At 41.8% G+C, this 144,179-nt stretch overlaps 1 protein-coding gene across 1 annotated transcript; it reads right to left on the reverse strand.

Annotated features, from left to right (window-relative positions):
• Positions 1 to 11,137: 11,137 nt before the first annotated feature.
• On the reverse strand, positions 11,138 to 78,310 carry LOC126470299 (uncharacterized). The gene is made up of 3 exons (XM_050098069.1): positions 77,909 to 78,310; positions 77,742 to 77,827; positions 11,138 to 13,332 (listed from the first exon to the last, which is right to left on the reverse strand). Exons 1-3 carry the CDS (start codon positions 78,150 to 78,152, stop codon positions 12,886 to 12,888), a joined length of 777 nt encoding a protein of 258 aa, XP_049954026.1. The 5' UTR covers positions 78,153 to 78,310; the 3' UTR covers positions 11,138 to 12,885.
• Positions 78,311 to 144,179: the final 65,869 nt, after the last annotated feature.

Below are 144,179 nucleotides of genomic sequence, written 5' to 3' on the forward strand. Positions count from 1 at the left end.
AGAATTTTTGGTTTGGTCACCACGTTGGTGTGGGAGTGAAGGGGCCCCATCCTTTATTAAAGGTAGTTGAATCACTGTTTCTGAATGATGCCGTTCTTCTTCGTTTTGATGGCGCTGTGGATGTAGCATGCTTTGATTGCTTTTTGCCGATGGTCCAGGGGCGGCGTCTTTATCTTGGCACTCATCTTCATTTGCAGAGTCGGTGTCAGAGATGGTGTCGAAGGAGTGGTGGCTTCTCCTTCTCGTTACGGCTTCGTTTTTCAGTTTGGGTAGGAGCCCACACCTTGCATCTCTTACGGTTGATGGCCTTAGTTTCCACGGCCCCTGGAGCTGAAACTGCTGCTTGTTCTATGGCAGGTGTTGCCGTAGCTGCTTAAGTGGTGGGTTTAGCCGGATACGTGGTAGCTACTGTCGCAGTCGCTGGATCCTGTCCAGTTCTGGTTGATGACGAGACGTCTCCTAAGTTAAGCTGGTTTTCCGTGTTATAGCAGACCATCTCGTCGTCCGTTGTGTAGGACACGTCCGTCATCGTGAATCGGCCGGCTGCGATAGCCGACGAGAGAGAGCTCGCCACCCTCCGACCGGCCGACGGCCGCGGTTGCGGAGCCGAAGCTATGTCCGCATCGCTACCTCAGTCATCTGTCCGCTTCGCTTTGACATACTGTCTCGGAATGTGTCTGTGCAAATGTAGCGATCAAACATCTGTCTCGTAAAGCTATTACCACTTACATAACTTAAGAGATACTAAAAAAGTTTATTTTGTTTTCGTTCGCGACGTATGTCAACAAGCTATTAGAGCAGCGGTGTGATTGCTGTTGAAATCATTTCTTTTTAATTTTCGTATGAATTCGTTTATTACATTGTACCTTGTTACTGTTATTTAAACACTGTTTGTATTCATTCTCACTCAAATTACTAGTATCAGCAGTTAATTCATTTTGTCCCCTATACATCGTTAGCTAATGATACGAAATGGACTACTACAGCTAACTCAATACTACTCCCATCAGCATAACTTTTCTGATGTTAATGAAGTTTATATCCTTCACCGCACAAAACTGTATATACCACTACTTTTGCCCTACAACTTGTTTGCCTTCTGTTTGTCACTGCTATACACAATAAAGATTTGAAATTTATAATAAGAGGCGATAAAAAAGTTTCCGTTCGCAGGCCGTACAGTCCAGAATCGGTATGCTAGCCAATCAGAATCGCAGTGAGCATTGGGGCAATCATCACATTAACGTACCGGGATGAAGATACCCGTTCGATAAAACTCCGTGTCCTTGTATGTGAAGGAGCCTGTAACTAGCTGCTGTATGTCCTCGTCCAACAGGAGTCGTCCACCCTTCAAGCCCTTTTTAAGGGACCGAAGCTGTGATAATCGCATGGAGAAAGAGCAGGACTACAGGGTGAGTGCTCCAGTGTCTTCCACTTACGTTGGCTTAACTTACGCGTTACATCACTTGCGATATGGGGACTTACGTTATCATCAAGCAGCAGTACCGCTTGGTACACCGTTCCACAACGGATGTCTATCGGTGTTTGTCCTTTGGCATTAAAGAAAAGAATAACAGGACGTTGGTCCCATTTGGACGCATTTGGTAATAACGTCGCTATAGTTTACATTATTGCATTTGCTGCATGCATGTCAGAAAGACAAGAATACGGCACTAATCCCTTGCCTACATGTCGGTGCTTACATACCCGATCGGAGTCGCGCTGCGTTGCACACACGCTACAACAACGCCCTCAAACGAAAACTTTTTGATCGCCCCTTGTACTCTAAACAGTCTTAAGACGAATTTTTGTCTGCCACATTCCGCAAGGCACTATAGTACGTCGCTCACTGGCACACATTGAGAGTTCCTTGGGCGCTGTGGAGGGTGTTGTAGCGGAATCAGCCTCTGCCGTCGTCTGCCTCCCAGTCTCTCTTTGCAAACATTATAAAAACATTTTATGAAACTTGTAGAATGAAGAAAGAGATATGTCACAGAAAAAGAACACAAGCTATTGAAAGAAATACAGCTAACATTTTAGCAGCGGTAACACATAATTTATATCTCACTATGAGGCAACAGGATTGTGCAAATGGGATTAGCCAATGACGTGTTCCGTAAATAGCATATTCCAACGCGTTTCCTGCTTCCCACATTTCCCTCCATCAGTAACTCCATGGCAATGACTTTCGAAATAGGGTACAATTCTCCAAATGGTGTCTACAGAAACTGCAAAGTGATTCGGCGTTCCCATGTAAAATTTCGTTTACAGATGAAGTACCGTTTACGAACTATTGGCAGATCAAGCTTTGCAACATGTAATACTGATCAGCTGAAAAACAACACGGGCCAGGGAAAGTGTACAAACAACAATCTTGGTCTGTCAACTAGTTCTGCAGAGCTTTAGAACGCACAAGTACTTACATTTCGTAACAAATTTGATGCTACAGTTATTGGAAGACATTCCACTGGATACAAGGTTATCGAAGTGGTACCTACATGACAGATGTCCACCCATTCCACACAGATAACTGCATAACTTCTTCACGCAAAATTTACTGTTAACTGGATCGGTCGTTCAGGAAATAAAAATGGCCTGCGATCTCACCATACTTAACACCTGTGGATTCTTTTTATTGTGGAATAAATTAAAAAAGAGGTCTACAACCAATGATGAACGACTCCGGAAGACACGTGCAGTAATGCCTGCCCATAATCACTTTATACAATGTACCAATGCTGAATGTCGACATTTTGACCACTTGGTGTGACAGTAACAGTATAAGAGGCAGACAAATGAAGACGAGACACATGGAAAAAGTAAGTAAACTGTTAATCATTTCAAAGGAATTGCCATAATTCTTAATACATTTATCGCACTGTGGGACAAGATGGTCAATACCTCACAGAAAAACGTTTGCAGGCGCCTATGGAATCAAAATGGTACCCAGGCATGTACCTCTTTGCCCAAAGAAAAATCGATAGCCACAAGTGCCTTTAGGAAGAGATCGGGACTGTAAGGAGGATTTGTAAGGCCTTCCTAGCGAAACTTCTACAGCATCGTCAAAACAATCTTGGCAGTGTGTGGATAGGCCATAAACATCTTTCCATGAAGGTACTGATCATCTAGCCTCACAGTCAGATAAACATAATAAGAATTATGGCGATTACTTTTAAAATAATAAACCGTTTACTCACTTTTTTCAAAATAATAAACAGTTTACTTACTTTTTTCAACTATCTTCTTTTCATCTCATAATAAACAAAGGAACCAAGAGTAAGTTATATGTCTGCTTACATTAGGTACAGCAAGGCAGATGTTTGTTGGTGCTCTTCTATTGATGGCAGGATAGCGGCATACCATCGCATTCCACTCATGTTACGTCAGTGAAGTCCTCTTCAAAGGCTATTTCCAACGCCATAGAAAAGCAAGTAGTTCCATGTGTCATGACGTCATAATTTAGTAGCTATAAACGTTTCAAATTGTTTGCTTCTGTCACAAAATTCGCCATAATATCTGCTATAACTTTTTTACATCCACACTGCCATATATATTCCATATGGATATTTGGTGGTGGATTTTTTTTAGCGAACTTGCTGTACACACAGGAGATACACCCTCACACTTTGCAAAGAAACTGCGGTGCTGTACACAAAGGAATAATAACACTTACAGTAAAACAGCTGAAGAAATATTGATGTAAAGGCTGTATATATTAACGAATCAGACTTATATTCAATAATTTCAACATCTAAAAAAGATGAAGCTAAAACATTCAAAAAATGGGTTCATTTATCCTCAATTGTAAAAGATGAAGAATATACATTACAAAAAGAAAAAGACCGACTTACAATCGAATTTGAAAATAAACCAAGAATACAAGAAGAACTAAAATAACAGCTTGCTGTAGAACTTCAAAAAGAAAAATGGAAAATATAAAATTAACTAAAATATATAGAAATGTCTAAAACAGATCAAAATGATAGAATAAATGTTCCGAATACAAAATTTTTACAAAAAGATCATGTTTATAATTTTTATGAAACAATTATTACATGAGAAGTTCTATTAATTATTGAGCTATTGAAGAATACTTAGATCAGCTTTTAAATCACATAGATGATAAGAAGATAAAGAATTATATAATATGAAGTTTGATGATATCAAATATTGTATAGATTTTTTTATTGGCAGAGGGAGTGACTTGTTGTCAAACAAATTAAAATTAAATGATGATCAAGCCAGAGATAAAATACTTAACAATGTATTAATGTCTCCTCAAAAAAAATAGTAACATTAACCAATATCAATATATTAAAACTAAAGTGAACAACAAGAAAATTGATAAATTTCCTTAGATTATCTCAGTAAAGAAAGAATAATAAAACAATGTTACTCAGTAGTACCTAATAAAGATAAAATTTTGAACATGTATTTGTTAACACATAAAAAATAAACAAAAAAGGTATATTTAATTTAACTTAAGAAACATCTGGAGATAAAATTAAGTATATATATTAGTTTGTTATTTGTAATAATCATAAACAATACGTATGCCATCTCTTTTCAGCTTAAATAACTGGTTAACACATCATCAAAAATTGATTTATGAATTTAGATACATCATCATCATCAGAAAAAAAGAATAAATGGAAAAAAATGAGAGTTGAAATTTCTTCATTTATATGAAAACTTTTCAAAAAATAATTTTATCTTTATTTACGCAATTATTATGTGCATTATCATATCCTAGCCATTTAACATAAAAACCTATCACTTTTACCTCAAAACTTTCTCAACTAGATACATATCCAGAATTTTCCTTTGTATTGTTCATGCTCATAAAAATTTCTGTGTGTAATTGGACCTGAAAATATAACATCTTGAATTTCAAAAATTTGTGTCTACCAATTAGTTACACAACCTTTTGCAAATATTCCTTTTCATTTACTCATTCTCTCTTTATTTTCTATTTTATATTTCATTTATTATTATATACACTTTTAGTTGATTTATAATTCTTTTCATTAACTTCTGTTGGCTTCATTTCTATTGTTGATGTATTATATTATTATGTTCATCAACTAATTTTGAAACTACATCAATCCATTTATAATTTCCTCAAAACGCAATTTTTTCTGTATTTTTTTCCCTTCAGTGTTCTATTAATTAACAACTTTTACTTTTAATTCTGCACAAGTTTAATAATGGTTAATGTTACATTTTTTCATAAGTTCTTTAAAACTTATTGGTAAAATCCTTTTCCTCTGTCTGTTTAAATATTTCTTGGAATTCTTGTGACTAAAATTTTTCTAACACTTTTTACTTGTTATATCTTTAACTGGATTAAACCAAGCAAATTCTGAAACAAACGTCAATTACAGATAGTAAATATTTATATCTATTATTTTTGAAATTTCTTTTAATTTATCAGACGCCATTTCTACAAAATCAACTTGCCATAACTTTTCTATATCAAGTAATATAACATTTATGGCTTTAAAGAATTTTTCTCATTGGTTTATGTAATTTGTTGATAATTTTTTCACAGATATATACATTTTTAAAAATATTACTTTCTTAGTAAATTTCCATCAAACATTTGTCATCTGTTTTTCTTAATATTCTTTTAGGAAAATGAGTTTCATTAAATTTTTTATATTTAAGACACCAGATGTGTTTATGATTATTTTCTTAGATTAAATTTCATCAAATAAAAATGAAAATTCTATTATTTGTTTACGATATAGGTTTCTTCCTAACACTAAATAAAATATTTTGCACAGTTTTATAATTCTGAGATTTGCATTAGTGACATAGTTCTTTAATCGTGAAAATACTTGTGTATTCAGCATTTGTAACTAGACTTTTTGATTCTTTCTATAAACATCTTTTGTTAACTATGTCTTTTTTATGATTGGATCATTCATATACACGAATCTTCAGTCGTTAAAATCAATATAACGATTAATTATTTGAAAAATGTTACTTTCTTCAGTATAAATTGTTTAACTAAATTTATTATTTTGAGATCGATACCGTTTTAATCTAATTTTGATTTTTTCTAATTCTCCAGATTTTACTTTTCCATTTATTTCGTGTTTTATTTTATTTCCAAAATCATCAATTTATTAAATTTCAAATATCATTAAGTTTATAATTAATTATAATAGTTTTAACACTAAAATGCACAAATGACCAAATATTAATTCATCATAATCTTGCATTCTCTCAACGAAATAGTACAGCTCATTTTTCCCAACTATTTAATAATTTCTTTTGGTATATTACAGATTCAAATCTTATTGGCATATTAGTTAATTTGTCGATCATAAAAACACCACGAAACTGCTTAATCCTCATTTTCTTAACACGTTTTTCTATACCAAAATTACATATTGGATTAGGATACATATTAATTATTTTTCAAACCTTATTTCAACATGAATCTTTTTTGCTAATGCTAAATTATGTGATTTTTCTTCTTCTACTTTGTAATCATTTTTTTATTTCTCATGAACTCAGGTAGCGATAGTAGAGCCCCTGTTAGCTAAGGAATGAGTCACTCCTAAAACTGCTAATAAAATTGTTTATTTAAACTTTATCCTTCTTTTTTGTTTCATATTCAATCATTTTTTTTCATAACAGATATACTTAATGTTATTAGCGAATTACCATAAATTCCTTTTTGTCTCTTTCATAAATTCCTTTATGTCTCTTTCTTTTTTTGAGCATCATTTTAAAACTATCAGTACAATGTAAATGTGCATTATTGAGTTTAATTTTACATGATTTAGCTTTAGTTTCTCCATTCAGTAAAAAAGTAGAATCAATACCGAACTTAATCATTTATATAGATAAAAATTTTATAAAAAATTTATAGTCTCTATCCATTTCCAACAGTTCCTGATCCCATTCCCAATTTTCTTTTTCCATACATTATTCACCTATCTACTGTTACAGATAATATTTATTCAGCTAATTCTGCATATAAGTAATGAGGATAAAAACATTAATAATTTACTTTTCAACATTTGTGTTTAAAGAGTCACTAGATTCCATCTACATTTTTGTTCAATATGTTAAACTTTTATGTTCAATGTTTATGTTCAATATTTACGTTCAATAATTGTGTTTATATACTTAAGCTTGATCTTGTTTCAAAATTTTTAACCTTTTTTCGATATAATTCCTTCATTACTTTTTTGTCCTATCTATTGCCAAAAATGAAAACTGATTATCACTGCAACAATTACTACATTTTTCCTTAATATCAGCAAATCTTAATTCTTTACAAATAAATCTATGGAAAATATGATATAAATTTGTATTGCCTCATCTAAATGTATTTAAGAAAATTTTGTATTATCTCTGAGTAACTGCTTAGGTGTTTTGGAATATGTTACAGTTAATTGATGATACTCTATTCCTGTATGTCTACCTGGAGTAAAATAATCTCTAATTACATCTTCAATTTCAAATATAAATTCATCAAATAAAGCAACTGAATTACTTTCACACTCATCTACTGGTATGATTTCATCATTTTTTCCATAAAAGTAACTATATTCACCATCACTTTGTATCTATTTCCATAAATTTTTGATATTTTCATTGACCTGAACTTCTAGAATAAACATATAAATGATTAATTTTATTTCAGTTTAACCATCCTGCAGCTAAAATATATCTATCAGTCATTACTGATGTTTCTCCACATACACTTGGACCAGTTGCCAATAAAATTGAATTATGTAAAAGTTTCACTATTTAGTGTTGATTTATTTGCTTAAATTTCTATTTTTGAATCCCAATTTGTCTCTTAATTAATAATTATTTAATAGTAATAACAAAATGATTATTTCAATAAAGTGGTAATTCATCACTTCTCAAAATAAGATTAACCATTCCTATTAGAGATAGTTACACAAATGTAGTAGTACTTGGTTTTTATAGAATATTTTAACTCCAAATGTCACAATTAAGAATTTTAAGCTATATTGCGATCGAGAAAAAACTGAAATTCGTAGTTGTCAACATAATTTCAGAGGTTTATAAATATTTTTCCGTATATAAAACCAAACATACACATTAAGCAAATGGAAATTGAAATTCAATTATAAGTGAGAGCGATGTAAAATTATTTATAGATATAAAAGAAGATAGTATTGGAAGCTTGTTAGGATTTAATAATCAAATTATTAAAGCAAAAACATATAGCTAATGACATTGCAAAAATTGTGCCATTTAAGTTAATTAATGTTAATTTTGACTTAGTTAATGGAATGTTTGCAAAAAATGATTAACTACATTCTGATACTAATGTTGTTGCTTCTTTTAAACCCAATGTTGAATTTATGTAACACTAATTTATGAATCGAATTGTCGATTATTTGTTCCACTTCATGACAAAATTCGGGATTTAGATATAAATGTTACTGATGTAAAGGATAATATGACCAATGTCAATAGTGCTACTGTAACAGGTATTTTAAAAAGGAATTTATAAATTTTAATCTTTTTAAATGAACAAGATTGAGAGCTATCAGTTTCATTTCATTTTGGTGAAGGAGAAAAGTAAAAATAATTGAAGTATTCCTAGTATAGATGTAGAAATTAACATAAATATAGGATCAGGTTGGCTACATCAAAATCATGCTCAATTTTACATAAATTTTAGAACTGTTGCAGCTGATGGAATCTAACATGTGATGTAAATCCTAATAAAAACTTGATAACTATGTCGAAAACTAATTGATTATGCAAACATAAAGAAAGGAAATCAAGTTTTGTCAAGAACAGAACATTGTTTTATTTCAGCATAAGTTTTATTCCACTTAACTTAGTCTCTTAGTTATAAAATTTTTATAGAATGACATATAATTAATAATGGTGAAATAGTGACTAAGAAAACTGGTGTACTATTTTCACTTCAGGTTTTTGGTGGATTTTTAAAGATTATAAAGAAGTACTGTGGGTAGGAGATTTCACTGTAATTTTTACTTATAGCTCGAGTTCCAATGATGTTATTTTCAGATGACCTGAATTCTGGAGTGGAAATTAAGGATACTCGTCCAAAAGAAGGAAGAATTATAGTTGAAGATGAAAATAATTATGAGCTTGAACAACGAAAACCTATGTTGAAGAATCCAAAGATATCGATCTTTTTGCAAATTAATGATTACATAAATTGCAGAATTAAGCAGTATCAACAATTTAGAGGTAGATGTCACATGTTACTATTGTTCAATGTAGTTTGATATGACTTCTTTTATTTCTGTTGTATTTCAAACTATTAGTAAAAATAATCTGTTGACTGATTCATTACTATATTATCATGTTAAATTATGTATATTACATTTGAGAAATGGAAGAAATGAAATATTTCCACAAGAAATGTTCAATTTAGAACCACCAGATAGTTTTTTGAAAGCTTATTATGCGATTGGTGATTTTTTTAGAATGAGCTACACAGTTAAAAGCAGATAGTGATATAAATCTGTATAATTTTATTACAAATTATCCTATTCATATCATAAACATTTATCTAGAAAAAGGTAGTCTAGGGACACAAAAAACGACAATAAATGTATATCCAACTTTTAATGAGAAAATACCAGCTGATACATTTTTTACATAATTATCTATAGAAAAAAGAATTTAACATATAATACTCAACATATAATATTATCTGAGAAGTTTAATTTTTCTTAATACTTTACTTTTTTTAAGTTATCTTTTTGTATTGCATTCTTCAACCTCATCACCAAAGATGGATTTTTTACATTCAGTTTTTTATCGATAGCCAAATTATTATACAGATCTATAATCTCTTCAACTGTCCAAATTTTTAGTTTTGGTTTTTCGTTGTTCCAACAGCTAAAACAGTCTTCAGACGGCATCTTGATTTTTTAGTCCAGTTATTAAATAAATTTTAATAAGGAAAAATATTTTTATATACATTTTTACATTAAACATTTATTGCTTATTGAGTAAGAAACTTTTAAGAATAATATATAAAGAAATAAAGGTTTAGCATTTTTGGTAACTTATTTTGTTGGTAAATTATGATAATCGTCTGATATTTGTTACTGTCATAAAAGAGAGAATTTCACTTTCTGATTTCTTCCCTAAATATATACGAAACTTTCATTACATGTAAAAGAATTTCAAAATCATATACATCATCTCCATAAGTATCTTTAATATAGCCAGTGGCATTCATATCTTTTATACTTGTCAAATGTTCTGTAATTTAAGAAGGTTTAAAGAATATTTGCAATTATTACTGTGAATTTGCTTCTCTTTTTGTTTCTTACTTACCTGAACAAAAATAATTTTGGCAAATTTAAATTCCTCCCAAATATTAGTCATATTCAATGTCTTAGAAAGTTTGTCAATTTCCTGTCTTGATTTTTTGAAGAAACTTTAATAAGATAAAATATTTTTTATTTTTCCACTATGAAAAAACTTACATTTTTATATTAAACATTTTTCTATATTTCTATAATAAATATATTTCAATTTTTAAATTAAGTTTTTTGCAATATAAATGGAGTCTGTGTCTAAAAACTCAATAATGTAGACAGTAATAAATTATTTAAGAATGTTAATGAGATAGATAATGTTTTATGTCATATTTCTGGATGCAGTAATATGTACATAAGATATGGAGAAAAAATTTATATAGAACTAAATAATTGGTATGAAATTGTATTACCAAATAAATACTTGAGACTAATAGGTGAATGGGGTTTACAATTGTTTGAAGATAAAAATATTGAACTGAGATATAAAGAAGGAAATAACAAGGACATTATCATGAATTTAAAACTATAGAGTTTTTAGTTTGAAGTATTTTTAGTGTTTTATATTTCACCTCTTGTTAAGATATTAAAACAATGTTTTAAATTTTATTAACATTTTGGGAATATAATCAACATATTCTAGGAAAAAGACATGAAAATGAGAAAATGATTTGAAACTTTTGTATCTATATTCTTATTTGAAATTTTTAGAATATATTTGCAAAATCTTTGGAACATATTTGGGCAAATGATGCGAATGTCTGAAGTATCTTCAAAGATAATTCTAAATTATTGGTAAATATTTTAAAATATAGTAAAAATGCTTCAAGAAATCATGAAAATGTTTGAGAAAACCGTTAAAATGTTTGTAAAAATTAAGATTATTCTTTGTACGTTTCTATTTGGCTATCTTATTACTAAAATCAACTTTTTGACAAAATAGTGTTTTTTCTTGATATTTCGCGATTTTTTTGTGGTTTCTCTTTGATTTTTAAAAAATTTATACTTTGCACTAAATAGCACTAAAAACGGTCTTTTATGCCTACTTATTGTCAGTCTATCTGAAGGCAAAGCTATTTGTTATATACCTTATACTTTGGACACATGTGATTTCACTACTAGTAATTACTTGAAACAAGTAACTACAGCTCCTTATTTAGGAATTTTTTTATATGAAGACAATGAGGACTAACAGTTTACCTTTACACTCTGTTTCAATACATTTGTGAGAGCTGCACATAGAGTTATGATTAAAACTGAATAAGTCAACGTTAAGTAACTGAATATCATCACTTTCATACAAGTTACTTAAATGTGCCAGCAACATGAGCTGGACATTGAAGGCTTACATATGCTGCAGAGAGGCAGTAGCTTATCTCCCATCTTTGCTATGAGATGTCAGTCCAAATGACATTTAAATATCGAACAGGTAGTATTCATGCCTTATGAGAACTTGCTGACAGATCCAGTCCAGTGCAAGTGTCAACACACTGCAGTAGTTGCTGAGAGTAGCCTTCACATACAGGCAGAAAGAGGCAGCAGGGGATGTTAATTCATAAGATGTATTGAAGGTGAATATACACTATGTATAATAAATGTATAGCTTGTGCTAGTAATCATTTTATCTTGTTGAATAGCCTGGTGCAAGTCTTTCAAGTGGATGTCACTTTGGTGTCCTGTATGTCCCTACCCAGTTATCCACCCATTTTAATGTGGAATGCAAACGTTTTGTTTCTGACGAATCTCCACATCATTGAGAGGTGAATTCAATGTTAAAGAGCTGAGAAAACATCAGTGGTCAGCCTGCAATTTGCTGCCACGACCTTTTACTTTACCATGACATCACCAGGCCCAACAGAGATTTTGGTCAGGCTTCCCTGCTCTCTGGAATTGCAGTACCTGTACCGTTAGCGGGCAATGGCATCGTTTTAACAGTGGTGTGGAACAGTTATTTATAAATTGTATACACAAACCTGTAACAGTCTATTAATCAAAACTGGATCAAAATCCCTAAGAAGTTTCTGAGCTTAGCTTTGACATACAGTGTGGCACAGGACAGTTTATGTATGTATCGACAGAAGATAATAGAAAACAGAAGAAGAAGACAGCTGGAAGATAGGCCATGAATTTGTTTGCCTTACCAATTCGATTCACTTCCTCTCGAATATTTACAAACATATTTCGTAGGTTTGTTTCTGTTACATGTTACACAAATTTTCATAATAAGAATACCTCAGATTACACTCATACTAACACAAAAAACTTTCATTCGTCACCTTTACTAAAAATACTGGGTAGTTACTGAAATATTCAACAATCAATGGACAGTTTTAACACATTAGTGCAGACACTTAAGGTACAAAACTATTTAAACAGCACGTTACAATTATGGATTCAGTTGTATCTAGTGGTTGCAATTGTTGAAGTGAATGAATAGATTTGATTGTGATTGTTTGGCGAGTTAAAAATGATGTAATTTGGCATGACATTGCTGACTATGAAAAACAGTAGATGAATGAGCGTGAGGATGAATAGTGTGAAGAGGTTGAATAATTAACTATGAATGGCATGAAATCTGTTAGAACTGTGGTGGATCAGGACTACAATGAGGAGAGACAGTGAGAGAAAAAGATGCAGGATCTGATGTATGGTGCTGTGAGTACAGGCACATCTCTTCCTCGAAGATCAAATTATTTATCTTATGCATTAAAATTGTTCTTCGTCTCTCGTCAAATTTTCGAAGCTTTGTTGTAATATGTTCGCCAAAAGTAGAGCATTCATCGTAATGAATATTTCCCACACTATCCAAAGTACTGTACGCTTGCATGGGCCTTGGTTCTTCTTTTTTCTTGCTTTTCATATTCTGTTGTTTAGCAGACTGGGAAACTTTTCGTTTGCGCGACCTTCCTTCTTCATTAGTGGCAGCACATGTGGCAAACTCCTCATGAGAAGTGTGATCTATACTTGATGCTTCTCCAAAAACATTTTGTGAAGAATCTTGGAGGTTTTCTTCATCATCAGAAATCTGAAACGGAAAATTAGGCTATTTTAATTATGGAAATTCATACACACAAGTATCTCACTTCACCATGATGCCTACTGTGTTATGCTGTATTTTGCTCACTTTGGCCTTTTACCATTTGGTGAAGATCCTAATGGATATACATGTGCCTGTCATGTGCCCCATCGCCCTCGTTATCAGTGACAGAATCACTCTTATTCAACACAGCATCACACTTATCAATGACATCATCATGACATGACATGTCATGCCCCTTTCCTATAACATCATCATGCTGCCACTCTCCTCCTCCTCCTTTTCCACTCCCTCCATCCAGCCAGTCTTAGCATAGCATTTTACAGGCATTAAAATGAAGCAGTAAATGACAAATTAGTATTTTAGTGAGCATTAATAAGAGACAGTCAGCCATTGAATTGCTTAAAAGTAGTGACGTGTTGAAACATATTGAATAAAATGGCATCATGTTCAAAGATATACAATATTCCATGTCGAAAAAAATATGTAAGCTTCACTGAAAGTGGCACCTTGTTCAAAGAAGTTTTGCCTTTGAATTGCTGACACATATGTATGCACACATAACACACACACACACACACACACACACACACACACACACACACACACATACACATGCCTCAATATTTCTTCAATATTCTGGGAAAATGTATAAATACACTAGCTTCGTCATTGGTAACACACACCCATTCACACCCACATACAGCTCAGAAACATGTTATGCACTTCAGTGCAGGCACTTGCTGGATGGTAGAGAGAGAGAGAGGGGGGGGAGGAGGGGAGGGAGGGAGTGAGGGAGTGAGAATGAGGGAAGAGAGAGAGACCTTGAGCGCCAGTGTGGTGCAGAGAAAGTTCCTCATGTCTGTGGTGGACATGTCTCATTTCAAGCCCAGCCATCCACTAAGAGACGACACATGTCAACTGCACTATTATTGAATTAAATCTATCTCTCCTGCATAAAGCACAAACAATATTATATGTTACAGATGGTATGCGTGGGAAAAACTCCAAAGAAAAATACTTTGATATCAAATTCATTTTAAAAAAGATTGCATTCACAAAGAAAAGCTAGATACACACTTGCTTGACAGTGCACATTTACATACACCATTCAGCATAGCCTATTACAACAAATAATATTCTTAGATGAAGTTGTTTAATGTTTTTACATTACATGTTTTTATATTTTTTCACATACTCACTGTCAGAGGAAGTATGATTGACATTTCTTGATCACAAACATAAGTGGACAAACTAAATTATCTAAATTTCTGGTTCACAGAAAAGTATACATCATACTTGAATTCAAGTAACTCAGGGCAATGAGAACATACTTTTTTGGCGATTACAAATTTAATGTACCCAATCAGAAAGGAATGTTTTCGTATGAGTGCATGGATTCAAATACATTACAAGGCTGGTAGTGCGTTCAAGCTACAATTTACAATTACAGATACAATTTACAATTACTATTACAGTTAACGTTGACAACTACAACCTACAGTTTAAATTTTTCAAACACACACGTATATAATTTTTTATATTTTCTATGTATTTACATTGTTTATAATAAAACCGTTCATCACCTTTTTCTTCATCATTTATCAGTGGAGTAGGGACCCCAAGCCAATATATTCACCTTATCAAGAAGAATAAAACATATATCATCCTTGTGCAGATAATTTACTTGCAGAAACAACATGGTGCTTTGCTTAAATTACATACTTCACAGTTGTTTCAACTTTCAAATTAGGCATCCAGACTCAGTCTCAAATACATACGTTTCTGCTCATAAATAAACAAATTCTGTAATAGGTCCACCAGTCAAATCGTTGTTCATTAATTAAACCACTTTTTTGTTTAATGTATAACCATAATGACAGTGAATAAGAAGAATAGTCAAAATATACAAAATAGCCATTCCTACTGCAATCGGTTTATCAAATACTGCAAGAAGACTATTCAGTTAAATGTCCAACAAATTTTCTTCAAAAAATAATACCCCTTAGAAAATTAGGTTTGGTAATTAATGCAGGTCCTCCTTATCAAACTTCCCAGGATGTCACTAGTCTTATGTTCCATAGCTTTTGCACGTATTGCATGGGTTTTCCAAATAAACTGTCACTCATCAGTTTAAAAAAATTCTCTCAAAATCATTGCTTGCTCTCATATGTTTTTGTGCACTAATCTCAGTGTATGGCTCCATTCAAGAAGCTTGTCTAAATCATAAAATTTGATGAATCTCTTTTAAAACTAATTTATGATGTTAACATTATTTCAGATTCCTATAGTGAAAAACAAAATTTTTCTTTTTATACAAGGTTCAAAATAATTTCTTAGGTTACTTACTATCAAATGGTGATGACATTATTTTCTGGCCATAAGAGCAAATACGAATCAAGGGTAAGATATTGTAACATCGATCATATGTAAAGGCTATTCACATCCTGATATACAATGTAAGATATGTCACTTTTGCTATCACAAATGGTCATGAATCTGTTGTTGGCTATGGATGTGTGCAGGAACAATAGACAGTATTGCCCCTAATGCCTCTTTCAACAAATTGGAATTGTTCAGTATTGGTAATAAGCTGCAATTGTGCTTTAGTAATTTTCAACATCCCATGCCAAGCCATATGAAGTAATGTAATGCACATAACACAATTCATACATTTTAAGATATAGATTGTGAAATTTTTCGATATCATCAGCAACAAGTAGATCCGAAATTTTCAAATATAAATCAGAACAGTTTCCAAGTGTTTTACACTGAAATACATTACACATGTTTGTAAACTCTTTGGCAGTCGCCTTCTGTTATTGTTTTCTCTTTCAATAAACTTTTAAACTTTTCTATTGATGGCAGACGATCTTCTAGCAGAAACGATTCTTTGCTTGTATATTCTTACAAAAAAATACCTTTCTATTTAACAGAAGTAAACTCGTGATCATTGGGAAAATATCTCCTCATTATCATGAGTTCACAGGATTCCAGATAAGATGCACACTTTTCATGGCAGTACTTTAAGAAATTTAGTGAATCAATAAATCTGAAAATTATATTGCATACCTTCTCTTGGTGCACTACTGAAATACAGTTCATAAATTATTAACTTTTTTCATATTAGATAGCAGAAGAGAAACACAATCTGGATTTAGTTTAACTTCGTTTTCATCTTCTGTTATTTGTACCCACTAGGTATCTGGCGATGTATCATGTATGATGCCTGTTGCAATTACGCAGATTACGGAATTTGAGGGGCACTGTATATTGAGACCTGCAGTGCACATCACAACTGGGTGTACTGCACTTTGGTATGCACTGGTGAAATGACAGTGGTCTCTATATTTGACATCACTTTCCTCAAACAATTCCCTCCACATATGGCAAACTTCTATCAAGGCGAAATACTGATTCTTTTCTCTGCTTATTATCATTTCTTTTATTTTGAAATTAAAGGTCATTTACACTCTCACAACTGGATACAGCTGTCCAATGAACCAATCCGTGCAGTCGCTGCCTTTGTACAATCTAAACTCGGAAAATCCTTAGTCATATGTTCAGCCAGGCTGAACAATGTGTGCAGATGTATCTCATACAGCTGTCCAATGAACCACTTCGTGCAGTCGCTGCCTCTGTATGATTTAAACTCGGAATATGCTTCGTCATAGGTTCAGCCAGGCTGAACAATGTGTACAGATGTATCTGTTCAGAATACCAGCCTGAGTCACTGATAGAACTACAAGTAACAAGTGGTTCTAACATGCATTCCATATTAGCATAAACTGCAAATGGCAGCTTCAGTTTGTTGATAAACTTGGTAAATTTTATAAATTCGTTCTTGCCACAAGGCATGACACTATTGGCTCGTTTACACTGTATGCAGTAAACTAAATGTGCATCTAACTCATCACTGGAATGAAACTACCACAGACAGCGTTTACACATTACAACTGAATGCTAATGACCAGTAATGCTACTACTTGCTAGCCTGAAAAGGTTTTGTATGCAATAGAATTTGTATGTATCTGTATTACTGATCGGCAACATTAATACATTTACAGGTTTCTTGGACAGTAATTGGTAATATGTAGTGAAATTCTTTCTCATCTCGCTTGTCTTATACAGTCATCCATTCATAATCTGAGTATTGGATACCACAGATCTTCAGAGGGATGTTTTCATTCTGTTTATCGTATATCGGCATATGGCTGAGCTCTGTTGGAGACAGTATGTTGGCAAAGTTTAATTTGGTTACATATGGAATCTATTTATACACATGTGTGTATGGTTGTTCAGAGGATATAAACCTGTTAGAATTGACCACTTGAGGCAGGCTGTGTCGTTTGTCACTGCCTGTTTATCTGCTCTTACTTTTGGTAGTTTCGTGTGTAGTCCTGCATAAAATACTTCATTTTCATTGACATTAACACACAGTTTAACTGTTTCTTTCAGTACTCAGCTGGAGTCTCAAACTTTCTTAAACAGTTTATCAGTGACATTAGTCGAGACCAATCATCACTCGTTTTGGATGGCATTAAACTTGCACTCCTTGTATTGAGATTCATTTGTTTTTCTTCGCCTACTTTTCGCAATAGAAACTTACAGACTACCCAAAATTGATTATAAGAGGTTGGTTAATTATACGAACTCCGTAATCTATACGAAAATACGCTCCTTAAACACAACTCGATTAGTTACCAGATCTATTTGTATTCGACACCTAACTGCAGAAAAACTTGAAACCATTCAAGTTCATTGATTACATTTAATTTAATGTGTTTAGATGCCAGTTCACCCATTTTAATGATGTGTATACTAATGCAATAATATCACTAGGTTAGTATCAAAGTCAGCAGCAATAAGGTCCAAGATGTTCAGCCTGCTCTGAGATTTGTCAGACTGGGTACTACCAGCTGCACTCCTTCAACTGCTGCTCAATTGGGGCACTAGATGGTGGCTGCTTGCAGTAAATCAGGATGGCCAGGCACAGGTTTGAACCATCGTCCCCCTGATTGCGAGTCCAGTGTGCTAACCACCACCACCACACCACCTCACTTGGAATTGGTTGCCGAGGGGGGAGGGACGGATTGCGGCTGCAGTAGTGGGGGTAGATTCTCATTTGCCTTCCACCCACCGTCCCTGTCGCATCTCGCGTCCGGAAGTCACGTTCTGCTTTGATGGACATCAGTATTGGCTGTCACATCTTGCCCAGCTGGAAGCCCATGCCCCTGTTGATTTAATTATCAGTCACACAGATTTATCGGTAGAATCCAGGACTTTCGTCTGCTGGTAATTCATTCTATGTCCATTTACAGTGCAGTGTTCTGCTATTGCTGACTTCTTGTGGTGAAATAAGCGGGTACGGCACTCATATTCTGAACATCGATCTTTGATTTCCGTGTAGTTCGTTCAGTATAAGTTTTCCTGCATTCACGCGGAACTTGGTAGAACCCCCCCCCCCCCCCCTTTTTGAGACCTAGGTCGACTTTTACTGTTCCCAATAAAGCTCATATTTTGACTGTCGGGTGGCAAACTGGCGTTACGTTGTTTTTTCGCTCTAGTCTAACGATGAATTGCCAGCAAACGGTATGAAAGCGGCCATCTTGTCGTCTTACGCCATCATTTCGGCCTTCGGGGCTATTACGTCGCAGGGCCGTCCAAATTTGTTGGTTGCTGTATCCATTCTCGTGGAAGACGAATTCCAGATACCGCAGCTCTAGCGTCAGATTTCGCTCGTCTGAAGTGCCGTACGTCCTGTGTACAGGAGTGCTGAGCATGCTGTTCCTCTCCGACGGATGGTGGCTGCTGGAGGCACGAAGATATAAATCCGTATGTGTTGACTTACAGTATACACTGCGGGCAAGTAAGCCGTGAGACCTGTGCTGAATTAAGACATCGAGAAAAGGAAGTTTGACATCATTTTTTATTTCCATAGTAAAGTGGATGTTTGTATGGCTGAAACTCAGATGCTTTAAGAATTTCTGCAGTCATTCTAGGCCATGTAGCCAGAAGACAAAAGTGTCGTCGACATAATGAAAGAAAAAAACAGGTTTTAGTCCGGCGGTTTCCAATATTCTGTCCTCAAAGTACTCCATGACTAGTTTGGCTAAAACTCGTGAGAGGGGGCTGTCTATGGCTACGCCATCAGTCTGCTCATAGACGTCGGAACGCGTCTATAAAGCTGTGTCAGCTCAGGGGTGAAATTTTCGTTGATTATCCTCTCTACTCTCTGCAGATTCGTGGGAATGGACCGACGGAACCACCTGGAACTAGTCGGATTGGACGTACAAGAAATCAAACGAGAGACAAATCGCCAAGTCTTCTCGATTTCCAATTAAGTAGTCGCAGTAAGCTGCAGCCAGCAGACGCGCCGTGGTCAGTCTCACGGGAAAACAACTGCACGACGCTGATCTTTGCGCCGGCACCCTCATGTCTTCCAACGACTGCGATTGTAATCCTGTGAAGCAGGCTATCTGAGGAGTACCAAGCAATGTCACAGAGGAAATTCGTCGGGAAACCTGCTGAATTCCCTTCAACTCGATTCCATCACGAAGCAACATCTCGAAAGCAGAAAGGACAGCATTTCGCATTCTCAGCGAAGACAAAGTTTCGTTGCCCTTCCAGCCCACGTACATCTACATCTGAATCTACAAAGATACTCTGCAAGCCACCTTACGGTGCGTCGCGGGTAGTACCTTTCTTGAAAAGAACGTTGCCTTCTCTCCAGGGATTCCCATCTGAGTTCCGGAAACATCTCCGTAACACATACGTGTTCTTCGAACCTACCGGTAACGAATCAAGGACCCCACCTCTGGATTGCTTCGACGTCTTCCATCAATCAGACCTGGAACGGATCAGCAACTCTCGAGCAGTACACACGAATAGGCCGCACCGGCGTCCTATATGCGATCTTCTTTACAGGTGAACCACTGTTTCCTAAAATTCTACCAGTAAACAGAAGTCGATCATTTGCCTTCCCTATCACAGTTCTCACATGCTCGTTCCACCTCATATCGCTTTGCAATGTTACGCCCTGATATTTAAATGACTGTGTCAAGCAGGTTTATCTTCCTGCCTATCTGTATTAACTTACATTTTTCCACATACAGGGCTACCTACCATTCATCACACCAACTGAAAATTTTGTCTAAGTCGTCTTCTATCTTATCACAGTCACTCAACTTTTACACTTTATCGTACACCTCGGCATCACAAGCAAACAACCGCGGATTGCTCCCCACCCTGCCCGTCAAATCATTTATGTGTATAGAGAACAACAGCGGTCCTTTCAATCTTCCCTGGGGCACTCCTGACGAAACCCTTGTCTCTGGTGAACACTCGCCGTCGAAGTCTTCGAGCCATTCTCATGTCTGTGAACACTTATTCCGTATGCTAGTACCTTCGTTAACAACCTGCAGTGGGGTACCGTGTCAAATGCTTTCCAGAAATTTAGAAATATGGGATCTGCCTGTTCCCCTTCATCCATAGTTCTCAGTACATTATGTGAGAAAAGGACAAGCTGAGTTTCGCAAGAGCGACGCTTTCTAAAACCATGTTGATTCACGGACATAAGCTTCTCACTTTCAAGAAAGTTTATTATATTCGAACTGAACATACGTTCAAGGATTCTGCAGCAAACATAAGTTAGGAATATCGGTCTGTAATTTTGCTGGTCCGTTCTTTTGCCATTCTTATACAGGGTGTTAAAAAAAGGTACGGCCAAACTTTCGGGAAACATTCCTCACACACAAAGAAAGAAAATATGTTATGTTGACATGTGTCCAGAAATGCTTACTTTCCATGTTAGAGCTCATTTTATTACTTCTCTTCAAATCATATTAATCATGGAATGGAAACACACAGCAACAGAACGTACCAGTGTGACTTCAAACACTTTGTTACAGGAAATGTTCAAAATGTCCTCCATTAGCGAGGAGACATGCATCCACCCTCTGTCACATGGAATCCCTGATGCGCTGATGCAGCCCTGGAGAATGGTGTATTGTATCACAGCCGTCCACTATACGAGCATGAAGAGTCTCTACATTTGGTACCGGGGTTGCGTAGACAAGAGCTTTCAAATGCCCCCATAAACAAAAGTCAAGAGGGTTGAGGTCAGGAGAGCGTGGAGGCCATGGAATTGGTCCGCCTCTACCAATCCATCGGTCACTGAATCTGTTGTTGAGAAGCGTACGAACACTTCGACTGAAATGTGCAGGAGCTCCATCGTGCATGAACCACATGTTGTGTCGTACTTGTAAAGGCACGTGTTCTAGCAGCACAGGTAGAGTATCCCGTATGAAATCATGATAACGTGCTCCATTGAGCGTAGGTGGAAGAACATGGGGCCCAATCAAGACATCACCAACAATGGCTGCCCAAACGTTCACAGAAAATCTGTGTTGATGACGTGATTGCACAATTGCGTGCGGATTCTCGTCAGCCTACACATGTTGATTGTTAAAATTTACAATTTGATCACGTTGGAATGAAGCCTCATCTGTAAAGAGATCATTTGCACTGAAATGAGGATTGACACATTGTTGGATGAACCATTCGCAGAAGTGTACCAGTGGAGGCCAATCAGCTGCTGATAGTGCCTGCACACGCTGTACATGGTACGGAAACAACCGGTTCTCCCGTAGCACTCTCCATACAGCAGGGCTTCACAACATACGTGCTCGCGGAGCAAGCTGTGAGCAGCAAGGCACGAGCACGGAGCAGAGCAAGCACGCTACCCCCACTACCGGACCAGAGCGGAAAGTGGGGAGAGTCACGTGGGGCACACAACAGCTGCCGCCAGTCAATGTAAATCCGCGGCCACCTGCAGGGATATCACTCACGAATTATTACTGCGACAAATGAAACAAATAAAGGAGAATGAACACGTGCCACATAATTTTATTAGCTTAGTGTATGCCTCTACATTTGTATTAATTTGTGAACTGGTACACAATAAAAGATGTCACTGAAGTGTGGTATTCTCGGTTATCTTGTACTTTTTGTCCTTTACAATTGCGTTTATGTTCGGAGTAATTGTTCTTGTGCATTGTAGGCGCAGCGTGCAGTTTAAATTTCGATCAGACAATGCGTTTCTGAGGTGCGTCTTGTTACATTTCATTGCAGAGAACAGTTGTTCACAAACATACGTGGAACCGAACAATGATATTATTGTTGCCGCCAGTTTGTGCAAACGAGGAAATCTATCCTGAGGGAAGTGTCTGTAGAATTACAAAATGTGTTTCTTGTTCTGAAATTTGTCTCTATTCTCTGTCACACTGCAGGTCAATAATTTCTAGTTGCAGCTCAGGACGAATGTTTTCAATATTCGCTGAATATGGAGAGGCGAACAGATCAAAATCTCTGTCTAGTGCTGTCAGATCTTGAAAGTGTTGATGAAATTCTTCCTTAAAGGCAACTAAACTATGTGAATGACGTTCACAGTCTTTGTGAACATCTTTCATGGATGATAATTTAGGAAAATGAGCTAGATTTCCTGTTTCCAGCTGACTTACACAAAGTGTCAATTTCATTTTAAAAGCTCGTATTCAATCTATGAAATGAATAATTAGCAGATCCTTACCTTGCAGTGAAATGTTCAAAGCATTCAGATGGCTAGTTAAATCTGCTAAGAACTCGAGATCACATTTCCATGAAGGCTCTTTCAATTCAGGAACACACATGTTATTTATTTCCATGAACACATTTATCTCATCTAATAGGCAAAAAAATCGATTTAATAATTCGCCACGACTAAGCCAGCGGACCTCGCTGTAATAAGGTAGGCTACCATACTGGCTTTCTACACCCTCAAGAAAGCTTTTAAATTGCCTGTGTTGTAGCCCATGCTTCCTTATATAATTGGTTGTACGAACAACAACAACCACCACATTTTTTAGAGTGATACTCTTTGCACATAAGTTTTCCTGGTGGATCACACAGTGAACGCCCCTTATTACATTCAGCACAGTCAGTTTTTGCATTTTCTCCTTCGACAGCGCAACGAAACCTGATTTTTTCCCTGCATTTGGCATGGTCAGTTTTTGCATTTTCTCCTTCAACAGCGAAACGAAACCAGATATTTTCTCTGTCATCGCTGGTGCACCGTTTGTAGACACTGAAACTAACGAAATCCACGACAATCCTATATTTTCAACATTTTCTTCAACACTACTTAAAATATCACCTCCAGTTGTAGTGTTCTTCATGGCTACTACATCGAAGAGCTCCTCCCTCACCTGAAGATCTCTATTAACACCTCTAATAAAGATGGCAAGCTGCGCTGTTCCAGTGATATCAACACTTTCGTCTAGAGCTAGAGAATAGGCTATAAAATCTTTACAGATATTTGCAAGCTGGCTCTGGACGTCGTCTGCCATGTCCTGTATGCGACGCATAATGGTCATGTTAGATAGTGGCACAATCCGAAACTGTTCAACTTGAGATGGACACAAATGTTCTGCTGCAACTACCAAACATTCTTTTATTAAATCGCCATCAGTGTAGGGGCGCAGGGATTTTGCTAGAAGCAAAGCAATTTTGTAACCCACTCTGAGAGCTGCCTCAGTTGATTTTTCTTCGTCGTTCAGATCTTCTTCGGATAGCTTCCATTTAAGTTTAATAACTTCCTGTGCACGATCTGGTCCATCACATTTTCCACTTCCGTAGTCTTTCGCGTGGTACGACATATAATGTCGCTGCAAATTAAATTTCCTGAAAGAATTCAGCGTTTTGTGACATACTAAACATTTTGCAACACCATCTTTTTCTGTGAACAGATACAATTCCTCCCAATGGGGGTTGAACTGCGAAAGCATGGTTGGGGTTACACAATGGCGACTTGACATGATTCTTAACCAGCGCAATGGCTGTTAGAGCTGATCGTAGTGCTTTAAACGTTACACAGTCGGCGCGAATTCAATAGGCACGCAGCGGCCCTATTCAAACGTGCGCGCGCATTTCCCCTCCCTCCCCTCCCTCCCTACTCCGCGACCTTGCACCTGCTCGCGAGCACGTGCCTGAGCAGACGCGAGTACTCGCGCTCAAAACCGGCCAGTTGTTAAGCCCTGCCATACAGTGACGTGGTCAACGTTACTTTGTACAGCAGCAACTTCTCTGGCGCTGACATTAGGGTTATCGTCAACTGCACGAAGAATTGCCTCGTTCATTGTAGGTGTCCTCGTCGTTCTAGGTCTTCCCTAGTCGCGAGTCATAGGCTGGAATGTTCCGTGCTCCCTAAGACGCCGATCAATTGCTTCGAACGTCTTCCTGTCGGGACACCTTCGTTCTGGAAATCTGTCTCGATACAAACGTACCGCGCCACGGCTATTGCCCCATGCTAATCCGTGCATCAAATGGGCATCTGCCAACTCCGCGTTTGTAAACATTGCACTGACTGCAAAACCACGTTCGTGATGAACACTAACCTGTTAATGCTACGTACTGATGTGCTTAATGCTAGTACTGTAGAGCAATGAGTCGCATGTCAACACAAGCACCGAAGTCAACATTACCTTCCTTCAATTGGGCCAACTGGCGGTGAATCGAGGAAGTACAGTACATACTGACGAAACTAAAATGAGCTCTAACATGAAAATTAAGCGTTTCCGGACACATGTTCACATAACATCTTTTCTTTATTTGTGTGTGAGGAATGTTTCCTGAAAGTTTTGCCGTACCTTTTTGTAACACCCTGTATACTGGAGTCACCTTCACTCTTTTTCGGTCGCTTGCGACTTTGTGCTGGGCGAGGGATTCACAATAAATTGAAGCCAGGTAAGGGGCTAACACCGTAGAGTACTCTTTACAAAATCGAACTGGGATTCCATCCGGACCTGAAGAATTAGTTGTTTTCAAAGCTTTCAGTTGCTTCTCTACGCTAGGTATGCTTACTACTATGTCGTCCATGCGGGAGTCTGTCCGATAATCAAATGACGATATGTTTGTACGATTCTTCTGTGTGAACGATTTCTTGAACGTGAAATTTAAAACTTCGGCTTCCGTTCTGCTGTCTTCAGCTGCCACACCAGACTTGGTCAACAAGGGACTGAATGGAAGCCGTAGACCAGCTTAGCGATTTTACGTACGACCAGGATTTTCTCGGGTTCTCTGCCAGATTTTTTGCTAAGGTGTGAAGGTGGTAGTTACTGCATGCTTCGCGCGTAGATCTTTGCACAAACATACGAACCTCTACTAACCTTCACCTGTCGTCATTTGTGCGTTCCCTTCTGAACCGAGAATGCAACAGCCTCTGCTTCATCAGCATCTGCCGAATTTCGCTATTAAACCATGGTGGGTCTTTTCCATCCATTATTCACTTACTAGGCACATAACTCTCCACTCCACGATTTACAATCTCCTTAAATTTTGCCCATAATTTCCCCAGATCCATCTTACTGAACTAAGTGATGCCAATTCACTGTCTAAGTAAGATGCTAATAACTACTTATCTGCTCTATCTAGCGGAAACACTCTCCTTGCTTTCTTAACTGATTTATTAACTTTCATAATCACAGTTGCTATAACGACGTCACGATCGCTATTCCCCGTTTCTATACTGACATTGTCCATAAGGTCCGGCCCATTTCGTACCTACAAGGTCTGAGATATATCCATTGTGTGTGGGCTGCCGAGCTATACGCTCAAGACAATTTTCAGAAAACGTGTTCAAAAGTATCTCACATGACTGTCTGTCTGTACCTCCAGCAATGAATCTATAAACATTCCAGTCTATACTCGGCAGGTTAAAGTCGTCTCCAACTAGCACTGCATGACCTGGGTATTTACGCGCTATTGACCGTAGACTTTATTCGAATGACTCTAGAACTGTCACAGCAGAATCGGGTGTCCGGTAAAAACGTCCAACAATTAACTTGGCTTCATCTACACCTGTTATACGTGATCTCAATAGAGCCAATACTTTTGTCAACTGCAATGAACACTCTCCCTCCTATGGCCTCTAATTTGTCTTTCCCATATCCGTTCCACGACTCGCTAAATGTCTCAGAGCTTTCAACTTCGGGCTTCAGCCACCTCTTTGCCCAAAGAATAATTTGAGAATGAGAACTATCCTGAAGGGCAGAAAATTCGGAAACTTTATTACGAATACTTCGACGGTTTAGTGATACAATTTTGATAGTCGTAGTGTCTTTATTCTGAACGCCGATAAGACCAATGCCACGGTTCTTCTCCAACACAAGGACTATAAGCGGAAGATGCGAAAGCTTCTGGACGATCCAGCGTACCGGAAAATAGCAGCAGATCCAAGTAAGTGCAGCAAAGCTCTTCCCCTATATTAAAAAACGGGGCACTCCATGACGACGTCGCCAAATGATTTCGCCAGTGCATTGCTGTACCATCTAGATTGGCCTGCCAAAGACTTACAAAGAAGGCATTCGACCAATAGTGAGCAACTCTGGGGCACCAACACATTCCCCGCTGAAGCATCTGCCTTACCTGTGGGCCGTCACGTTGGCAAGTGTACACATCACATACGAAACTCGAGTGATTTCATCGGTCAGCACAAGGAGCTAAGGCTGCAGGACTCTGACATTATGGTCGGCTTTGATGTCGTCACACTTTTCACTCGAGTCCGCGTGGAAGACTCCATAAAACTTATCGTCTTATGCCCTGATTTCAGCCTCCGTGTCGTTCTTGGAGCTCTTGCGTCGCAGAGCCGTCCGAATCTTCGGTTGCTGTGCCCATTCTCGTGGAAGGCAGATACCAGGTAACGCAGCTCAGTCTTAAGCTGACACTGTTTTATAGACACATTCTGACATCATCCTATTTATTTCCAGTCGACAATACTATGAGCGAACTATGGCGTAGTCATGGGCAGTCGCCTCTCGCTAGCTGTAACAAATTTTTGTGATATGTTGGCGACACTTTTTTCTTCTGCCACGTGGACGAGAAAAACTACAGTAATTCTTAGAACATCTAAATTCCATCCATACAAACATCCAGTTTACCATGGAAATAGAGAAAGATGGCAAATTTCCTTTCCTCGGCGTAATAGTTCGGAGTAGGCCCGATGGCTCGCTTGCCCACAGTGTATATCGTAAGACAACGAGTACAGATTTATATCTCCATGCCTCCAGCTGCCACCATCCCTCAGAGGAGAACAGCTAACTCAGCACTCTAGTACACAAGGCATACTCCATTTCAGACGAACAAAGTCTGACGGTAGAGCTGCGTTACCTGGAATCTGCCTTCCACAAGAATGGGCACAGCAACCGAAGATTCGGACGGCTCTGCGACGCAAGAGCTCCAAGAACGACACGGAGGCCGAAATCAGGGCATAAGACGATAAGATGACGGCTTTCATGCTGTTTGCTAGCAATGTATCTTCAAAAATTGGCGGAATACTGCGGAAACACAACATAACGCCAGTTTGCCGCCCGACATTCAACATACGAGCTTTATAAGGGTCTCTGAAAGACGACCTGGATCTAAAAAGAGCGGGGGTGTACCAAATACCGTGTGAATACCGGAAAACTTGTATTGGCCAAATTATCTGCACAATCGAAGATCAATGCACGGAACAACAGCGCCAAACCCGCTTACTGCAGCCCAACAGGTCTGCACTAGCAGAACACTGCAATGAAAGTGGACATAAAATGAATTACCAGCAAACTAAAATCCGGGCTACCACTGATAAATTTGGAGACTCCATTTTCAAAGAAGCAAATGAAATCCGTGTGGCCAATAATTTAATCAACAGGGATATGGGCTTCCAACTGAGCAAGGCATGAGAGCCAGTGTAACATTCCGAGTCAAGATAGCTGTAACGGAACTTGAATAGCGTAAAGTTATCGTTGTTAACGCAGGCCGCGCGATTTGTTACGATTTGGTCGGTCATAATAGTAGTAACATGCTTTTGAATACAATTAAAATATAACGGCGATACCTGTTTAGTGTTATTGGAAATAATATGTAGTAAATTAATGAGTAAGGTAGCCGATCCTATAAGAAGAGGTAAAATTGGGCATATTAAGGTGTTTTGCTTTATATCGACTAAGCCGATGATACGGCGTCTTTTTTTCCGTTTACTCTTAAAAAAAAAACAAGTAAAGAAGTGCTAATTGTGCGTTGTGAAAAATATAGGGGCGAGTTTTAAATAGCTACGGTGTATTATCAGACTAAAAAATGGACATTTAGTTACACGAAATCACGGATAGCGAAGTGTGGTCATTTAATTGAATACACCTACAGGGCGGTCAATTCCGGGATAAGTCTATTCGCATCTCACGAGGGACGCAGTATTGAGACCGTTTTTTTTTTTTTTTTAATTATATCGCGGAGAGCGGGCTTCAATTTATAAAAAGGAGAAAAGCTATATCATTATCATTGACTGTTGATGTCAAGCAACCAAAACTGTTCATCAAAGGGTTTCGGTGAATGAGTGGTGAATGCGAAATGAAACTGTGAACGAAGTTATGTTAAATAAAGCAGAAGAGACAAGACAGTTTGGTCGTATCTGTTATTATTCCATAAACTGTAACATTTCTTCTCGTTGTACGAAGCCTTTATAGACGATCGTTATGACAATTTGCTTTGAAGGGATCTCGTTACGAGTTAAGTTTTGGGGACCTGGTCAAGAGGGGATAGTTCGTAGATCCTAACTACTGCAGCTATTCTGGAATCAGGTGCTACTGTGACCGTTGTGTGTTGTCAGTGGCTTAAGGTCATCATATCTCATGCTCTAAGATCGACGCGCCTTTCCTCTTGGTATAACGGTGCCTCACGGTAACAACGACAATGCCGACGGCGAAGGAAGATACGGTAGAAGTGGCGCCACAACGTGCGGCTCGATCGAGGAGGATTGCTGCATCGAGTCGAGTGTCATCCGGATTCACGAACCCTAGAGTTGGAAAATATTGTAGCAGCCAGTGAGTCTGTCCAATGAAAGAGGTATTCTTCAATAATCGCTAAAAGTGAGCGATACTACCAGGTATGATTAAAATAACTGTATAATTATAAAAAAAGGAAGTTGTGACTTGTGATTTTGGTAGATAAATATATATAAATACATAGTGAAAATAAGTGTATGTCGTGGTAGTGAATAAACATGTCAAAACGAACGAAAAGAATACATGATAATGTGCAGTTGAGTAGAGTAATGAGTAGAGAGAGAGAGGAAAGTGAAGAGGATATGGATGATGCATCCCATGAGCTCAATGTGGGACAGGAGACAAGTACAGATAATAATACAGTTATTGATTTAGAGCCGTTAGGAGATTCAAATACAATGATAAGTAGGTAAGCAGCGTGGGAGAACATAAAGATCATGAGGTTTCGGAAGTAGATCAGCAAGTTGATCCTCAAAATGGAAATATTAATCAAAAAATGTTTGATATGCTGGTAGCAATAAACACTCAAATGGGTGTAATGGATGGAAGACTTGGTTCACTAGAAAAAGATAATAAGCAATTAAAAGAGGACAATCAAAAGTTAAATGAAAAATTTGAGGACAAATTTGGTTCATTAGAGGTTAAAATGGATTCTTTGGAAAGCAAACTGAAGACCTTTGATTATAAACTGGAAAATACTAAGAAAGAATTAAAGGCGGACTGGGAGACTCAATTAAATGCGAAATTTGGAGAACTAGATGTGCAGTTTTCTAACACCTTAGAAAGGCAATATAATAATTTAATGGGAAAACTTCATGACGTAGAAAAGAAATATGAGGTAGTTTCGAAGAGTTATGATGGCCTGTCCAATAGGATGGTTAAGTGTGAAAGCAGCTGTTTCAATGCTAGCGCACAGATAGAAGAGCTTTCGAAACAAATAGTCGAGTTTGAGTCCGATGCTCGTAAGGGGATTGACAAGTATTTAGTAGATCAAATTGAAAGACTTGACGAAGATCTATCTGAATGGATAGAAATAAAAGGAAATGAAATTGTAGACAAGGTTAAGACTACTATTGGATCCCGGCCAAATGAAAATATCAATGCGCACCTAAGTAGAAATGATGAATTAATTAAGCTCTTCACTAGCGAAATTCAGAAAATAAAAGACAAAATAGTTGATGAGTTACCTAAATGGCAAAAGGAAACCAATCATAAATTGGCGGAGTTAGAACGAAAGTCATCACAAAATTTGTTGACAGAGGACGAACGTTCGGAGAATAGGTCGAAAAACAACCGCAAATATGATAATACGAAGTACAATTGTGGTGAAAATTTGCATTGGGAAGTTGATGATTCGGTTGGTAAAGATGATGATTCTTTTGGTCAGCGAGGATATTTGTCTTCTTTAAAGGTGGAGAACAGCATTTTTAAAAGTAGACAATTCCCAACATTCTCCACTGAAAAGAACAACCTGCATCCGAAAATCTTTATCAATAATTTCAAAAGAATATTTCCATGTAGCTGGTCAGAACACGACCGACTTCAGTTTATAGTATCCAAAATTACCGGAGAAGCCGCATTATGGGCCGCCGAAGTAAGTGAAAGTTGCCATACTTGCGCTGAGTTTGAACAACTTTTTTTGGCTAAATACTGGTCGTCGAGTAAACAAGAGAAATTAAGAAAAGAAGTTTATCAACTTGAGTATTTTAACAGTAAAAGGAGTACATTAAGGCAATATTTTGAAAAGTACATAAATAAGACACGTTATTGGAGTGATCCAATTTCTCACAAAGAAGTGATCAGAATTTTGAAGGGAAGGTTGCCCATAAATATACGTGAAAAGTTAATAAATGTTCCTGACCACGATGTAGAACAATTCTTGTCGGTGATTGACTCTATAGATATGATTATGGAAGACGCAAGACAAATGAGTAGTAATCAAATGTCGACTCACACTCATAGTAATACGAATAATTATAATAATAATAATTTAACGTATGATAATAATAATACCGAAAACCAGGTCAAACCCGCATCACAGGAGCGTGGACAATCTTCGTCCTATGGCTGCAATAAAAACAATGATTATAATAAATATAGAAGAGATACTTACTGTGTTAGAGGTAAACCTCGATATGGTGACGCGAATGTGCATAGTAGTGATATTAATAAGAGTAACAGGTACCCAAGTGATGAACCAAATTGTATTCGACCTTGGGAAGATAATTCTAAGCATAATGTTCATCGACAGGATGGAACAAATGCCTCGAGTCCTCATCCAGCACAAGGAGTTATACCAAAGGGCGAAGGAGCCTCCAATGTGCGACGGGGTGAATACCATAACTCGGATCATACTGTACGGATTGTGGAAGTTCATGAACCCCCATCGATGACTCAACGAGATAGATTAAACTAATACCAGTCACCAAATGCCTTCCTAGGATGACTGGAAAGGAGAAGGAAGGCAGGCATCAATTTGAACTGAGAGTATTAAGGTACAATAATGATCAGGATATAAGGAATGAATTAATTGAAGAAAAACCTGAAGTTTCTAATAAATGCGGACAAATTTTACAGGCAATAATTCCAACAAGTATAAATAATGTTGATGTTGAAATATTAATTGATACTGGAGCGACTATTAGTGTCATGACGCTGGACTGTTTAAAACAGATAAGCCGAGGGGTAAAAATGCCCACTTATCCTATCACAGGATGTACCGTGTCTGGCGCGTTCAGCGCAAAAATGCAAAAAGTTGTGAAACAGGTACGTGTCGACATTACAATACAGGGGGCTCAAATATAAAGTACATTCCTGGTTGTTCCTAAAATGACAGTACCATGTATCTGGGGTTTGGATTTTTTATGTGAGACCGGTGCAATCATTAATTTAGAGAAAGGTGAATGTATATTTAATTCCAATGGTAATGTTTTGACAGCCACCCTGAGAAAGGGCCGAGTAATTCCAAATCAATTGTGTATGAATCTAATGGTAAAATATGTCAGTATTGATGATGAAAATGTGTATGATATCTGCCTTATTGAATGTTCTGAAGAAATGATGAATAAAATGTAATTGCAGGAAAAGGTGTTAGAATCAGAATATTTATCTGTTATCCAAAGGGACGAATTGTACTACTTGTTGGAAGCATATCAGTCGATTTTTAGTAAACGTCCGGGTATAATAAAAGACTTTGAATACCATATAAAGACGTATGAACATAAACCCTTTTGTCGTACTTCCTATTCTATCCCATGGACAAAGAAAGAAGTAGTCAGAAAGCAAATCAATAAAATGTTAGAATGGGGTATTATTGAGCCCTCAGATTCCGAATATTGTAACCCTCTTGTGGCGGTAATTAAACCCAATGGTGACATCAGATTGGTGTTGGATGCCAGAGAGATCAAATTCAAAAAAATGGTTCAAATGGTTCTGAGCACTATGGGACTTAACTGCTGTGGTCATCAGTCCCCTAGAACTTAGAACTGCTTAAACCTACCTAACCTAAGGACATCACACACATCCATGCCCGAGGCAGGATTCGAACCTGCGACCGTAGCGGTCACGCGGTTCCAGACTGTAGCGCCTAGAACCGCACGGCCACTCCGGCCGGCCCAGAGAGATCAATAAGATCATTATACCTGTACAAACGCGACCGGAGAACCTAGAAGAATTAGTACAAAAGTTTTATGGTGCCCGCTTCTTAACTTCTTTGGATATGCGTAGTTCATATTGGCAAACTAGAATATCGAAAGAATCTCGAAAATATACTGCATTCGTTTTTCTGGGCCGAAGTTACCAGTTTTCCGTCATGCCATTTGGGTTGAAAATATGTGGTAGTGTTTTCATATCGGCATTAGATACCGTACTGGGCAGAGACCTTTTGAATGAAGTTACTTTATATGTGGATGATTTGCTAATTGCTTCTGAAACTTGGGAGGAACATTTGGACTTATTAAGAAGAGTTTTTGCGAAATTTTTGGAATACGGAGTTACTGTAAATTTGAGCAAATCCAAGTTTGCTCATAACCAATTGAAATTTCTTGGACATATAATTACTCCTGAAGGGATAAAACCAAATCCTAAAAAGATGGATGCAATTAAAAGATGTGCTTATCCAAAGAATAGAACGGAATTAAAGTCATTTATCGGCTTAGTTTCATTTTTTCGACGATTTTTACCCAATCAGTTAGGAAGCCAAGACTGTTTGTTACGGCTGTTAAGAAAAAGTGTCATGTGGGAGTGGAATTCCGAATGCACACAAGCTTTTGATAACATCCGCAATGCTTTGACTAATGCTCCACTGTTACATCATCCGAGACTTGATCAAGATTTTTATACTGCTGCGGATGCTTCTGAAACAGGACTGGGTGCCACTCTTTTCCAGATGGACAATCCAGAAGATATCAGTACCATCAAAATAATTGGGTTTGCCAGCAGAACACTCTCTAGCTGTGAACGTGCGTATTGTACTACTGAATTGGAAGTACTGGTCGTGGTCTGGTCCCTTAGAAAGTTCCGCTATTTTGTATATGGAAAGAAGATCATTGTATTCTGTGACCACAAAGCTTTATCTTTTTTTTAACAGGAAGGATGTTCCATTCACGTTTAACCCGGTGGGCCTTGCTACTGCAAGAATATGATATTACGCTCAAATACATCAGAGGGAAAGACAACATCATAGCCGATGCTCTTTCAAGACTACCGAAAAGAAAGAATGACGATGAGTGTGAAGAACGGACTATTGACTTTAAAGTCATGAATTTATCAAGGCAGATTTCACAGCTATGTCAAAGTCTTCCTCAACTGCAAGAAGATGATAAGTTGTGGAAAGCCATTAGACATGCTGTTGAAAGCAAAACGCTAAGTCACTCTCAAGAACAGTATCAATTAAAATCCGGAATATTGTATCGGAGGAAGGATGAAGAAGATGTTTGGAAAGTTTGTGTTCCACATAAATATTTAGAATCACTAGTATGGTACACTCACTTGAATTGGGGTCATTTTGGTGCCGCTAAATGTACAGCCAAAATAGCACAATACTGCTATCATCCAAATTTGGGACATCTAGCTACAAATAGTCTTAAGAAGTGCAAAATATGTCAGAAGGCAAAACCCATAAACTATTATCGGAAGATAGAATTACATCCGATCACCCCACAACAACCTTTAATGTTGGTGTCATGTGATGTCTGTGGGCCATGTCCCATGACACGTGGATGGTTCAAATATGTTTTGGCTTTCTATGATCTCTTTTCAAAATATGTGAAATTATATCCTTTGAAAAGTCTCCACGTTTGACCCATGTTACACAAATTTATCAACAACTATATAACTGAGCTCGGCAAACCTATAATGATCTTGACAGACAACGCTGCTTATTATACAAGCAAAGTATGGAGAGACTCTATGAAAGAACAAGGAATCCAGTACATTTACATCTCAAGATTTTACCCTTGTGGAAATCCAGTTGAGAGAATCTTCCGAGAGTTGAACTGATTTTTACGGACGTACATACCCAAACAACATTATAAATGGATCGATTGGATTTATGAATTTGAGAAAGTGTATAATGACCACACTTATCGACAGGTTATTCACCTAACCAAATAGTATTTGGTGAAAGTATTTTCCTAGAATGGATGAAGAAATTACCTGCGATAGAACAAAAGATTACCAAGAAAGAAAATATGGTGAAGAAGGTCTGCGAAAACCTGAAGCATCAAGCACAATTGAGAAAAACCCGTTTTGATAAAAATGTGAAGGAAGTAGTCACATATGATGTAGGGGAAGAAATTTTATTGAGAAATCACCCAAAAGCATCAACCAGGAAAAGACTGAATAAGAAATGGCAATATTTATATATAGGTCCATACAAAATAAATACCTCATGAAGGGAGCTACCTCCTGGCAGTTTGTGATACTGATGTAATTAAGGATTTGTTCCCTCAAATAGACCTGAAGAAGTATTATCAATAATGAGCAAAATATAGATTCAAGAAACACTGAATGATACCAAGACTAGACTCAGAGTGGACTAAATAAAAGCACCAGTGGATAAATACGTACTTATACTAACTTACAAAGAAAATTAAAGAATGTACCAAAGATTTCCATGAGATACCTTCTTGGTATCAGCAACAATGACGAAACTGAAATACGATTTATCCTCTCACCGAACAGCGAGGATGGTTGATTTAAAAGTGGAATTAAGAGGAAACGAAAAGGACCAAATCCTCTCTGGTTAAACAAGTGGCCTGATAAGGGTTTTGGCCTAGGATGCCAATCGTCGAACCCGGCTGTGATCCCTGCGTTGCACAGTCGGTTGAAGAACTGAGGGCTTCATCCAAGAAAAAAAATGTTGTGTGAATATGAAGTGATTAGTGCGAAGTGTTTCTAAGACAACCTATAAACAAATGTGGAATTTAGTTAAGGGCATTTTGTCTAGGCCCATTAACTCAATTTAAATATTGTAGAATGTATGTACTGACTTGTTGAGTGAATCTGAGAGTGAGTGTATTCGCCGAAACAAATACCCTCTCCTGTCACAGTACACAAAAAAAAAAAAGCCTGTTCTGTCTGGAATCCTCTTCAAGACATCACAGTCTGGGGGGGCCGTGTAACATTACGAGTCAAGATAGCTGTAACGGAACTTGAATAGCGTAAAGTTATCGTTAAAAACGCAGGCCGCGCGATTTGTTACGATTTGGTCGGTCATAACAGTAGTAACATGCTTTTGAATACAATTAAAATATAACGGCGATACCTGTTTAGTGTTATTGGAAATAATATGTAGTAAATTAATGTGTAAGGTAGCCGATCCTATAAGAAGAGGTAAAATTGGGCATATTAAGGTGTTTTGCTTTATATCGACTAAGCCGATGATACGGCGTCTTTTTTTCCGTTTACTCTTAAAAAAAAAAACAAGTAAAGAAGTGCTAATTGTGCGTTGTGAAAAATATAGGGGCGAGTTTTAAATAGCTACGGTGTATTATCAGACTAAAAAATGGACATTTAGTTACACGAAATCGCGGATAGCGAAGTGTGGTCATTAAATTGAATACACCTACAGGGCGGTCAATTCCGGGATAAGTCTATTCGCATCTCATGAGGGACGCAGTATTGAGACCGTTTTTTTTTTAATTATATCGCGGAGAGCGGGCTTCAATTTATAAAAAGGAGAAAAGCTATATCATTATCATTGACTGTTGGTGTCAAGCAACCAAAACTGTTCATCAAAGGGTTTCGGTGAATGAGTGGTGAATGCGAAATGAAACTGTGAACGAAGTGATGTTAAATAAAGCAGAACAGACAAGACAGTTTGGTCGTATCTGTTATTATTCCATAAACTGTAACATTTCTTCCCGTTGTACGAAGCCTTTATAGACGATCGTTATGACAATTTGCTTTGAAGGGATCTCGTTACGAGTTAAGTTTTGGGGACCTGGTCAAGAGGGGATAGTTCGTAGATCCTAACTACTGCAACTATTCTGGAATCAGGTGCTACCGTGACCGTTGTGTGTTGTCAATGGCTTAAGGTCATCATATCTCATGCTCTAAGATCGACGCGCCTTTCCTCTTGGTATAACGGTGTCTCACGGTAACAACGACAACGCCGACGGCGAAGGAAGATACGGTAGACCAGTACTAATGTTCATCAAGCAAAACGCGGCATCCGGACGCGAGATGCGACAGGGACAAGAAGGCAAATGAGATTCTACCCCTCCCACCACCACCATCACCACCACAGCAGCCGCAACCTCACCCCCTCGCTCCCAAATCACCGAGCAGGTCCTGGGGCCGGCGTTACCCGAGCTCTGGACCGGCAGGCATTAATACCGTCTGCACACAGCAGACACATAATTAGATCAGCGCCATATCATCATAGTGGAATGTTTATTCGCCGAAATATTGTGGACTTTCGACAACTGTATCCGGCAATACACCCTAGAACCTTGGGTGCAGCATTTACGCTGGCAAAGCCTCAGAGCATAAAAGTTATATATGTTTAATACTGTATATATTGCAGATAAATAAATTTATGTTTTAATCATTCTATAGTGTTTGATTGTTTCTAGAGTGTTCATCCATCATGTTACACCGATAGAGTCAACAGACATTTCTGGTGACAAGGATGGGATTAGCGACTTCCTGGATCCATGGAAGAAGATTTCACGTCTGTGTATACTGAACTAATCAGTATTTCTTTCAGTATGAGAGAAACTAATTGAAATTTTTCTTTTCTAGAAACAGCCAGGAACGGAAAATGTCTAGAGTTCTTTATTTTTGCATTTTTAATGATGTTCCTAAAGATGTTACATCTTTTCTTTAAGAGATTTAAATTTTGTATGCAATAGAAATTTCTGGAGAGCAAGCACTCACTGCACATATTTAGTTTCACAGCCAATAAATCCAAACTATGCTGACAAGCATAACCAGAGTGGCGAAAACACAACAAGCCCACAAACAAGCAGCGACCAAAGCACAGAATTTCGATGGCCTGGCCCCGTCTCCTCCCCTCTGCTCTTTCGATGAAAACAAGAGGAATGGACGGAGTACCACATGCAGCTGGACAATCATATTGCAGCTTACAAAATCACAGGTGACTCACGATGTTCTTTATTTTTTTCCTGGGTAGGAATGCATATTTTTCGTTTGTATAAGAAACTGCTCCCTCAAGTTGATCCCCAAACCATACCCACGAGGCAGTGGTTTGGAAGTTAGATTAATTTTTTGAAGCTCAAATCCATGAAATTGCTGCTCGTTTCACATGTTTTCGTATGTCTTGTCGTAGTAATCAGTTTTGCAAGGAATGCATCACTGAACTCAAGGGCCTGACTAGGAACTGTAAATTTACCTGTACTTGTGGAGCTTCTTTTCAAGACGAAGTGCTTCGCAATGGCATTATTCAGAACCTGACAACATAATATGTGTTACGATTCTCAAACATCACAATCCTTACCTCAATGTGATGTACGTAAAGTAATCGAAGCTCAGGAAGTACAAGACTTCGCAGAATTTGACTTTAATGTTCCTATTGTGGCAACACTCACCGCAACTAGTTCTAAGCAGGCTCTGCCCCGCATGCATTGATCATCTACACAACAGCCGAAAGCCAAGACGTAAGCTGAGCATGAGGTGCCGTCACATACGCAAATGCACCCGTCAGGTCCGGACACAAACAAATGTGCTTGGAAAAAAAAAGGCAAAGCAAACTCCTCTTCAATCTAAATTTGAGCAAATGGAGATTACTATGATCTCACATTCTGAATTTTTCCTCGCTCCTCCTGGCAATAATCACAGCAACAGTAGACGCAAGCACATGAATCGCAAAGCGATGTGCACATAGCAAAACTTGGCTAAATCAAAGCAGCTCTCTTCATATGGACAAACAGCAAAAAGCTCTGCTCCTGCAAACAAATAAAAGCACTCTTCGAAATGTCAGAACCGATAGTTACATTCAGAGAAAAAACCGCGTTCTATTCACATCTTTACAGATTTAGAATCAATCTGTACCATTTCTGTTAGGTATTGGTGCTACGGTGGAACTGATTAATGAAACAACACCTTTAGCTTCAAAAGTCACGCCCCCGCCTCACATACTACGATGGCGAAAGTATCTCTGGTTTTGGGACGTGTACTTTTCCTAAATATGGAAATACGACTGCATCAGTGCCATTCACAGCAGTTCACGCATGCTTCAATCTCAATACTTTTGGCATGGGTGCATTTGATTTCTTCGGATTAGATATTCAAGACGATGTGCATGCTGTTGGTATGCAAGATTCCCACACCAGCATTGATCAACTGAGTAAAAAAATGAACATTTGTTCGATAGTACACTCAGACATGCAAATTATTTTTAAGTCCATGTTATCCTCAAAGACAATGCTCAACCAAAGTTCTACTGCGCACGTCCAGTACCTCACGGCATTCGCAGTGGAGATGCTTCTGAACTCAATAGATTAGATCAAACTGCTGTCTTCAAACCTATTCCTACTAGTCAACAAGCATCGCCATGGTTATCACAAGAAAACTGAACAGAAAAATTAGACTTTGTACCGACTTTAAAGCGACAGTTAACGCTCAAACTGTTATTGATTCTTTCCAGCTTCCATGCTTTGAGCAGCTAACGGATCGCCAGCTTATTTAGCCAATGGTTATCCTCAACCTCCCCTGGATGAGGAAACGAAAAGAAAATGTGTGGTGGTCAATACACACGACGGTTTGTATCAATACCAGCGCCTTTCCTTCGGAAGCACATCTGCTCCTGCGTTGTTTCAACGTTTCTTTGAACAAGTGAAGTCGAAAGTTCCGTCATGATAAAATTATTTGGATGACATCATTGTGTCTGGACAAACACCGGAACAGTAACCCAAAAATCTAGAATCTCTTCTTCAAGCTTGAACCGATTCAGGCCTTAAGTGTAATTTGCAGAAGAGTTCATTTTTCAACACCGAAATGGTGTATTTGGGACATCTCACTAACGCTCACGGCGCTCGTCCTTCGACAAGCATTAGGGCATCCAGAGAGTGCCTTCTAATAATGAACAAGAATTACAGACAGTTCTAAGCCGACTGACCTCCTATATTAAATTTATTCCGAATACAGTGCAAATTGCTGCTCCTTTGCATCGCCTGCTGCATATAAATGTTCCTTTCCAGTGAAATGTAAAACACGAATAATCATTTCAAAAGTTAAAAAATGCCTTGCTTAGTTACCCATGCCTTATTAATTTCGATCCGCAAAAATGTGTACTGCTTGCAGTTGATGCATCATCACATGGAATAGGGGCAGTATTATCTCACAAGATTAAAAACACTGAACGCCCCATAGCACTGGCGTTCACAACGACCCAAGTCTACTATAGTAGCTGGAAAAGGAAGCCTTAGCCATCATCTACGGAGTCACGAAATTTCGTTAGCATCTGCATGGTAGAAAACTTTTTGTCGTGAAGGATCATAATCCATTGACTGCTGTTTTTCACCCAACGAAAGATGTGCCTGATTACACAGCACTGAAGCTGCAGTGACTGTCACTGCTTCTTTCACATTACCGATATGATAATTCTCTATTGTTCTCTTCCTGTCTTCAAATTGATGAATTTTATTCGCGAGCACTGCAATTTGTTCCGACTAATTGCGGTAGGTCACGTACTCTATTGAACAGGATCAGTCACTACGACTGCTCATGTATTACTTTCGAATTCGTTGACTTTGTGATCCGAAATCAATTTACTATGCGCAATGCAACAGCCTTTCTCTTCAGAGTGGTGTAATTTTCTTGCATACTTCTAATGAACGAACAGAGGTCATCATTCCCACGTCACTACAGCAACATGATTTGAAACCATTGCACAGACAACATTGTGAATCGTTAGAACTAAGCAGCTAGCGCACCATCATTGCACGTGTCGTGGGTTTGACAAGCAGATAGAACAGAGGACTGCCCGCTGCCACGCAGGCGCGAATAACTAGGCAGTGCCGCGCCAGGAATTATTCAATTGGCCTCTCCCTGACGGTCCTTGGCAACGCTTCCACATTGATTTTGCTGGTCCCGTCTGGAATACACGGAGGTTGATTATCGTCGACGCAGATAGTAGATATCCACTTATTATTTCAATGAATTCGACAGTTAGCGCTAGCACAATAAAAAAAGTCACTTCCGTCTTTTGTTTAGGAAATTTGCCACAAACAGTAAAATTATTTCGGACAATGTTCCGCAGTTTTTTCGTCGCAATTTCAATACTTCTTCCAACAAAATGGGATTCGCGTGGTACCATTCTCTTTACTCGAGTGAAGCCAAACGTTTCATTTGCACTTTCAGGACTCTGATGTCCAAACTTCGTGCTTCGCACACAAGGGAAAATGCTTTTTTCGTATTTCTCAGCGTTCTCCCCTTATATTACGCTTTCTTGGTACAATTATTTCACGACTGTTGTCATCGCACTCTGCTGCACCTGTTTCACCATCAACAGCCTGCAACAGACGCCAACTTCGCAATGGAGTTTCACACGAAGGACAACGTCTTTAAGGAGCATCACAACTGAGAATCTGGCATCATTATTCAAACGACTGGTCGAGTTCATTACAGTGTTCGCGGCAAAACAGGCACCCAACGGCGCACCAAAATCAACTACGTTTTCGTGATTGTTGTAAGCGTGCCATCGATTTTCATATTTTAGAAACGCTGCCTGCATCGCAGACTACACCCCTGAGCAGCCCTTGCTGGTGTCTGACGTTCGGGCACGCGGATTGCCAGATGACTTTGCTATGAAGTAGACCCCTATCCTCCTACCCCGCAGCCCCTGCCAACACTGCAATATCGGTCGCTGTTCACAGTGACGTCAGTCACGAGTGGGCCTCGCGAACATCGATCCTGCATCAACCTTGCAGCTAGATCCACCTGTGCTACTGGATGGGCGTCCTACCTCCGGTTTTGTGTCAGTTGTTCCCGGTGGTTCGCAACGCGAATGTTGGGACACTGGTTGGCTGGCGCCATCTGCTATCGTACCATAGCCGACTCCATCAGCAGCACCATGGCCCAGACCTACACCACGTCGCCATCCGAACCCATATTATGCGACACTAGTGCACAATTTTGGGTGGAAAGAAATTGGTATTGGGGGTGTCGTGCCGACCACACACAGCGTGTCTGCGCTCCTCACATCTCCACAGAAGAAACTTTGAAACCAGCTGCCGCAAGAACACATTTTTGCGGATCGAAATTAATAAGGCATGGGTAACTAAGCAATGCATTTTTTAACTTTTGAAATGATACGCAGCCGGATGGCGCTACATCTGACATCAGAGGACGCCGAATTCACATCACCTCACTGCCTGCAATTGTTATTGGACCGCGCCTCTTTTTGAGCCACCGCACACAGACTTCCACATCAGCCTCAGATTACTTTCGGATCACGCGAAACCTACGGAAGACCTTATGAATCTAGTGCGGCGCTGTTGCTACTCTGACTGCTAGTAAATATTGCAGCCCAGTACTATAGTCCGATTAAAATTTCTTGATAGCTGACACTTCACGCGTTGTAGCTGGTTTCCTCCAATCAGAGCTTACCGTCACTCCCAAATCGTCCCCGTTGCCAAACTGAAACAACAAATAGTTCACTTCCAGTTTCTTGTCCGGCTTCCTTTCTTGATGTGTTTGGTTCGAGAATACTGGGTCTGGGCCTGAAAGTATGAAGAAGAGCAGATAGAAGAGGTTGACAGTCTTAAATTCCTGGAATTACAACTTGATAATAAATTCAGTTGGGAGGAGCACACCACAGAACTGCAGAAACGCCTTAACAAATCTGTATTTGCAATTCGAGTGTTAGCTGACACAGGCGACATAAAAATGAAAAAGCTTGCATACTTTGCCTGCTTTCATTCCATAATGTCATATGGTATAATATTTTGGGGTAACTCTTCAAGTCAAACAAAAGTTTTCAGAGTCCAAAAGCGTGTAATACGCATTATTTGTGGAGTAAATTCACGGACGTCATGTAGAAACCTCTTCAAAGAACTGGGTATACTAACTACTGCCTCTCAGTATATTTACTCCTTAATGAAATTTGTCCTAAATAATATACACTCCTGGAAATTGAAATAAGAACACCGTGAATTCATTGTCCCAGGAAGGGGAAACTTTATTGACACATTCCTGGGGTCAGATACATCACACGATCACACTGACAGAACCACAGGCACATAGACACAGGCAACAGAGCATGCACAATGTCGGCACTAGTACAGCGTATATCCACCTTTCGCAGCAATGCAGGCTGCTATTCTCCCATGGAGCCGATCGTAGAGATGCTGGATGTAGTCCTGTGGAACGGCTTGCCATGCCATTTCCACCTGGCGCCTCAGTTGGACCAGCGTTCGTGCTGGACGTGCAGACCGCGTGAGACAACGCTTCATTCAGTCCCAAACATGCTCAATGGGGGACAGATCCGGAGATCTTGCTGGCCAGGGTAGTTGACGTACACCTTCTAGAGCACGTTGGGTGGCACGGGATACATGCGGACGTGCATTGTCCTGTTGGAACAGCAAGTTCCCTTGCCGGTCTAGGAATGGTAGAACGATGGGTTCGATGACGGTTTGGATGTACTGTGCACTATTCAGTGTCCCCTCGACGATCACCAGTGGTGTACGGCCAGTGTAGGAGATCGCTCCCCACACCATGATGCCGGGTGTTGGCCCTGTGTGCCTCGGTCGTATGCAGTCCTGATTGTGGCGCTCACCTGCATGGCGCCAAACACGCATACGACCATCATTGGCACCAAGGCAGAAGCGACTCTTATCGCTGAAGACGACACGTCTCCATTCGTCCCTCCATTCACGCCTGTCGCGACACCACTGGAGGCGGGCTGCACGATGTTTGGGCGTGAGCGGAAGACGGCCTAACGGTGTGCGGGACCGTAGCCCAGCTTCATGGAGACGGTTGCGAATGGTCCTCGCCGATACCCCAGGAGCAACAGTGTCCCTAATTTGCTGGGAAGTGGCGGTGCGGTCCCCTACGGCACTGCGTAGGATCCTACGGTCTTGGCGTGCATCCGTGCGTCGCTGCGGTCCGGTCCCAGGTCGACGGGCACGTGCACCTTCCGCCGACCACTGGCGACAACATCGATGTACTGTGGAGACCTCACGCCCCACGTGTTGAGCAATTCGGCGGTACGTCCACCCGGCCTCCCGCATGCCCACTATACGCCCTCGCTCAAAGTCCGTCAACTGCACATACGGTTGACGTCCACGCTGTCGCGGCATGCTACCAGTGTTAAAGACTGCGATGGAGCTCCGTATGCCACGGCAAACTGGCTGACACTGACGGCGGCGGTGCACAAATGCTGCGCAGCTAGCGCCATTCGACGGCCAACACCGCGGTTCCTGGTGTGTCCGCTGTGCCGTGCGTGTGATCATTGCTTGTACAGCCCTCTCGCAGTGTCCGGAGCAAGTATGGTGGGTCTGACACACCGGTGTCAATGTGTTCTTTTTTCCATTTCCAGGAGTGTATCTCTTTTTCCAACAAACAGTCCAGTTCATACGTACAATACCAGCAACAAAAATGATCTGCACAAGGACTTAAAAGCACTTACTTTAGTTCAAAAAGGGGTCCGCTACTCAGGAACACTCATCTTCAATAATTTGCCAGCAAACATAAAAAATTTAGTTACAAATAAAGATCAGTTTAAAAGGAGCCTGAAAGAATTACTAGTGGCCAACTCCTTCTACACCATTGACGAATTTTTTAACAGAAACAAATGATGTATTGTATACATTCATACTATTAGTATTGTTATTTCAGCTTTAAAAAAAAATTGACACGTTCCACATCCACGAGGATCTCCTCGGCACGGATCTATGGAACGAAAAACTAAACTAATCTAATCTAATCTAACTTTTTTATTTCGTATTTCATCACACAAGATAGCCACACCAGAAACAATACGCACACACGCAGACGCACACACGCACACACATACGCACACACACACACACACATATACACACACATCGATGCTAAAGAAATACACATGTTTCATATACAACACTCACCAAACTACTACTGGATCATTCCGCACAATACATGATCCTGCGTCGTTTATACTGTTATTATAACAACATAGATCAGCTTACATTAGATTAGCTTCGCGCGAAATTGCGTAAAGCCGAATTTTTTAACGCTGTCAATTAATTGTCGCGACTGGAACACCAGAGCCACGAATACAAGAGCCTTTTACAATGCAATGGCACAGCGAAGTGATTAGCGTATAAATGTGGCGTGTAAAAGGTGGAAGGTTCAGCTGGCGCGGTAACTCAGTGTTCCTCCACCCAGAGCGCTTACCGTTACTCCCGAATCTTTCCCGTTGCCAAACTGCAACAACAAGTAGTTCACTTTAGTATTCGACGATGAGCTTGAAGGGGTGTCATGTGACGTTTGCCCACACTAAACGATTTAGAACACAATGAAGAGAAAAAAAAAGGTTCGAATCTCGTGAAATGCAGCAAATTGTTTTATTTTTCTAAATCTAAAGACTTTGATTATAATTTTTATTCAATTAATTGGCTTAAATGTATTTTTTTATTTCTAATATCTTGCTTCATCATTTCCATCATCGCATTGACTTTTTTTATTTGCTCTTATTTTTCTTCCTATCATTCTTTTTCGTTTGGAACCTAGTTATGTCGCCTATAATCTACAACCAAGTGCTAACCAGGACTGCTCATCGCTTGGTAACGCGGCACCCCGTGTAGACAGTGTGGAATAGTTTCAGGGATCTACATCTATATCCATACTCCGCAAGCGGTAACCACTGACAGCTTTTTGAGGAAGATGGCTATGCAAGCAAACATGAAATTTATCTGTCTTGAGTTTGCTCGTAAAGTTAGCCTTAAACGCCGTGAACGAAGCAATCGTGATTTTAGTTTTGCTCCAGATTGTTGATCGCCGTGTTCTCGGATAGAATACAAATCACGTGGTTGCAGTTAGATTGCGACACGCGTTTAAATTCAGGGCCACAGAACCCGTCGTCTACCGCAATTCATTCACTGGTCACTTAAGATCAGCTGTCGATAAGAGTACCTCACATTTCCGTCATACCTCGCGGAGGCCGCTTCCAACATTGCCCCGCGTTACTGATCAACAGCATTAGTGAAGTGATTTGCCAAGTTTGCATGTCGCCTGTAACCAAATGGTAGCCGGCAGCGGATGTGGCAACACTTTAGCGGCAAGTGACAGACGTCAACCATCAAGAAAGTTTAATCGGACCAATAGTGACACACACACGCACGCACACGCAAAAGGGGAGAGAGAGAGAGTGTTTCAACCATTCTAGGGTTTGATCTGTTGTAGAGTCCGCCTCGATAGCTGAATGATGCAGGCACGGTAGCTCAGCGTGTTCGGTCAGAGAGCGGGTTGGCCTCTGTAATAAAAAGCTGAGTGAATGGATCAACAACGAACTTTAATGGATGTCATGTGACGTCCGCAACGACCAACCTCAACGATCAACAACGAACAAAATTTAAAAAAAAAAAAAATGGTCAGCGCGACGGAATGCCTTGCTAAGAGGCCCGGGTTCGATTCCTAGCAGGGTCGGAAATTTTCTCCGCTCAGGGACTGGGTGTTGTTTTATCATCACCATCTCATCCTCATCGACGCGCAAGTCGCAGAAGTGGCGTCAACTCCACAGACTTGCACCAGGCGACAGGTTTACCACACTGGAGGCCCTAGCCACACGACATTTCATTTCATGTGTTGTAGAGTGTTCATCCACCACTTTACACCGGCGGACTCAATAAAAGATGTAACATTACATTTTTTGTAGTGAGTTGCTGCATATGTCGAATTTTGTCATGATCAGCTGCATTTTTCCGAGGAAACGGCAATCACTGCTCTACCTATCTCTCTCTCTCTCTCTCTCTCTCTCTCTCTCTCTCTCTCTGCAACTGCTTTCGATAACTGAAACAATAACAATAAATGAGAAAAAAGAATGCATGAGTTACAGCAAGTAATCAGCAGGTAAAAGATATAAGATTTTTAATAGTAATATTTTTGTATCCTACTTACATTTCCTGTGCTGCACACGTGTCTCAAATGAAAAGTGTGGGACGACAACGACAGCTACGAATGGCACATCATCGATATCCTGCCTCGAGTGGAAATCCTGATTTTACAATCCATTCCCCTGCTAAGTAAGCCGAATTGTTCCAAATACTTCTGAGTAGTTCTGACCCTTCCTGCTGAATCAGTAAGTGGTGGGGAGGGCAATAGTCTGCACATGCTCACGCACAGAAATTTCTGATCTCGCGTGAAATGCCTAGCCAATGAGTTCCCACAACTTCCAGGCATTTTCCAATCTATTCTAACGGACAAAAATATCGTAAGTCCTATCTTGTCACCATATGCATTATGCACTGAAGAGCCAAAGAAACTGGTACACCTGCCTAATATCGTGTAGGGCCCCCGCAAGCACGCAGAAGTGCCGCAACACGACATGGCATGGAGTCGACTAATGTCTGAAGTAGTGCTAGACGGAACTGACACCATTAATCCTGCAGGGCTGTCAATAAATCCGGAAGAGTACGAAGGAGTGGAGATCTCTTCTGAAAAGCACGTTGCAAGGCATCCCAGATATGCTCAATAATGGTCAGGACTGAGGAGTTTCGTGGCCAGCGGAAGTGTTTTAACTCAGGAGAGTGTTCCTGGAGCCACTGTGTAGCAGTTCTGGACGTGTGGGCGTCCGTCGGAGTGCACAATGGACATCAATGAATGCAGGTGAACAGACAGGATGCTAATGTTCGTGTCAGCTGTCAGAGTCGTATCTAGACGTATCAGGGGTCCCATATCACTCCAACTGCACACGCCCCACCCCATCACAGAGCCTCCACCAGCTTGAACAGTCTCCTGCTCACATGCAGGGCCCATGGATTCATGAGGTTGTCTCCATACCCGAACTCGTCCAGCCGCACGATACAATTTGAAACTAGACTCGTCCGACCAGGCAACACATTGCCAGTAATCAACATTCCAATGTCGGTGTTGACGGGCTTGGGCGAGGTGTAAAACTTTGTGTCGTCGAGTCATCAAGGGTACACGAGTGGGCACTCTGCTCCGAAAGCCCATAGCGATGATGTTTCGCTGAATGGTTCGCACGCTGACACTTGTTGATGGCCCAGCTTTGAAATTTGCAGCAATTTGCGGAATGGTTGCACTTCTGTCAAGTTGAACAATTCTTTTCAGTTGTCGTTGGTACTGTTCTTGTAGGATATATTTCCGGCCGCAGCGATGTCACACATTACACGTTTTACCGGATTCCTGATATTCACGGCACACTCGTGAAATGGTGGTACGGGAAAATCCCCAGTTAATCGCTACCTCGGAGATGCTGTGTCCCATCGCTCGTGCGCCGACTATAACACGACGTTCAAACCCACTTAAATCTTGATAACCTGCCATTGTAGCAGCAGTAACCGATCTAACAACTGGGCCAGACACTGTACACAGTGTTAAGCAACGCTTCAGGTGGCGTAAAGAACAATGCTATTGGTCAGTGGATGGCTCGAAACGAGTGTATTGGAGTGGCGAACTGTGCCAGACAACTGTGTCGCAGCGCCGTATTCTGCCTGTTTACATATCTCTGTATTTGAATACACATGTCTATACCAGTTTCGTTGGCGCTTCAGTGTATTTTTCTTCCAAATTTCAATGAACATGGTCTTCGGTGTATTCATGCTTCGAGATATGTATAATCTCTGGACCTGCACATCATATTCTGATTTCACATTTTAGGCAACAGGAAAGAGATATTAAGGTTCGAGGTCATCAGTAACGCTAGAGCGCCGGCCGCGGTGGTCTCGCGGTTCTAGGCGCGCAGTCCGGAACCGCGCGACTGCTACGGTCGCAGGTTCGAATCCTGCCTCGGGCATGGATGTGTGTGATGTCCTTAGGTTAGTTAGGTTTAAGTAGTTCTACGTTCTAGGGGACTGATGACCTCAGAAGTTAAGTCCCATAGTGCTCAGAGCCATTTGAACCATTTTTTGACATTCCAATTTCTTTAAATGGTTTGTGTGATTGAAATTCTTTGGCGCACCTGCCGGTATAAAAAGGAGGTGGAGAGTACCGACTGGTGGCCAAAGACCATCGAGCATTGCCCAGGGTGACTGCCAAGAAACGTATATAACCAGCATACTGAATCATTCGTGAGCTTCAAAGAGCTAGCTGCAGTCCAGGTAGTACAATGACCATGTGCAGGGAGTTATAAGTAATGAGGAGTAGTGGTCGAGTAGGTCATCATATGACACACATTTCTGTAGTCAGTGTTAAGCAACGCATCAGGTGGTGTAAAGAACACCGCCATTGGTCAGTGGATGACTGGAAACGAGTGTATTGGAGTGGTGAACATTACCTGCTGTCAGTGAAGTGCAGAGGAGAAACAGGTGGTATTATGGTATGGGAGTATTATTCATGTTTAGGGCATGGTCCCCTTCTTGTATTTATGAAAATTTTATATGCACAAGAACACGGACACATCTGACAGCACTGTGTACTGCATACAACAGAGAAACAGTCTGTAGACGATGACTGTTTGTAGTGGCATGACAATGCCTCTTGTTATAAAGCAACACCTGTAAAGTGATGGTTTATGTATAATAACATTCCTGAAACCGATTGGTCTACCCATAAACCCGACTTGAACGCAATGGATCACCTTCGGGATGAGGCAGACATCGACTTCACCTCTGACCTCAGCATCCAACATCACAACCACTACCCCGAATGATGCATTGTAACTTATTCCAAGAATATGCCCATTAGACAGGGTAATCAGGAAAAGTGCAGCCCTTGGTTAAAGGAAGGCAATCAAATGGAAGTATGAAGGTTACTTGGAAATTATGCCAATACCGAAAAGTTAATACAAGATCACATATAACAACTGTGACAAAATGAATCAGACTCTTCACAGGCATGGGCAGGAGAACATACGAATTTCTCTCTAACATCGGAGAGAGACTAAAAATGAGATTCCTTAATCCCATAATGTGGTCTGGTACATTATCTGACTAGTCATGGCTCGCATGCTACACAAAATCAAAGGACTTATTTATGATAGTTCCTCCTGTGGCAGTGGGAGCACGCCACACAACTCATTGTGGAGGTATGCGCTCTATGAATTTGCAGTGGGTAATGGTTGTCCGGCATTTGGATCCCAAAGAAGCACTGAGAACAAGTCAATCGCAGCCACAGTATACAAGAACGCCAAGGAAGACCTCTTGTGGCATGCAACCACACGTCAGCATGCTGACATCCCGGCTAGACAGCATATTCTACAGATGGAGAGAAGACAACTGATGTCAGCGACTACTGAATGAAATGGTTTCTCAGGAATTTACGTTGGACTTGTGCAAGTGATTAGGGGAGTTTGAATTCTAATACATAACAGTGAATCGTGGAATCACTTCTTATAGTGGAAGCACTGCTGACTTGCTGCCCTGAACCCAAGGAATCCAGGAGACAATGACTGTTGACTGGTGCAGTATGAGGGCAGATCCAGTAGTGCAAACACCCATCCAAAGTTTAAATGCACCACAACGAATGAACAAAAATATAACAGATTCTGCAGCACCAACAGTAGAATATTAGTAGCTGGATCATTGGTTAAGCGTTTTATTTCAATTTCATGGTGGTGGAAAGTAGTTCTATTAGTATTTTTGTACTATTAGAATTTTTTATTAAGTTCCAGGAATAAATAATTAATTTATACGTTTATTATCATCCACAAAAATGTGAACTATGTGGCCTATTTTATCTCCTCATGTAACAAGTTGTAACTGTGAAGAATAAATAAATAAAATCTAAAAACCTTCTCTGGTTTCAGTTCTTGAGGAATAATGGAATATCATTCCTTCAGACACATTCAGACACCCCACAGAAAGTCTCCGCAACAGAAATCAAGCTGTCATAAAAGCAGAGGGGTTGACACAACCTGCATTAATGTCCATTGTTACAGTTTTGCTGCAACATGAGCCAGTCGAAAGAGACAGGCGGCAATTCACATGCTAATGAAGTGAAAGACTCAAGTGCAGAATGGGAAGTTGCGCTTGAGAACATTCCATCAGTTGAACGACGCTAGCAAAAAGTGTATTTCGCAGATTTGGAAACAGCTCATGTATGTATTTAATGGGATTTAGCAGCATACTTTAGATCTTGGAAACAAATGACGAGGGATTGCATTCGATTACATAGTAAAACCGAAAATATAGGCCGCATTATACCGCCAATACTACGTGCCCAACTAGACGCTTAACAGAGTGCAGTATGTAAGGCAGCGCTCAGCAACTCATTTATCTTGCCTCGCTCTTCCAGCGACTGCTGACGGCTGTTTTGGTATGTGAGATGTGGTGGCTTGGATGGTCATGAGCGAGTTAAAACAGAAGCAGTTTATTTTTAGTGCAAAATTGCGGTCGGCAAGTGTAATACATGCAGCACATAGATGCATAGGGGCAACAGCGCCCTCATTTGACTTCCTTGAATGCACATACATTTTTTATTGTTTGAAATGTAGAGCTGCATCGCACAAATTTGAGACTGAATTTCCTTGAATATGCATATCTTGAAACATGAATACCTTTGAGATCAAGTTTCCTGTGAATCTAAAATACACTGCTGGAAAAAGTTAGTACTCCCTTTTAGAGGTTTCCAGTTTACTGAGATTCATTGTTGCAACAGTACATATGGCGTACACGAAATGATAACTTTTACAGATCAATAGCACAAGCGGTTCTGAGGTACCAGGTATCGACCCATGATGAAACACCCATATCAGTAAGTGGTGTAGCCTCCAAGGGCGGTAATTCAGGTGCTGACTCTTGCATCCAGTTGAGCATACGGATGGCGAATACTGTCTTGGGATATGTTATGCCACGCCTGCTCGACCTGTTCACGTAGTTTTGTAATAATTGTTGGTTGACGAGTAGCATCAGTCACTTCTCGTCCCATCATGTCTCGCATATGCTTGATTGGAGGCAAGTATGGAGATGAGCTGGCCAGGGAATTTGCTGCACGTCTTGCAGAGCACGCTAAATTTTATGGGCAGTGTGTGGGAGAGCACTATATTGTTGGAACAATACATCAGCTTCCTATTGCAGGAACAGCAAAGCAACGGGTCTGCTAACATTCTGCACGTACTGACCCCTGGTTAGCGTCCCCTCCAGAAACACCAAAGGTAAAAGACAGTTGTAGCTGGGATGGGGCCAGTGTGTCTTGGACGAATGCAATCTATGAGGCAGTGCTCACAGGTCTACATCGTATGCATATATGACCATCAGCTGCGTACAGGCAGAAGCTGCTCTCGTTGCTGAAGACAACAGCGCGAAATTCCATCCTCTAAGTCTAAGTGATCCCCTGACGGCACCAGTCGAGCAGTGCACGTCGATGCCGTGGTGTGAGTGGAAGAAAGGCTTGAGGTGTGCGTGCCCACAGTCCCACTGCAAATAACCGGATCACAACAGTTCGCGTTGACTCGTCTGGGTTTTCAAGCTGTATTAGTTGTACGACTGTCACTGCTGCCCTTAAAATACGACGGTCCTGGCGGGCGTCTGTTCTGCGTGAACGTCCAGAACATCGTCTACGGGTGTGAGTATGTGCAAGTGACTATTGATACCACCATCATTGCGCAACTGACACAGCACGTCCAACTTCTGTGGCAATTCTCCAAAAGGACCATCCAGTCACACGGAAGGCTACAATTTGACCCTTTAGAACTCGCTCAGTTGGCTGTAGGAAGCACGAGTGCATCTTCGTGCAACGGCTGACTGCTTGCTTCACACGTTTGCACCACAATGAGCCTTCTGGCTGTGAGCATCTATTAAAGAGTACACAAGCCGGCCGCGGTGGTCTAGCGGTTCTAGGCGCTCAGTCCGGAACCGCGCGACTGCTACGGTCGCAGGTTCGAATCCTGACTCGGGCATGGATGTGTGTGATGTCCTTAGGTTAGTTAGATTTCAGTAGTTCTAAGTTCTAGGGGACTGATGACCACAGATGTTAAGTCCCATAGTGCTCAGAGCCATTTGAACCATTTTTTGAACCAGAGTACACAAGTGGCGCTCTGCTAGCTATGCTACTACGTTATCTGTTGGCGGACGACGCTGAAACCATTATCAGTACATCTAATATCCCCCACGTGGCATTTTCTGACATCGGATCAAAATCGATGTCATATTTCCAGGTGTACAATTTTCTTTTTCTAGCAATGTATGACGCTTGTGTTGACTCAAGATAGGACTTGTTGGCTAATGCAGACTAATCGCATTTTTTGCCTGTAGGAATTTGTTGACTCAGCGTGGTGGTGTATGGTGGTGTGTTATAAAATCTGAAGACTCACTGCGCGTAATCTGTCGTTGCTACACTCTCAGAAAAGTCCTCATTTTCATACTTGTCATCACTGTTCAATGCTTTCTCCTTTTTTCGAGACAAAATGTAAGTATGGCATGCGCTGCATATTATTAATAAAATTTTTATATTATGTTTATCAATTGCTTGTAGTAATACAAGAAAGTACCGATACTTCTGTTTGTAAATTGCAGAACTTGAAGCATATGGACGAGGGTAGGAGCGCAATATGTATTGAAAGATTGTTGGCGTTGGACAAGGGACAGTGTCATCCAATATTGTGGGCAAGATGGGACAACACATTAGAAGTGGCACTGCTGGTTTATATGACGGACTGCAAAATATATCTGCTTCCAAGATTCTCGACTATCACTGCTGGTAAACTTGACTTTCTGAACAATGGCACTGTGTGCATGATATATCACAGAAGTGTCGGCAACATGGACACAGTTTATTTCGAAAATAGTGACACAGACTAATGTATTTTTCATATGTACCTAGTAGAAACACTCTGTATATAAGAATTGCAGTTCGTGTGAAATTTAAAACATTCGCGGTGAACAGATTGTTCCATAAAATTTAAGGAAAATTGCCAGATGTCTGCAACTTTCTGTCAAGATATTTCGGCACAGAGTATTCTGGCCATCTTAGGTGACTATTCTCTCCGTCAAAATATCGTGGCAGGAAGCAGCAGACATCCGGAAGTTCTCCAGAAATTTTATGGAAAAACGTCAGTTCGTATTCGTAAACTGTCATGCAATGGAACTACAACAGATATTAAGATTCAGTCTCTAAAGGAAGATAGTTACGGCTCCATGTTTAATTCACACGAGTGTTTAGTTGCCAGATACGAAGTCATTGGTTTTGGTTGTGATCTAATTGATTTTTTCCGAAGTTAATGTGAAAATAATACAGTTGCTTAAGAGGCACTGCTTCACATGTTCTGAACACTTTGTTGCATTTGAAGTGTATCATAAGTATGAATGTACACTGATCAGCCAGAACGTTATGGCCACCGACTTACTATCGATATAAACCAGTCCAAACTATAGCAGCGTCACCTGGCGAGGAATGACTGTTAGTCAGACACACGTACGGTGCATGAAGTATCAGTGGGCGTGCTGTTCGTGTGGGGAAGGAGCGCGATCTATCTGAGTTGGACCGGGAGCAGATTTTGATGGTCCAGAGGCTCGGCACGAGTATTCCGGTAACTGCACGACTTGTCGGGTGTTCGAGGAGTGCCGTAGTAAGTGCCTTCAGCATATGGTGAAACCAAGATGAAACAACGTCCAGACATCGTGGGGTTGGACAGTTACCCCTCATTACAGATGTCGGACGTCGTAGGCTGGGCAGACTGGTAAAAAAGGACAGGCTGTGAACAGTGACGGAACTAACATCAGACTTTAATACTGGGCAATGCACAAGTGTGTCTGAACACACAGTGCATCGAACACTCCCACGGATGGTCCTTCGCAGCCGACGAACCACGCATGTGCCAATGTTCACACCACGACACCGGCAGCTACGACTGAAATGGGCACGTGACCGTCGGCACTGCATATTGGCGCAGTGGCAGAGCGTTGCATAGTTTGATGAATCCGGATGCCTTCATCATCGTGCCGATGAGAATGTGCATATCCGTCGTCTTCCAGTGGAACACCTCCTCGAGACCTGTAGGCCTACTGCAGGACGGAGGCATGCTGGCGGCTTGTCCATTATGCTCTGGGGAACATTAAAATGGACATCCATGGGTCCACTGAAGCTCGTGCAAGGCACCATTATGGCCAAGGCGTATCGTACACCGATTCCAGACCACGTACACCTCTTCATGACGATCATGTTCCCCGGCGGCAGTGGCATTTTTCAGCAAGAAAATGCGCCATGTCACAATGCCAGGGGTGTGATTGTGTGGTTCGACGAACACAGTGGTGAGTCCAGTTGATGCGCTAGCCCACCAACGCGCTAGATCTGAACCCCTTTGAACACATTAGGGATGTGATTGAACGTGACGTCAGAGCTCATCGCCCCCTCTCCGGAATTTACGGGAATTAAGTGACTTATGTGTGCACATGTAGTGCCACTTAACTCCAGCAACCTACCAAGGTCTCACTGCTTCCATGTCACTACGAGTCCCCGCTTTTATCTATGCCAAACGTGGACATTCCGGCTATTAGCTAGGTGGTCGTAAAGTTCTGACTAATCACTGTATTTATTACACTGAACAGATTCCATTTCAGTGTGACAAACAGGTTGATCGCTACATTAAGAATACATTATTCATACTGCTTACAGTTTGACCAAAAAATGCAATTCACTGCCACTTCAATTTTCTCAAGGCAGATACAGCAGCCAAAACATAGCTGGGTGATGAAGATATCTCAAAAAATTAGTAAAATTGTAATAACTTATAGCTTGCAATAGCCGATATTCTAAAAAAATGTTGAAGATGATGACTAAATTCGCATGTTCCCCTGTGTGACAGCTTAAGATGCCAAAAATTTGTGCTGCAAGTCAAAGTTATCTGTGATTTATTGTACGAAAATCTAAAATAAAATTTATAGTACATTTATATCGGTGGAATTTTTTGTTTGGTGTTTTTCTCCTTTCACTCCCTCTGTAGTAGGTGCTCAATGACAGCTCTCTGACTGGAACGAACCTACGTTACAAATGCCATTTTGAAGGCCACGTATAGCACCGCCACCTACTGGAACATCAAGGCTGAAGCGGGAATATTCCACGATGTTCTACAACAAAATTCCGCATTTTTTCAATCTAAATTGAGCGAGAAAAAAATGTGTTGCATTACTTATTGAATGCCCCTCGTATAACGTAATTGACTCATAAAGTAAACATTACACAGGTAAAATTTATTGATTATGATGATGATGATGATGATGATAAGGTAAATGTGGAAATATTGCATACAGTTCTTTTCTGATGTGTGCACACATGTGACATGAAATTTAATGACGCGATAGTAAAATATTTGGAGCGAGAGAGAGCGAGAGAGCGAGAGAGGGGGGAGGGGGGGAGGGGGAATTCACTGTGCTGAATAAATTAGAAGGCTCATGATGAGCCAGATGTGGAAGTTCCGTACATAATTTTTTGATGTCGTGTGCACAGATCTGAGATTTTATTTAATGATGAAGTAGTACAGTATTTACATTATGCAGAGTGGGGATGGATGGAAGGGTGTGTGGATTTACGCAATTTACATGCAAATATCTTTGAACATGGAGCAAAGTCAAGTGAAGCTTATGTATAGTTTTCAACATGATGTATCTTTCAACATGACAAGATGTATCTTCAACGTGCCACACGGAGTGGCCGCGCGGTTAGAGGCGCCCTGACATCGACTGCACAGCCCCTCCCGCGTTGTTCTTAGCATAAGTTAGTTTAAGTAGTGTGTAAAGCCTAGGGATGAATGACCTCAGCAGTTTGGTCCCTCAGGAATTCACACACATTTTACATTCAGTGTTAAAATGTTCAAATGTTCAAATGTGTGTGAAATCTTATGGGCCTTACATCTACTACATGTACATTTATACTCCGCAATCCAGCCAACGGTGTGGGGCGGAGGGCACTTTACGTGCCACTGTCATTACCTCCGTTTCCTGTTCCAGTCGCGTATGGTTCGCGGGAAGAACGACTGCCGGAAAGCCTCCGTGCGCGCTCGAATCTCTCTAATTTTACATTCGTGATCTCCTCGGGAGGTATAAGTAGGGGGAAGCAATATATTTGATACCTCATTCAGAAACGCAGCCTCTCGGAACCTGGACAGCAAGCTACACCGCGATGCAGAGCGCCTTTCTTGCAGAGTCTGCCACTTGAGTTTGCTAAACATCTCTGTAACGCTATCACGCTTACCAAATAACCCTGTGACGAAACGCGCCGCTCTTCTTTGGATCTTCTCTATCTCCTCCGTCAATCCGATCTGGTACGGATCCCACACAGATGAGCAATACTCAAGTATAGGTCGAACGAGTGTTTTGTAAGCCAACTCCTTTGTTGATGGACTACATTTTCTAAGGACTCTCCCAATGAATCTCAACCTGGTACCCGCCATACCAACAATTAATTTTATATGATCATTCCACTTCAAATCGTTCCGTACGCATACTCCCAGATATTTTACAGAAGTAACTGCTATCGGTGTTTGTTCCGCTGTCATAATCATACAATAAAGGATCCTTCTTTCTATGTATTCGCAATACATTACATTTGTCTATGTTAAGGGTCAGTTGCCACTCCCTGCACCAAGTGCCTATCCGCTGGAGATCTTCCTGCATTTCGCTGCAGTTTTCTAATGCTGCAACTTGTCTGTATACTACAGCATCATCCGCGAAAAGCCGCATGGAACTTCCGACACTATCTACTAGGTCATTTATAAATATTGTGAAAAGCAATGGTCCCATAACACTCCCCTGTGGCACGCCAGAGGTTACTTTAATGTCTGTAGAAGTCTCTCCATTAAGAACAATATGCTGTGTTCTGTTTGCTAAAAACTCTTCAATCCAGCCACACAGTCTGATATTCCGTAGGCTCTTACCTTGTTTATCAGGCGACAGTGCGGAACTGTATCGAACGGCTTCCGGAAGTCAAGGAAAATGGCATCTACCTGGGAGCCTGTATCTAATATTTTCTGGGTCTCATGAACAAATAAAGCGAGTTGGGTCTCTCACGACCGCTGTTTCTGGAATCCATGTTGATTCCTACAGAGTAGATTCTGGGTTACCAGAAACGACATGATAGGCGAGAAAAAACATATTCTAAAATTGTACAACAGATCGACGTCAGAGATATAGGTCTATAGTTTTGCGCATCTGCTCGACAACCCTTCTTGATGACTGGGACTACCTGTGCTCTTTTCCAATCATTTGGAACTTTCCGTTCCTCTAGAGACTTGCGGTACACGGCTGTTAGAAGGGGGGCAAGCTCTTTCGCGTACTCTGTGTAGAATCGAATTGGTATCCCGTCAGGTCCAGTGGACTTTCCTCTGCTAAGGTCATCAGTCCCTAAGCTTACACACTACTTAACCTAAATTATCCTAACGACAAACACACACACTCATGCCCGAGGGAGGACTCGAACCTCCGCCAGGATCAGCCGCACAGTCCATGACTGCAGCGCCTCAGGCCGCTCGGCTAATCCCGCGCGGCTTACATTCAGTATTACATAATACAAGTAATTGTCTGCCTTATTTAGTTGTCAGTAAAATGCTACGGTGTCATCGGCTACTTCATTTTAATACCCCTAAAATACTACTCTAAGATTGACTAGAGAGATGGAAAGGGAAAGGGGCGTAGAAGGAACATGATGATGTCATTGAAAGGTAGCATGTCATGTCACGTGATGAGGATATCACTGATACGGAGGGGCACCGGTTAGAGTCATCTTAGATTGTGGCGTCATTTCCCAAGAGTGCAGGTAATTTACACTAATACTTGCATTTAATGTCAGTGGTACCGGAAGGTTTAATACCGCATTTAAGTGCAAACCGGATCACAGTTGGCGCAGATATATTCTCTATCCCAGCACGGCTAAATCGAGTCCATACAAGTATCACAACTGGATCATGAAAACCTACTGAAAACAAACTAAATATATGCTATGTTTGTGAAGGCAGAAATTTTCGTTAGTGTGAATTGTAGTTAACTCTGGTGAGCATGGTAAATTTGTTAGGGATTTTCCAATTTCTTCCATACTTTCATTACAGCACTTTTCGATTATAAGGTCTCATGTCTATGAAACAAATGCAACCAAATTTTTATCCACAAACTTCGTTTTTCAGTTATGGTTTATGCGTCCACTAACATGTGTGTATTTTTCACCACATTTATATCGTTTGTTGTGGCTTACGTAGTGATTTGTGCCTGCATGAATAATTAATAGGAATTTTTGTCTTAGTTACTGGTTTTCCTGTCCGTTTTTTATTTACAACAGTTAAGAGTCTCCTTACGCTGAAGACGTTTAAATCTACGATCGATTGGTTGATACTGCGGACCCAGCAGTGTTTACGCCGACCACACGTGACACTGCGATGGCGCCGCTCCAAAGTCAATCAAGTATAACTTCAGACTGGGCGCCAGCGTGCGCTTCGCTCGCTCTGGGATTTTATCAAATCGACAGGGGGCGCAATATAGGCAAATAGAGGTCGCCGCAGATAGTCACGATCTCAGAGAAACTACCCATATTCATTTGTGTTCTCTTAGAGGTCGGTGCGGAGAAGTTGGGGGAGAAGACACGACGAACACTGGAAAACTGCCATCGAAGCCTCATCGGGATTGAGTTTCAGTACCTGTGTCACAATCATCAGTATCTAAGAGGCTGTGATCAGTGAAACAAGAACATTAGCCAGTAAAGGAACAATTGTTAATTCGATAGTGAAACGTAAGTACAGTGAAAATCCAAAGAAACTGGTACACCTGCCTAATATCGTGTAGGGCCCCCGCGAGCACGCAGAAGTGCCGCAACACGACGTGGTATGGACTCGACTAATGTCTGAAGTTGTGTGGACGGAACTGACACTATGAGTCCTGCAGGGCTGTCAATAAATCCGTAAGAGTACAAGAGGTGGAGATCTCTTCTGAACAGCACGTTGCAAGGCATCCCAGATATGCTCAATAATGGTCAGGACTGAGGAGTCTGGTGGCCAGCGGAAGTGTTTTAACTCAGAAGAGTGTTCCTGGAGCCACTGTGTAGCAGTTCTGGATGTGTGGGCGTCCGTCGGAATGCACAATGGACATCAATGGATGCAGGTGAACAGACAGGATGCTTATGTACGTGTCAACTGTCAGAGTCGTATCTAGACGTATCAGGAGTCCCATATCACTCAAACTGCACATGTCCCACACCATTACAGAGCCTCTACCAGCTCGAACAGTCCCCTGCTGACATGCAGTATCCATGGATTCATGCGATTGTCTCCAGATCTGTACAGGTCCATCCGCTCGATACAATTTGAAACAAGACTCGTCCGACCAGGCAACGTGTTTCCAGTCATCAAAAGTTCACTATCAGTGTTGGCGGTCCCAGTCGAGGTGTAAGGTAAAGGCGCGAAATTTCGTTCCCCAGTCTGTTTTTGGCTGTGAATATCACATCTTTAAATCAGTTATTCCCAAAACATTTATATACCACCACCAACTAAGCCTACATATGGTATTTAGCTCAAAATATATCAGAAACGATTTGTTATCTTTACAAAAAAAAAATTCAAAAACAACGATCTTTTATTAAACTTGAAAAAGTGGTCCTATTTTCGCCCCCCGACTAACATGTCTTGTAAAAGAGGTTTTAACACTTTAAAAACAAGGTAATAATAATAAAGATATGTTACAATGTTTATTTATATTTGATACAGGTTACAAACGTTCATTTTTGGTACAAAAAATATTGATTAGCAAATGTATGATTATTTTTTACCCTTCCAAACAAGAGTCGCAAATAATTTTCTTTTTTTTGTTCTTTGTTTCTGAGCACATTTCCTGTTGGCACATGGAACACTGAGCGCAACACTCATTTTCCCCCATGATTGTCTTGAGAAAAACGTTTCAGGCAAATGGGGCAGTCCGCATCATCTTCATTATCCTCGTTTGCACTTGAATCTTGGTATGGGACATCACAGTCGTCAGAGTCCCTGGATATTTCCAGTTTCGTTTTTTTAACGGTTCCTTTACCTCTCCTGTCAATGTCTTCGGAATTAGATCTGACTGTTTTCTCACATTACGATTGATTTTCTCTTGAGATTTTCGTAGTTTCATGTTGTAAGGTGAGTCTGTAATAAGAGAAGCATTGCGTCGTCGCTTAGATGAAGATGAATGGATAACAGGCACCCCTACGATATCTTTTCGGCTAACTGCTGTTAACTGTGGCATCTGTGTGCTGTTTGAAGGTTGAGCGGCTGGAGAGGCCGGCTATATAACTGTGCTTGTTGAGGGTGGATTTTTTGCATGTGGGTCAGGAGCTGAGGAGGCGTCACCAATTGCCGAAAAGTCTTCTAGGCCACACACATTCGGTTTTGTAAGGCAGAATTCCAATTTTCTTAAACCTATTCACAGCAGTTTATGCAACCGCTGCCTTTTCATAGGCTTCATTGAAGAGCTGTGCAATCTGCAGGTTACCAACAATCCTGCCAGAATGGTCAGACAGCCAATTTTCTATTGCCTGTGCATAAAATGTTTTAAAAGGAAACGTGAACGATACATGGCGACCGATGGCGCCCCTACCGGCGGAACAGACAACCTTATGGGGACGAAATCAGGAACGGAGACGAAATTTGGTGCCTTTACCCTAAAGCTTTGTATCGTGATGAAGAGAACACGGGTGGGCCTTCGGCTCCGAAAGTCCATATCGATGATGTTTCGTTGAATGGTTCACACGATGACACTTGATGGCCCAGCACTGAAATCAGGAGCAATTTTCGGAAGTTTGCACTTCTATCACATTGAACGAATGTCATCAGTCGTCGTTGGTCCTGTTCTTTGCAGGATCTTTTTCCGGCAGCAGCGATGTCAGAGATTTGATGTTTTGCCAGATTCCTGATATCCACGGTACACTCGTGAAATGGCCGTATGGGAAAATCCCCCCTTCATCGCTACCTCGGAGAAGCTGTGTCCCATCGCTCGTGCGCCGACTATAACACCACGTTCAAACCCACTTACATCTTGATAACCTACCACTGTAGCAGCAGTACTCGATGTAACAACTGCGGCAGACACTTGTTATCGTATGTAGGCATTGCCGACCGCAGCGCCGTATTCTGCTTGTTTACATATCTCTGTACTTGAATACGCACGCCTATACCAGTTTCTTTGGCACTTCAGCGTACCTCCCTTTATTACTTTTACTAGTTTAACGTCTTGTAACATTGTAAATAAATGTGCGTAAACTACACGTCTTTGTGTTTGTAGTTTAAATGGCCTGCCTCGTATACAACTCGTACAACTGCAGACAACAGATATCACACGTGTGTACTGTGTGGTTAACGCATTAGGTTCGTGCATATGTCCGTAGCGTTTTTCCGTAGGTTTAATGAACACAACAGATACGCCTAATAGAGACTTTGTCCTTCACTATTTACAACAGGCTGCGAACGCTTGGGTAACTTTTCGATCCCGCGACTAGAAATCACATGGTTTTGAGGCGAAGAAATCGTCGAGTCATGTTAGGAGCGCATTTTCAATCGGAAAGGAAGTTCCTTGAAGGTTGTTCGATAGGCAACGGAAAAGGTGAAAATCTGAAGGCGCAATATCAGGTGAATAAGGTAGATGCGTAATCCTGTTTTAGTGTTTCCTGTCAGTCTAGCAGAACGCGGGCGAGCGTCAGCGTGGACTAGAATAACTTCACGCTGTCTTCCTGGTCGTTGTTCTTTGATTGTGTCTGCAAGATGTCTCATTTGTTGGCAAGAAATGTCAGCAATGTTGGTTACACCTCGGGGAAGCAATTCGTAGTATTCCACACCGTCGCTGTTCCACATTATCTTGAGTGGATGCGCGCAAGTCTTTAAACGGGAAGTTGCTGCTTTGTTTGGGCTTAACCATTCCCTTCTTTTCCTTATGTTAACATAAAGATACCATTTCTCGTCACCAATAAGGATACGGGATACGAATGGTCGGTTTTGTCACGAGCTAATTGAAAATGACCAAGTAGACATGCACATAGGCCTATGGTCGCACGCCGATTTTTCTGATTTTAGCTTAGGGCATGTAATACCCTTCATACCCTGACTAACCTTCCTCATTGCCTGAAAATGTGTCACGATGGTGGAATGACCACAGTTCGTCACATTTCCTAGTTCTAGAGTATACTGACGTCATACACAATGACCTATCGTTATGGATTAATGCGTTTACACGATTTTCGTCACACTCCGAAAGTCTTCCTGAACGTGGAGAGTCGCTTATGTCAACACGATTCTCCTCAAAACGAGAAAACCATTTTCTTGCCGTGCTCTGTCCAATGGCTTCATCACCATGTTGTTGTTGTTGTGGTCTTCAGTCCTGAGACTGGTTTGATGCAGCTCTCCATGCTACTCTATCCTGTGCAAGCTTTTTCATCTCCCAGTACCTACTGCAACCTACATCCTTCTGAATCTGCTTAGTGTATTCATCTCTTGGTCTGCCTCTACGATTTTTACCCTCCACGCTGCCCTCCAATACTAAATTGGTGATCCCTTGATGCCTCAGAATATGTCCTACCAACCGATCCCTTCTTCTGGTCAAGTTGTGCCACAAACTTCTCTTCTCCCCAATCCTATTCAATACTTCCTCATTAGTTATGTGATCTACCCATCTAATCTTCAGCATTCTTCTGTAGCACCACATTTCGAAAGCTTCTATTCTCTTCTTGTCCAAACTATTTATCGTCCATGTTTCACTTCCATACATGGCTACACTCCATACGAATACTTTCAGAAATGACTTCCTGACACTTAAATCAATACTGGATGTTAACAAATTTCTCTTCTTCAGAAACGCTTTCCTTGCCATTGCCAGCCTACTTTTTATATCCTCTCTACTTCGACCATCATCAGTTATTTTGCTCCCCAAATAGCAAAACTCCTTTACTACTTTAAGTGCCTCATTTCCTAATCTAATTCCCTCAGCATCACCCGACTTAATTAGACTACATTCCATTATCCTTGTTTTGCTTTTGTTGATGTTCATCTTATATCCTCCTTTCAAGACACTGTCCATTCCATTCAACTGCTCTTCCAAGTCCTTTGCTGTCTCTGACAGAATTACAATGTCATCGGCGAACCTCAAAGTTTTTATTTCTTCTCCATGAATTTTAATACCTACTCCGAATTTCTCTTTTGTTTCCTTTACTGCTTGCTCAATATACAGATTGAACAACATCGGGGAGAGGCTACAACCCTGTCTTACACCCTTCCCAACCACTGCTTCCCTTTCATGTCCCTCGACTCTTATAACTGCCATCTGGTTTCTGTACAAATTGTAAATAGCCTTTCGCTCCCTGTATTTTACCCCTGCCACCTTTAGAATTTGAAAGAGAGTATTCCAGTCAACATTGTCAAAAGCTTTCTCTAAGTCTACAAATGCTAGAAACGTAGGTTTGCCTTTCCTTAATCTTTCTTCTAAGATAAGTCGTAAGGTCAGTATTGCCTCACGTGTTCCAGTGTTTCTACGGAATCCAAACTGATCTTCCCCGAGGTTGGCTTCTACTAGTTTTTCCATTCGTCTGTAAAGAATTCGTGTTAGTATTTTGCAGCTGTGACTTATTAAGCTGATAGTTCGGTAATTTTCACATCTGTCAACACCTGCTTTCTTTGGGATTGGAATTATTATATTCTTTTTGAAGTCTGAGGGTATTTCGCCTGTTTCATACATCTTGCTCACCAGATGGTAGAGTTTTGTCAGGACTGGCTCTCCCACGGCCGTCAGTAGTTCCAATGGAATATTGTCTACTCCGGGGGCCTTGTTTCGACTCAGGTCTTTCAGTGCTCTGTCAAACTCTTCACGCAGTATCATATCTCCCATTTCATCTTCATCTACATCCTCTTCCATTTCCATAATATTGTCCTCAAGTACATCGCCCTTGTATAGACCCTCTATATACTCCTTCCACCTTTCTGCTTTCCCTTCTTTGCTTAGAACTGGGTTTCCATCTGAGCTCTTGATATTCATACAAGTCGTTCTCTTATCTCCAAAGGTCTCTTTAATTTTCCTGTAGGCGGTATCTATCTTACCCCTAGTGAGATAGGCCTCTACATCCTTACATTTGTCCTCTAGCCATCCCTGCTTAGCCATTTTGCACTTCCTGTCGATCTCATTTTTGAGACGTTTGTATTCCTTTTTGCCTGTTTCACTTACTGCATTTTTATATTTTCTCCTTTCATCAATTAAATTCAATATTTCTTCTGTTACCCAAGGATTTCTACTAGCCCTCGTCTTTTTACCTACTTGATCCTCTGCTGCCTTCACTACTTCATCCCTCAAAGCTACCCATTCTTCTTCTACTGTATTTATTTCCCCCATTCCTGTCAATTGCTCCCTTATGCTCTCCCATCACCATACATGGTGCAAATATTTCTGATTGTCTCCGCTGCTGTCACCCCTCAATTAATCTCAAGGAGAAGAATACGTCGGAAATACTCGAATTTCTCCAATTGGCACTCCATTTTCTAACGTCCACAGCTCCACTCACTACTCCAAATGCCAAAATGACAATATGTAACTCAGATAGCAACACTGTAGTAAAAAATAAAAAATGTCAATCGATAAATACACCCATAGGATCCGGAATACCAACATGCAAAACAAAAACATTACGAACTTATGTACCAACCTAATATACAAAATTCGATGAAAATTCTCCTGAATATTTCCGAGTGCGGACATGCAGTGGAAAGAAACTGGAGTTCTATTCGTGAGAACGGCGGTTCAACCACCCGTCCGGACATATAGATTTAGTAGTGGCTAGTACTGAGGATATAAGAATAGTACAATAGGGACACACAAGCTACTGAAACCTAGAATGACATTTTCACTCTACAGCGGAGTGTGCGCTGATATGAAACTTCCTGGCAGATGGTAGAGCACTTGCCTGCGAAAGGCAAAGGTCCCCAGTTCGAGTCTCGGTCCGTCACACAGTTTTAATCTACTGAAACCTGATTACATATCATAACCTCCACACAATATCAAAAAACACAAAGTTAAAGACAACAGTAGTAAAGTATTCACGAATGTACAAGGAGCTTGCATAATCATTCTTGTTTACATAACGATAGTAGAGGACTGCGTTATTAAACTGTTCAGGGTGGAAATCATGTTTAAAAATGGACAACTTGAGCACTAACGATAAGCATTTGCGCTATATATATATATATATATATATATATATATATATATATATATATATATATATATATATATATATATGGAACGTATGTGCCAAATATACTATTTATCCTCTTATGTAATCCGTTGTCTATAAAGTGCAAAGGTGTGCCGTACAGAAAGCTTACTTCAGATCAGGCAGTGATATGGTAAGCTCGCAGTCGTTGGGGGTACAGCAATGAACAGGAGCCAAATTAGAAAAAAATATGTTAATTTTTTCTTTTTAATTAATTTATAAAAATAATTTGTTTGATGCCACTTGACAAGCGAAGCACAGAATTAGAGTTAACAGCTGTACTAAAGCTCGCAAAAAAAGGTGAATAGCACGAGTACATAATGTCATTATTCAGTCACTGTACAAATGATATTTCCCTTGTACATTCGTGGTTATTGCACTACTTGTGTCTTCTACACTGCCATTTAAGGTATAGTATCACACAGAGAGTGTGATATGTAAGTAAATTTTATTGATATGAGTATTCCTACTACGTTGTTCTTATGTCATTACTAGCCACCAGCTGACAGACTTCAAACGAGACACTCATTCCTCATAGGCCGCCAATGCATTTGCCTTGGCTTCCGGCTCGCAAACAGTCTCACTCCTGACTTGTAGAGGTGACATGCGATGTTTAATCCACAGAAACTGTTTGGTGATGCGCCATTCGCTGTTATCATAAATTCGGAGCGTGGCTATTTTGCCCTACCAGTCCTGATTTAGGCGCTGGTCGACAACAACTTTTATTTCACGGCGAAGGCGATTCAATCGCCGTTTCGTCGCAGGTTGTCGTGCCAATTGCCATTCACGAAATATGCGGTTTTTCTCCGTGAACAGTTCCAAGGTGTTTGGCGGAAGCTGTTGGGAGAAATCTCGTTGTTGTTGAGGTCGCCTGGAAATGGCTGTAAATCACCGCAACATCTCAGAGAGTATTTATGCAACTTATATTTGAATTCCAGATTGAAGAAAGAATTTCCTAGGAAGGCGAACTGAACACCTGACCAGTGGCAGTACCGTCGTGTTTAAGGCCGATAAGCAGCGAGGGATGGGTGATCATCAATATTTAATCATCACCTCGAAAAAATAAAGTCACGTAATTAATTTTCTGTTTTTTGTTTTTGCAGGTGCATGTATGTAATCCTGATACACATTTTGATAGCTATGCCGTAGTACCGTAGCATTCCGCTAGAGAAACCATAACAAAATGGCGCACTCCGTTGATAAAGTAGAGTACGAGCGATAATTCATACTCTGGTTTTGAAGGTGAACAACACTGTAACAATCGGTGCTCAGTTGGTGTATGGTAACAACACATCATCATACAGTAGTGGAAATCATTATAAATGCTTGGATATTTGTACTAAAATCAACAATGTCCTTTGCAATAGTTGTGCACAGCGTATAAGAAATACTTTGGTGAGGTCTAGAATACCAACAAATTCAGTCAAATGGTATCGCATTTGATATCAGTATTACAGTATATCATTTGACGTCAGTATTACAGTATACAACAAGACACCAACGATTCTGGTGGTATGATTCTGGTGGTAGCGGGTGGAGCTCAATATAAACGCAGTCGGCTCTGTGGTGTGATATTGTGTGCGTGCGTGCCTTTACTGCAGATAGGTAACAGACACCATTAGTGACACTGCATGTTGTGTACATACGCGACGACTGCGATAATGCCACACGGAAAATAGTTATCACGTGATTAAAAAGTAAAAATTGCTGCGTACAAAGAAATGGGGCTCTCTAATCGTCAAACCGCCAAGAAGTTGAACCGTTCAAGTACATGATTGATAATTTCGTTAGATCGGGCCCACGATATGGACAGAACGGAAAGTATGGGCAAAGTAGAAAATTATCTGAGGAATCGAAACGGTTACTTTTTCGAAAAGCAAGGGCCACAGTCCGTTATTCTTCTCAGCATGTAGCTGATTTACAGTTTCTAGTAACTGCCAAACGTGTTCGACCAATCTTGCATACAAGAGAAGACTGTATAAATCTGCTGTAACACTGAGACCTAAACAAGATGGATTAGAATATGCCAAAAAAACATATGTCATGGGCTTCAGAATGGAATTAAGTCATCTTCAATGATGTGAAGAAGTTTAATTTAAATGGGTCGGGTGGATTTCAATATTATTTGCATGATCTGAGAACAGAGCAGCGGGGAAGAATGAGCAGAAATTTTGGTGGTGGGAGTGTTGTGATTTGGGCAACTTTCCGCGATAAAGGTAAATCACGCATTGCTTGGATGAACACTAGAACGAACTCCAACAGGTAGACTGAGATGTTAGAGGCAGAATTGATTCGAATGTATGAGGACGAAAGTATAATGTTTCAACAAGATAATGCATCTGTGCATGTTTCTGCTACAACCAAAAAGTAGTTTGAATTTAAAGATACCGATGTCTTGCCCTGCCGGTGTACGTAGCCGAATTTGAACCCTGTGGGAAACCTTTGGGGAATACTTGGAAGGCGTGTTTATCGCAATGGAAGGCAGCTTGAGGCCGTAAGTGAGCTGAAAAGAGCTATACGAGAAGAATGGGTGGCAGTTCCACTCCAAGAACTAAAAACCGTAACAAAATGCCGAAGAGAATCTTTGAGATAGTTAGGAAGAACAGGGATTGGAGAAAGCACTTACAATGCAATAACTCATTCTGCATAGCGAGGGTCTTTATACCAATTTCCACCCAGGAAATGCTAATGCCTTATTTTGTTACTCGTGTTATGAAAGAAATTATGTAATTTCGTCGTGGTTTTGTAGGTCTTATATTTATCTACTACTTTCATAATAAATTCGATACATGAAAACTTCAGACATTGTACTGTTACTCTCTTAGGAACCCTGCCGTTACACTGATTTCCACTATTGTATAATACAGAGGTTAGGTGGCACAGACGCCTCCACTGTTGCCAAACACGTCTGAATGACGAAGATGGAAGTGCCAAACCATGTCTCTGTGATGAACCGGGAATCGCAATAGAAATCGAGGCCGCGGTGCTCGAAGCCCAGCGTATCACAATCGAGACAACAGTTGTACCGACTGTAGAGTGGGATGTCTCTGGATTCGTTGCAGGTGTTACAGTCTTGTGAAGTAGATATAATCGTTTTCTCCGGAAACTTTCTTGAGCAACTAGTTCGACAACCCACACGCAGTAGGAATATTTTATACCTTGTAGCTAGAAACAGACCTAACCTTAGCGGCAGTGTCAGAGTACAATATGGGTGGGAGTTATTTCTGAAAGAACCGGTTTTCGGTTACACCGGCTCTTTTCCTCTGCAGAAATCGATCTTATTTTATCCAGCAAAGACTGCGAAGGTGAAGGAGACGGAAGCGGCGACAGCGAGAGAGTAAGGTCACATGTTGATGACTCCCTGCATCGTGGCTTTTGGATGGTATACATTTTTCATCCTGAAGCAATAACAAAATTAAGTTTATAGCACTTCAATAAAGTTATAGGTATACCAATCAAATTTACCTGGTCCTCCAAGGAACATTGTCGATATTTTCTCCTTATGTGATGTTACACGTCTGTCGTGCCTCCTGACATTTTTAATCTTTTAAAGCAAATGCGGAATTGTACTTCACTGTTACCACACTTTATGGAATATTTTCAAATTAGGGACAGTACCATTCTGCAACATAACCGAAGCCAGATGATGACAGTGAGGAACTACCATATAAACCAGACAATGGCAAGACTTGCACACTTCATGTGCACGCATACTTCCTAATAGGCCACGCCATGCCGCAACAGATACAATATCGTCTTTGCTATGCTGTATCGATTCTTATATCATGTGCTCGTTGCTAACTTCTAAAATGGTTCAAATGGCTCTAAGCATTATGGGACTTAACATCTGAGGTCATCAGTCCCTAGACTTAGAACTACGTAAACCCAACTAACCTAAGGACATCACACACATCAATGCCCGAGGCAGGATTCGAACCTGAGACCGTAGCAGCAGCGCGTTTCCAGACTGAAGCGCCTAGGAACCGCTACAGTGGCCGACTGCTTGTTTCTAACTGTAGGCATTGTTATTAAAATAGTGCTGATCGCTTTTTCCGAGTATCTATAATAATGCAATATTTCAAAGCAATGTAAATTTTAGGAACAGACATTACTCGTTTTGTAAAAAAAAAGTTTTATTTAAAAACAACAAATTTTAAAACTTCTGCCATCACAAATTGATATGGCGGTATTTTTATCCAGTTATTAGTAAAAATGAAAAAAAAACACTTATAACCGAGACCAAACAAATACCGAAATGTACTGGTTATGCAGAACTAAACATACCGGCATCGGTTTTAACTGCTCGGTCTTTCCTATATTTAGTGTGCAGAAAGGGATTGGCAGTCAAAATGTCATAGCGACGATGGTTAGTAGTTAGCTAGTTAGTTAGCTCCATATTCCATACTTAATTTGAACGATTCTTTTATCGAAATGATATGAAACGAGTCAGTTTACTGGAGAAGTGTACATGATTCGTGCTAACATTAACGAACATAAAATTATAAAGAATGTAGCAACCAGTCGTGGAAATATATTTTATTTATCTTGTTGCAAATCGATTTCGACTGATATCAGTCATCATCGGTGCATTTTTCTAACCGATACATGCCATAAGTAGAAATCTGCCAAGGACAGCTAGATCTGCTAGATAAAACGAAATAGGGTTTTCTGGTATTACAGCAGTTGCAACACACGCCAAATAAGCGAGACTGTTTTGGTGCAAATTGTCATTTTTATGTACCTCATTTACATAAATAACACGACAGAAAATAATTCGTCAAGTATCAATATCAAATGCCTAATAGGCCTACTACAAGCAAAAAGTTTTATGTTAGGAAATAGTTTCACATTTCATTCATACGCTCCAGTTTCTCAAGCAAGAGATCGAAAGGTAGTAGTACGAAATTTTTATATAAATTTCGAATCGTCATATTCTTCCATGTAATTTGTGTGATGTTTTGTTTCATCTCCTTCCTCGTTCTAACAAACAATCTTGTCATCACTAATTTGTTCAAATGGTTCAAATGGCTCTGAGCACTATGGGACTTAACATCTGTGGTCATCAGTCCCCTAGAACTCAGAACTACTTAAACCTAACTAACCTAAGGACATCACACACATCCATGCCCGAGGCAGGATTCGAAACTGCGACCGTAGTGGTCGCACGGTTCCAGACTGAAGCGCCTAGAACCGCTCGGCCACACCAGCCGGCTATCAACACTAAATCCGTAACTATTCCTGCCAATGTCACAACTTATATTCCGGTTAACTTCACTAACTCTGCCACACTCACATACTCAGTTATCCCGCGTTTATTCTCCAGTTGGGAGTTATTACGTGTTCGTTCAACGAGTTTTCCGTGCTATTCCGAGAATAGAACTTAAAGCGGCTGCTAACAGGGCACTGTGACACTGGTAGCATAGCGACCTGTCATGAATTTTCTGTCAAAATTTCATTTTCTTTGATACGCCAAGAAGATAATATATAATCTTTCTTACCTGTTTTCCTGTTAGTCATTTATTTCCACTCTGGTAATGTGAATCTATGGACTTCGCTAATAATTATAGCACCGCTGATGATTCGCGCACCCATTCAACCACATAAACAAATAGCGATTGGCTTTCACCCATTCGGGTTTATTCGGTTCTGCTCGTATAGCCTTGTCTGCTTTTGTCTGCTGGAAAGTTTTTATTTATGGATACGATGGGGATTCCCCTGGCAGAAACATCACGTTGGGGCTCGCATTCAAAAATCTACTGATCATTCGTTCAGAAATCAGCTTAGAATGTGTTCAGAAACCAAATGGGATCCATTTCAAAATGGTATGAATAGAGCAACCTGCACAGGATGAAAGACGCTTTGTGAAACAAGGTTTTTATCTTCATGAATACGAATTTGGTGCCCCCTGACATTTCCGCCTGGGGCAGACACCCCGGTTTGATCCCCCCCTCCCTAGATCCGGGCCTGCATAGAAGTCAATGGTTTTTCTTCTTATGACTTCCTGTGTAGACTCGTGCAATGCAAACCTTTGACGCCTGCCAGACTTCATTTTTTGATGGTACAAGACATGAAATTTCTCTATATTCTCTCGAAATTCGCTCCACTGTAAAAGTAAGTACGCGCATTGATCACCATAGACTTTTCACAACTCTGTAAATGACGCATGGATTAACACACATACCAAGGCAATTGTCACACGAGTACACAACAACGAATGGGATCACGACTGTTTCCTATTTGACGGTAAGCTCCGATGTAAACACTGTAACAACGAACAACGAAGCGGAAATACTGTTCTGAGATCCGGCAACATAGCATACGCGATCCGCATGAGGACGCAAAAACAAATAAATTAAATACGTGCTATTAGCGCTTTATTTACATTTATGTGCTAAAAAACGTAACAGCTGTTAAAGGCCAGGGTTTGAATTTTCGCCTTTCGTGTTGTTAATACGCATCACCACTAGGCGAACTGCAGAAATTTACATCCACCATTATTAGGACTAAACGGCTAATCGTAAAGCAACGACAATCCACCTGCAAATGGAAAAAGTTGCATCTTTAAACTGCGCAAATGAAATTTTCCGCTTATTTAAGGTCTAACTTCTGTGAGTCCTGGAAGTTGACATGTGCCAAAAAATTCTCGAAAAAGAATTTTTTCTGTTAAATATTGTTGCGTATTTGGCTCCCATTTAAACTAAAACGTAACACCCATACACTAAATAAAAGTACATATTTCCACAATTCCGACGTTCGTCATGTAACCAGAAAATGAGCTCTATGTCAGGGGTCAATCATTATGAAATGGATAATCATGTAGTTACAATATGATGGAGTTACATGAGTTGTTGGCGAAGTTTAAACTGCTTATGAGTTGCGCTCTTGAAAAGTATGTGCAGAGTAAGTGTATGACGAACGGAAAAGACGCACCGTAGTTTAATGCAAAATTCAGAAATTGTTGAGCAAAGAAAGCTTGTTGCGCTCTCAGTCCAAAAAAAGAACGCAGAAAATTCGACAGGCATAAGTCAGTGAAAATTCGTGCATCTGTAAGAAGATCTATACGCGAAGCACGCAATGACTTCTGCCGTCATACGTTAACGAAATACCTTGTCGAGAATCCAAAAAATTTCTGGGCCTACGTAAAATCACTAAGCAGGTCAAACGCTTCTTCCAGTCACTCGTCGACCAGTCTGGTTTGGCGATAGAAGACAGCAAAAGGAAAGCTGAAATTTCGCGTTAAGAAATCATTCAAGCAGTAGGATCATACAGAACTACTGTCGTTTAACCGTCGCAGAGGTTCCCGTAAGGACATACAAGTAGGCATCCCTGACGTAGAGAAGCAACTGAGAAACTTGAAAACAAATAAGTCGCCAGGTCCGGATAGAATACCAATTCAGTATTAAGGCAAGCTTGCATTTACCGCGAATCTCTCACCCTATGGAAAGCCCCAAGTGTCTGCGAAAATGGACAGGTGACTCCTGTGTACAAGAAGGGTAAAAGAACGTACCTTCAAAATTGTAGACCAATATCCTTAACGTCGGTTTGTTGCAGAATTCTTAAGCATATTCTGAGTTCGAATACAATAAATTTCCTTGTGAGAGAAAAGTTTCTGTTCACAAACCAGCATAGATTTACAAATCATCGCTCTTGCGAAACCCATCTTGCACTTTTCTCGCACGATATTCTGCAAACCGTGGATGAATGGCAACAGGCAGATTCCATATTCCTACATTTCGGGAAAAAAAGCGCTTCATACAGTACCACACTTCATACTAATAACGAAGGTCTGATAACACAGAACAGGTTCTCAAACACGTGAGTGGCTCGAACATTTTTTACCGGTTTTTACCCGGTACATCGTCCTGGACAGTTAGTGTTCATCGAAGAGAACGGTATCGCCAGATGTGACCCAGCTAAGCGTTCTCTATATACGCAAACGATCTGGCGGATATGGAGAGCAGCAGTCCCAGTTTGTTTTCGGATGACGCAGCAGTCTAAGTGAAAGTGTCGTCTTTGAGTGACTGTAGGGGAATGCTGGATGACGCGGATACAATTTCTATTTGGTGTGATGAATGGCAGATTGTTCTACATGTGGAAAAATGTTAATTAATGTAGATGAGTAGGAAAAACAATTCTGTAATAATAGAATACAGTCTTAGTGGCGCGTTGCTTGACAGTCACGTCTATTAAATATGTAGTTGTAACATTGCAAGGCGATATTAACTGGCACGAGCACGTAAGGGCGGTAGTAGGGAAGACGAACAGTCGACTTCGGTTTACTGGGAGGATTCTAGGAATGTGTAGCTCATCTATAAAGGAGACCGCATGTAGAATACTTGTGCACTGCACAAGTGTTTGGGATACCCATCAAATAGATTTTAAGCAAGACGTCAAAGCAATTCAGAGGTGATTTGTTAGATTAGCTACCAGTAGGCTCGATCAACACACGAGTATTACGAAAATCCTCTACGAACTGAAATGGGAATCCGTAGGTGGAAGAAGATTTTCTTTTCGCAAAAACTATTGGGAAAGTTTGGAGAACAGGCATTTGCGACATTCTGCACAACGATGGTACTGCCACCAACAAACATCTCGCGTGAGGATCACGAGGACAAGATAAGAGAAATCGGTGCTCGTCCGGAGGCATACAGGCAGTCGTTTGGTCCTCTTTCCGTTTACGAGTGGAGCGGGAAAGGGAATGACCAGCAGTGGTACAAGGTAAACTCCATCATGCACCATGGAGTGGCTTGCAGAGTATGTATGTAAGTGTAGATGGAAAGGAGCAGTGGATCAGTTTGCACCATCTTGCATGACTGTTGGAAGATGACTAAGGGCTCAGCCGATGGTTTCTGCGACTACTCACCCAATCAGAAAGATAGCCGAAGTGAACCTTCAGTGGAAAAGTTGCTGCTCTGTCAGGTCAGTCCAGATTATTTCTTCACCCGATATTCACCTTGAATGAGTGCTGGTTGTTTCATTATGAACCCGAGTCATAGGAGCAAAGCAAGCGCTGGAACCACCGGGAAAGATACCAGACACCAGTAAACACCAGCAGCGAATAATACATCTAAAAAACCTTTTTTTTACTACTGCGTGGGTTGGGTTGGGTTGTTTTGGGGGTTGGAGACCAAACAGCGAGGTCATCGGTCTCATCGGATTATCGAAGGTCGGAGAAGGAAGTTGACCGTGCCCTTTCAAAGGAACCAACCCGGCATTTGCCTGGAGCGATTTAGGGAAATCACGGAAAACCTAAATCAGGAAGGCCGGACGCGGGATTGAACCGTCGTCCTCCCAAATGCGAGTCCAGTGTGCTAACTTCGCTCGGTAGTACTGAGTGATTCAGGCTATTGGACAGACAGTATTAATTCGTGTTTGCCGATGTGATTTCGCAGCATGCCACATCCGATGGTACCATAATCAAAAACAATATATTGTGAGAAAAAATACAAAACCAGTAACTAATCATATCTGGATCTGAGAAATTTGCTATATGTGAACTGGTTATTTTGGCTGATGCAGTATTAGCTTTGTATGATAATGTGATGACGTCTTACCCTGAGTTCAAAAGAGAAAACATTTCACTATCTACAATGAAGAACTCGTCGAGTTGTTTAAAATGTTTTGCAAATCTTAGCGCCTGTGTTCAGGTCGTTGTGAAAGCGTACTCTTCTGGACCCGGAAAAATCCAGTAATATTGTTTTAACAACGATTTTCTTGCAGACTTATTTGAGAGAGAGTAGGAAATCTAATAATTGTTCTGCTCTAGGTGGCACTCTCTCCAGTGTCAAGGAGAAGTCGATTAAACGCACGTCTGTTCGTCATGAACCGGCTGACTATTTTGCTATAAATGAACATAAAGAACAGTAACATGATGCAGCAAAATACACACGTGCATCTCATATTGGTATATTTTGTCAACAGGACTCATTAGCCAAAAAGCAGTCTGTTCAGGTATTACTCTACAAAGCGAACCGTAGGCCTTGTCATACCGGTAACTAACTTGGTCACGTGATTAGGTACTGGCACATTCCAATGCAAGGTAGTGTGCGTTGTTATCTCACAGTGCAAGTATGTGTGGTGATAGCAGAAAATCCTTGCTGTTAACATCAACAATGTTTACGACGATGAAATGCAGAAAAGGAGTTATTGTGCTGATGGAAAAGGTAACAGAACGTGCAAACAAAATGTTAAATTTATTAAATAATTGCTACTGTTTAAATCACTTTTTATTAATACTTAATTAGCACAACATGTTTCTACTGCACGCTGCCATCATCAGGTACATTCCAGCTACATGTACATTACATTAATCTGAAGCGTAATTAGGTTCATTTGTTATGTGTGCCAGTGAGTATCGGAATATGTATGTTAGTGTGTATATTAAGTGATGTGCGTGTAGCATATTTGGATTATTTTATTAGTGTATTTTCTTACATTTCTGTTGGAAATTTACTTGTCTGGCACACACAGCACAATGACCAACACATCACAGCTGTTTGTGAAAATGTTAAGCTGGGATGCGTTTATCACTGGGCTCTGTGTGCCATAAAACGAAATTTCCAACAAAAATGTAAGAGAATGCACCAATAAAATGATCCATACATGCTACATGCAAATCACTTAATGTACACACTATCTGTACAGCACTGTACTTCGATACATAACCTCACTGGCACACACAGCAAATGAACCTAATCACACATCAGATTAAAGTAATGTACATGTAACTTGAATACACTTGATGACAGCACAATGCTGTTGAAACGCGTCATGCTTATTAAAGATCGGTAAAAAATGGACAACACACATAACAGTTTTTTTAAGTTCAAATTGTTAAAGTTGAGGAAGTAGATCAGAAGGGAAAATTGCTTAGCAGAGTGGTATTCAACTATCTAGAAACAAAGTGCGCAAAATAAACATCCCATTGACGATTTGAATAAAGGTGTTACCAAGCAGCAATTTCTGCGATATTGTGAACTATAGAAGGAGATAGAAACTCATCGAAAGCTTCACTGCTTCCGTTGTATAGAACTGAACTTCAAACATAGCACAGAAACACTAAAGAAGATTATTCTGTCTGTGGTATTTGATTGTCAAAGGTGGCAGAATAAACGAGTCTTCATGTGTTCAAACAAGACGACTCAATTTCAAAATAACCATACCACACAAGTTATAACCATACCACACAAGTTTTTTACGGAAAAATTAAGCATTGGAATACGAGCGGCCAGCGGTATATTCAGGAGAAGCGCGGATTCGTACACATTACACTGAAACAACGTTGGCAAAAACTGTGAGGAATTTTTTTTCAAATAAAAGCACCCGTCAATGTTTAATTATTGTGCTGTGCAGGGCATAGGTGTATAGATGAGTAGCTTGCTACAAAACTCCACTTGTAAGACTACTGAGTGTACTATACCCGCGCCAGATAAGCCGAAGTTCGTTGTAGGCATGTCAGCCGGTGCGAACACTACAATCTGGACTACCAACAGTTTCCCACTTACAACACCACTATTAGTGACAATGAGACGGCTGAAAGTTGTCGAAGTGATTTTGCTGCTCGCGCTGGCCATGCTCACAGATCGCTTACCGTCCCCGCCCCCTCTGACATCGGAGTGCCCGCAGTACCCCACTTCTCCGTTTCTTCCCTACTTCTCGAGCGTAAACACGATGGTGTTACCAGTCTGGGCAGGTCTTCAGTTCATTTTATGGCTAATACTAGATAGTTACATATAACACTATATTAGACACTAATGTTACATTACGACACATAAAAGCACTTACGATTTCTGTCTTCATGATACGTGTAGGTGCGTATTTTTCTTTCAGGAATGTGAAGTACTTGAAAGCAAACCAAGTACTAGCCCGTCCTGAAAGTATAATGCAAATTAATAGTAACTGTAAATCTAATAATTAATGTGGTTTTGAAAACAATAATTGAAAATAATTACCTTTTCCAGAGTACATAGACTTTTTCATTTTCATTCTTTCTCTTCTGTACGAAGACAATAAGGAGGCCATCTTCTTCTTCACTTCATCGACTTTGCAGCCCATACCATTTGCGATCCACAGCCAAGCGTCATTTTTCTTGCTTTTTGTATGATAATTATCATCTGCATGATCCCACAGTTCCCGCTTTTCTCTGTACAGTTCTACGACTTGCTGAATTTGTCTACGGTTCCACTCAATACTCATGTTTCCAGAATGTTTGTTAACTCAATAACAACCCTGTCCAGGTAGAATGAAAATGTACGCACGTAGACTGGTGCGCGATAAAGATGCTTCAAACGCACTCCGAATACAGAGGCACGAACGAACCGCTCCCTTTGATGTACCGACTGTTACTAGCTTGTGTTCACGGGTGCGCGGCGCAGCGCAGTGCGGCGCGTTTAACCGTGCAACACCGCCTGCGCCGCTCCGCGCCGCGCCGCGCCGTGCGGCGCATTTGACTGGGCAACACCGCCTGCGCCGCGCTGCGCCGCGCTGTCTCTTCTGAGCCTTTCGCCGTGTCGGGTGTAGGCAAGTACTGAACGAGGGAAACGTCTTTTTCAGGTAACTATCCCAAAGAAGATTGTGTGGGTAGCCGTGAGTTGTGGTGGAGGAAAGTAAGTGTACATACGTAAGAATTACTCTTCTTTGTTTTCTAATATTTAATACATGTTAACCATATACGAAGTTTCGTAAGGCTGCAGACAACTTCGCTGTTGAGCGCTAAACCACACACACACACACACACACACACACACACACAGGGTGAGGGAGAGGGAGAGGGGGGAGCGTGAGAGGGGGGGGGGGGAGAGGAGAAGTAGAAGAAGAAGAAGCAGTCATATCCCATTGACGATATAGATAAATATCTTATTAGACAGCAATGTCTACAGTATTATAAACAATACAAATATCAACTTTGAGAAAACTTGACATCTTTTGTCACATGGAATTGAACCTGAACGCTGTGAACGGAACTCGAAACAATTGTTCTCCACGTGGGATTTGGTTCTGAAAAGGTGCCAGAATGAACGTGTAATGGAGTCCTGTACGAATAAGGCAACATAGTTTCGAAAAACGTTTATTAAGTTTCTATGAAAAACAGGAAGCATCAGATTTGAATTGTCCACTGATTTAGTTAAACGAAATATGAATTTATTCATATTACAATGTGAATAAATATTGTTGCAATGTTAATGTATAAGGAGTATAGTTAAGAAAGCTCCAGAAAACGTTTAATTGTTTGTGCTATACATGGAGTATAGATTGTAGATTGTGACAAGGCTTCATTTGTAAGAACACTGGAGTGTTCACTGTTACTGCCTCTCCTACATCCTTCTCCGGATTGAACAGGACGGTGCTACCACCATTTGGCTTTGGCGGGTGATAGTTACGTCTTCAGGGCGCCGATGTTTAAGGAGACTTTTAGCCACTGATCAGTTCAGTAACACTGTCAACAGCGGTACTGATATTAGTTAGACAATAACGTTAATGACAACCGTTAATGTTCAGGTTGTCGCTTATTTTGAAAATCAGTAATTTCGGTTTGTTGTCAGCCTGACTTTTAATTATTTCATAGTCTTTGCATATCAAAACGTAATACTCGGCCACTTTCTTCAGAATTATGACGATGATCGACGCTATCTCCTGCAGGGATATCAGGAGAAAAACTGATAAGTAAATGAGCTAAATCCGCCAACAGTTGCTTGAAAGAGTTGCAGTTCAGAGAGATTGCAACTAAAGTGAAGTCTCCTGTTTGGCTAACAAACGCTTACTGACATGTAGTGATAGCGTAAAGTACGATCCGCAGAAGACACGTGTCAACTTCATAAAGATTTTCATATAGTTAAAACGTCATCATATGAGCCCTTCCATTGATCTTGGAAAACAGCCTTCAGTTTTGCTGCAATTCTTAACGACTCAAATGTTCGGTATGACTATGCCTGCAGAGAAAAGTGGACGAGAAAGTGCTTGATATTACAGCGGCATTTCAACGTCAAAGGAGAATGTCATTTTCAATTTCTAATTCTTAAATACATTCTGTATTTATCTGTGTAATCCATTATCATGTCATATCTTTCCTGTCCGCACTTTTTTCTGCTAATATGAATGTGTGGTTTGTCTGTAGCTGGCTCTTCAGGTTTCTTTACATGCCAGAAGGTTTCCTTGAATGTTATGGGCAGTTTAGTCAATCTTATGGGACCAAACTGCTGAGGTCATCAGTCCCTAAGCTTACACACTACTTAATCTAACGTAAACTAACTTACGCTACGGACATGACACACATCCTTGCCCGAGAGAGGGCTTGAACCTCCGACGGGGACAGCCGCGCGAACCGTGACAAGACGCCCAAGACCGCGAGGCTACCCCGCGCGGCGATGTGGCCAGATTTGTGGTTTAAGGCAGCCGAGAGCGTTTTTTGTGTTGCATGACGTCCGCGAATCTACACCACGTTTCATTGTGATGTGGCACATCACAACGAAGTGCAGATAGTTCAGGCAGAGGCCGTGCTTCACATGCAATGTTATTACGAATTAAAAGTCGTCTAATCAAACATTTTTCTCTCACACCGGAGCTACGGCTTCAGAAATTAATCTGTGACGAGCAGTTGGAGGAGATATCGCCGAAACGACTTTTACAAGAACTCAAGCCCCCTGAGGGAAGTGAGTAATTGCCGGAAAATTAAAAAAAACGGTTCAAATGGGTCTGAGCACTATGGGACTTAACATCTGAGGTCATCAGTCCCCTAGAACTTAGAACTACTTAAACCTAACTAACCTAAGGACATCACACACATCCATGCCCGAGGCAGGATTCGAACCTGCGACCGTAGCGGTCGCGCGGTTCCAGACTGAAGCGCCTAGAACCGCTCGGCCACACCGGCCGGCCCCGGAAAATTCCTTACGCTTGTTGTGGCTAGAGCACTTTACGCTCAATATTAGTACGGTTTTAGTGGCTCACGCGGATTTATCGTTCGATATTTTGCCTGGTAAGGCGGAAGCCATTGCAAATACACTCCTGGAAATGGAAAAAAGAACACATTGACACCGGTGTGTCAGACCCACCATACTTGCTCCGGACACTACGAGAGGGCTGTACAAGCAATGATCACACGCACGGCACAGCGGACACACCAGGAACCGCGGTGTTGGCCGTCGAATGGCGATAGCTGCGCAGCATTTGTGCACCGCCGCCGTCAGTGTCAGCCAGTTTGCCGTGGCATACGGAGCTCCATCTCAGTCTTTAACACTGGTAGCATGCCGCGACAGCGTGGACGTGAACCGTATGTGCAGTTGACGGACTTTGAGCGAGGGCGTATAGTGGGCATGCGGGAGGCCGGGTGGACGTACCGCCGAATTGCTCAACACGTGGGGCGTGAGGTCTCCACAGTACATCGATGTTGTCGCCAGTGGTCGGCGGAAGGTGCACGTGCCCGTCGACCTGGGACCGGACCGCAGCGACGCACGGATGCACGCCAAGACCGTAGGATCCTACGCAGTGCCGTAGGGGACCGCACCGCCACTTCCCAGCAAATTAGGGACACTGTTGCTCCTGGGGTATCGGCGAGGACCATTCGCAACCGTCTCCATGAAGCTGGGCTACGGTCCCGCACACCGTTAGGTCGTCTTCCGCTCACGCCCCAACATCGTGCAGCCCTCCTCCAGTGGTGTCGCGACAGGCGTGAATGGAGGGACGAATGGAGACGTGTCGTCTTCAGCGATGAGAGTCGCTTCTGCCTTGGTGCCAATGATGGTCGTATGCGTGTTTGGCGCCGTGCAGGTGAGCGCCACAATCAGGACTGCATACGACCGAGGCACACAGGGCCAACACCCGGCATCATGGTGTGGGGAGCGATCTCCTACACTGGCCGTACACCACTGGTGATCGTCGAGGGGACACTGAATAGTGCACGGTCCATCCAAACCGTCATCGAACCCATCGTTCTACCATTCCTAGACCGGCAAGGGAACTTGCTGTTCCAACAGGACAATGCACGTCCGCATGTATCCCGTGCCACCCAACGTGCTCTAGAAGGTGTAAGTCAACTACCCTGGCCAGCAAGATCTTCGGATCTGTCCCCCATTGAGCATGTTTGGGACTGGATGAAGCGTCGTCTCACGCGGCCTGCACGTCCAGCACGAACGCTGGTCCAACTGAGGCACCAGGTGGAAATGGCATGGCAAGCCGTTCCACAGGACTACATCCAGCATCTGTACGATCGTCTCCATGGGAGAATAGCAGCCTGCATTGCTGCGAAAGGTGGATATACACTGTACTAGTGCCGACATTGTGCATGCTCTGTTGCCTGTGTCTATGTGCCTGTGGTTCTGTCAGTGTGATCATGTGATGTATCTGACCCCAGGAATGTGTCAATAAAGTTTCCCCTTCCTGGGACAATGAATTCACGGTGTTCTTATTTCAATTTCCAGGAGTGTAGCTTACAATAAAACGTCTGCAGCACTGTAGAGCGTGGCAGTAAGGCGTCTGGCCTCGGACCTAGCACGCACGGGATGGCAACACCCAGCGACACCGATCCGAGCACTTCATCCGTCACACAGGAGGCAACCGCCAATCAGCTGGTAGCCAGCGTGCAGGCACTATACGCAACGACAGCGGCTTTACAACGCACTGAGGCAACTTCGCAACATTTCGGAAACGGATCATCATCTTTCATTGCGCAAGAAGGCGAGAAGAGACGTGATTTTCGCTGATAGTGTTGGTATCACCAATGGTTTGGCAGCGAGGCCAGTAAATGTGTCACACCGTGCAGTCACCCAGATGCATACGATGTCCCCTAAAAGGCGCAAGTGGCCATCCAAGATTTACTTGCCACACACCGCCCCTCCTTTTCCCTCTCCGCACTGGTAATCGAATAGATGTACGCTTCTGTTCTGACCCGCGGAATGCATCCTGATGCACTACGAGAGAAAATTTCCGCGGGATTACCATCGCGGATGTCCCCAGACAGCACAACAGAGAAAACGTTCACGAACATACAGGGTGACAATTACACAACTATATGAAAAAAAACGTAAATTACATTCAAACCACGGCGTGCACACACTTTATTCAACAGGTAAACGTCACTACAGAAATTCAGATTTAGATTATGACACGTTCGATATGTCTGCCATCATTGGCGATGATGTGGCGCAGACGAATATCGAAATTCTGCACGACCCGCAGGAGTGTCGGAACATTGATGCTGTCGATGACCTCCTGAATGGCTGTTTTCAGTTCAGCACTGGTTTTGGGGTTATTGCTATACACCTTATCGTTAATGTAGCAACACAAAAAGGAGTCGCATGTGTTTAAATCCGGAGAATATGGCGGCCAATCGAGGCCCATGCTAGTAGCCTCTGGGTACTCCAGAGCCAGAATGCGGTCCCCAAAAATGCTCCTCCCGGACATCAAACACTCTCCTACTTCGAAGGGGTTGCATGAGTCACATATTGTCGAAATCAGGGTCACTTTGGTTAATGGATATGAAATCATCTTCCAAAACCTTCACGTATCGTTCGGTAGTCACCGTGCTATCGAGGAATATCGTACCTATTGTTCCGTGACTGGACATTGCACACCACACACTCACACATTGAGGGTGAAAAGACTTCTTGACCGCGAAATGCGGATTCTCAGTCCCCCAAAACCGCCAATTTTACTTAGTGACGAACCCATACGAATCAAAGTGGGCTTCGTCGCTAAACCAAACCATACTGCGCATACTAATTCTCATCATGTCACGCGGCCAATCGTGCAGTTTGAACATCCTAGCGCAAACCGTTCAGAAGTTATGACGATTTTATTTCATATAGTTCAATAATTGTCTCCCTGTACCAGCTGTTACTTAACAGGCTATGGAAGCAAATAGCCATTTTTTGGTACTGCATCACAGGCATGAGCCATTCATCAAGCGGAGTAATCCTTAACAATTCTCATCACGCTGATATTCTGCAGGCCGAAAGGAAGCCGACACGGGCAGTAGGCTCAATTCGGAGATCCCCATCGCCATTCGGGAACTTACCACGTCAAATTCTCACCAGTTCAGTGTTCCGTAGTTATGATAACGGATTGATTACCTATAACAAGAAACACTGAACCCCGCTGCATCTCATTTATGGCAGATTTCGAGGATCACAATTTTGAAAAATTAAGATTAGCTGACACGGAGCAGTCAGCGAGTCATTTTTCGCAGGCAGACAGAGCACTGAAGATTGGTTTAGCGCACACGAAAGGGACAATTTCGAGATGTGCGTTTGTGACTGTCAAACTTGTTTCTGGTACACACAGAGTCCGACTGTACTGTACTCCCACGACATTGTTTCGTAGAAGATAGCTCTCCTAGCACATAGGTGCTGACAGCCGTCAACAACTCCCACATTCAGACGTATGGCAAAAGAGTCTTCGATTGGACCTTGGTCTGAACGAGTTGTATTACTGGAATTTCATCGTGGCGGATGTCAGCGAATCTCTAATAGGAGCTGATTGCCTACACCATTTTCAGTTGGCTGCAAACCTCTACAAGAGAAAGCTTCTACCTCTATCGGAAGTTGACTCACGGCATATTAATTTTCATTTCGAATGCATCATCCAAGAGTTTCCGGAGATAGCATCGGTGACACCGTCAGCAATACAAACATGACACGATGCACCATATTCGGATGTCACCGGGCCAGTCGGTCTCTGCTAAACCAAGAAGACAAACAACCGAAATTTTTTGGCGGCAGAGGCAGACATTGAGAGGCAAGTAAAAGAAAGTGTAGTTGTACCCTCCGATAACCAATGGGCTTCACTGATTCACATGGTATTAAGGAAGAATTCACATGGAGCCCATGCGGCGACTACAGAATATTTAATGCTCGTGCAGTGGTGGATAAACATCCAATTCCTCACGTGGCATGTTTTAATAATGCTCTCGCCCGAGCATATGTCTATTTTGTCACTGATTCCAAAAAGGAATATTCACAAATAACAACGGTTCTGGAGGATCTAAAATCAAACCACAAATATTAGTTCATTCGGTCTGTTTGAATACAACTACATGTCGCTCGGTTTAATAAACGCGGCGCAGACATGGCAAAGGTTTATGCACTAAGTTCTCCGCGCTTTAGATGTCCTCGTCTGCTATATGAAAGACATTTTTATGTCCTCGGAGGTGCAAGACCAAAACAAAACGAACATCCGACTACTGTTTCAACGTCTTAGGCGTTTTGTCATTATCATAAACGCAGAGAGAATTGCGTCTTAGGCAGTGACAGCGTAAATTTCTTGGATTTCAGCGTGTCTGCTTCAGGTGTTGCACCAGCTTCGGAACGAATGGCCAACATAATCTCCTTCCCAGAGTGACAGACGTTCAAAGAATAGAGAAGATTCTTGGGAATGATCAGTTACTACCGCAGACATATGCCAAAGGTGACAGAACTTCAAGCTCCGCTGGAGGACCTATTGAAAGTAAAGTATACACAGGGCTGAAGACGAGTAAGATGGACACCGCAACTAGATTAGATTAGATTGGATTAGAGACTTTCAAAAAGATAAAGGAATATGTGCCTCATGCGGTTTTGCTCACCCATCCTAGGCGTGAAGCGCGGATGGTGTTAATGATCGACGCTTGCCAATTAGCTTCTGGCGCGGGCTACAACAGTTAGTCAATGGAAATGTGGAGCCCTTGGCATTTTTTTTTTTTTCCGCAGTTACTGACACCGGCCCAGCAGAAATGGAGTGTCATTGATAGGGAACTTTATGCTGTTTACGCTGCCATTCATTTTTTCAGAGGTTCTGTAGAAGAGAATCATTTTACACTGTTCACTGACCATGCCCCGCTAACGGCATTTCTTTCCAAGGTAACAGACCTCGGCTCACACTAGCAACGTAGGCAATCAGAGTATATATCACAATTCACAACTGACATACTTCATGTTAGTGGCAGCAGAAATGTGATTGCGATTTCAAACAGCTCCAGGAAGACGCTGCATACAGCCTCAATCTGTCACCAGTATGTGCGAGAACTTAGAACATTATTATAATGACACATCACATAGCTTACAGCGGCCGTTCATTTGACGCTTTTCGCAAAATGGTGCATCCCCGGCTGTGGCTGCATGGTACAGCGCGTGTTAGACCGCAATCTCTGTAACAATTAACAATTGAATAAATGGTCTATAGCACGGAAACCATGCATTTCAGGGCGTAAGTTCATTAGACTTTTTTTGCTTCGTATCCTGTCACCGATCAATCCCTAGAGTTTGTACACGGTGGAAAAAATCACCTTGTATAAGTACAGAAATGCAGCCAAGGGATTAGTGTGGCGTTCGTATCTTTCCGATGTGCGACGTTATCATTAGATGCGTCCAAATCGGACCAATTTGGTTTTTTAGGTGTTTTTTCTGCTGCCGAAGGACAATCACTAGTAGACATCCATCATCCATCGAAGAGTGAAGAACGTGTATGGTGCAGCATATTTGTCGAAATCCACTGTTGTCGACAAAGTGCGACAAGCGATGCGGCTGCTTCATGATAACGCACGTCGCCGTATCGCCAATGTCGTAACGCGGAATTTGTGCCAACTCGAGTGGGAGACAATCGAGCACTCGCCCTATAGTCCCGATCTCTGCCCATGCTATTATCACGCCTTCAGTCCCTTAAAACGGCCTTGAAGCGCCGGAAGAGGATGTGCAGTAGGCAGCTACGGACTTCTTCCGCAGCAGTAAACGGTGTTTCAACAAACGCATATCTTCAGAAAATGGTTCAAATGGCTCTGAGCACTATGGGACTTAACATCTGTGGTCATCAGTCCCCTAGAACTCAGAACTACTTAAACCTAACTAACCTAAGGACATCACACACATCCATGCCCTAGGCAGGATTCGAACCTGCGACCGTAGCAGTCCCGCGGTTCCGGACTGAGTGCCTAGAACCGCTAGACCACCGCGGCCGGCCCGCATATCTTCAACTGGGTGCGTCGGTGGGATGATTACCTCAGTCATCACAGCGATTTTGCCTGATTGGCATATCGATTCTGGACTGTATGTCCTTCAAACGGAAACTTTTTGATCGCCCCTTGTACCTACCTTACTGCATACCAATTCCGCAACGCTACCAGGTGGCATTTAATCTTGAGGAAATTGGAGAACCATTTTTTTGAATACGAAACGTCCACATTATGAATACTTTCACGAGTTCTTTCACCAGCTCAAACATTGTTCAGAACGTATGTTTCAGACGGCTGCGAATGTAGCGACGAAATTTCCAGTATGTTTTAAAAACTGTTGAACCAGAAATAATTGGACAGATGAAGATTCGGCCCAAAATAGTTAATGCAGTTTCCGTATAAGATCGTCTGGTACACAATGTGAGGTAATAGTTCATCAGTTTTTAACCACATATCCTGTATTACGCCTGCAACCTGTACAATTTCAACCTTATATTTTATAATGAGAAGGGATACATTATGTAAAGCAATGGATTAGTTTCCAAAAATTATTCCACCTATATTACGCAATAAGATCAATAGAATTTAAAAGCTGGTGACATAAATGCCTGTTTTAGACTATCAGTCGCAGTCACTCTCAAAACTATCTCCTGATATCATATAAAACATTACCCGTATGGTGGTAGACTTCCGTTTACTGGTAGGATAGTGGGGAAATGCAGTCAATCTAAAAAGGAGATTGCTTACAAAACACTCGTTTGATTCCTCCTAGAATATTACTCGACAGTGTAGAATCCATACCAAACAGGACTATTGGAGGAATCTGAAGGTATACGAAGATTGGCAGCGCTGGGGATCGTCGTGGAAATGCTGAAAAATCTGAAGTGGTTAAGTCTTGAGAACAGACGCCAACTATACCACGGGAGTCTACTCACAGAGTTTTAAAAACCAGTGTTAATTAAATGAGGAATCCAGGAATATACTACGTCACTCTGACAATCGCTGCTGTAGGGATCGCGAAGATATGATTAGATGAATAATAGCCCAAACAGAGGTTCTTCCCACGTTCCGTACGCGAACTGGACGCGAAGAAACCATAATACACTGATCAGTCAGGACGTTATGATCACCGACCTGCCGCCAGTATAAACCCGTCCAGGCAATAGCATCGTCACCTGGTGAGGAATGACTGCTAGTCAGACACATGCATGGTGCAAGTAGTATCAGTGAGCGTGCTGTCCCTGTACAGAATAGGGCAGGCGGCGATATATCTGAGTTGGACTGAGAACAGATTTTGATGGTCCGGAGGCTCGCCACGAGCATTTCGGAAAGTGCACGACTTATCGGGTGTTCGAGGAGTGCTGTGGTGACTGTCTTCATCACGTGGCGGAAGTATGGTGTAACCACGTCCAGACATCGTGGGGATCGGCGGCCACCCCTCATTACAGATGTTGGACGTCGTAGGCTGGGCAGACTGGTAAAACACGACAGGCGCCGAACTGTGACGGAACTAACATCAAACTCGAATGCTGGGCCCCTGCAGCTAACAACCCATCCATGTGCCAATTTTTAGCACCATGATATTGGCAACTGCGACTGAAATGGGCATGTGGCTATCGGCTCTGGACGTTGGCGCAGTGGCAGAGCGTTGCATGGTCTGATGAATCCCGATACCTTCCTCATCATGCCAATGGGAGGGCGCGAATCCATCATCTTCTAGGGTAACAACACCTTGACATCTGTACTGCAGGATGGAGACAAGCTGGCGGCGGCTCCAGTATGCTCTGGTGACCATTCAAGTGGGCATTCATGGGTCCAGTGGAGCTCGTGCAAGGCACCATGACGGCCAAGAAGTATAGTACACTGGTTACAGACCACGTACACCTCTTCATGGCGATCATTTTTCCCGACGGCAGAGGCATTTTTCAACAAGATAATGCGCCATGTCACAAGGCCACAAGTATGATGGAGTGGTTCGAGGAACACAGTTGTGAGTTCCAGTTGATGTGCTGGCCCCCCAAATCGAGAGATCTGAAACCGATCGAACGCATCTGCGATGTGACTGAACGTAGCATCAGAGCTCATCGCCCCTTCCCCGGAATTTGCGAGAATTAGGTGACGTGTGTGTGTGTGTGCAGATGTGGTGCCAACTCCTTCCAGCGAACTACCAAGGGCTCATTGCTTCCATGTTATGATGCGTCGCTGCTGTTATCCTTGCCAAAGGTGAAATATCGGTTGTTAGGTAGGTGGTCATAATGTTCTGGTTGACCAGTGTATAGGATACCGTCGAAAGTATCCTCTACCATGCACTTCACAGTGGGCTGCAGAGAATAGATGTAGCTGTATATGTAGATGTACGGTGCCCGAGAAACAACATGGACGAGGAGCAGTTCTCTTAACAATGGCATGGCTGGAATCACTTTGAATTCGCCAGTCACAGTTTAAGTCTCAGGGCGATCAGCTGTGGTCGCTGCACAAAATAAAAAACAAGCTAAGTGTCTTTTTATTTACGTGTTTTGGCTTTAGGCAACATTGAACATATGGACAGCAATAGCTGTAACTGTACTGAGTTAACATAAAAACTTTGAATTTAAGTATAATGACAGGGTAAGTATATCTTGGGATGTTCAACAAATGTATAAGTAATAATGAAATTAAGGATGTGTCTGCCTTTTTGCAGTACACGAACTGAAGTTTTTCTTTAACACTCAAACGTGTTCCTCAACAGTTGTGGCATCCGCAGTGGTTTTTTTCTTTTATTTTTCTGGAATACATACATACAGATTATGAAGTTAGGAAATATATCATATTTTGCTGTTATTTCAGTTATATATGCCCTTTACCTTTTATTTTATATTGCGCGTGTCCTGAGGCTGCCAAGCGAAATCAGCCATACTTCTAAGTTAGTACACCATGTCATCTGCAAACGCCAGGGATGTTATAAAAGCGTATGCATGGAACTTTTGTTTATAATTCAATCCCTAAAATATATGTTCAGGTAAAACTCGTAGCGTATGCCCGTTTTTGGCCTTACCAATGTAGTATTTGGCTAGTCCTGAGCTGTGATAAGTCTGCTTTTGTGAACCAAACGCGTTTATGTGTAGTTGGGCTGTACCTGTGGACATCGTAAAAGTTTTGTGAAGTTTAGATGTGGCGAACTATTTCGTGTAGTTTGTTATTCATGGATTGTGTTTCATGTTTTGACAGTGTTTAGTCATGTTTTCTCCTGTTCGTTTGTGAAATCTGCCCCTTGATGTGTTGTTGTGGTTTAAACACACGTTTCACTGCTCAAATTTACGTTTCCGATGCACTCAAGTGGCTCTGAGCACTATAGGACTTAACATCTGAGGTCATCAGTCCCCTAGAACTTAGAACTACTTAAACCTAACTAACCTAAGGACATCACACACATCCATGCCCGAGGCTGGATTCGAACCTGCGACCGTAGCAGTCGCGCGGTTCCGGACTGAAGCGCCTAGAACAGCTCGGCCACCGCGGCCGGCTCCGATGCACTCCAAACTGTCGTTTGTTTACTATTTTGTCTTGGTTTGACGTCCGCGAACTCTGAATCCGTTCCGTTTGCTTCCATTCTGTGTTTGTGTGTGTGTGTTTTCTGTTTTGCTGTCTGATAATTCGTTTACAATACTGAATACTATTTTGTCATTGATGGCTTTTTTGAGCTGTTTGATAGCTTTTTGGATGTGGTAATTTTCTTCTATTGATAAAAGTTTGTACAGATGGCTACTGCATTTTAGGATTTGGAGGTCTGTTTCATTGCCACTGAGTTGGTGGTTGTTTTTAATAAAGTGGTCCGCAAATGTAGAATATGTGCTGTCACTTTTCAGTGCTCTTAAATGTTCAGAGTATTTTATTCTGAAATTTCTACATGTCAGATGTATACCGAACCACAGTCTTTGTAGGTTAGCTTGTATATACCTGCTTTGTTGAATTTATCTATGGTGGTGTTGTGTGTTTTAATCTTCTGTCCAGAGTGTTGTTTGTTTTATATGCCACATATATACCTTGTTTTCTCGTGATGTGTGTAAGTCTGTGCTTACAATGTTTTTACATGGAGTATCTCATTCAAGACAGTTTGAGTCTGCGTATACACAAACTTGTTTGTAATTAAAAAATTATCCAAAGGAATAGTAATTTTAGTCTTCATATATAGATATAAGTTCTTAATTTTAAGAACATAAAGTTTCAAGGTCTTATTCTTTTGGGGCTGTCTCCGTAAGAGTACTTGTGCCACGTGTACCCTATACTACCAACTTTAAACCTGTATATCAACTTCTTTTAAGTATTCCATTATCACACTGTACTTATTTGCATCGAATCGGTAGAGTAAGGAGGGAAAACTTGTAGGTAGAGGAAAACTCCTAGAACAAGCTTTCTGCTCAGTGCTTCTTGTCCTTCCCTGTACTTGGTTCATGCCAATATTACATGATTCAGATCTTCCACGGCAGTTAGATCCTCATCACAACGTCCAAAAACTAGAACTTTTATTCGATGTAAATGTATGGGCTAACATCTGTGTCCGAGCCTCATAATACGAATGATGGACGTCACACATGTACTTAGCTTCACATAGTGAACCATGGTAGAGGATATGTGTACAGTTGCACGGCCACAAGGCGGCATTATGAAAAGTTAATGATGTCCTTTTACACATACCAAGTGGACGTCTATGTCATTTTTCTTTGCTTCTGTGATGGTGTAACTTAACGCTAGTGGGCACTTTTTAAATGATTCACTACGTTAACATAATTTTAGTGTTGTAAAAACATTTACTTTTCAAAAAAACAGACAAAAATTATGCTAAACAAGTTATTGATTCAATACCATAAACAACTAACGGGTGGCTTAAGACTACACAGGACAAGGATGCTGGGAAGCAGAAGTGACCCTAAAAATGTAGATAACGCAATCTGAATTGATCTGACGCTGAGTAGACTTTGATTGATCAAATTTACTGTAGTTTCTCTACATAGGTGCAGCTGAGAGCAAGTGGCGATTGAGATGTGTACGCCCTGACAATACCATAGGGGCAGTACGTTACCCTGTTTGCTTCGTGCAGTGATGTAACTTGCAGCTGACGAGATGCATGCGGCGGAGGTGAGACTTGGATGCGGCACCTGTGAATCGATCGTGGCCACGAAAGAAATACAAAAATCTCACGGTCTAGCGATCAGGCAGACGGATCGCAAATTACTCTCTACCATAACCCTAAAATCATGGTAGTTTTCAGTGTGTGACACACCCGTTCGCTGGTCGTACCAAGTACCAATTTGGCTCACTTATATCACAGAGCGCACAAGGATACCAAACGTCAATACCGGTAAACCAAAAACGAATAAGTGTGCCCTCGACAAACGAGCAGTCCGAGACGTTTGAAGTCACACTGTTGGTACAGTAAGAACTTCACAACAGGCTGCCCAGTCTAAACTACTAGCAAGAGAAGACAGTCTCAGAGTAGGTCCCAAGTACCAATCACACATGCCAGAGCCTCGACTAGAAGTCTTACCACACCAAAGTCCCACACCAGAGTGCCTAGCACCATTCCAGAAAAAAAAATCCGTTTTCTTGCAAAGTTGACAAACAACACCGCCTTCATCCAGTCTTGAGCCAATCACAGGGCTCTAGAGGCACTAATCTCCCCTCCCACATGACATCACAAACTCATGTCGAACCAGGGCAAGAGTTAAGAAACTTGCGTCTCTGGAAAAAAAAGATACCGCAAATTACTGGCTTTTTTAAGTTTTTGCAGAGGGGGAAGATGATTTTCTCCAAAGTCCAAAAGCGAACAGATACAACCTTAAAGATCTAAATCGCCTCTGCCTTGGAGCTTGTTAGTCGTAGCTATGAGGTGTAATAAAAATTCTATCTCTAAGCGTTTTTCAGATGTCAGAATTTTCTTATACAACTGAGGTGGGCGGGGAGTGGTTCACTGGCCTATTTGTACTATTGGCGAACACGAAAACTGGTGAATTTTTATTACATGTGACTCTGAACGCAATACTCTGTTTATGACTCCACTGTGTAGACACATTCCTTCAAACTGTTGGCCCCAGCCCAGGCCTCTGCCGGCATTGCAGCAGGTAGTTCGGCATTGTTCTGCTAGAGACCTGTCTCGAGGAGGGGCTGCCTTGTCTGCCCTGCATGGCTGTGGACCTGTCCAGCAAGATTTACCAAGGGGTGGCCTCACCACCAATTGCTTTCAACTCCCAACATGCCGTTTCTATGAGCTAAGAACCATAAAAATACCTCATGGTTTTAGCGCCCTACCAGGCTCCATCAACATCTGCTTAGGCCGTTAACTTTCTAGAGTCTCGCTCAAGGTGTGTCAGGTTGTAATGAAATCTTTAACAATTTTCCATATGCAAAAAATAGATGAGAGAATAACTTGTCCTCTCTCAATAGTCGCTGATATACCCAAAATATCTGTTAGTCTTCTTGTGGAGTTCTGGATTTCGTAATTTCTGCATAACACTTCGGGCGTCCATAGTATCAATATGAGTTTAAATGTCAGTATGCCATGCCTGGCAGCAGGGCGCTGCAGGTTAAATGCTCCAGTACTTCATTGTGTGTTTGTTTCATCATCTCCGGCGATATGTGGGCAACGAGGTCGCAGCATAAAAGTACCCTATGCTTCTCATTGGAAACCATCATAGAAGAAATATTTAACAAGACAATTCGGGCTCGATCTGTTTGCACTTCCAATTAACCATGTCTGCCTTACTCCATTCTTTGAATCCACCCTCCCATTCCATGTAACCACAAGTAGTATCAATTTTCACATCTTCCATTTCACTTCAGGAGTGCTCCCAGGCTCTGTCCCGTCTCCACTCTTGTATCTCCTCCTCAAAGTTCACACACCTGAACCTCCTCCTCTTGTCTACCTCCTGCAGTATGCTGAGGACACTGAATCTCTACCCCGATAACCCTCTCTCCACGAATCACAACTATCACTTTACCTCCATCTCAACCAGTTTACCTCGTGGTGCAAAACATGGTTGCTCAAGGTCAACTCTATGAAGACTCAGGCACCTTCAACCTCTCCATTTGCCACCATCCTATCCAATTAACCAACAACCTAAACTATCTAGGACTAACCCTCAATTATAAACGAACATGGAAGTCTCACCAGCTAACCGTACAATGTAAAGCATACAACAAACTAAAATTATTAACTGGCCACACATGGGGTCACATCATTTCACCATATTTCTAACCTTTGAAGCCTTAATACAACAAATCCACTCTCGTGCAAATGTTACCTGCATTCCTGCATCATAAAAATTCCATCACGCCCTCTAATTGTGTAGAATTCTCAGGTGTCCTCCTGGGTCACATCATAAGTTCTCTATGATATTTCAGGGAATAGACTTGTTGCCATCTTCATGACTGCTGCTCCGCTCAGGTCGGCATCCTACATACATCCTATATACGTTGGCTATCACCTCCTCCACCATTCCGCTCCTGTAGCTGGTTGTGTACCGGTAGCGGCAGTTGGCAGTGGCGGGGGAGAGGGAGGGGGGGGGGGGGTGGCAAAGCTTTGCCGCAAACGGCAGCCCTCTCTCTGTATCCGCGCCATAGCGGCCAGGTGCTGACGTCTCCTTGCACGAACGCTTTGTCTTTTCTCGTCTCAAGTGTGCGGTTCCACACCTGACTCAGTTGTAGGCCGCTATCTTTGTTAATTAGACCGTGTTGGGCCCTAATTTCAATTACCTCGTTAATCTCGCAATCCCAGAAGGAGGGAGACTGCCTGAGAATCTTTGTTTTGCTGTAATCTGTAGTACTGCCGTTTTTATACTATGATCGGCCACGGCTGATTTGGTCCATGGCGTAATTCGGTATGGCGCCCATATTCACGACACTTCTCTCCTCCCGTGCGTATATTTTCCCCAGTGTACACCTTGTGGCATTGGCAGAATGTGTGGTGGCTCCTGGTTTGTGAAGGTCCAGATCATCCTTTACTGAAACTAGCAGTGTCAAGATCTTAGCGGGTGGGCGAAATATGTATTTGACATTGTGTCACTCTAAGATTCCGCTGCTTTCCTGTAGGTATTGCCAGCAAACAGGATGCAAGATTGTAATTTGTGCTCTTCTTTCTCTTCTTGCTTTTTTCTAGGTACAACGTGCCTAAACGCACGTTTACCTGCATTTAGCTGTACTCTTCTTCTGAATGATGTCTCCACATGCTTGCGCTCATTTGGTGGCCAATGGATCGCGCTCTGTGAACAAGTTTGCATGAAAGGTTATCATGCTAGGAGTTGTCGTGACTACTCGAGGAGTGTAAATACGAGGGCTATCCACAAAGTACATTACGTTTTGGAATTAAAAATAAATAAAGTATTGGATTTTTTTTATTATATACAGATGAAAGCCACACTTAAATAATACTTTTGTACATAGTTGCCATTTAAATTAAGGCACTTATCGTAGCGATGGGCGAGCTTGGAAATTCCTTCGTCGTGAAATTCGGCCGCCTGCGCCTTCAACCCTGTGGTTACCTCTTCTTGAAGCTGTGTGTCGTCATCAAAACGCTGCATAGCCAACCACTTCTTCATTGCTGGGAATAAGTGGAAGTCGCTCGATGCCAGCTCGGGACTGTACGGCGGATGAGGAAACAACTCCCACTTAAAAGATTCGAGAACTTCACGAGTGGCGTTTGCCGTGTGGGCCCGGGCGTTGTCGTGAATCAGCAAGATCTTTGAGCCGAACTTTCCCCTGCGCTTGTTTTGTATTGCTCTTCTGAGGTTGTGCAGAGTTTGACAATACCTTTGAGAGTTTATTGTAGTGCCTCCTTCCAGGAAATCCACAAAAATCACACCTTTTCTGTCCCAAAAGACAGTCGCCATCGCCTTCCTTGCCGACATTGTCTGCATGCATTTCTTGGGTTTTTGGGGGGAATTTGTGTGCCCCCACTGCATTGACTGCAATTTTGTCTCGCAGTTCACATGCTTAACCCATGTTTCGTCACCAATAACGATGCGATCGAGTAATGAGTCGCCATCTTTCTCGTAAGCGTCCAAAAACGTTAACGCTGCAGCCATTCGCTGATTTTTGTGAATCTCTATCAAGATTTTTGGTATCCGTCTTGCACAAAGCTTGTGGTAACCAAGCTTTTCGGTAATGATTTTGCGCAAAAAACTTCGTGAAATTTGTGGAAAACTCATAGAGTTCCGTTATTGTGAAATTACGGTTTTCACGGACCGCAGCATCGACTTTTTCGACAAGTTCGGCACTCACTATGCTGGGTCTTCCACTTCGCTCTTTGTCGTGAACGTTAGATCGGCCATTTTTAAATTTTATGACCCATTGACGCACTCCACCTTCAGTGATTACGTTGTCCCCATACACTTCACAAAGCTGCCGATAAATTTCTATCGGTGTACAGTTTTTTGCAGTCAGAAACCTTATTACAGCACGCACTTCACACTTCGCGGCATTTTCAATTAACGCTGACATTTCAAACTGTTACAGTAACTCAACGGAGTACAGCACGAACCTCTCACTAGCACGGCAAGATGCCGACTGAGCGCGGAATGCCATGACACGAAGATGGCCGCGCTAGCCCCGCCCCTAACGGACACAAACGAAAACGTAATGTACTTTGTGGATAGCCCTCGTACATATTAGAGTCTGAATGCTTTCTGTATACACTGTGTTCATGCTTGCCAAATGGTTTCCGTTTCACCAGAACGTCAAGAAACAGGAGGAGGCCATTCTGTTCCATGTCCACGGTAAACTATATGTTGGGGTGAAGCGTGTTGAGGTGATGGAGACAATCATCTAATCTGCCCCGTCCATGTCGCAAAACGACGAACGTGCCATCCATGTAACGGCAGAAACATGTTCATTTTTGTTGGGCTCTCTCTTGGGTCTACGTCTCGAAATCTTCCATGGACAAATTCGCCACTCCGACCATCACGACCTCCCACCACAACGACTGCAATGACAGCTACAGGAACGGAGTGCTGCTAGGGGCAGCACCAAACGCACGTGGGACGCTAAACGGAACAAAGCATTAATCATTAGGAACCACCTGAAGATGGCAACAAGTCTGTTTGCCAAAATTTCGTGGAGAATTTAATACGTGAACCAGGCTGACATCCGAGAATTCAACAAGCTATAAATACTCCACGAAAGCATCAGATTACTTTAGGGGTGTTCCAGTACCTGACATGTATTTTTTTTTAACTCACTGGGACAAGTAGACGTGCTGAGAAGTCGATCTTTCACTGGTCCTAATGTCTCAGGTCGAGTTAAAGCCTCCCTGATATTTAATGTTGTGGACAGAAACAGAATCTTCATCGCAAGTCAAAGCGATTAAGTGATCTTTCAAAACCCTGTAGCCTAGAGCTACTGACTAACTCTCTAACTGCTTTAAAAGTTCTTCCAAGATACCAGATGCTGCTGCGTTATTCACCGAGTAACTATAGCGCAACGACGTCATAGTCACGAAAACTACCGACTTATGCCGATATGTACGGAGTAGAACTACGGAGCAAAGTGACATTGCTACAGGGACAAACAGTAGCGTATGTTGTTCGTATTATCTTGTGGTTTTATTGTTTTGATTGCAAAAAATTATGTAATAAAAACCTAAAGTTCAGAGTAATATTTTGTAAAAAATAAATCCTCGTTGCCGGCCGCGGTGGTCTCGCGGTTCTAGGCGCTCAGTCCGGAACCGCGCGACTACTACGGTCGCAGGTTCGAATCCTGCCTCGGGCATGGATGTGTGTGATGTCCTTAGGTTAGTTAGGTTTAAGTAGTTCTAAGTTCTAGGGGACTGATGACAACAGATGTTAAGTCCCATAGTGCCCAGAGCCATTTGAACCATTTTTTTTTAATCCTCGTTGTAAGTTTTATCCCCAGTTTTCAAATATAGATGATTTTATGACGGGGAGGGTGGTGAGGGAGAGTAGATGGAGTGAATGGTCGTTGAAGAAGTGCATTCTGGCATCTAAAATTTTAGAGCTTAAGCAGTGAACCACCCCCTTTAAATCCTCAAAAGCCATGCACTCCCCCCGCCTTCAGTAACCATCTCTCCTCCCACACTTGAGTCCAAATCAACTTAATAATTTACTTCCTCTCCTCTCCCTCACTGGACACCTTTAGATTTCCTACACTTCTTGCAAAGGTGACACCAACCAACCAGTCGTTCCCTACCTGATTACCAACCCTCCTATTTTGATACTCTTATACTAGCACATCCAACTAACCATATAGCTACACATTTTCCACTTTCCGTCCGAATGAAATTGGAACCAGCTCCCCAAAACTGACGACAAATTCCATCTATCCTTCCAAATTTAGTAGAATAATCGTTTACTTTTCTCTAGGTTAGGACATGTCATCTCCCTACTCTTCACTTTCCCTTTCCAACAGGCTGGTTCATGGTCCTCATCTCCATTATTTCCATCTCACATCCGTTCCAAAAGAGTCTACCGACAAATCTCTCATTATCTACTGCTCATTTCTTTCTCAACATCGATGACTCACATTTCTCATTCGTCCCTACTACCTGACAATTTTAAAATCGAGCACCATCATCACTACTAGCAACGCAAAATGCCAGTGGATGGCATTAGATGTATTAATGCAATTGTAAAAAATCGGCTTAAATCCCAAGAAAGTCACAGATATTCATATCCTTCTGTGTCTCAACGCGTTTTAATATTTTTAAACTAATGTGCCAACCTTTTAGTTCTCCCTCTGCCTGAAGAGTGCCTGTGATATCGCTGACAGCCAGAACACCCAACCGTGGTGGGGAAAGGGGTATCAAGTATCAAGAAAGAAAAAAGCCACATCCGAGGGATTTCCAACTGGAAATACGACTAGGACAGAACAGAAACCGAGACGACGATAAATAGTAATTGGTTGCATATGCTATTTTTGTACAAGCAGATTCTGCCGTATGTGGAAAGCAGCAAATCATATTTTACGCCACACAAACACAAGCGGCTGCCTCACTTCTGTGCCCCGCTACACAACAGACACAACCACAACACCGCACCAAATATGAGAAGCAACATCTGAACTAACTTCAAGAAACTGCAAAGAAAAAATCATCAGAGTTAGAGTGAACTGAATTCCCATTCACTGCATATGATTTGGGAATGATGTTACCTTACTAGCGTATGGTGAGAAATATATTTGCAACAATTATGAAAACTTTTGAACTTGAAATTAATAACCGAACAACCAAAATTATGATAGTAAGCAAATGAAGAGTCAGAAGAATAGTTGACAACAAAAGAGAAAAAGATAGAATAATTTGATAAGTTTCGTTATTTATGTACCTTAATCATAGAAGACAACACATGCAACATGGAAATCGGAGTGAGAATTTCAACGGCCATAAGTGCTTTCAATAAAATACGACAATCGTTATTGAAGACGTAATTTACTGGGTCATTAAGAGCAGTTCATGCTTCAATTATTATACAACATAATGTACGTAAATTAAATAATACCATAATTATATTCCAACTACTAGGCTGCGCACTATTTACTGGGGGAGAAGACCAACAGGACTTTCAATGTTTACGATACATAATTCATTAGTATTGTATAAAACCTACTCTCAGATCGCTGAATTAACCAGAGGTAAGGCTACATGGCGGCTGTCATCATGAAAAACTGTCTCTTAACATGGAGCCCGACCAGATCACTCAACGAATTTTATGGTAACCAATGAGGGACCGGCACCTACCCACAAATCATTCAAAACTTTATGATGCCTTATATGCACTGCAGGCGTTGTTACGTCGAAAAGTATCACCGTGACTTGGATCTGGATACCCCTGGTTAATAATAGGCAGTACAAAATTTAGAACGTTTGAACTGGACCGTCATCCGCAACCACGGCTAGCAGCGATTCAAAAAGTCAGCGGCCCACCTCTTCCGGCTGACCGCAACCACGGTCCATTTCTTCACTGTGGCTATCAAAATTTTCTTCGTCTCTAAAGCCTAAGCTTGACAGATATTCTCGTTTAACGTCTCACAATTACTACAGTGCAAACCGTTCTGACTGTTGTGAGCGTACTGTCATCCAACCTTAAACAATATTTGAACAGTTAGGAAGCAGCACTTACGTTTGTAATTTGATTGAGGCATTGTCGCCGTAGCTGGCCATTGTCACCGGTATGGCCACGAGGCAGTCAGCGTATTTCGAGACTCGCATAAGCGCCTAAACAGTGCCGTATCGAAATGTAAATCGTGTTATGTGGGAAGTGGCAATATTCCTGATAATGCTTTCTTGCAGTGTGGTTTCCATGTTGCGAAGAATCGGACAAAAATATTTTCGTAGAAGAATAAAATGTCGTTTGCTTGTAGTGTTAACGCGCACGCGACATGAATTACACTCATGTTCAGAAAAAAACAGAACACCTTGAACGATTATACATAGGACGTTCATATTCAGAAGACATGCACATTTGTGTGATCTGCAGAAATGATTACCATTTGAACTATGTCGGCCCGCGAGTTCTAGGTCAACATCGATATCACGGTGCGACACCACCTACCGCGGCTCTCGTTGCCGCTATAAACCGAAGGTAATGGATCAGTGTGACTTGACAGACAAGCAGGATGCCTTGCAGACGTATGCACAAACCGTACCATCAAATCAGTGAGTTTGAAAGAGGGCGCATTATTGGCATGAGAGAATGTGATGCATCCATCCGGTAAATTGCTGCTCGTGTGGGACAAGGTGTTTCGGTAGTGTAACGGGTGTGTGCAGAATGGTTCACGGAAGGCCGTGGAACACGACGAGATGTGTCAGGTCGCACTAGCCAGACGACCCCCAACCCCGAGAAGATCGATAACTCACCCGAACGGCATTGCAGGACAGATCTGCGTCCTCCTCGGCTCTGGCGCAACATTGGAACAGTGTAACATATCGTACACTATCAGGGGTGACAGTCTGTCGCCGTTTATTACGCCATGGGTTGTGTGCGCGTCATTCACTTCTCCGCCAACCTTTGACGAACGTGCAGAAAGATGCTAGACGGCAATGGTGCATAGAACGACGTCACTGGGGACAGGAGTCGCATCAGATGGTGTTTTCGGACGAATCCAGGTTCTGTTTGTTTGAAAATGATGGCCGCGTTTTGGTTCGGCACAAACAAGGGGAAACGCCTCACAATGACTGAATTGGCACAAGAGACAGAGCACTAACTCAAGGTCTTATGGTGTGGGATGCTACTAGGTACAATCGCAAATCACAGTTGGTGCGTGTCCAGGGCACTGTGATCAGTGTGACCTACGTGAATGACGTCCTGCAACCCGTAACCATACCCTTTCTACACAACACTCCAAACACTATTCCTCTGCAAGACAATGCACGACCACATCTACATCTACATCTACATTTATACTCCACAAGCCACCCAACGGTGTGTGGCGGAGGGCACTTTACGTGCCACTGTCATTACCTCCCTTTCCTGTTCCAGTCGTGTATGGTTCGCGGGAAGAACGACTGCCGGAAAGCCTCCGTGCTCGCTCGAATCTCTCTGATTTTACATTCGTGATCTCCTCGGGAGGTATAAGTAGGGGGAGCAATATATTCGATACCTCATCCAGAAACGCACCCTCTCGAAACCTGGACAGCAAGCTACACCGCGATGCAGAGGGCCTCTCTTGCAGAGTCTGCCACCTGAGCTTGCTAAACATCTCCGTAACGCTATCACTCTTACCAAACAACCCTGTGACGAAACGCGCCGCTCTTCTTTGGATCTTCTCTATCTCCTCTGTCATCCCGACCTGGTACGGATCCCACACTGATGAGCAATACTCAAGTATAGGTCGAACGAGTGTTTTGTAAGCCACCTCCTTTGTTGATGGACTACATTTTCTAAGGACTCTCCCAATGAATCTCAACCTGATCATTCCACTTCAAATCGTTCCGCGCGCATACTCCCAGATATTTTACAGAAGTAACTGCTACCAGTGTTTGTTCCGCTATCATATAATCAGACAATAAAGGATCATTCTTTCTATGTATTCACAATACATTGCATTTGTCTATGTTAAGAGTCAGTTGCCACTCTCTGCACCAAGTGCCTATCCGCTGCAGATCTTCCTGCATTTCGCTGCAATTTTCTAACGCTGCAACTTCTCTGTATACTACAGCATCATCCGCGAAAAGCAGCATGGAACTTCCGACACTATCTACTTGGTCTACCACATGTTGCTGCATGAACACGTGCCTTCCTGGTATCACAGGATGTCAGTTTTTTGCCTTGGCCCGCCAGATCACCAGACTTGTCATCAATCGAAAATGTGCGGGAAATGACGAGGCGACAGGTGCAGATCTGTGACCCAATGCCATCCATCACAGATCAACCTTGGCACCAAGTGAATGCACCATGGATGGTTATATCACAAGACGCCATTCGTACCATATATGCGTCGCCATCAGGCGTGGAACAAGCTGTCAGGCCCCATGGCGGACCCTGTGTCGACTAGCCAACAGGACACATGCTGAACCGAGGTGACTGAAATGCTAATCTTTTCTGCAGAACATACTAATGTACATGTCCTATGAATATGAACGTCCTATCTCTAGTCGTTCAAGGTGGCCGTCTTTTCTGGACATGAGTGTATTATCAAGGTATTTTGTGACTGTATCATTGAGAAACTTGCGTAACATTACTAGGTCGCAAAAAATATTCTGAACTTAATTGTACAAAACGAACAATCAAGAATTAGATCGTCCACACACGTACAATTAACAGTTATTAAATGCAAAGTGGAGTTGTTTATTTTCATTCAAGGATTTTCATAAAATACCTTCTTAGCTACGTAGTTAAAACTTTCATATTCGATCTGTTGCAGAGTGGAGAATGAACGGTTGCAGCCCACATACCGTCGAAAGGTGAATGGCTGCTATAAACTGTGTCGCGCTCTGGCTGGACATTAGTGAATGTACTAACCCACCACGCATACCTCATTTCGTAATGCGTCATGTAAAAATATAAGCAATGCGGTCCAATATTATAATAAACAAAGCAACGCCGATATACTATTAAGTACGACAGGCGCTTACAGCACGACCACAGTATCCGGCATTAAAACTTCTTATCTTCCTAGCATATTTCCCGTCCCGTTACATTGGCGATGAGGAACAAAGATCACACGGTAAAGCAGAAACACGAGAAATTTAAAGTCTGTAAAAGTTATTTAAAAACATTAAACGTGCTATTGTTGTTGTTGTTGTTTAGCGGTCTTCGGTCCAAGGACTGGTTTGATGCAGTTCTCTGTGCTAACCAGTCCTACACAAATCTCTTCATCTCTGTATAACTACTGCTGTCTACATTCATTTGTACCTGCTTATTGCAGTGAAACCTTGGTCTTTAACATCCACACTTCCCTCCATTACCAAATGAACTGCCACGCGGGGTAGACGTGCGGTCTGGGGCGCCTTGTCACGGTCCTCCCTCGGGCATGGGTGGGTGTGTTGTCCATAGCGTAAGTTAGTTTACGTTACATTAAGCAGTGTGTAGGCTTAGGGACCGAGGACCTCAGCAGACCCATAAAACTTCCCCACAAATTTCCAAATTTACCAAACAAGCTATTTCTTGATGTCTCATGATGGCTCCTTTCAGTGAAGTTCTGCCAGTAATTTCTTTTCTCCACTTCTCGATTTACTATCACCCCATTAGTAATCCAATTTATCTATCTATTCTTCAGAATTCCTCTACAAAATAACAAAGCAAAAATTTCCGTTCTGTTCTTGTATGAACTGTTTGTCATCCACTTTCCGCTTCCATACAAGGCTACACTCTACACAAACATCTGGAGAAAACACTTTCTAACTCTTAAATTTATATTCGATATTAACACAATTTTCTTTTCCAGAAATTCTTACAGTGCTATTTCCAGTTTACATTTTGTATCATTTTAGTTTTACCATCGTCAATTGTTTTGCTGCCCAAATATTAAAACTCATTTACCAATTTTAGCGTCTCATTTCCTAATTTACTTTGTTCAGCATCACTTGATTTAATTTGGCTGCACTTCAGTCTTCCTTGTTGTACTGTTATTTATATTTGTTATGAAAAGGTGTTAAGTTAAATAAAGTTGGTATGTTAAAATATCGACGACTTTCTCAAGGGTTTCTTAAAAGATAAATCGCAGATTTCTCTGTGATTGCACGAATAAAACAGGCGTCTTTCACTGGTGTTTCACATTGTTGCAGAGGATGGTGGTGCACGTTTTTGAGTCTTTCAAAAGAAGTAGGAACTGATAAGAAATTGGACTTGTTGAGTTGAGAAACAGTAGGTGATGAGGGATTTTGCTAAGAGTGTATTTTGGAAATGATGTGGAATGGAAATGATAAGGAAGAGTACAACGAAACAAATTAGTAGGAAGACGGGGATAAATGTGGACAAATGTGTATGCCTGACATGAAGACGAAAACAAGTATTCAATAAATCTGGAGGCATGAGTAGATCTTTGCTCATTCTCATTTTGTCATCATGCAGAAGAGATGGTTTACGTTCAGTGGGAATAGGATGGGCCGGCCGGTGTGGCCGTGCGGTTAAAGGCGCTTCAGTCTGGAACCGCGTTACCGCTACGGTCGCAGGTTCGAATCCTGCCTCGGGCATGGATGTGTGTGATGTCTTTAGGTTAGTGAGGTTTAAGTAGTTCTAACAAGGGAACCTCCCCATCGCACCCCCCTCAGATTTAGTTATAAGTTGGCACAGTGGATAGGCCTTGAAAACTGAACAAAGATCAATGGAGAAAACAGGAAGAAGTTGTGTGGAACTATGAAAAAAAAGGCAAAATATACAAACTGAGTAGTCCATCTGCAAGATAGGCAACATCAACTACAACCTCGAGTCAGTAGCGCTGTGGTCTCGTGGTTAGCGTGAGCAACTGCGGAACGAAAGGTCCTTGGTTCAAGCCTTCCTTTGCGTGAATATTTTAATTTTTTATTTTCAGACAATTATGTGACGCACATGCCGTCACCAGTGTCGTACAGAATATATCAGAAGTGTTTTCCTGTGGAGCAATCGGTTGACCTCTGACCTTACTTTCTAATGTTATCGGTTCCCATTGGAGAGGCACGTCCTTTCGTCTACTAATCGCACGGTTTTGCGGTGCGGTCGCAAAACACAGACACTAAACTTATTACAGTGAACAGAGACGTCAATGAACGAACGGACAGATCATAACTTTGCGAAAAAATAGAAGTAAATTTTCACTCACGGGAAGACTTGAACTCAGAACCTCTCGATCCGCAGCTGCTCACGCTAACCACGGGACCACGACGCTCCCGTGCTCACATTATCCTTGAAGTTGCTTATCTTGCGCATGGACTACTCAGTTTGTATATTTTTGCTTATTTTTTTCATAGTTCCACACAACTTCTTCCTGTTTTCTCGATTGATCTATGTTCAGTTTTTCAAGGCCTATCCACTGTGCCAACTTATAACTAAATCTGAGGGGGGTGCGATGGGGAGGTTCCCTTGTAAGTTCTAGGGGACTGATGACCACAGATGTTAAGTCCCATAGTGCTCAGAGCCATTTGAACCATTTTTTTGAATAGGATGTGGAAAATGCGTTGGCGGAATGTTGGGGATCATGTGATGGTATCAGCAAGCCAGAGTACGACGAAGACAGATCAAGAAATACAGCAATAGTCTGTTAGCCTTCTGAAGAACTAAATGAAGAACAGCTGGCTGGTTCAAATGGCTCTGAGCACTATGGGACTTAACTTCTGAGGTCATTAGTCCTCTAGACCTTAGAACTACTTTAACCTAACTAACCTAAGGACATCACACACATCCATGCCCGAGGCAGGATTCGAACCTGCGACCGTAGCGGTTCCAGACTGAAGCGCCTAGAACCGCTCGGCCACTCCGGCCGGCTGAAGAACAGCGGATAAAAGTCTGTGTAGATCATCCATATAGTGACAAACAAGGGCGTGCAGAAAACTAATTCCTCAGATTTTTTAATGTGAAAACTCTTCAAGTTTTTTAAATAAAACGAACGTTATTAACATATAAAATTCTTATTCTTCATATCTGAGTATTTTCAGCCCTCTCCCGCAAGAGGGCTACTAACTGCTGAGTGTAACATGGCTCTTTGTAATGTAACTACACTCCTGGAAATGGAAAAAAGAACACATTGACACCGGTGTGTCAGACCCACCATACTTGCTCCGGACACTGCGAGAGGGCTGTACAAGCAATGATCAGACGCACGGCACAGCGGACACACCAGGAACCGCGGTGTTGGCCGTCGAATGGCGCTAGCTGCGCAGCATTTGTGCACCGCCGCCGTCAGTGTCAGCCAGTTTACCGTGGCATACGGAGCTCCATCGCAGTCTTTAACACTGGTAGCATGCCGCGACAGCGTGGACGTGAACCGTATGTGCAGTTGACGGACTTTGAGCGAGGGCGTATAGTGGGCATGCGGGAGGCCGGGTGGACGTACCGCCGAATTGCTCAACACGTGGGGCGTGAGGTCTCCACAGTACATCGATGTTGTCGCCAGTGGTCGGCGGAAGGTGCACGTGCCCGTCGACCTGGGACCGGACCGCAGCGACGCACGGATGCACGCCAAGACCGTAGGATCCTACGCAGTGCCGTAGGGGACCGCACCGCCACTTCCCAGCAAATTAGGGACACTGTTGCTCCTGGGGTATCGTCGAGGACCATTCGCAACCGTCTCCATGAAGCTGGGCTACGGTCCCGCACACCGTTAGGCCGTCTTCCGCTCACGCCCCAACATCGTGCAGCCCGCCTCCAGTGGTGTCGCGACAGGCGTGAATGGAGGGACGAATGGAGACGTGTCGTCTTCAGCGATGAGAGTCGCTTCTGCCTTGGTGCCAATGATGGTCGTATGCGTGTTTGGCGCCGTGCAGGTGAGCGCTACAATCAGGACTGCATACGACCGAGGCACACAGGGCCAACACCCGGCATCATGGTGTGGGGAGCGATCTCCTACACCGGCCGTACACCACTGGTGATCGTCGAGGGGACACTGAATAGTGCACGGTACATCCAAACCGTCATCGAACCCATCGTTCTACCATTCCTAGACCGGCAAGGGAACTTGCTGTTCCAACAGGACAATGCACGTCCGCATGTATCCCGTGCCACCCAACGTGCTCTAGAAGGTGTAAGTCAACTACCCTGGCCAGCAAGATCTCCGGATCTGTCCCCCATTGAGCATGTTTGGGACTGGATGAAACGTCGTCTCACGCGGTCTGCACGTCCAGCACGAACGCTGGTCCAACTGAGGCGCCAGGTGGAAATGGCATGGCAAGCCGTTCCACAGGACTACATCCAGCATCTCTACGATCGTCTCCATGGGAGAATAGCAGCCTGCATTGCTGCGAAAGGTGGATATACACTGTACTAGTGCCGACATTGTGCATGCCCTGTTGCCTGTGTCTATGTGCCTGTGGTTCTGTCAGTGTTATCATGTGATGTATCTGACCCCAGGAATGTGTCAATAAAGTTTCCCCTTCCTGGGACAATGAATTCACGGTGTTCTTATTTCAATTTCCAGGAGTGTATGTCGGTGCGTGGGAAAGAACGTACTGTAATCGAGTTTGCAATTTGAAGAGCTCGTCCATACATGGAGCACCCTTTCCTTCAGCATGACAATGCTAGACCACACACGAGCGCTGCGTCATCTCCGACATTCAGGGACATCATTCTGATAGTGATGAAGCAGTGCAAGCTGAGGTGAATTGTGGCTCCGATTATGTTGAAACCTCCCCTCAGAAAAATTTATGAATTACTGTGCTGATAAACCCCTTACGTTATTTGATTTTCAAACAGCTGAGCAAAACTGAACGTGCACAGACATTTCTCTCTTTACTTATTCAGATCATCAATAAACTGACCACAATATTTTTAGCGCAACGCAATCTGACTTTCAAAAATCCCTACAAAAGAATGGCCCTGACTAACAATAACCTATACCCTTCATGAATCACAAAAATCTTCGTTGCTCAAACTACTGCAATACAGCGTGCGCCAATACTGCCAGCTGAGTAAAAGATTCTAACTACTGAAGGCACTAACTACTGATAGGCATAGTTAGCAAATGAAAGATTTTGATAGAGAGCAAACAATGTGTTTACCTTAATAATGTTCAAAAGTCATAATATATATTTATCAGTTCATGATATCCAGTATTACAAATTTACTCTCTCTGATGGACACACGTCCAGATCATCCGCTCTCAAAATTCCGCCATCTCTCTCCCCACATCCACCACTGCTGGCGGCTCACCTCCAACTGCGCAACGCTACTTGCTGTTAACAGCCAATTGCCCAAAACCACAATAGCAAAATTTCCAGCAGTGTAAAGCAGCCAAAGACTGCACACAGCACAGTCAGTGATTTCCTTATAGAGCGCTACGTGGCGTTACTAACATAAAAACCTAAACAGCCTACTTACAACGTAGTCAAACATTGTACAGTTATGGTATCTACAAACTGGTCTCTCGTTGGGAGACATGTGTTCGTTGCCAGAATGACTGCGTTGAGAAATAAATATGTAGGCATGAAGAATAAAAATGTAGAATGTTAATAACGTTTGTTTTGTGAACTACGCTTGTAACACTGTAATTTACAAAATGCCATTTATCTATCTGTATTTAATACCCCATATTTAATCTATGATATTTTTGTAGTGTAACATGACAGTAATTTACGCTTCCTTTCCGAAAATGTCATATATTGGTAATGTATCACAGTATTGCGGCACCTCCGACAGCCATGTACTTTGTGAAGTCTGTATTTATTTCATATGTTGTGAGTCAGACCACGTGGTGAATATTGGAAAGTCGCTTTGTGACCAAACAAAATAATGGAAACCGATGTATGAGATTGTGAAAATACTTACAAGATTATAAATATGGTTTACTGGAGGAAAACTGAAAACGTATGCTCCAGATGTACATTTCATGTAAGTTGCATTCTGAACCAAGCCTGTAGCGTAACCATCGTTATTACACTTTTGCAACTGTGAATCATTGTTTATCCCCGGGGAAACTCGCCAGTAAACGCGTGCATCATATGTCTTGACGAAAGTAAAAAACCCGTCTGATGAAGAGCTGTATAAATTCGAAACCGGTAACGGTTGCTGTACACCATCAACAATTTAATTAATTACCCCACATTGTGTGAACTGCGCCTCACGCATGAATACAGGAGCGTGGTTTATGCCTTCAGTAGCACCAGTTCTTCGCACACCTGTTTCTGGATCACGTTCTACTCATCGAATACTCGCTCCTCCATATCCGGTGTACAATCTGTGAGAGCTCTACTGCGATCCACTGTCCTTGGTGAGAATAATGTAAGATATTTTTGTAGCTTAACATGACATTAATTTACAGTTCTTTTCCGAAGATGTCGTATATTTGTAGTATACCACTGTACTGTGACATCTTTGACAGCTATGTACTTTGTAAACTCTGTACTTATTTGTGAGTCAAATCATGCGGTGAGCATTGGAAATTCGTTCTGTGACGAAACGAAAGTGTTTAATAATGCAAATAAATCACCAGGACCGGATGGAATCTCAATTCGATTTTACAAAGAGTACTCTACGGCATTGACCCCTTATCTAGCTTGCATTTGCCCTGAATCTTTGGCCCAGCACAATGTCCAAAGCGACTGGATAAAGCGCAGATGATTCTAGTATAGAAGAAAGATAAAAGAACGGACCGGCAAAATTACAGACCAATATCCCTAACTTCTGTTTGCTGCAGAATCCTTGATCATATTCTAATTTCGAGTATAATAAACTTTCGTGAAACTAAGAAGCTTTAGTTCACGGATCTGCATGGTGTTAGAAAGCATCGCTCGTGGGAAACTCAGCTTTCCGTTTTGTCACGTGATATACTGTCAAATATGGATGAAGGTCAACAGGCAGATTCCATATTTCTAGATTTCCGGAAACCATTTGACACGTTGCCCCATTGCAGGCTGTTGACGAAGGTACGGGCCTATGGAATAAGTTCACTGAAATGTGAGCGGCTCCAAGACTTCTTAAATAATAGAACTCATTATGTTGTCCTCGACGGCGAGTGTTCATCAGAAACAAGGGTGTCGTCAGGAGTGCCCCAGATAAGTGTGATAGGACTGCTGTTGTTTTCTATATACACTCCTGGAAATGGAAAAAAGAACACATTGACACCGGTGTGTCAGACCCACCATACTTGCTCCGGACACTGCGAGAGGGCTGTACAAGCAATGATCACACGCACGGCACAGCGGACACACCAGGAACCGCGGTGTTGGCCGTCGAATGGCGCTAGCTGCGCAGCATTTGTGCACCGCCGCCGTCAGTGTCAGCCAGTTTGCCGTGGCATACGGAGCTCCATCGCAGTCTTTAACACTGGTAGCATGCCGCGACAGCGTGGACGTGAACCGTATGTGCAGTTGACGGACTTTGAGCGAGGGCGTATAGTGGGCATGCGGGAGGCCGGGTGGACGTACCGCCGAATTGCTGAACACGTGGGGCGTGAGGTCTCCACAGTACATCGATGTTGTCGCCAGTGGTCGGCGGAAGGTGCACGTGCCCGTCGACCTGGGACCGGACCGCAGCGACGCACGGATGCACGCCAAGACCGTAGGATCCTACGCAGTGCCGTAGGGGACCGCACCGCCACTTCCCAGCAAATTAGGGACACTGTTGCTCCTGGGGTATCGTCGAGGACCATTCGCAACCGTCTCCATGAAGCTGGACTACGGTCCCGCACACCGTTAGGCCGTCTTCCGCTCACGCCCCAACATCGTGCAGCCCGCCTCCAGTGGTGTCGCGACAGGCGTGAATGGAGGGACGAATGGAGACGTGTCGTCTTCAGCGATGAGAGTCGCTTCTGCCTTGGTGCCAATGATGGTCGTATGCGTGTTTGGCGCCGTGCAGGTGAGCGCCACAATCAGGACTGCATACGACCGAGGCACACAGGGCCAACACCCGGCATCACGGTGTGGGGAGCGATCTCCTACACTGGCCGTACACCACTGGTGATCGTCGAGGGGACACTGAATAGTGCACGGTACATCCAAACCGTCATCGAACCCATCGTTCTACCATTCCTAGACCGGCAAGGGAACTTGCTGTTCCAACAGGACAATGCACGTCCGCATGTATCCCGTGCCACCCAACGTGCTCTAGAAGGTGTAAGTCAACTACCCTGGCCAGCAAGATCCCCGGATCTGTCCCCCATTGAGCATGTTTGGGACTGGATGAAGCGTCGTCTCACGCGGTCTGCACGTCCAGCACGAACGCTGGTCCAACTGAGGCGCCAGGTGGAAATGGCATGGCAAGCCGTTCCACAGGACTAGATCCAGCATCTCTACGATCGTCTCCATGGGAGAATAGCAGCAGCCTGCATTGCTGCGAAAGGTGGATATACACTGTACTAGTGCCGACATTGTGCATGCTCTGTTGCTGCGTCTATGTGCCTGTGGTTCTGTCAGTGTGATCATGTGATGTATTTGACCCCAGGAATGTGTCAATAAAGTTTCCCCTTCCTGGGACAATGAATTCACGGTGTTCTTATTTCAATTTCCAGGAGTGTATATAAATGATTTGGCGGACAGGGTCGGGAGCAATCTGCGGTTGTTTGCTGATGATACCGTGGTGTACGGGAAGTTGTCGAAGTTGAGTGACTGTAGGAAGATATAAAGCGACTTAGAAAAAATTTCCTGTTGGTGCGGTGAATAGCAGCTAGCCCTAAATGTGGAAAAATGTAAGTCAATGCGGATGGGTAGGAAGATCAAACCTGTAGTCTTCGGATACAGTATTCTTAGCGTCGTGCTCGACACAGCAAGTCGTTTAAACATCTGGGCGTAACGTTGCAAAGCGGTATGAGGTGGAACGAGCATGTGAAAACTATGCACGGGAAGGCGAATGGTCGACTTCGTTTTGCTGGGCGTATTTTAGGAAAGAGCGGCTCACTTGTAAAGGAGATCGCATATAAGACGCTGATGCGACCTATTCTTGAGAACCGCTCGAGTGTTTGGAATCCATACCAGGTCACATTGAAGAAAGACATCGAAGCTATTCAGAAACGGGCAGGTAAATTTCTTACCGATAGTTTCGTACAACATTTAAACATTACGGAGATGCTTCGGGAAGTCACATGGAAATCCCTGGAGGGAGGGCGACGTTCTTTTCGAGGAAAACTATTGAGAAAATTTAGAGAATCGGGATTTGAAGCTGACTACCGAATGATTCTACTGCCACCAACGTACATCGTGCGTAAGGACCACGAAGATAAGATACGAGGAATTAGGGCTCATACTGAGGCGTACAGAAAGTCGTTTCTCCCTAGCTCTATCTACGAGTGGAACAAGGGGGGAAATGACAAGTAGTGGTACAGGATATCCTTCGCCACGCACCGTACGGTGGCTTACGGAGTAGCTATGCATATGTAGGTGTAGGTTTTTACAGATTGCTGGAAGCATGTTGGGTCCACATGGGAACATGTAAGGGTCGTCTGCTGTGTAGCCTAATGTTCAACAATGTGCGCTGAATAGTGTCCTCTGAAATACTTGTGCCTGCGTCAGCATTGTACTCTGATGGGAAATCTTCAACAGATCATTGCTTATCACGCTTACAGAGCGGGTAAGCGTCCGACCTCCACGTTCTGGGACGAGGCGTGGATGTCCAACAGCTTGTTACCTATTCGTGGTTTCACAGTCGTTGAAGCGCTTTCCATAGATGACTACGACAGTAGCAAGCGAACAGCCGACCAGCATCGCCTATTTCGAGTTGCTCGTTGTCATTTGCTGAGCCATAATAATCCGCCCTTTGTCACAATAGCCGACGTCGGTGAATTTCCCCATTTGCGACCAGTTTAGAGGCTAGAATGGTTCCCCATTCACCTGTGTAACACATGTACCTTACTTACGTGTTTACGTTCCAGCAGCATCACCAGGCGGCAATTGGTTTCGTGGTGGGCAGTGGCCATAACGTATTCGTACATCTGTGCAGTTCTTCGATTTGAGATTGTTCTTTTGAAATTGTTGTAGAACGTAATATTATTTTTACTTTGTGATGGAGTCTTACTACTCTTTGAACATTCATCACGTCCGTTCTTTCTCTTTGACTGTGTGAAGCAGGCATAGGTGGAACAAAAGAAGAAGTCCTATTGCACTGGGAATGGCGGCGTGAATGGAATAACAAGATTTCCGATGTGAAGAAACAACACACCAGTTGCGTTAAAGACAATTTTTAACGCAACTAGTGTGCTATTCCTTGACATCGGCATTCTTCAAAAACAGTTGCTGAAAATGATGAACAAAACTGTAAATGTCAAGATTTGTCTTTGCGGCGGGTGGAGACGTGTGAGGGGAAATGCTGACGTAATCGGCGCTCGTCGCTACTAACATAAAGTGCAACGTTTAGCTACACCACGTAATTTTTTTATATTAGCGTGAGAAAAGGTTTATTTCTACATGCACCCAATGACAAGTTAAGAAAATAAGGTATGAGAGGTTAATTGGAACGAAATATTGCATGACAATGCACCATGTAGACAGCTGTTAATTAACAACACAGCAGTCGACTAAAAAAGTATTGTAATACAAGCTATTCATCTGCACAAAGTTCCATTATTAACTTACAGATTTTCATATTAAGTGTTTTTCTTTCAATTCTTACTCTAGGCTGTGGGCATGTTGATGTACAGATATCCAGTAATAAATCAATACTTAAATATACAACTCTAAAACCGGCAGTACATTTACAATGTGCAGCCGATGTTTTTATATGCCGATACGTTTTTTTTTTTCCTCCGATGTTCCGATATTTTTTGTCGATGTATCTAGAGACAATAGTGATACTTTTTTAAATATCGATTCATGGGATTCCCGACATTTTTAAAAAGTATCAAGTAGCCCTAATACATCGATGGATATGTAAATGATTTGAGTTGCAACTTTCTGTGACAGGTAGAATGGCCACCAGAGTACATTAATGTTGTTCGTGTTTATTGTTGTTAACAGGCCTGATAGTGAATACATGGGACATGAACAGCATCAGATACTGAGTGATCACTATGCCAGAGATTCCGCGTACTCGTGTATGAAAACGTTGACAGGAACTGATAGAGTTTGAAAGGGACTTCGTTGGGGTCTTCATGTGACCGTCGCGCAATATTCACATTTGTGGGGCGTTTGGATGTGACAGTGGTCCGATGATGAAGTGCGTGAGAACGTGAGGGCAGACACACTCGTTATCAACGAAACGATCGACCATGACTGACCGCCACAAAGATAATCACCGTATTGTACACCAAGCACATCGTAACCCCTTTACATCTGTGCTCGCTATCCGAGAACTTCTCCAACTTTCCGCATCATTTCGCACCATTTGTCGAAGACTAACAGCAGCCGAACTAGAAAATTACCGTCCCATCTCCAGGCTAGTGTTAACACCATAATGCAAATCGTTGCGTTCGGAGAGCTTTCGTGACTGCGAAGCATGGAACACTGATAAATGCTGTCCCACTGTGGATGAATCGTGGTTCTACACTACCACAGATGACCAACCTCGGTGAATATGGCGACGACTTCGGGAGGAGTCCCGTTCTAGAGCTACAGTGGTGTTACTCCTGGCATCATGGTATGGGAAGCCATCGGGTATTACTTATTGCCACGGCTGGTAGTGCTTGCGAGAACTTTGACGGCGCAATGATACATCACGGACATCCTGCTTCCTTGAGTGTTTCCTCTCACATGACACTCTCGTGGTGCCATTTTTCATCAGGACAATGCTCGTCCATACATTTTCGTGTCTCTATGAACTGTCTGTGTAATGTTAAGATACTTCTATGGCCAACAAGATCCTGACATGTGTCCCTGACAGAACGTCTGTGGGACCAACGTGAGCGTCAATTCCGTCCCAGTGGCAGTATTCAGGATATCAAGAAACAGTTGCAACAGTTTTGTGCCATCTTACGCCAGGAGAGAATACAACTGCTTTATGACACGCTTCGCAACAGAATCAGTGCATGTATCCATGGCAGAGCAGCTGCGACGTCATACTGATGAATGGTCTCATAATGTCAAATTATTTGTAAATTTAACTCGAATTTAGAGGCACTGACCTAACATCACATACGCTCTCAACCCGCGAAATTTCATTTCGTTTTCTTCTCCCGTTCTGGGTGCTTCGCTTTTTTGTCACGCATTATATCTTTACAGGTTACTCATAGCACGGTCACCTTTCTGGTCTAGTGGAGAAGAAGAGGACACAGATCACTTTTGTTTGGTGGTCCACCCTATAACAAAGTGTTGCAATTGTTTTACATGGATGTGTGAAGTTTGGCCATCCGTTGCCAACATGTGTGACGGCTTTGTTGTCAGCACAGGACCACAGGCTTTTCGAAGAAAAATAAAAATGGCTCTGAGCACTATGGGACTTAACATCTGAGGTCATCAGTCCCCTAGAACTTACAACTACTTAAACCTAACTAACCTAAGGACAACACACACATCCATGCCCGAGGCAGGTTTCGAACCTGCGACCGCAGCGGTCGCGCAGTTCCAGACTGAAGTGCCGAGAACCGCTCGGCCACACCGGCCGGCACAGGCTTTTCGACATGTTCTACAGATTCGCTGTTGCCACAACTAAAATCAGCAGACACTCATGGAAAAAAATCGCAGCATCAAAAAATCATTAATGTAGAGTAATGAAACTTTGGGAATACGTTTGTCTTGGCAACATGTTTAAGTGATTAACATTGCAAGATCACAGGTTAATGTAAGCACGAGATAAGACATTGCAAATGTGAAATGCTGATACATTAACAACCAGTGTAAAGGCCGGAATGTTGAATGCAAACATGCAAAGGTACATGCGTTGTGTTTTACAGATGTCGGATGTCAGTTTGCTAAATGGATTTCCATGCCTGTTGCACTTGGTCGATCAACACAGCGATGGTTAATGCTATTTGTGGATGACACTGTAGTTGACGTCTGATGACGTCCCATATGTGCCTATTGTAGACAGCTCTGGTGATCGAGCTGGCCAAGGCAACATGTCGACACTCTGTAGAGCACAACAGCGGTATGTGGGACACCGTTATCTTGTTGGAAAACACCCCTGGTACGCTGCTCATGAATGAAGGCGCAACAGGTCCAGTCCGCAGACTGACTCTCAAATTTACAGTCAGGGTGCGTGGCATAACCACGAGAGTGCTCCTGCTGTCAAACTAAATCGTACTCCAGACCATAACTCCAGCTGTATATCCAGTGTGTCTAGAACACACACAGGTTGGTTGCAGGTCCTCAACTGGTCTCCTTCTCACCAACACATGGCCATCACTGGCACCGAGTCAGACCCAACGTTCATCAGAAAACACAACAGACCTTCACCGTATTCTCCAACGAGCTTTCACCTGACACCACTGAAATCGCAAATGGTGGTGATTCACGGTCAATGGAATGCACGCTACAGGACATCTGGCTTGGAGCTGTCCTTGAAGTAACCGATTTTTAACAGTTCGTTGTGTGCCTGTGGTGCCAACTGCTGCTCAAATTGCTGCTGCAGATGCAGTACGATGCACCAGAGTCACACGCCGAACACAATGGTCTTCCCTCTGGGTAGTTCCACGTGGCCGTGTGGGGCGAGGTCTTCTTGCGACTGTACAGTCTCGTTACCACCTCTGCCAGCAGCCATGTACAGCGGCTACATTCCTGCGAAGCCTTTCTGCAAACGCAGAAGGAACATTCAGTTTCTCGTAACCCTATTGCAATATCTCGTTCAAACTCGGCGAGGTTGTTGCGCTGCTGGCGGTACTCTTATGCATCTGGTGCGAAATTTGAATAGACATCATCTTTCGGATGTAGAAACACGCCTGCCAACTTTCGTTTATGTCGCACAACTCCCTCTTGGTGTTGAGATTTTTTTTCGTCAGTGTATTACACTGAGGAGCCAGAGAAACTGGTATACCTTTCTAATATCGTGCAGGGCTCCCGCGAGCACGCAGAAGTGCCGCAACACGACGCGGCATGGACTCGACTAATGCCTGAAATAGTGCTGTAGGGAACCAACACCATGAATCCTGCAGATCTGTCCATAAATCCGTAAGAGTACGAGGAGGTGGAGACTTCTTCTGAAAAGCACGTTGCAAGGCATCCCAGATATGTTCAATAAGTTTCATTTGTGGGAAGTTTGGTGGCCAGCGGAAGTGTTTAAACTCAAAAGAGTGTTCCTGTAGCCACTCTGTAGCAATTCTGGACGTATGGGGTGTCTCATTGTCCTGGTTGATTTGCGTAGGTCCGTCGGAATGCAGAATGGACACGAATGGGTGCAGGTGATCAGACAGGATGCTTATGGGGGTCACGTGTCAGAGTCGTGTCTAGACGTATCACTCCAACTGCGCACCCCCCCCCCCCCCCCCCCACATCATTGCAGAGCCTCCACCAGCTTGAACAGTCCCCTGTTGACATGCAGGGTCCATGGATTCATGAGTTTGTCTCCATACCCGTGCACGTCCATCCGCTCGATACAATCTGAAACGAGACTCGTCCGACCAGGCAATATGGTTCCAACCAACAACAGTCCAATGTCTGTGTTGACGGTCCCAGGTGAGGCATAAAGCTTTGTGTCGTGCAGTCATCAACGGTACAGGAGTCGGCCTTCGGTTCCGAAAGCCCATATCGCTGACGTTTCGTTGAATGGTTCGCACGCTGACACTTGGTGATGGCCCAGCATTAAATCTGCAGCAATTTGCAGAAGGATTGCACTTCTGTCACGTTGCAAGACTCTCTTCAGTAATCGTTGCTGCCGTTCTTGCAAGATCTTTTTCCGGTCGCAGCGATGTCGGAGATTTGATGTTTTACCGGATTCCTGATACTGACGGTACACTCATGAAATGGTCGTACGGGAAAATCCCCACTTCATCGCTACCCCGGAGCTGCTGTGCCCCATCGCTCGCGCGCCGACTGTAACACCATGTTCAAAATCACTTCAATCTTGATAACTTGCCATTATAGCAGCAGTAACCGATCTAACAACTGCGCCAGACACTTATTGCCTTATATAGGCATTGCCGACCGCAGCGCCGTATTCTGCCTGTTTACATATCTCCGTATTCCTGTACCACTTTCTTTGGCGCTTCGGTGTATAGACAATAGGCTGTACAAAATTGTTTTACAACATTTGAATTTACAATAGTTAAGCATTATTGATCTGCCTGTAACTATATGTGTTCTGTCTTCAAAATAATGTGTGTTTGTATGTATGTATATGTGTGTGTGTGTGTGTGTGTGTGTGTGTGTGTGTGTGTGTGTGTGTGTGTGTGTGCGAGAGCATTTATTTGGGTGTGTGCGCATGTTTTCGTGTCTGCGTGGAAACAAACAACTAAAATATTATAAAAGTAATGATTTATTTAAATCTATGTATTTTACATAAAATGAAACTGACTGTATGGTGTCAGCTAAAGGCCAATAATAATAACAAATGGTTCAAATGGCTCTGAGCACTATGGGACTTAACATCTGAGGTCATCAGTCCCCTAGAACTTAGAACTACTTAAACCTGATTAACCTAAGAATATCACACACATCCATGACCGAGGCAGGATTCGAACCTGCGACCGTAGCAGTCGCGCGGTTCCGGACTGAAGCGCCCAGAACTGCTCGGCCACCGCGGTCGTCTAATAATAACATCGAGAGTATCTCTATATGGCTGAAACACTTACTTTGAACAGAAATAGAGACGTTGAAGGAATCCATAGAAAGAACCAAAACAATTAGAAAAGTGTTAGGTCCAAATTGTACTGAAGAAGGATGAAAGGAGAAAAGAAGATATTGAAAACCTACCAACATTTATCCCGATATGAAAAAGGTCATGTTCAAATGGCGTATTAAAAGAACGGAACCAATCAAATTAACTAAGCTGGTTGTAGAATTTTACGAAAGTCGTATTAAAGCTAAAATAGAATCGAACAAGTGAATCGGTGCAGTAAAAAGGCACTGAGAGAATGCAGGAATAACCAAGTTGCGGTATCAGACAGAAAAGAACTTAGGCAGAAATTTCAAGAATGGATAGATGGCCTGGTGGTGAATGCCACGTAGACCGGCATCACTAACAAGCGGAAAAGATCTCATTGACAGAGAATGAAAATAATATGAGCACAAAGGAAAGCTGAAACGAACTGTGAAAACGCCCTTTGTTGTAAATCGCGTTGCCCAGTAGGTCCCATAGCAATAATGACTGATACAGGGATTAGTGATCACAAGGTCGTTGTAGCTAGGCTCAATACCGTTTCTTCCAAATCCACCAGAAACAAACGCAAAATAATTTTATTTAAAAAAGCGGATAAAGTGTCACTAGAAGCCTTCCTAAGGGACAATCTCCATTCCTTCCGAACTGACTATGCAAATGTAGACGAGATGTGGCTCAAATTCAAAGATATAGTAGCAACAGCAATTGAGAGATTCATACCTCATAAATTGGTAAGAGATGTAACTGATCCCCCATGGTACACAAAACAGGTCCGAACGCTGTTGCAGAGGCAACGGAAAAAGCATGCGAAGTTCAGAAGAACGCGAAATCCCGAAGATTGGCTAAAATTTACAGAAGCGCGAAATTTGGCACGGACTTCAATGCGAGATGCCTTTAATAGGTTCCACAACGAAACATTGTCTCGAAATTTGGTAGAAAATCCGAAGAAATTCTGGCCGTATGTAAAGTACACAAGTGGCAAGACGGAGTCAATACCTTCGCTGCCCAGTGCCGATGGTAATGTTACCGACGACTGTGCCGCTAAAGCGGAGTTATTGAACGCAGTTTTCCGAAATTCCTTCACCAGGGAAGACGAAGGGAATATTCCAAAATTTGAAACACGAACAGCTGCTAGCATGAGTTTCTTAGAAGTAGATACCTTAGGGGTTGCGAAGCAACTCAAATCGCTTGATACGGGCAAGTCTTCTGGTCCAGATTGTATACCGATTAGGTTCCTTTCAGATTACGCTGATACAATAGCTCCCTACTTAGCAATCATATACAACCGCTCGCTCACCGATAGATCTGTACCTGCAGATTGGAAAATTGCGCAGGTCGCACCAGTGTTTAAGAAGGGTAGTAGGAGTAATCCATGGAACTACAGACCTATATCATTGACGTCGGTTTGCAGTAGGGTTTTGGAGCATATACTGTATTCAAACATTATGAATCACCTCGAAGGGTACGATCTATTGATACGTAATCAGCATGGTTTCAGAAAACATCGTTCATGTGCAACGCAGCTAGCTCTTTATTCGCACGAAGTAATGGCTGCTATCGACAGGGGATCTCAAGTTGATTCCGTATTTCTAGATTTCCGGAAAGCTTTTGACACCGTTCCTCACAAGCGACTTCTAATCAAGCTGCGGGCCTATGGGGTATCGTCTCAGTTGTGCGACTGGATTCGTGATTTCCTGTCAGGAAGCTCGCAGTTCATAGTAATAGACGGCAAATCATCGAGTAAAACTGAAGTGATATCAGGTGTTCCCCAGGGAAGCGTCCTGGGACCTCTGCTGTTCCTGATCTATATAAATGACCTTGATGACAATCTGAGTAGTTCTCTTAGGTTGTTCGCAGATGATGCTGTAATTTACCATCTAGTAAGGTCATCCGAAGACCAGTATCAGTTGCAAAGCGATTTAGAAAAGATTGCTGTATGGTGTGGCAGGTGGCAGTTGACGGTAAATAACGATAAGTGTGAGGTGATCCACATGAGTTCCAAAAGAAATCCGTTGCAATTCGATTACTCGATAAATAGTACAATTCTCAAGGCTGTCAATTCAACTAAGTACCTGGGTGTAAAAATTACGAACAACTTCAGTTGGAAAGACCACATAGATAATATTGTGGGGAAGGCGAGCGAAAGGTTGCGTTTCATTGGCAGGACACTTAGAAGATGCAACAAGTCCACTAAAGAGACAGCTTACACTACACTCGTTCGTCCTCTGTTAGAATATTGCTGCACGGTGTGGGATCCTTGCCACGTGGGATTGACGAAGGACATCGAAAGGGTGCAAAAAAGGGCAGCTCGTTTTGTATTATCAAGTAATAGGGGAGAGAGTGTGGCAGATATGATACGCGAGTTGGGATGGAAGGAATTAAAGCAAAGACGTTTTTTGTCGCGGCGAGATCTATTTACGAAATTTCAGTCACCAACTTTCTCTTCCGAATGCGAAAATATTTTGTTGAGCCCAACCTACATAGGTAGGAATGATCATCAAAATAAAATAAGAGAAATCAGAGCTCGAACAGAAAGCTTTAGGTGTTCGTTTTTCCCGCGCGCTGTTCGGGAGTGGAATGGTAGGGAGATAGTATGATTGTGGTTCGATGAACCCTCTGCCAAGCACTTAAATATGAATTGCAGAGTAATCATGTAGATGTAGACAATAGTAAACTTTATACCTCCACCTTATTTCTGCATGTTGCCCAGAATTGAAGGAAAGACTCTATGAACAGCACAGAAAATAAAATGCGTTGTACACATTATCAAATTGTTCAGGAGGGCAATTTTAAAATTTGAAACCGAATTTCAAGCATACTAATAGACAAAATGAATGAATACGTAAGTCATACGAAGGACATGTTTTATACATTAAATTTAATATTAATTGATTTCTTAAATATTTAAATTGTGGTTTTATTGGCATAATACTTAAAGTAATGTGATGCTTCACAAGAAAAAAAACGTGGTGCTTTGATAAAGCGAAATGGAAGATCCTGCAAGTAAAGCTGTATTTTTTGTTAAATATCATGTGTGATACTATTTTCTAATGAAAACCAGTGTTTGAAACAATAAAGATACTTCTTGAAAAGCAGTTTCTCTTCGCTATTTTAACTTCATGTGATAAAACGCTAAAAGAATAAAGTATAATGTCACTTTCTCCAAACATGCAGTTCTCAGCCTTTTGTAAAAGGTTTGAGTAAAACACTCTAGTTTTTTATCTGCAGTACTCCAAAAGGTACTGATACTTTTCTTTTGATGTTGCCAGAGGACTCTTAAAGACAAATTACTGCTATTATTATTTTTATTATTATCAGCAGTGTAAAAATTATTCTGAAATAATATTTTTTATTATATTTTTATATTTTACCTCTGTAAGCTGGAGATTGATATTATCCAGACTGCTGCTCTTGACGTCGCTGTGAAACTCTCACCACCGATAAAATCCAAGCTCCAGTACAAGTTTCTCAACATTGCATGAGGCGGGAATGTTTTTTGTGATAACTGTCTAAGTGATGGGCTTTGTTAGGAAAAGTTATTTCCTCAAATACTTTTTCTTCAGAAATGATTCCCAATCCTGTATCACAGCTTAATTGATCAGCACAGCATCAAAAGGCTTCAACCATGATCTGCACCCAATCCACTGGAACTTCTGCCACGGCTTTGGAGTTAATCAATCCCATATAATTATCACACTCCATAAAAGAGTATCCTCTAATAGGTGAAATTACTTTCACTGCCTCCAAAAGTTTCAGTTCACTTACAAGATAATTAAGATACCTTGGTACAGTGTAATTCTTGTTCTGCCCCGAACACAAATTACAAAAAAACGTCTTAGATATTTCACTTTCTACTACAGCAATTTCTGTCAAAAGCAATTTAAAAAGGAAATAATATAACTAATCCCTTTTGTACCAGTATCTTTAGTGTAAGCGTAGAATACTGAAGTTGCTTTTGCAAGTTGATCAATATTGAAAGAGTAAACAGACAACTGCCTTTTGTAATAGACGTCATTACTACTTATGATTTGTAAGGACACATTTTTTTGGTAGTCTATGCAGATTGCTAGACTTTTGGCTCGTTAAAAGTGCATTGCTCTTCTGGTACAAAATGTCTCAGCTTTCACTATGTGTACTTTCTGGTCAATGGTTATCTTATTAATTTGTTTCAAGACTTGTTTCTTCATGTCATCGTCTATATTTGTGGATAACATTGCATTCAGCATTTCCATCTCAGCAATGTACTCCTCGCATGTTGAACATGTATAATTCCTTAGATACCCCAAAGCCACATTGGATTTGGTGTTGAATCCTGTTCTATGTATTTCATAGGAAATATCTAAATTCGGGTATTTTTCCTGGAACATGTCATACAATTTTTTTCATAAAAAGTTCTTCTAGGACATACAACCTCTTTGTCTTGTCATCGCTGTAATGACTTGATCAATCCTTAAATCAAGGAATGTGATCATAAACTACCATTTACTGATTCCTTAATTTTCCATGACCTACTTCTATGTTTGCCCTACCCCTTCCATCACGAAGAGACTTGTGCAGCTTCAAAAATTTCTGAACTGTCATTAATCATCGCCTTGTTACTCGACGTAATACCATGAAGGCTTTTCTGCATATGGGCATTTCATGTACGATGTCGTCGCCCTTTACTCTTACTCTGCACTTGAAATAACACTCTCTAAGCTGTGCTTCATCTCTCTTATCCCTTAATCACCTTCTGTGAAGTGGAACTACTGCCAACCAGATACAGTGTTTGTTTGTTCCAGTCTGCCATAGCTTTAAACTTTCGTATAATATTTGATCTATCTTCAGCACTTACTATTTCAAAACACTAACTTACAGTTGCCGTCTTCTCCCAGGTCGTTCGAATGAACTCTTAATTTCTCCATGGCTGTACTCATTCACCCTCGTACTTGCCTTTTCCTCACACTGTCCGAATCTGAACGTCTATGTCTTTCAACCTCAGATGAAGTACTCATCATTCAGTGTAAATAATAAGCTATTAAAGCTGACAAGAATCACTTACAACATCTACATTACCAAACACAATGTCTCAAACTAAAGTAATAGTTCTCACTAGTACCAAAGATGCACAATGAAGAAAAATTCTCTGTTCAACGCATCTGATGGTAGGTGAACGTTGCCGATAGAAAAATTTTCCAGGAACCGGATCAAGAACATTGCCAACATGATCAACTTAGAATTAGATATCCTTGGTATAGGGAAGCAGCTTGAAACACTTACGAAAGGCAAGGTTTCTGATCCGGATTGTATACTAGTTAGCTTCCTTTCAGAGTATGCTGATACAATAGCTTCATACTTAGCAATTATTTACAACCGCTCGCTCGTAGGAAGATCCGTACCCAGAGACTGGAAATTTGCTCAAGTCACACAAACACCCAAGAAAGGAAATCGGAGTAATCCACTGAATTACAGACCCCTATCTTTAACGTCGATTTGCAGTAGGGTTTTGGAACATATACTGTGCTCGAACATCATGAATCACCTCGAAGAAAACAATTTATTGAAAAATAGCCAACATGTTTCAGAGAATATCGTACTTGTGAAACACAACTAGCTCTTTATTCTCATGAAGTGATATGTGCTATCCACAGGGGACGTCAAATTGGTTTCATATTTTTAGATTTTCGGAAGGTTTTTGACACCTTTCCGCACAAGTGATTTCTAATTAAATTGCATGTCTATGGAGTATCGTGTCAGCTGTGTGATTAGATTCATGATTTCATGTCAGAAATGTCACAGTTCGTAATAAACGACGGAAAGTCATCGAGTAAAACAGAAGTAATATCTTGTGTTTCCCAAGGACATGTTATAGGCCCTCTGTTGTTCCTGATCTACACTCCAGGAAATTGAAATAAGAACACCGTGAATTCATTGTCCCAGGAAGGGGAAACTTTATTGACACATTCCTGGGGTCAGATACATCACATGATCACACTGACAGAACAACAGGCACATAGACACAGGCAACAGAGCATGCACAATGTCGGCACTAGTACAGTGTATATCCACCTTTCGCAGCAATGCAGGCTGCTATTCTCCCATGGAGACGATCGTAGAGATGCTGGATCTAGTCCTGTGGAACGGCTTGCCATGCCATTTCCACCTGGCGCCTCAGTTGGACCAGCGTTCGTGCTGGACGTGCAGACCGCGTGAGACGACGCTTCATCCAGTTCCAAACATGCTCAATGGGGGACAGATCCGGAGATCTTGCTGGCCAGGGTAGTTGACTTACACTTTCTAGAGCACGTTGGGTGGCACGGGATACATGCGGACGTGCATTGTCCTGTTGGAACAGCAAGTTCCCTTGCCGGTCTAGGAATGGTAGAACGATGGGTTCGATGACGGTTTGGATGTACCGTGCACTATTCAGTGTCCCCTCGACGATCACTAGTGGTGTACGGCCAGTGTAGGAGATCGCTCCCCACACCATGATGCCGGGTGTTGGCCCTGTGTGCCTCGGTCGTATGCAGTCCTGATTGTGGCGCTCACCTGCACGGCGCCAAACACGCATACGACCATCATTGGCACCAAGGCAGAAGCGACTCTCATCGCTGAAGACGACACGTCTCCATTCGTCCCTCCATTCACGCCTGTCGCGACACCACTGGAGGCGGGCTGCACGATGTTGGGGCGTGAGCGGAAGACGGCCTAACGGTGTGCGGGACCGTAGCCCAGCTTCATGGAGACGGCTGCGAATGGTCCTCGACGATACCCCAGGAGCAACAGTGTCCCTAATTTGCTGGGAAGTGGCGGTGCGGTCCCCTACGGCACTGCGTAGGATCCTACGGTCTTGGCGTGCATCCGTGCGTCGCTGCGGTCCGGTCCCAGGTCGACGGGCACGTGCACCTTCCGCCGACCACTGGCGACAACATCGATGTACTGTGGAGACCTCACGCCCCACGTGTTGAGCAATTCGGCGGTACGTCCACCCGGCCTCCCGCATGCCCACTATACGCCCTCGCTCAAAGTCCGTCAACTGCACATACGGTTCACGTCCACGCTGTCGCGGCATGCTACCAGTGTTAAAGACTGCGATGGAGCTCCGTATGCCACGGTAAACTGGCTGACTCTGACGGCGGCGGTGTACAAATGCTGCGCAGCTAGCGCCATTCGACGGCCAACACCGCGGTTCCTGGTGTGTCCGCTGTGCCGTGCGTGTGATCATTGCTTGTACAGCCCTCTCGCAGTGTCCGGAGCAAGTATGGTGGGTCTGACACACCGGTGTCAATGTGTTCTTTTTTTCCATTTCCAGGAGTGTATATAAAAGATACAGAAGTCAATATGAACAGTCCTCTTAGATTGTTTGCAGATGATGCTGCCATTTACCGCCATGTAATGTCATTAGATGATTAAAACGCATTGCAAAACCATTGAGACAAGATCTCTGCATGATGCAAACAGTGACAATTGACTCTAGATCATGAAAAGTGTGAGGTCATCCACATGACCACTAAAATGAATACGCTATATTTCAGTTACACGATAAATCACAAAAATCTAAAGGCTGTAAACTCAAGTAAATACTTAGAGATTACAATTACAAATAACTTAAACTGGAGCGATCACATAGCTAATGTTGTGGGGGAAAGCAAACCAAAAATTGCGATTCATTGGCAGAACACTTAGAAAATGTAACAGGTTTGCTAAAGAGACTGCTTACATTCGCTTGTCCGCCTCTTCTGAAGTATTGCTGTGCTGTGTTGGATCCGCATCAGGTAGGGTCGACGGAGGGAATCGAAAAAGCTCAAAGAAGATCAGCTCGTTTTGTATTATAAATAGGGAGGAAGTGTCACGGATATGATACCCGAATTGGGGTGGCAGCCATTAAGACAAAGGCGTTTTTCGCTGTGGCAGAACCTTCTCATGAAATTTCCATCAACAGGTTCCTGCTCAAAGTGTGAAAATATTTTGTTGGCGCCCAGAGAAATGATGATCATAATAAAATAAGAGAAATCACAGGTCGCCCAGAAAGATTTAAGTATTCGTTTTTACCTTGTACTGTTCGAAAGTGGAATGGTAGAGAGGTAGTTTAAAAGAGGTTCGATGAGCCCTCAACCATGCATTTCATTATGAATTGCAGAGTAATCATTCTGACTAGATATAGATGTATCTGCAGAAGTATTCACTCAGACTTGTATTTTCAAAGAGGACACAAAGCGAGGACAGTCTGCAATTCTGTATATCATAGCTACGGCGCTATCGGGTTGGTGTAAAGATGGTACAAGTGCTGTAATTGAAAAACATCAACTAATGCCGTTTTTTAACTTTGGAAATAAGAACTATCACAACAGGAGCACACGTGATACCACCTGAAACGAAATATGTAATGCTTTAAAAGGAGTATAGGCCACAAAAACAATTGAAGATATTAAAGAGAAAAGAAAGCTCTGCGCTCTCGGTGCTGCCAAGAAATGTCAACCTTCGTAGCCTCTAAGAGAAGTGGTGCTGGGAATGATGATGTTTAGATTAGCCGATCACTTATCGCAAAGTTCAGCGGTTTAAAAAAAATTATCAGTAATCCTCGCACTATCGAATCTAAATTGAAGAATCTCCTCACCGCTCACTCCTGCCATTTGAAAGGTGATTGTCCAATTTGCTACGATAATTCTGGGTATGTCATCGGCCACAAATATGAGTTAATTTATAAATTTTATAAATGTTCTCAAGTCTTGTAATATCTCTTTAACGTTGTCTTTATAACTATAAACTTCGGAATTATGTTCGGGAGCAGAGATGTTGGTCAGAGAGGTCAGCTTCACGTTCTCAGAGTAGAATCAGAGTGGTCTAGTAGCAACAGTGTATGGTAATGTACTTAGCTTAAAATGGACAGAAGCTGGCCAGCCCTGGAGTGGAGGCACGAGCAATTTTTGTAATATGATGTTTAAAGAGAGATATTAAGCATAAGGATTGTAGTATTGTGTGAATGAGAAAAGGTAACATTTAAAGATAACGTGATTTGTTATATTTGTACTTATTTGGTATGCTGATTGTTGTAACAATGGTTCAGATGGCTCTGAACACTATGGGACTTAACTTCTGATGTCATCAGTCCCCTAGAACTTAGAACTACTTAAACCTAACTAACCTAGGGACATCACACACATCCATGCCCGAGGCAGGATTCGAACCTGCGACCGTAGCGGTCGCGCGGTTCCAGACTGAAGCGCCTAGAACCGCTCGTCCAGTCCGGCCGGCTTATAACAATGTTTATGGTTTAGATTTTCTGTAAGCTTTTTTGTAATGAAGTTATCTAGCCCTGTCTTTCACTGAAATGACAAATGCTAAAGAGACATCTTACGAATTAGTTCATGCTTGAGAAGTGTGGCAAGTTGTATTGTCGCTGTGGCTCAATTCAGCCTTTTCATTGCCGGAAGATTAGTACACGATTTTACATTTGCATTCATGGACTGCACACTCGCATTGCACATCGCGAGTTGTGTGATGAAATCCCCTCTTGCATGGCACATGACGAGAAGGGAAGAGTGAAATTTACTTTTTACTGTCAGATCATGATTTAATAAATAAAAAAAAAGGTTCCAGAGCAGACGAGCAGTCCATTGCGGGCAGGTGAGCAATGAATTCAATTCATTATCTCCATAATGAAATTTTCATTCTGCAGCTGAGTGTGCGCTGATAGTCTCGGTCAGACACACATTTCTAATCTGCCAGGAAGTTTCAATTTCATTATCATTGAAGCTCATATTCAGAGTCAGGCAAAATAATTGTCAGAGTCCATTTACGAGGATAAATCAGTATACTCGTAAGTTCAGAAGTTGAATGCGAGTGAAGTATTTTATGGAAGTGCTACATTGTGATTTCAAACGGATGCGTTTTATTCAGTGATTATGTGTTGTGTAATTACGATAATAGTTGTGGTACAGCATTTTTTTCTAATCTAACGATGATTCGCAACATCCAGGGCCAACATTTAACACAAAGACGTTTTGTCAGAGAATCAGATAGCTTACGTAAATTTTATTGAGAACAGATTTCTTTCTCACAGTCGTATTGTCTAAACGACCTCTTACGTCGTGTGGCGTGAGCTTCTCAAATTTCCAGCTTTGCATATTTCACCGTCTGACTTCACAATTAAAAGATTTTTAAAACATTTTAAAGGATACTTTCACATTCCGTCGGAGAGTTTCTGGAAAAAAATTAAGCCGATTACACTGTTGTATTGTTGATTATGCTAAAATATACCCAACAGCTTGTCGTCTGCATTTTTCATTACATTTGTTACTTAACTTTCTGATGTAGTTTCATGTACAGCTCGTTCAGTGTCCATGGAGATTGGTTCCTTAATTTCGTCCTACAGAACTAGACTGTTAAAACAAAATCAAATAAAATTCCGCTTCTTAATTTCTGTTGCACATGGCCCACTAGGAATCGGTAATTATCACCGCTCTTCCTCGAATAACTTGTAAACGAATGTTCGTCCTCTAAATGAAGTTATTTTCGCAGAAATGGCAAACTTTCCCTCTCTTCCCACTGCTCATCCGTAGTGACCATTTCCTTCTTTTCATATTCTTCACCCGCACGATACATATTGCGGCGACCGTAGAGAACATTCCTCCCAATTTCATTAGGTGAAAGACTGGTCGTAAGTGTCAGGTACTGAAATCTGGATGACATATGTGGAGGAAACTGGCGTTGGTGAAATAAGAGCAAGCTGAAACTGAGTCTATATTGGACTACATTATAATCGTTTTTCGCAGACTGACTAATCTGGTAACTGCTTGACAACTTCTTCAGAGACATTACATGTCACAGAATGGGAGTAACACACACATTAAGTTGTCTGCTAGCACATTTATAATACACGAAATGCTACAGGCAAACAACACATAACATTAGCAAATGCAAAGACTGAATTACTTTGATGAGCCGTTAAAACATATTTCAATTATTGTTAACCGCGGAAAACAATTCATACGTTGGTGTCATGGCACTGTAACGAAAGAAGTACTCGCGTAGTGGAGGCCGGCTGGCGACTGGGACAGAACCGCTAACATGACTTGCCTGCAATATGTGCCTGTTGTCAGAGCCCACAAGATCTGCTTATGTTATAATGATGCATTGTCACGGTGCGTGCTAGACGCAGTTAATTTCATTGCAGAGCTACAGTAAATGCTAAAAACAAAAGCCAAGATAACTACGCAACACAGAGGTGAGGTGACGCCTGCATTTGAGATGGCTTTACATTTTTCTTGACGAAACATAGCTTGAAGCACACATGCCTTCGTGATCATGTTTCCTGTTCCTTCAGATGAGGACGCGAAATATGATACATTTTTTTATTTTTTATTTTCTTTTATTTTCCACGTCTAGTACCATCGAACCAAACTGAGGAGCAAATCTCCATGGTCGTGGAACAAATCAGTACCTGAATTTCATATAAATAAAATGAAATGCAGACGAATCCTATGCAGCTTACAAGCTGCAGGTGTATGGTACCATAATCAGCAATACAACAAAGGAATTAGTTTAATTTTTTGTAGGAAATCCCCGACAGAATAGAAGAATAGAAGTTTAGACTTGAATATGCTAGGATTTTTTAATTCTTGTGGAAGCTTATTGCAGATGTATGCAGTAGAGTACTGAACGTCGTTTTGCACAAGTGCCAAGGAGGCACAATGAAAATTTACATTTTATTTCTCTCTAGCATTAACTAAAGGAAAGTTGCTAATTCTTGTGAATAAGCTGATATTGTAACAACAAACGACATAAAAGAACAGGGGTCGATAAGGGGTTAACGAACTTACACCACATATTGCTCTATCTGATCGTTCCTGAGTCAAAAATACCCTTTATGAATGTTACCCTAGAATGTAATGCCTTATATCATGAACGAAAATAAGAAACGCAGACTAATTCTCGTGTTTCACCCTCACTTATTGCAGATACTGTACTAATGATTAATAAACTGCATTCAGTTTTGTAACGAGATCCTGAACATGGGCTTTCCATGACAGTTTACTGTCTGTCTGAACACCTAGTTTTAATTGTTCAGACCCACTGATCATATGTTCATTCTGTGTTATTAAAATGTCGGTTATAGTTGACTTGTGGGTTAGAAACTTACTATATTTTGTGTCAGTTTATTTTCTGTAAATCATGAACTTATGTCTTGAACTGCAGTATGTGATACATGGCCTACGTTGCACTCAGCATCCTTCACTGCCGAGATACTGCCATCAGTGAACAAAATCCTTTTTGCTTCTGTTCTTAAAGTTGACAAGATAGAACTTACTGCAACTTGCTGACTAATCGCTTTTTTAGCCGCCCATGAACCATGGACCTTGCCGTTGATGGGGAGGCTTGCGTGCCTCAGCGATACACATGGTCGTACCGAAGGTGCAACCACAACGGAGGGGTATGTGATGAGAGGCCAGACAAACGTGTGGTTCCTGAAGATGGGCAGCAGCCTTTTCAGTAGTTGCAGGGGCAACAGTCTGGATGATTGACTGATCTGGCCTTGTAACCCTAACCAAAACAGCCTTGCTGTGCTGGTACTGCGAACGGCTGAAAGCAAAGGGAAACTACGGGCGTAATTTTTCCCGAGGGCATGCAGCTTTACTGTATGGTTAAATGATGATGGCGTCCTCTTGGGTAAAATATTCTGGAGGTAAAATAGTCCCCCATTCGGATCTCCGGGCGGGGACTTCTCAGGAGGACTTCGTTATCAGGAGAAAGAAAACTGGCGTTCTACGGATCGGAGCGTGGAATTTCAGATCCCTTAATCGAGCAGGTAGGTTAGAAAATTTAAAAAGGGAAATGGATAGGTTAAAGTTAGATATAGTAGGAATTAGTGAAGTTCGCTGGCAGGAGGAACAAGACTTTTGGTCAGGCGAATACAGGGTTATAAATACAAAATCAAATAGAGGTAATGCAGGAGTCGGTTTAATAATGAATAAAAAAAATAGGAGTGCGGCTAAGCTACTACAAACAGCACAGTGAACGCATTATTGTGGCCACGATAGACACGAAGCCCACGCCTACTACAGTAGTACAAGTTTATATGCCAACTAGCTCTGCAGATGATAAAGAAATTGATGAAATGTATGATGAGATAAAAGAAATTATTCAGGTAGTGAAGGGAGACGAAATTTAATAGTCATGGGTGACTGGAATTCAAGAGTAGGGAAAAGGGAGAGAAGGAAACATAGTAGGTGAATATGGATTGGGGGTAAGAAATGAAAGAGGAAGCCGTCTGGTAGAATACTGCACAGATCATAACTTAATCATAGCTAACACTTGGTTCAAGAATCATAAAAGAAGGTTGTATATCTGGAAGAATCCTGGAGATACTAGAAGGTATCAGATAGATTATATAATGGTAAGACATAGATTTAGGAACCAGGTTTTAAATTGTAAGACATTTCCAGGGGCAGATGTGGACTCTGACCACAATCTATTGGTTATGAACTGTAGGTTAAAACTGAAGAAACTGCAAAAAGGTGGGAATTTAAGGAGATGGGACCTGGATAAACTGACTAAACCAGAGGTTGTAGAGAGTTTCAAGGAGAGCATAAGGAAACAATTGACAGGAATGGGGGAAAGAAATACAGTAGAAGAAGAATGGGTAGCTCTGAGGGATGAAGTAGTGAAGGCAGCAGAGGATCAAGTAGGTAAAAAGACGAGGGTTAGCAGAAATCATTGGGTAACACAAGAAATATTGAATTTAATTGATGAAAGGAGAAAATATAAAAATGCAGTAAATGAAGCAGGCAAAAAGGAATACAAAAATCTCAAAAATAAGATCGACAGGAAGTGCCAAATGGCTAAGCAGGGATGGCTTGAGGACAAATGTAAGGATGTAGAGGCGCATATCACTAGGGGTAAGATAGATACTGCCTATAGGAAAACTAAAGAGACTTTTGGAGCAAACAGAACCACTTGTATGAATATCAAGAGCTCAGATAGAAGCCCAGTTCTAAGCAAAGAAGGGAAAGCAGAAAGGTGGAAGGAGTATAGAGAGGGTCTATACAAAAGCGATGTACTTGAGGACAACCTTATGGAAACGGAAGAGGATGTAGATGAAGATGAAATGGGAGATACGATACTGCGTGAAGAGTTTGACAGAGCACTGAAAGACCTGAGTCGAAACAAGGCCCCTGGGAGTAGACAACATTCCATTAGAACTACTGACAACCTTGGGAGAGCCAGTCCTGACAAAACTCTACCATCTAGTGAGCAAGATGTATGAGACAGGCGAAATACCTTCAGACTTCAAGAAGAATATAATAATTCCAATCCCAAAGAAAGCAGGTGTTGACAGATGTGAAAATTACCAAACTATCAGTTTAATAAGTCACAGCTGCAAAATACTAACGCGTATTCTTTACAGACGAATGGAAAAACTGTTAGAAGCTGACCTCGGAGAAGATCAGTTTGGATTCCGTAGAAATGTTGGAACACGTGAGGCAATACTGACCCTACGACTTATCACAGAAAATAGATTAAGGAAAGGCAAACCTACGTTTCTAGCATTTGTAGACTTAGAGAAATCTTTTGACAATGTTGACTGGAATACTCTCTTTCAAATTCTAAAGGTGGCAGGGGTAAAATACAGGGAGCGAAAGGCTATTTACAATTCGTACAGAAACCAGATAGCAGTTATAAGAGTCGAGGGGCGTGAAAGGGAAGCAGTGGTTGGGAAGGGAGTAAGACAGGGTTGTAGCCTCTCCCCGATGTTATTCAATCTGTATATTGAACAAGCAGTAAAGGAAACAAAGGAAAAATTCGGAGTAGGTATTAAAATCCATGGAGAAGAAACAAAAACTTTGAGGTTCGCCGATGACATTGTAATTCTGTCAGAGACAGCAAAAGACTTGGAAGAGCAGTTGAACAGAATGGACAATGTCTTGAAAGGAGGATATAAGATGAACATCAACAAAAGCAAAACGAGGATAATCGAATGTAGTCGAATTAAGTCGGGTGATGCTGAGGGAATTAGATTATGAATTGAGACACTTAAAGTAGTAAAGGAGTTTTGCTATTTGGGGAGCAAAATAACTGATGATGGTCGAAGTAGAGAGGATATAAAATGCACGTGGCAATGGCAAGGAAAGCGTTTCTGAAGAAGAGAAATTTGTTAACGTCGAGTATATATTTAAGTGTCAGGAAGTAGTTTCTGAAAGTATTTGTATGGAGTGTAGCCATGTATGGAAGTGAAACATGGACGATAAATAGTTTGAACAAGAAGAGAATAGAAGCTTCCGAAATGTGGTGCTACAGAAGAATGCTGAAGATTAGATTGGAAGATAACATAACTAATGAGGAGGTATTGAATAGAATTGGGGAGAAGAGGAGTTTGTGGCACAACTTGACAAAAAGAAGGGGCCAGTTGCTAGGACATGTTCTGAGGCATCAAGGGATCACAAATTTAGCACTGTTGGGCAGGGTGGAGGGTAAAAATGGTAGAGGGAGGCCAAGAGATGAATACACAAAGCAGATTCAGAAGGATGTAGGTTGCAGTAAGTACTAGGAGATGAAGAAGCTTGCACAGGATAGAGTAGCATGGAGAGCTGCATCAAACCAGTCTCAGGACTGAAGACCACAACAACAACAGTTGTTGGAAGAGACATGAACACGTCTGAACAAGTCTAGAACTGGTGGTAACTTGCTAATCTGGCATTTCACACACATACCCTCTCAACCATTTGCTGATTTAGTAGAAACGTACATTATAAAAGCAGGGAACTGCCACTCGAAGGAAGGAATTAATGTTGTGCCATCACAGTCGTCAATATAGGTCAACACTATTAGCAATTTTAAATCTTTCACCTATTGATTATTTATTTGTTATAACTCAGTTACGCTTCTCATTCGGCGTTGCAGAATCTATCACCAAATGGAGAGAGAGACAGAGAGAGAGGGATAATTGGCTGCCATGTCCAATTGTGACGAAATTCGAAGTCATTGGAACCACGCACAAAAAAAAAAATAAAAATAAAAATAAAAACCTGGCGTATTTACGAGGGGCGTTGAATAACTAATGCAACACATTCCTTTTATCGGCCAATTTCGGTTGAAAAAATAAGGAATATTTCCGTTTTAGTCCCTATAGTTTCATGAAGTTCCGACAGGTGGCGATGCTATACGTAGCCTTCAAATTGGCGTCTATAACGGAGGTGCGTTCCAAGCAGAGACCTATCATTGAGTTTCTTTTAGTGGAAAACCAGAGCATCGCAGATATTCATAGACGCTTGCAGGCATGACAGTGAATAAAAGCACGGTGAGTCTTTGGGAGAGATGTCTGTCATCATCGCAACAAGCTCGCGCAAACCTGTCCGATCTCCCACGTGCCGGTCGGTCGCGCATGGCTGTGATTCCTGCAATGCTGGAACGTGTGGACACCCTCATTCGAGGTGACCGACCGATCGCAATCGAAGACCTCGTTTCTCAATTGGAAATCTCAATTGGTAGTGCTGACACACTTGTCCATCAGTTGATACAACCTTCTGAAAGGTGTGTGGCCACTGGGTTCATCGCCTCCGCCTCGCATCTGTGTGGGAATGCTTGCGCGTTACTAGACAGATCGTGACGATCTTTTGTGGAACATCGTCATACGTGATGAAACGTGGGATCATCACTTCAAACCGGAAACAAAACAGCAATCCATCGGGTGGCGCCACACTACCTCTCCTCCAAAAAAAAAAAAAGTTCAAAGTCGCACCCTCAATCGGTAAAGTCATGGCGACGGTCTTCTGGGACTCTGAAGAGGTTACTCTATTTGATGTTCTCCCTCATGGTGCAACGATAAACTCTGAAATATATTGTGCTCTAGAAATTGAAGAAACAACTTCAGCGTGTTCGTCACCACAAAAATGCAAACGAACTTCTCCTCCTCCGTGACAAGGCAAGGCCTCACACAAGTCTGTGCACCCTAGAGAAGATGACCAAACTTCGCTAGACTGTTCTACATCATCAGCCCTACAGCCTTCTTCTCGCACCTTCCGTATTCCATCTGTTTGGCTCAATGAAGGTTGCACTCCATGGGAAGCAGTACATGGATGATGGGAAGATGGGGAGATTAGCGATGTAGGAAGACTTTCTCTCAGACGTCGACTGGTAGGGTGGTACCATGCAGGCATGCAGGCCCTCCCAATACGATGGCGAAAGGCTGTCGCATTGAACGGAGATTATGTTGAAAAATAGAATTTTATAGTAAAAAAGAAATGGCTCTGAGCACTATGGGACTTAACATCATAGGTCATCAGTTCCCTAGAACTTAGAACTACTTAAACCTAACTAACATAAGGACATCACACACATCCATGCCCGAGGCAGGATTCGAGCCTGCGACCGTAGCGGTCTCGCGGTTCCGGACTGCAGCGCCTAGAACCGCACGGCCACCACGGCCGGCTATAGTCAAAAGAGTGGGAAATAATATGGTGTATTGGAATCCTGAATAAAGCCAGCCTGCTTTCAGGAAAAAATTGCTTAATGAATGCCCATGATGCTAACAAGAGTTTTACATGTGTCACCTACATATTCTGCTTCTTGAAACATTGAAACATTTTCCTGTTTCTGAGCTGGATTCCCTTTGACAGCTTCCAATCTATTCAGACCTTGTTATATCTGTAAAAGCAACTACGACGTCTTTGAGAAGCTCACCTACTTCCTGTAACTCAGGGATGCGTTTTATTCACTTTTGCAGAATCTGCAAGCAGTTGGTGTTGTGTGGTAGTTGAAGAACTGCAACAGTTTTTATCTAGTATCATATCTGGGAGCAGTGATCAAAGAAGATCAACCAAGACCGTCAACAGACAGGTCTCTTTGTAGGCTGAACATTTTGGACATTGTTGTCGACTTTGAGAAGAACCTAGCAATATTATCGAGTTAGCGAGGTATCAGATTCATACTAATTGGTAAACTGGCCCCAAAATTCGTTAAATTAGATGCAGTCAATGATCCTCAATGAGTTGAGACGTGGTAGTGGTAGGTCATTCCACAGTATATGTTCATCGCAGTCCAAGTTAAAAAGTTAGTAAATTTAAATAATGAAGGAGAGAAATAATCATGTTCGACCATAGGTAGATGTACCTAGAATTTTACTATAGTAGTTTGGTGAAAACAGTATTATGATCCAAGTGGTAGATCACGAGATATTCCAATTTTAATTAAGACCGAAATTAGAACTTTTGGGACAACACAAAGATAGAAAGCTACCATTGTCCTTTCTGTTGTCTGTCAGACCGCTATGTCCTTATGGTGAGCTGGGGTGTGTGGTTACAGAGAGTTTTGGAGCACTGGAATAAGGATACGAAAAAGATCAAACGAAAAGTAAGATCAATTTCCGAGGGCAGACACTCCTTGGAAACCAGCAGATGGATGAGCACAAGGAAGGGACGACCAGAGAAACAAAAGTAGTCCATCCAAAAAACTCCTTTTATAAGAGTAAGACTAAAGAAGAATTATTCCAGAAAACGTTCCTAAATATTTACCATCACAGAAACCGATGTAGAACACAACAGTGATTAAGGGTGCTGATTTTTTGAATTTGTATTCTTGTCATATAAATTTTGAGTTATGTTATATAAAAATGTCTATGCAGAAACATGTAATAGTGATATCGTTTTTGAAGCAAAAAGAGCGTTATGACCACCCCATAATTTTGCGGTAGGGTCAAAAGCCATAATCAAAAGGAAATACGAAATGTAAGTTTGTATGGTTGTACAGTTCAAAGGGAATTAGAAAAAGGATGTAGGGGGTATCCTCCAGAAGGAGAACCAGTAATAGACGACCAAAAATAAACGAACAGATGATGGTGGAAGCTGTGTTATCCAAATGTAAAAACGCAGGGGGTTTGCTGATCTGTAGGAAATTTCACAGTGAAGCGAAGAATGTGTGCACTCGAGATGGACGGAACTATTCTCTCTTTCCTTGTTCTACTCTCTTCCGTGTTTTATTCACTTTCTATCTGCCTGGGGAAAGCAGAGGGAGTCTTACTAGTCTGCAGAAAGTTTCACAGTGAAGCGACTTATGTTGTAGGCCGGCCGCTGTGGCCGAGCGGTTCTACGCCCTTCAGTCCGGAACTGCGCTGCTGCCACGGTCGCAGGTTCTAATCCTGCCTTGGGCATGGATGTGTGTGATGTCCTTAGGTTAGTCAGGTTTAAGTAGTTCTAAGTCTAGGGGACTGATGACCTCAGATGTTAAGTCCCATAATGCTTAGAGCCATTTGAACCATTTTATGTTGTAGGCTAAAAAAACTGACACTGAGCAGCGTAGAGCACCAGATGGTGTAGAAGAAAGAGGCATAGGCAATATTTTCCGTAAATTATCAAGTGAGATTCATCAAGTGCCAGGGTATAGTTAAGTTTTTTAATGTGCGTAGTTCTAAGACTGTCAAGGTGGATTAAAGACTGAGCAGCCGTGAGTGACAGAAAAGGTGTACTAAGTAGTGCACACATTTAAAAATCTAGTACCTAAATAAATGTAGTGAGTGCAATCAAGAAAATATGATAATCAGTGTACATAAAATGGGAAAGTAAAGTATTGGACAGAGAGAAGTCTATGGAGTCATGGGGACAGTCTTTGGTCAGAGTAAACTATGATGAGTAATAATGGTATGCTTCCAACGTTTTCCCAATCACGAGTAAAGATATTCTGGAACTATTCGTAAAAAGTAATATAACAAAGAAACCAGGGTCTAGGTCGAAAACAAACTTTGTTATGTGGTAAGACAAGCAGTGGCCTTCAGCCCTTTGGTGAGGCTAATATTTTGGAATTTGTAAAACTAGCCCACAGCTGAGAAAGACAGCCATGGAGTAGGGCGTGAAGAGGACAGCGACATACACGAGGGAGGAGGTCTCTTCATCATAGATGGGGCATGCTGCAGTACTCTTCTTCGTTCCATGTCTAGGGTTACAACTCAAAATGGAGAGCCAGTCAGTCACCCCACATCTTTTCAGTTACTATACCAACACTAGCGTGTCGAACTGCGTGTTAAAGTCAGATCCGAAATGTTAGGTAAAGCGATAAGAGTACATATGATAACAGTACATACATCGCATAAAGGGATGGTTTAATTGTAAAGTGATGCACTAGAATTAAGTTTAAATTAGATATATGTTATATGGCAACGAAATTGTTATTATTAACACTTTAAGGCCTGGGACTTAGTACGAAATTCTAGCAGACTAGATAGAGATTTCTTTTTTTTAAAAAAAAAAATCATAATTCAGGAATGGTTACAAACGAATTATTGCCGTTTTTCTGTTAACACTGTACTTTAAACTTTAAAATGAACTACCACATTATAGTTACCAACCACACTTAAATTTACACTGTTATCAAGTGTTTGTAACTGAAACAAGGAAAATAAAAAAGTTTTGTAGTAGTTTTATTGCAGGTGGAAAGAATATTGCACTTCTTTATGTTTAATAAAAACAAACTGAAAGGTATTTATTAAAAAAACATAATACACAACAAAATTATATTACTATTTTTTATAAATCATCACTATACGTAATCGGGTTTTGTGTGAAATAGTTGAAAGTATTGTGCCATGCACAGGGCAACATCACACTTTGGACAGTGGTATGTTGTTTCTTTCCTTTCCCAATTTCCAGTTTATTTCTTAGCATTGTCACCGCACACTTTACACGATCGGCACAGCCTCGCTTTGTTGTCAGTTGGAGGGATTTTTCTTCCAAAATGTCGCCCCATTAGTCTGTCGCCCACAGTCGAAGGTTTCGCCCCTACTTATTCCTCCCGTGCCGTCATGGCCAGTGTTTCTCCAATAACAGACATGAATTTATGTAGAGAACCTGGTTGCCTGTGTGGCATTTTATTCATAATACAACTGTTTACTATTCCCCGAATGAAAAGATGGAAGAAAAGCTTCTTCCACCATTTCATACTTTTCTTTTTTAAGGGACAGTAAGCAACAAGCTGATCACTTCGATCAACACCTGTCCTGTTTATATTATAATCAAGGACTGCATCAGCTTGATTTTGTTTACATTACCCCCTTTAGCCCTGACAGTTACTTCAGATACTGTTGCCCCATGTTTTAAAGACAACACTACCATATCCCTGGTGTTCTTCCACTTACGAGCCATTTATGTGGTCTGTGTCTGAATGTCATTTCACCTTTCTTCAGAACAGCTGTTTTTAAACTCTTTGGCATTAATTTCGTGTTTGGTATAATAGTGCCAACACCTAATGTGTCTTTGCTCCATAAAAAGTCAATAACTTTAGAGTTAGTATAAAACCGGTCCATGTAAATAGTGTGGCCTTTAGATAAGTAGGGTGAAAGTAGACGTACAAACAGTGGAATAATTGTGAAGTCATCACCTTTGCCTGTGTAAACTTCCATATTTAGAACATAACCAGAGTATGAGTTACACACAAAAAACAGTTTGGTGCCATACTTCTCCAGTTTGTTCTTCATATAGACTCTAAAATGCACCCTGCCTCTAAAGGCACACATTCCTTCATCTATGGTCAAATTCTCACTTGGCACTAGCGAATCTGTGAAGCTCTGCACAAGATAATCAAAAAATGGCCTGATTTTACGCAAAGGATCATGATTTTGCTGACCACGTGGTGTGTATGTTTCATTGTTATTTACCTGCAGCATTGCCAAAATGGATCTGAAACGATCTCGGAACATCAGGCTACCTGAAAATGTGAAGTGAAGAACGGGAGCTGTGGACCAGTAATCTGCTATGGATAACGTCTTTACTAGGCACATGTGAATTACTATGGAAAAGAATTTATAAACCTCTGCCAAGGTAACAGGTTTCCAATGCGACCACAAACTGTGTTCCTTGAACTGATTGGTAAACCTCAGTTTTGCAATGGTATTTGCAGCATACCAGTTTGTTTCTTGTTTCACAAGCCTCACCATATTCATGTTAAAATTGTTTTCAAAAAAGTCAAATACAGTTGACTTGGCATCAAATGGAAGTGTAATTCTTGGAACTTCTCCATAAACAACGTTCCTTACAGGAGGTGCAGACACAGGAATGTTGTCCCATCCCAAGTCAGCATCGCTGTCTGCCTTGGGTCTTCTTACCTGACATACGCGATGTGCAGGTTGAGGTTTCCGTTGATGAACTAAAATGACAATGTGAAAGTGTATTTGTTAAATTAGGTATCATAATTTTCCTCTAAGTCAACAGCATTCTTATGGATAATGAGAAAGATGAGGTTGAGAACAATTACCATTTTCAACTCCATGATCAAGAGCAGCCTGCTCTACATGCTGGGGTGTCTCCACATCACCAGCTTGATCTTCAGATTCTGTAAATAAGTAAGTAATATGTAGGACTTAATAACATGTTTTGTATTATTTACATCATGCATGACAAGTGACCGAAATATTTGTTTGAATTAGGCATTGGCCATTACTAGTTAATCTGACAAGTTTCAAATAATTAAAAATGAAATTCACGCTTTACTTCAATACATAAACAAGTTATTACATAGCACTGGCCAAAATTGTTTACTTTTTTGCAATCTATATATTAAACTTCCTGGCAGATTAAAACTGTGTGCCCAACCGAGACTCGAACTCGGGACCTTTGCCTTTTGCGGGCAAGTGCTCTACCATCTGAGCTACCGAAGCACGACTCATGCCCGGTCCTCACAGCTTTAGTTCTGCCAGTATCTCGTCTCCTACCTCCCAAACTTTACAGAAGCTCTCCTGCGAACCTTGCAGAACTAGCACTCCTGAAAGAAAGGATACTGTGGAGGCATGGCTTAGCCACAGCCTGGGGGATGTTTCCAGAATGAGATTTTCACTTTGCAGCGGAGTGTGCGCTGATATGAAACTTCCTGGCAGATTAAAACTGTATGCCCGACCGAGACTCGAACTCGGGACCTTTGCCTTTCGCGGGCAAGTGCTCTACCATCTGAGCTAACGAAGCACGTCTCACGCTCCGTCCTCACAGCTTTGCTTCTGCCAGTATCTCGTCTCCTACCTTCTGTGAGGACCGGGCGTGAGTCGTGCTTCGTTAGCTCAGATGGTAGAGCACTTGCCCGCGAAAGGCAACGGTTCCGAGTTCGAGTCTCGGTCGGGCACAGTTTTAATCTGCCAGGAAGTTTCATATCAGCGCACACTCCGCTGCAGAGTGAAAATCTCATTCTGGAATCTATATATTATCTATAATCATACAGAGGGGATTGAGAGTAATTACCATTCCGAAATTCTCGATCTATTGGGCGCGTTTCCTGTTGAGACGTCATGTCAATGTCGTTCTGAAGCTCCTCTTCGTTAAATAAATGAGTCATATATACAACTGGATAAACTGCATTCTCATTAGAAGTCTAAACTATATCACACGCAATATACATAGCAAGTGTGTACAAGCCGACTACTATTTCTTACATGTTTCTACATATCACAAAGTAGAAATTCCAGTAAATATGTTGTAATTACCTGCAATATCTCTGTCATCTTCAGAATCGTCACGAAATTCTCCTTCAGACCCCGAATCATCGAATAGAACATCCAAAATTTCTTTATGCGTAAGCGACCGTCTTTACTACGACATCTTGCCGACACTGCTTAGGCGTGTATGTGTCAAAATCTAAAGACACGAACATTTCTCTTGTTGGTGCTGCTGTCTAGTGGATTTTTCGCATTACTAAACCATCAAGCTTCATAACGAAACACACGAACTGCGAATATAGCCCATAGTTTCTTTTCTGTGCCTTTTTTTACGTCACTGCGAGCATAGCTCGTCGCTCGTCAGCAGCGCTTAGTGCAGGGAGTGCGAGCAAAGTTCGCAGCTAGACTGCAAAGTGTTAAATATCAGGGTAGGTTTTCTTAAAATATGCTGTGTTAAGTTTTGCTGCGACCTCAGTAAAAGTAGTAGGCCTTATAAAAGAAATGAAATGCCATAATCGAGGTTTTAGGCAGTGGTAGGTCATTCCACTGTGCATGCTCATCATACGATAGTTAATAAGTTAATATAATTAAGTTAATAGTACGCCGCGATAGCTGAGTGGTCAGCGCGACGGACTGTAATGCCAAGAAGCCCAGTTTCGATTCCTGGTTGGGTCGGAGATTTTCTCTGCTCAGAGACTGGGTTTTGTGTTGTTCTAATCATCGTCATCTCATCCCCATCCACACACAAGTCGACGATGTGGCGTTAACTCAAGATACTTGCTCCAGGCGACTGACCTACCCGACAAGGAGGCCCTAGCCACATGACATTTCATTTCGTTAAATTAATTGATGAGAGAAATAATCATGTGCAATCATAGGTGGATGTGTGTGCGATTTTAATAGAGTAAGTTTGGTGAAAATAGCGTAGTGATCCAAGTGGTAGATTACAAGATGTTTCAGTTTTAATCAAGCACTAAAGTTAGAATTTGTGGGAACTTGCAAAGTCAGGTAGCTATCATTGTGTCAACGGGGCGCCAGTGAGCCGAATGGCGTCACACAATCAGGCATGCTGGAGTGTGTGGTTAAAAAAAGTTTTAGATGGTCAGCATAAGGATGCAGGAAGACATGCGTGAAAAGTTAGATGCCCCTCTTGGTCGGGGGCATGTAAGGGACGACCAAGGAAACAAAAGTAATCCATCCGAAATATGCATTTTTAAAAAATAAGAATGGAGTGAAAATTATTTCAAAGAGTTTTCCTACAGAGTTTCCACTGGAGGAATTGATGTAGGACACTACAATTTTGATTGAAAAATAATTGATAAACGGCTTTGCCTAATATCACAGCAGACTCGAATGTTATGAGTAGGCCTGACAGACGATTGTGTGGAGGAAAATGTGTCGGGACCTGACTGAGGTCTGAATAATGTCAGATGGCCATCCACCGTGGTTGCATCACAAGACTTGCTTTTGTGTATTTCATGTTAAGTAAGTCTTTATATGTATAGTGGCGTAGGCAGGGCTTATAATTGGTGTTGCAAAGCATATTTTTGCGCAGGGGAAAATTACAGTAATGGCTTGCTCTTGCCACATGTACTTGGAGATACTATCCAACCTAAAAACATAGGACTTGTAATAGCTGTAATTATTAGACTGCAGATGATGTAAATGCTGATGTAATGTTATTCAGTATACTGCCCTCAGTCTCCAACAGAAATATCTGCACATCCACCCCTTACACCCTGCATCTTCAGACTTAGACAGAGAGAGTTCTACATCTACATCGACATAGATACTCCGCAAACCACCGTACGGTGCGTGGCGGAGGGTACCCTGTACCACTACTTGTCGTTTACTTTCCTGTTCCACTCGCAAATAGAGAGAGCGAAAACCTACTATCTGTATGCCCCCATATGAGCTCTAACTTATCTTATCTTCGTGGTTCTTATGCGCAATATATCTTGGTGGCAGTAGAATCATTCACAAGTCAGCTTCAAATACAGGTTCTCTAAATTTTCTCAATAGCGTTTCTCGAAAAGAATGTCGTCTTGCCTCCAGGGATTCCCATTTGAGTTCCTGAATAATCTCCGTAACACTTACACGTTGCTGAAACTTACCGGTGACAAATCTAGCAGCCCGCCTTTGAATTGCTTCGATGTCTTCCTTCAATCCGACCTGGAACGGATCCCAAAAACTCTAGC

This window comes from Schistocerca serialis, chromosome 3 (genome assembly GCF_023864345.2).
Source record: "Schistocerca serialis cubense isolate TAMUIC-IGC-003099 chromosome 3, iqSchSeri2.2, whole genome shotgun sequence".
Taxonomy (NCBI): domain Eukaryota; kingdom Metazoa; phylum Arthropoda; class Insecta; order Orthoptera; family Acrididae; genus Schistocerca; species Schistocerca serialis.

Coding starts and splice junctions, on each gene's coding strand:
- LOC126470299 (XM_050098069.1), bottom strand. CDS start 78,152: ATGAGTATTGAGTGGAACCGTAGACAAATTCAGCAAGTCGTAGAACTG. Junction 77,828..77,908: donor GTCTATGTACTCTGGAAAAG/GTAATTATTTTC, acceptor TTATACTTTCAG/GACGGGCTAGTACTTGGTTT. Junction 13,333..77,741: donor GTATCATGAAGACAGAAATC/GTAAGTGCTTTT, acceptor TTTCCGTTTCAG/ATTTCTGATGATGAAGAAAA.